General features: G+C 37.7%; 2 protein-coding genes across 2 annotated transcripts; both read left to right on the top strand.

Moving 5' to 3' along the window:
- The first annotated feature begins 29,804 nt into the window (after positions 1–29,804).
- Positions 29,805–62,215, top strand: gabra4 (gamma-aminobutyric acid type A receptor subunit alpha4). Its single transcript, XM_053506257.1, has 9 exons — positions 29,805–30,136; positions 30,353–30,471; positions 36,659–36,726; positions 37,124–37,344; positions 38,207–38,289; positions 41,788–41,922; positions 45,010–45,162; positions 53,756–54,015; positions 58,778–62,215. The coding sequence occupies exons 1-9, from the start codon at positions 30,042–30,044 to the stop codon at positions 59,309–59,311; spliced, it is 1,668 nt and encodes a 555-aa protein (XP_053362232.1). The 5' UTR covers positions 29,805–30,041; the 3' UTR covers positions 59,312–62,215.
- A 20,293-nt stretch (positions 62,216–82,508) lies between these two features.
- LOC128532259 (gamma-aminobutyric acid receptor subunit alpha-2) lies at positions 82,509–142,657 on the top strand. The gene is made up of 10 exons (XM_053506500.1): positions 82,509–82,783; positions 83,330–83,410; positions 89,301–89,416; positions 102,033–102,100; positions 112,247–112,467; positions 114,818–114,900; positions 115,042–115,185; positions 123,169–123,321; positions 137,913–138,115; positions 140,329–142,657. Exons 2-10 carry the CDS (start codon positions 83,340–83,342, stop codon positions 140,635–140,637), a joined length of 1,368 nt encoding a protein of 455 aa, XP_053362475.1. The 5' UTR covers positions 82,509–82,783; positions 83,330–83,339; the 3' UTR covers positions 140,638–142,657.
- Positions 142,658–144,179: the final 1,522 nt, after the last annotated feature.

Raw genomic sequence — 144,179 nt, 5'->3', positions numbered from 1 at the left:
TACCTTTGTCTTTTTTTCTCTGTCATACATATGTACAGTACATAAACACCTCAACTGTGTTTCCTGATTCCTTATATGACAATACTTCCTATAGCCTATTCCATGAGACTTAGGCTACAAGGCTGGGTACACCCTGGACAGGGTGCCAATCCATCGCAGGGCACATGCCAGTTTGGGAATGCCAGTTAGCCAAAATTTTTAGTTGACTCAACTTGTAATTCAAATATTTAAGTTAACTCAAGTAGTATCGGTTGTGGGCTCAATTAATTATATTTGTCTAGGGTTGCCTTAGCCCAATTTTTTATCCCCTCAAAAAAGGTAAGTTGTCTCCCATTGTAGCTTGCTAACGTAGTTGGTTCAAGTAATTGTTTTTCTATAAAAACCAATTGGCCTTGCAATACCCTAACGATTTAAACAAAACTAGTTAAAGTTAACTTGTGAATCTGAGGAGAGAATGTCTCTCCAAGTCCAATAATAATCATTTGTATGGCTTTATAGGTGTCCATCCAGTTCTTTTGGAATTCAATGTTTAGAGCACAGACCTAACCAAACATTACTCCTAAAGCTGCTGCATAGTCATCCCAGCCATCAATGACTACAACTTTATGAGCCTGTTCATGCTCCTCCAGTAGCTCCAAAAGCTCAGCCGTCACCACCCTGTTTCTGGAATTCTAATGATGGGTTAAAGCTGCATAATCTTTCATATTTTGAAAATAAAAAAAGGGTTTTACTTTGTCATTTTGAGAAAAAAACTACAAGATTGGAGTAAATCTCAATTTGTTTGGTTTTTTTACGAATAAGTTAACAGATATAACACTCATAGATAAGCATTAGCAGGGTAGCACGGTGGTGTAGTGGTTAGCACTGTTGCCTCACACCTCCAGGGTCCAGGCTTGATCTCCATCTTTGTGTGCATGGAGTTTGAATGTGCTTAGTGAGTTTCTTCTGGGTTTCCATTAGCAACTCTGCAGATTTTATATCATTTAACTTATCGAGCACTAAAGAGCCACTACTTCTTAACCATTAAACACTTCTGAGTTTTCTCCAATTTTCATTAGCTGAGCGCTCACGTGGCCGTGTGTGCAGGGCAAAGTCAGAGCAAAGTAGGAAAAAGTGCTGTAAACTGGTATGAACGTTTAGTTTGCTAACTCCTGTTCCATGCGGTAACATGAAGCCTAAAGTTAGCTAAGCTCTTCTCAATAATGTCAGGGTGCCTCAGTATGATAATAAGTGGAAACACACCGGCCTCACAAATATTACGCTAACTGTCTAACCTAAACTGTAAGCTAACTGAAACACATTTTATTTAAATAAATAAGTAAATGAATAAATACTTAATACTAAATACTTAGTCCACAAAACAGCCATCTTCACCTCTTTAGTGCAGTTTGATAGTGACAGGCCGGCGGGGGGATAGGGGTGGGGAGGATTCTTATGCAGTAAATTACATGATTGCATCTCAGTAAAGGTAAATTACTGGCTTAATTTTTGTAGTTTATTCAGTCTGTGTAAAAGTTTTCAAGAAAACAAAAACTGTATAAACAGTTTTTACAGTGATAGCATTCAATTACTATTGTGCTTGTTGTGTGTGTGTGCATGTGGTTGTTTGCCTCTTCTGATTGGGAGGCAGTACAGCTGGTCAGCAAGTATGTCAAGGTGTGGCAGACACATCATTCACTCCATCATTCGACACATCATAACCTAACGATGGTTAAGTTAATTTTAAACCTAACCATCTAGGGGGCTCAGTCTGGTTTAATCATTTTAAACATTTTTAACACATACTAAATCATTTCTATGCATTACACATACAGTAGAGCCTCCAATTATACCACGTCTGTACAGGGAAGTGGTCTTAATTAAAAAATAATTCCCATCTTTCTGGTTCCAAGTTTAAAAAAGGCAGAAACAGTCTGTGCAAGCCATATAAGCAAAGAACAATATAAATGACTCTCATTAAAACAACTGGTAGCATATGTCAAGGGCCTGAGGAAACCTCTTCTCTAAATCATGATGATCAGTTTGTGGAAAGAAGCTATCCAGCCCCCTTGCACTAGAGTGGCACACAGACAAGCCAAATATAAAGCCATTAATTCACACCTGGGAGAGCAAATGCTCATCATTAATGACTCACCTTTTCAGTCACACAGCGGTCATTCCTAAATTATATGTCCCCAAATCACCTGCAGTGTGTTAGAACAGGATAACATTGTGGAATATTCAAATAAATAGGGACAGAATGCAGCTTAAATGTTTATTTTGGATTGATATGGAAGAAGAATTAATAATAATTATTTCACCCTTTATTATGTACACATATACAGTGGTGTGAAAAACTATTTGCCCCCTTCCTGATTTCTTATTCTTTTGCATGTTTGTCACACAAAATGTTTCTGATCATCAAACACATTTAACTATTAGTCAAAGATAACATAATTGAACACAAAATGCAGTTTTTAAATGAAGGTTTACGTTATTAAGGGAGAAAAAAAAACTCCAAATCTACATGGCCCTGTGTGAAAAAGTAATTGCCTCCCTTGTTAAAAAATAACTTAACTGTGGTTTATCACACCTGAGTTCAATTTCTGTAGTCACCCCCAGGCCTGATTACTGCCACACCTGTTTCAATCAAGAAATCACTTAAATAGGAGCTACCTGACACAGAGAAGTAGACCAAAAGCACCTCAAAAGCTAGACATCATGCCAAGATCCAAAGAAATTCAGGAACAAATGAGAACAAAAGTAATTAAGATCTATCAGTCTGGTAAAGGTTATAAAGCCATTTCTAAAGCTTTGGGACTCCAGCGAACCACAGTGAGAGCCATTATCCACAAATGGCAAAAACATGGAACAGTGGTGAACCTTCCCAGGAGTGGCCGGCCGACCAAAATTACCCCAAGAGCGCAGAGACAACTCATCTGAGAGGCCACAAAAGACCCCAGGAAAAAATCTCAAGAACTGCAGGCCTCACTTGCCTCAATTAAGGCCAGTGTTCACGACTCCACCATAAGAAAGAGACTGGGCAAAAACGGCCTGCATGGCAGATTTCCAAGGCGCAAACCACTTTTAAGCAAAAAGAACATTAAGGCTCGTCTCAATTTTGCTAAAAAACAGCTCAATGATTGCCAAGACTTTTGGGAAAATACCTTGTGGACTGACGAGACAAAAGTTGAACTTTTTGGAAAGTGCGTGTCCCGTTACATCTGGCGTAAAAGTAACACAGCATTTCAGAAAAAGAACATCATACCAACAGTAAAATATGGTGGTGGTAGTGTGATGGTCTGGGGTTGTTTTGCTGCTTCAGGACCTGGAAGGCTTGCTGTGATAGATGTAACCATGAATTCTACTGTCTACCAAAAAATCCTGAAGGAGAATGTCCGGCCATCTGTTCGTCAACTCAAGCTGAAGCGATCTTGGGTGCTGCAGCAGGACAATGACCCCAAAACACACCAGCAAATCCACCTCTGAATGGCTAAAGAAAAACAAAATGAAGACTTTGGAGTGGCCTAGTCAAAGTCCTGACCTGAATCCTATTGAGATGTTGTGGCATGACCTTAAAAAGGCGGTTCATGCTGGAAAACCCTCAAATAAAGCTGAATTACAACAATTCTGCAAAGATGAGTGGGCCAAAATTCCTCCAGAGCGCTGTAAAAGACTCGTTGCAAGTTATCGCAAACGCTTGATTGCAGTTATTGCTGCTAAGGGTGGCCTAACCAGTTATTAGGTTCAGGGGGCAATTACTTTTTCACACAGGGCCATGAAGGTTTGGATTTTTTCCCCCTAAATAATAAAAACCATCATTTAAAAACTGCATTTTGTGTTTACTTGTGTTATCTTTGACTAATAGTTAAATGTGTTTGATGATCAGAAACATTTTGTGTGACAAACATGCAAAAGAATAAGAAATCAGGAAGGGGGCAAATAGTTTTTCACACCACTGTATATTAGGAGGAGGATGCGGCAAAGGATCACAGTTGGAGATTTGCAGCATTTTGGTATCATCAAGTCTACAAATCTACATTTTGATGCCACCTCCATGGCAACAAACTATTTGGAAGGCACACCAGAAGAAAGGCTTTTCTTTAATCTAACAACAAACATAAGCATCTGGAGTTCATTAGATGCTACAAGAACTGGAACCATTACTGTCAGACCTGATGCAGAAAATGTACGGCATGTTAACAACAATTAATGTGGGTTTAGTGTATGAGGGAGGTCTGGGTGACTGGAAAAGAGCCTAACCCCCACTTTTAAATATGGAAGCGGGTCTCTGCTGTTTTCTGTGTGGCTTTTTTCCCTTCCTAAGACTCTAGGAAACAGGCTAGAATACATGGCATTGTCGACTCCATTCTGGACTGCCAAAAAGCTGTAACTGGGTCATGGATAGATCTTCCTGCAGTAATCCACAGCATACATCCACATACGCAGATAAAAAAAAAAAGGTTAAATGTCTTTAGAATCAAACTTTTGACATAACAGTTGCCATTGTTTGACCTGAATACCTATGACTCTATAGCATCTGGAGTAATTCTGTGTTGAGGAATGGTCTCCAAAAATTTACATAAAGGGTCGGCAATAACTGTGTGGTTTCTAAACAGGTATCTGCTGTTTGCCATAGACATGTGTACGTGTGGAGTATAATTCCAGTAAATTCAATAATACAATAATTACTCCATGTCAAAAAAGCTTCAAATGTGCAACAAAACTTGCACACACAAAGGGGTGCTGCTTGAAGATGAATTTTAATTATGACATAGCAATACAACTGAAACTTGCCATCTGGCTTGTTTCATTTAGACGATTCTACTACATCCATAAATTTTTCTGTCATGGAGTTTTCTTGTGGCACTCCCAATCGCAGGCTAGATCACAAACTGTAATATAAAAACCCTTGAACGTGTAAAAAAAGATAATTTTTTGGTCATTATTAAATAATTACATGCTAAATCAGTGCTTTTTGATGACAGGCCAAAGTAAACCATAGTTGCATGCCTAGACTTTTTCTCGTTCGACTTTTTCTCATTCCACTGTAGTCACATTACCTTCAGTTGCACTGTAATAGTCATAAAAATAGAATATATGGTAATACTATATGTTCAACCCTTTTGACCCCATACTATTTTGGACACATGAGTTTTAAACCCTGGCTGAGATGTGCCACTTTGTACTAGATTCCATAACATTTCTTGGATGCTCTCTTTTCTGTATCCATGGATACAATCAGTTTCCTGATGTAACGATTCTCAGGCCAATTTGATGTTTTTTCTGCCTATCTGTTGTGCCATCATTCTCTCTCTCTCTCTCTCTCTCCCTCTCTGTCTGTCTGTCTCTCTCTGTCTCTCTCTCTCTCACACAAACACTTCACTTTGTCCATATGTTCTCTGCCCTTTCCCTATCTTTGTTTCCAGGTATGAAGGAGTGTGAACAGTAAAAGCCCTTCTCATGCAGTCTGTCTAGTTACCCAGGTTCCTCTGTGGTGAAGTTAGCCTACTTTATCTATACAGGTCAATACTGCACAGCTCCCTTGCTACTAAGCTAGTCTATGTCTTAAAAGCAGAAATATGACAAATTAGCATCTTAGTAAGATGCACCCCACCGTAAGCTGTGTGAACTGCTTGAATGTTTCTGGAAATGTACTGGCAGGATGGAACAGACTTGGACACATCATGCACAGAAACATCTTTACAGGTACTGCTACCTGATTCATTCATTTAATCAGGTACCAGTACACTGCACAAAATACTGTGCACACAGGTAATGGTAATATCAAACATTTATTTATTCATTCATTCATTCATTCATTTATTCATCTTCTATAGCGCTCATAGCATACAGGGCCACGGAGGGCTGGCGCCTATCCCAGGACATCCTGGACAGGGTGCCAACCCATTGTGGTAATATTAAACATCAGAATAAAAATGAAAGATAACTTGTCTTTTCAAATTATAAGGTAGATGATCTACAGCATTTTCAAGGCAAACCAAGACTCGTGATAAAATTGCTTGTGAATTAAGGCATAAAACTATTTTTACAGAAAATTTAAAGCCCAGTACAATTATGAGACGTCTAGCCACATAAGAGCATTTGAATCATGCAAACATCCATCATACTTTCATAAATGATGGTCCTGGCTAAGAAGGCTCAGAGTCCACTGCAGTCTTTCCTCTGAACATGCAGCAAGTGGAACGCCTGATCCTTGAAAATCAATAAATGGTGCTGGTTTGCATCTGTCTGTAATAACTGTACACTCAATAAACCATTTGCACATTACAGGAACTCGGCTGGAAGTCATTACCACATCCCCCATACAGTCCTGAACTTAAACAATGTCATAAAGGAGTTCCTAGGATGCCAGCGTTTCAGATGTGAAGCAGGCCGTCCAGTCATGACTCCAGCATACTGGATGGTACCTTCATGGTATCTGAGCACTAGTCAATTGGTGTTTGCATTTTCAGTGACATGGACACCCCTTGCATATGTACTTTCATCTATACAGTTTGGTGAGATTATATCCATGACACACTCAGATCTCTTTTCTTAGCAGACCAAAGTGCAAGCCAATGTGGCATTCTGTTGTAGCCCATCCACCTCAAGGTCCAATCTATCTATCTATCTATCTATCTATCTATCTATCTATCTATCTATCTATCTATTTATATATATATATATATATATATATATATATATATATATATTGTATCTACTGTATCTATCTATCTATCTATCTATCTATCTATCTATCTATCTATCTATCTTTTTAGGATTTTGAACAATCCTTCTCACCCGCTACACAGTGTCCTTGCTGAACAGAGGAGCAGTTTCAGCCAGAGACTGATTACTATCAAGTGTTCCACAGAGCGCCACAAGAGATCCTTTCTCCCAACAGCCATAAAAATTTACAACTCCTCCCTGTAACTCATACACACATGTATGTGGATTTTTCACTAACTGTTACACAACAGGACATTATCACATACCATATTAAAAATATAACTACTGCAATACTACTTCCCGAGAAAATATGTAATACAAGATCACACACAATAATACAATATTACATATATAATACAATAGTATTGTTACATAAACAATACTAGATTACTGTGCAATACTTACAAGTGGCCCTGAGTCATATTCTTATGGTACTTACTATTTTAAGACTTTTTTTTTTTTTTTTTTAATTATTATTATTATTATTATTTATTACCTTTATTCTTTATTACCTTTCTTAGTTAACAACTGTGAGCACCTGTAACCAAGCATAAGCAATTTCCCTCTGGGATTAATAAAGTTATTTGAATCTTGAATCTTGAATCTTTTTTCTTCTTTCCCTATTCTGTGTAAGATCTAGAAACTGTTGCGTTTGTGAAATTCCCAGGAGATCAGCAGATTCTGAAATACTTAAACCAGCCCATCTGGCACCAACAAATATGCCACAGTTTAAGTCACAGAGATCACACTTTTTGCCATCATTCTGGTGTGTGTGTGTTTGCGTGTGTTTTACGCTGTGTAAATCCTTTATGCTATTCTCAGTAAAGGTGATGAGGGAATCTGTTAAGACAGCTCACCTGACATTAACACTATATGGGAAGGAGTGTTTTAAAGATTCTCTAAGTCGCATTACACAAAGTCACAGTGGCAAACAGAGAAAGCGGTTCAGGAAGGTTGCTTTGCTCTTAACATGGACTAGCAGTGTATAGACCCATGTACAGTACTGTGAACATCTATTAATGAAGGTTCAAACTGTCCCTCAATCCATTATGCATGGTTATGTGTTATTAACCACTGGTCAGTAGTTGGTACCACTGTAGGCCTCTCTTGAAACCTTCATAGCTACCATAATCTTTATTATTGCTAAATTACTGCTAAAATCATTCTAAACTAGACCATGTAAAATATGATGTTATTTAACATACTTAAATTGTAATTGCAGTGAATATATGAATGTGTAATGTACACACTAAAGTTTTTTAAATTTTGTGCATTCTGTATGAATATGAACAAATATGCATTGATAAGCAAAATAAATTATATGTTTTTAAAAATATTAATGGGAGCACAAATATGTGGACACTACTAAAATGTGTAATGCTATACTGTATAAGTTAATGTATATAAAGCTTACTTTATATACATAACTTTTTTTTTTTATTATGTAAATACTGGCAAATTTGAGGCAATAATGGGAAAGTAAAAGGAGCTTTGTAAAATTCTCAGGGACAATATTGGTAAATGATACTGGAATCAGGAAAAAACTCCATTATCATTCCTGTCACTGCAACTGGCAGTCGAAACTTCAAGTGATTTTTCACAGACAGGTGCAGCAAGCAAGATTTCACAATGATGAGAAAAACAAGAGACAAAGCAGCTGTTGCCTGAAAACACCTCAAAACAAAACCACCATTTACACAGACAACAATGGGAAATTAACTGTATTATGCACATTCCCATTACTACAAGACATGCAAACTTTTTTGCTACTGTATAAAATCGGTTATCTTTTGGAACAAAAGTCGAAACAAATATAGAAATCCTTGGCAGGAATTCACATGATCCTGTTTTGAAAAAAAGGGTTGCATGTGTAGTCCCAGTAACACACTACCCACAGTGGCGTGTGGAGGTGGGAGCATCATGATGTGGTCCGGATTCTCTGCAAATGGTATGATTACAAGTCATCAAATGAATCATGAATGGAGTGATATTCTGGGACATAGCAGAGGAGTTTCATCCAAAAAACTGAATCTGGAGAGAAGATGGACATGAAAACAACCACAATGGAGTAAAAATAATTCAACAATAATTTTTAAAGAAAACAAGCTAAAACCGTGTGAATGGCCTAAAATCTCCTGACTTTATTTACAGACTTTGGAATTGCATGCCCCAATTTCAGAGGGACCCTTGTAACCTTGGGAATTAAAGATGATTTGCCAAGAGGGATGGGCCAAAATTGATGCAATGCTGTCGAAAGCTAATTACTTTTTACTGTCCATGTCTTAGAGCTATAATTACCAACAACAGCTTTGCAATAATGTACAGTACTATTGTTTGTCGTGTACAAAGAGCTTTTTCCAAATCAGTTTAGCTTTCAAAATAAGGTACAGTACAGTATATCTTTACACTCAAGTCAAAAGACAACCTCGGATTGAGTGTTCCACAAGACGAGCAAAGATTTAAAATAAATTTTGACTTGAAAAACGAACAAGGCTTGGTTTACTATTACCAAGTATCATGAATCACGCATGCGCTTCTCGTTTTGACGCAGAGCATCACGTGATCACAACTGAGCCAAGAGTTTTTCTCTCTTGTGCTGCGGAATTGTGGGTAATCGTCTCCCCTGCTGGGTCTAAGTGCGCGTCTCTCACGTGTGTACTGTTTACTATAAAACTGTGGCCACAAGTGTTTACAGTGTAAAAGTAAACAAGTATAGCAAGTATATAGCAGTATATAGAAAGTGTGTGCGTAAAACATATTTTATTTAGTGTCTGTATGCGTGTGTGTACAGCAAAAGCAAGTCTCATTAGAGAGGTTAAAGATCCATTTTCTCTCTCTGTATCAGCCTGCTCTGTGTGTCTGTGCGCGCACATCATTGGACACCGTGCCACACACACACACACACACACACACACACACACACACAGACCCCTCCTTACGTTATTCCTTATTCCTTATTTGATGTTTCCTACTTGTTTCCCATGATTTAACCCTAAATAACTCACACCAACTGTGTTGTAAAAGTAGTAACAATGGGTAACATGGGTGAAAGTAGGTCAGTATAGTCTGCAGAACTGGAAAGAGGGGCAAAATAATTAATTAATTAAATAAATAAATAAATAAATTCTGATATTTAGTATAACAGTTTGAAGTGATATTTTTATTAATATTAATAATAAATTCCTATTTTCCTATTTGGTGTGTGTTATATACAGAACCCTTTATCATATTACACTTTTATAATCATTTATGCCTATCACAATTTTCAAGCTTGGTTTATACTTCGCAAGCCAGGAAAGCACTTATTGTGACTGCATTGTGGAAAAAAATTAATTTACTGGCTTACATTTAAAGAAACATTTTTAATTTTCTCCATAGAACACTTAATATTCAGTAGTCAACAAAGTAGCAAATAGAGATAGACGGCACTGACGTGTATTGGGGCTGGAGTCGGGTTCCCTCCATTAAACCCTCATCTGTTGGCTGGGTAATGTTTCTTCCTCAGCATTATCTGTTCAGAGGTTTTTCACTCCCTGCTATATAACTAACTGTTTGGCCTGTGGGTAAGCACTGCTAATGTGATCCAGTTTGTCTCCCTTGCTGTACCACATGCTGTTTGCTTTTTTCAGCCTTCTATGCCTGGTAATTTAAAACCAAAACTTTGCTTATTGCACAGCAACTACATGAAATCAGTGTGATGATAGTGTCACAGTTCTACAAACTCCATCTATGCCAACAGCCTCATTGATACATGAGCCCATGCAGCAAAACAAGGCAAATCGATTAATTCTCATTCGATGATAATTCTATTACCCATTATCAAACAAAAGTGTAACAAATATTTTGGTTATATGTGTGACACTGGTTCCTGCAGTAATATTAGCATGTAACTCTATCCCAAAATCCAAGAGATTGTTGCCCTTAGCAAATTATCTTCCCATTTCAACAGTGACCACTGGCATAAAAATATAGGTCATTGCAGTTAACCATTGGGTACAATTTATTGTACCAAATTTTGATTTAATATTTATAGCTGATGGATGGATGGATAGATAGATAGATAGATAGATAGATAGATAGATAGATAGATAGATAGATAGATAGATAGATAGATAGATACATACATACATACATACATACATACATACATACATGAGTCATAAATGTTTTAAGGGAAAGTAGCGTCTGTATCAGCTGCAATTCTCCAACAGCCTTGCATGGGATTTCCCTGTTGTGCTGTAGTCTACATACTGTATGACCTCTCTTTATGAGGAACCTTTACCGCAAGTAGGTCTCTCTAAAAATTGAAAATTATTTTTAAAAAATCAAAAAATAATGAAGTTATTACTTCAGTTTCAGCAAGTGGAAGTGGTAGAACTGGTTGTTGTGGTAATAATCTCATCTTGCAAACATTGTTAACATAGGTAGAAGGCTAAAGCGAACTCTGTTTTATTAGACTTTCACAACGTTACACCCTTCGCAAAATGTGCCATAGCCTGGTCTGCTAAAACAGCTAAATTCTGTTTTAGCACTCCAAATCTCCAGCCAAGTGTTCGACTACCTGGCACTACCCTCAATCATTGCTTCCAAATACCCCATCTACAGCACCAGATGTGTCCATACACCATGCCATCCAATCAGAACCAGACATGTATTCCTCCACAACCTGATCCACCAGGTGGCATTGGCAGCATGCACATATGTGCTATATTACATAACTATTTCAACTCCCATTCTCTCAAAAAAAAAATTGTAGTAAACACAATTTATTTTATAAAATTGTGGCTTAGAATTCTGCAGATCACATTTTTTGTTAAAATTTTTGTAGTAGAAAGTAATGTAAAAATGTTTTATATTGTCTAAGGAAATGTTTTTTCATTTATTATTTTTAATTATTATCTTTTTTTTTTTTTTTTTAAGATGTACACTGGCTCCCACTCAAACACTCACGGTTTGTCCAAATAGAGAGAGAGAGAGAGAGAGAGAGAGAGAGACAGATATATCTCCTCCTACCCATGCATGTATGACCTGGCACATCTTAAACTGTGTACCAGCCCACACACACTCACACACAGCCATTTTAATATCCACAGGTCAGAGTCTCTCTCAATCATGCATGCATCTACAATGTGAGGGAATCATGGAGCTCATCATGAAATGGATGCTATGTTGGCTTGGGAAAATGGAGATCAAAGAGGGAATGAAAGAGGTCCATACTTGCAAAAATGTGACCATGTGTAGGCTGGAAATGAGAAAAAAAAAAAAAAAAGAACTAGAAAGGGAAAGAAAAAAAACATGCTATGTTTTTATGCATGGGGTATGTTTTTGGTGTTGACTTTGAAGAATTACCCTACACATTTAAATAAAGATACCTGCTGCACTTATTGTGAATGTGAAGGCTTTGATTGCATTGTGCTGTGCTTTGGCGACGCATGCATATTCAAGCCTGTTCATGAAAACTCATATCACTGACTGCATCAGGTACTGTAGCTCACAGTCCCCTCACCACCACATCATACTGACATCGACAAACTCATTAAGAAAATAAGAAGTCTTTAAAAAGTAGATAATTAGTAAAAGTAGCATGCCTTTATCATTCTGTCTTGAAGAAATAAATACATACAATACATAACAATACTGTAAAACTGGTAAAATAACAGACCCAGCAATGGTCACTTGTATCCCCAGAAACTCCAAGTGACTAATATTGACCAAATAGCATGGTATGATGGTGAGGTGGGCTATATTTTATCCTCAGAGCTGATTTTAGTTCAGTCCTAATTGCAGGATACTGTCTTATGGAGTTTTGCATGTGCAAATTGGTTTCTTCCGTTTTTCTGGTTTCCTCCCAACACCCAAAAAACAAATCAGATGTCCCATCCACTCTCTTCCTGCCTTCTTTCCACGGTTCCAGAATAAGCTCGGGGTGCACTGTGATTGGTCACAGAGGATGAATGATTCAATGGATGTCCTCAGTATGTACAGTACAGAGCAAAAGCACAAACATTTTAACATAGAATCAATGTTTTTTTACTTATTAACAACTCAGCCTACAACCAATTTATGATCTTAATCCTGCTGCTCTGAATATCACAAGTCGTGAAGGTGGCATTGATCTCACCCATTATTATCCTTGTGCATGTGTTTCACTCTAATGACAGTGGAGATGCAGTGAAAATTGCTAGAGGTTGTACATATTTGATTTGTCATGGAAATACTTTTCAATTATTTCAGCATGGACTTGCTTAGCAACTTTTTATTTGATATTACTGCTCTTATTATTGTTCCATAACACACTCTATATTAATGTCCCCAGGTAAAGATGCCATCTGGTAGTTTTCTGTTCTGTATAACATATGGTCCAGAAAGAAACTGGTATATTGTTGGGTTTCATACTAATTTATTTAATGATTAAATAAAAAGAAAAAAAAATGACAAAATGTTGCACTTAATATGAGGGGTTTTGGGATAAAATTTCTTGTGAATGTAAAACAGATTAACATTTACAGAAGACTTCAAGCACTATATGGTAATAAGACTCTTAGTAACAATAAAACAATGCAATGGTGCAAATGTTTTAAGGAAGGCCGGGCATCCGTGAAATCCCAGCCAAGGTGGCTCTGAGCCCATTGCAGTCACTCCTGTGAACATTCGCTTGATCCTTAAAAATTGATGGATAACTTCCTGCCAATTTGCAGAAGAAACGCATCTGTCTGTGGGAACATTACAGTAACTCAGCAAATACCTTGTACTTTATACCTTGGTGGGATCCAAGCCCTAGTGAAGCACTTGGATAAGTGCATTAGTGTTGCAGGGGTTATATAGGCTACAGCAATAAAGGTTTTTTTTTTAAACTTATGACTGTGTGCTGTTATTCTGCACAATCAAACGCTCTGTTTGGCTCCGAACGACCCTTATGTAGGATATAACCAGTAAAATAAGTACTGTATTTATCTACATTCTAAAAGTCTGGTCTGAAAATTCTAAGTTCTTAAGATTTACACTGAAGCAGTTCCAAGCAGGCTTGTAAGCATTTGTAAAAGAGAGTACGCGTACAGTATGTGAGACAGAGAAGGGAAAGGTGTGAAAATACAACAACAATATTTTCACACCTTTCCCTTCTCTGTCTCACATACTGTACGCGTGAAAAGGAACTCTGTGAGGTTGTTTTAGGTTGAAAAAACATACAGTAGACTGTTTTCTTAATCAGTTAGAACTCTAAAGCTTTATTTTAAAACAGTAAGTCATGTCTGTGTTTTTTTAAAGATGCAAAGTGAGAATAGACTTATTTAAGAACTTGATGATTAATTCAATATTCATGCGTTGTTTTTAATACCAAGTTTCCTTTAAATATAAACTAAAACTAAGTCAGTAAAAAAATGCAGTACTACTTTTAATAACTGAACGGCGGCTTGCCCCCAGGTAGCAAAAAGGGAGCTATTAGCTTTCACTGTTTGTTAGCAATGTTGCACAAACTGTTCTTTTAACCTGAAAATACCCTAGCAGGAATGCAGGCCTGCCTGGCTGACAGTGGACTATAGAGTTAAGAACCACTGCCAAATACGTCCCTGGCCCATCTGAACAATCTGTCACCACAGCTGAAATCCTGAATGCTTCATCAGTTCACATGAGCACCCTTCCTATATACCCATCAGAGTCCTGGCTAGTATTGCCCTTATTCAAATGACCAGGGCATATAATATTGATGTAGTCAATTTGTATGCAATGGAATATAAATATTATGGAAAATATTTTAGTATTTTTATAAATTCAGATGGGTTTCTATTTGTATGTTTGAATAAAAAAAAAATATTATTATTTAAAAAATCCCTGCTTTTTGTTCTTTTTTTAAATTTGGTATTAGTCACGGCTAAAAAGCAGGTTAGATTTTTCCACAAATGTGACCTCATTTTTTTCCTTCTGTGTATACACTGAAATTAGAGAACAATTTAAATCAAAATGATTTCTTTCTTTTTATGGAACCATCATTTGAAAATAGAGACATTTTTTGTATAAATGATTATAAAGACTACAATATTTAACATGATCAGAAATTATTTTATAAATTAGAATGTAATCAGTGTTGCATTAATAAATGTAGAAGATTTTTTAGAAAAGGTTTAAAAATCCAATGTGAATTCATGTGTTTGCATTCTAGTTAAAGTTAAGCCTTTATTTGTCACATACTGTACATTACAGCACAGTGGAATTCCTTCTTCGCATATCCCAGCATAACTGGGGTCAGAGCGCAGGGTCAGCCATGATACAGCACCCCTGGAGCAGATAGGGTTAAGGGCCTTGCTCAAGGGCCTAACAGTGGCAATCTGGTGGAGCTGGGGATCGAATTGCTGATCTTCCGATCAGTAACTCAGAGCCTTAGCCCTCTGAGCTACCACTTCTATTGAGTGTTGTATATAAAGTTTATAAAGGAAACCTGAATATATCATAATGAATCCAAATTTAATGTACACATAAACAGGGATGTGTGGTTATAATTATTTTTAATAGTTGCTAAAAAAAAAGTTTCTGTTGATTTCCATATGACAATACTACAGTAAGTGTAATGCTGTGGATGGAATTACCTAAAAAATTGTTGACTTGACTTAAATGTTTGTTTTTTGCCCATATTGTTTTATTTCAAGGCAATTATTCAAGTTATGAAATAAAAGTAATATATAATAAAGAATTCATTCCATAATAAAATAAATCCATGGAAAAATGTATACATATTGAGATTTTTTCAGCGAGGAGTACTCATTATTCCAACACTCGAACACAGATGAAGGACGAACATGTTCTTTTTACCCTTGGCCTATTAAATGACCTAGTGTAGACAAGGATTCAATTAAGGTTGTCGTTTCGCAAAAATACTATGAAGGTCCGAAGTTAATGTGCAATATGCAGTAATTATGACTATTTGATGGGTTTAAGGACCCAACCAAAACAATTTTAAGAGCTAACATATGTACATTAAGCTAAACCTTGCACTGGATATAGCGGAGTGTACACAGGTTATTTCTTTCTTAGGAAGCATTTACAAATTAGTAATTATAACCCTATATATTTTATACAGTATTAATACCAATTTACAAATAAATATATTTTATTTAGCGCCACGTAAAAGTGTTACTGTTGAAATATATTGTAATAAATATATATACTGTATAAACAGTATACTGTATATACTGTATATTGTTGATATATTTCATAAGTATAGTCTTTCATACGTGTAGATTTATCAAGGAGCCATACATTCTTTCTGTTTTCTTTTTTGGTCATTTTTGGTGCTATAAAATATAATTCACTGTCAGAATACAGTAAGTGATTTACCACCACAATTCGCTGATGTCAGTATATTTGTATGAAAAGGCTTATTTTGCCTAAGTGATTAGGAGGTTTGTTAGAAATCTATTGCTTCAGGCTGGTTTATTCACACCACTATCATCCGGATGAAGCAGAATGTCATGTAAAAACAGGAGGGAAAAAGATGACAATTCCCAGACAATGAAATGTGACTGTTTCCAGAAATTTCTTACCACAAGGGAATGATTCATGATCCTGGAGCAGCATCTCGCAATGTCAACTATTTCAAGGCTTTATGCTTACCTGATGTTGTACATCCTGTATCAAAACACTGTTTCAAACCCTCTTTCAAGGACAGGATCTTATACAAGGGCATATGTACTCAGGGGAAAATTATTAAGCTCTAGTTAAAATAATATTAACTTAACAAAAGTATAACAGTCAAAAACAATATAGAATATAAAGCAATGATAGGCATATGTTAAGAACCGAGCCATGACATAACAATCAATAAAAACAAAGATGATGTTACTGTAAGCTGATCCTGAAAGCAAAATGGCATGTGTCACCCAGGCACACTTCATTGTTTACACACACACACACACACACACACACACACACACACACACACTGAAGGTGTCCTTTGCCCCACACAGCCAGTTGGTAATTATCCGTGCTCATCTGGTCCTGCTGGCTGGACAGCCGGTGAAAGAAAGACAGAAAGATTGATTTAGGATTTCAGGAGTGAGAGATTCATGAGCTTAACACCCTCATACTGTGATGCATGCTTTATATAAATGTATATGAATAGCTTAAAGAACAAAGCATGTATGAATTCAGTGACAATACATCCTAGCTCTGACACAAGAACCATGATTTATACTTATTCCAAATAAGCTTTCAAGAAGTGCAATTTTAAAAATGTTAATATTCAATAACAATAAATTATTGAGATAGCGAAATACTGTATATTTATAATAACATCTTTTGTGGGTGCATTACATGTCCTTGTCATTGTGTAACAGAATTATAGAGTTTGACAAGACCAGAGTCAGAAAAAGACAGCAAGAAAGGTTTTCACACCAGTTCTATTCTCAGTCAGCTGTGCCACTTCTGTTTCTGCTTATCCAGAGACAACACAGACACAAATGCAAACACAAGCTTAATATGATATTCATATGGGATTTGAACTGTGTATTGTTTTAATTAAATATTGCTACGCCTCCTAGTATACCTACTGTCTACTCAAACTAATTCTGGTGACTTAAATCTTAAGTACCCCTTACTGCTTCCACAGGATTTAAGAGGGTAAGTTGCAGGGAGGTGCTGCTAATCATCAGTCAGTGTGCAGACTATACACATATACAGTATACTTGATAAATGCAGTTCAAGTTTGGGCAGTTTGCTGGTCTGGAGCATTCATGTGTGTCTTAACACAAGATAGAAAGGCATAAGCAATGCCTTTAGAGATGCAATTGTTGTTAAACATCAATCTGGAAAGGGGTATAAAACCATTTCCAAACTGTTTGGAGTACAGCATTCCACAATGTAAAAAAATAATTTACAAATGGAAAGCATTTAAGGCAATTGCCAATCCTCCCAGAAGTGGATGTATCAGTACTGTATGTTCACCCCAAGGACAGACTGTGCAATGCTTAGAGAAAGAAAACAGAGAAATGCTTAGAAAAAGAAAATAGCTAAATCTCAGACCCTGCAGACTTAACCGAACACATTAAATGTTAAATTATATCAAAGCACAATTAGAAGAAGACTGAACGAGTATTGTTCGTTTGGGATGGTTGCCAGGAAAAAGCCTTTTCTGTCTAAAAAGAATACAGAAGCACAACTAAGGTTCACAAAACTACATCTAACAAACCCTAAGACTTCTTAAACAATGTTCTATTGATAATTGAAATCAAAGTGGACATGTTTCAATGGCATCATATTTAAAGAAAAACAAACAGGGCTTTATCAGAGACATCACCGACAGCTAAAGCATAGTAAAAATTGCATCATGCGCACCAGTAAACCATTTATATATATATATATATATATATATATATATATTGCTTATATTTTTTATATATATATATATATTGCTTATATTTATTCTTGTTAGCATTCTTTTAAATAAATAATGGCACAATGAATAAGGTATATGTTGTTGTTTAAGGTTGTATTAAACATGAGACCCGCTATTATTATACTATTTTTAAGCAAAACAACACATAGAATTAAATACATGTGTGTAAATACATGAGGCTGGAGTACATAGTCATCATACCTGGTTTGAAGAGTTACAACAGTTTTCAGTAGTAATTACAGTAACTTCCTATTTCATTTATTGCAAAGAAAGAGCCAATAGCAATCGGTTCCTGTTTTATGTTTTTAATTAGAAGATGCCTAGAGCTGCCACTAAAAGCAAATATTTTAAAAGACAGAAATCATTTAAGTAAACTGAGATTCATACGTGAGAGCCCCAGTATTTGCCATCTGTGCATTCATGGTGTGGATATGTAGTTCATGCCTCTGAGGTGGCCAGATTTTTCTTGTGTAGAGATAAGGGGACAGGAATTATGCAGCATCATCTAGCTTTTATTGTGGGACAGAAAACGTGGCAAGACATCACGGGTCTTATTTTTTTAAATTGGTAATTTTCGACAAAAAAAGCAATATTTAATATTTGGATTTACATGCATGAAAAAAAGACTAGGACAAACCTTTTTCAAGTGCGTAGCACACATGAAGCAGTTTTCTAATGACTGGAAAAAAAAAGAGCTGGCCCTAAAATCAAAGAAGGCAAGTTTGTGCACTTGTAAAATTCTGGGTTTTGGTTTTCCTTGGCCTAGCTGCTGTTGTGAGTTTCCCTTGTTGAATTATCACTGTGTTATGTGCCACATTAGTTTATTTGTCGCTAATATCAAACTTCTTCTTTATCTCTAAGATACTGAAAAAGATACTGTAGTAGCATAGCAACTATGTTTATACTGTATCTACATACAGTAGGAATGGCATAGACGAACTGTATGATGCAGTGCATCGAGACAGCGCTTGTTAAAGTAGTAAATGACCTCCTATTGGCCTCTGATCAGGGTTGCATCACCATACTTGTGTTTCTTGACCTTAGTGCAGCTTTTGACACTATTGATCATGGTATTCTCCTTCACAGATTAAAAAATGTGGTAGGAATTAAGGAAACGGCCCTTATGTGGCTCAGATCCTATTTGACTAATCGTTATCAGTTTATAGATTTAAATTGTGACTATTCTGCATGTTCTCAAGTGGAGTTTGGCATTCCACAGGGTTCAGTTTTAGGCCCACTGCTTTTTTCTCTTTACATGCTTTCTCTGGGCAACATACTGTAATTTGTAAGCATGGTATTAGTTTTCATTGTTATGCTGATGATACACAGCTTTCTGATCACACTGTTTGCTTTAAATGGCCTTTCTGTTCCATCAAGTGCAACAGTAAAAGACTTTGGTGTGATTATAGATCCCAGCCTTACATTTAAAGCATATGTAGATAATATTACTAGGATAGTATTTTTTACCTCAGAAATACTGCCAAAATAAAAAATATATTGTCTTTAATGATGCAGAAAAACTAGAAAAAGAAAAACATTCTTTTATCTCCTCTAGGTTGGACTATTGTAACACCTTACTATCTGGTTGTTTAACTAGGTGCATAAACAAGCTTCAGTTAGTCCACAATGCAGCAGCGAGAGTCCTCACTAGAACCAGAAAATACGAACATATCACCCCCATATTATCCACACTGCATTGGCTGCCTGTGAAATTTCTCATTGATTTTAAAATACTATTATTGACGTATAAAGCATTAAATGGTCTTGCGCCGCTGTATCTGAGTGAACTGCTAGTGTCATACGCCATGCCTATTTTAATTAAAGGATGCAGGCTGTTTGTCAGTACCACGTATTATGAAAACTACAGCAGGGGGCAGAGCTTTTTCTTACCAAACCCTAAAGTTATGGAATAGTCTGCAAATTAATGTTTGCGACTCAGACACGGTCTCAGTGTTTAAATCTAGGCTCAAAACCTATTTATTTACCCAAGCATTTTTGTAAATAAATTTGCCTTAGATAAAGGTTTAGAACTGGGGGACTCATGGACGTAGAGTATTACAGTAAACTGGTATGTTTAGATGATGTCTTCCCCACTTTAACTTATCACTCAGGTTTGTTGACGGTAAAGTGATTGGTCGCTTTACATCTCAGGAAGCCCTCATGTCTGTGTTTCCTCCTAGCTCTCCCTTTTAGTTATGCTGTCATAGTTAGTCCTGCCAGAGTCCCTGCTTGCACTCTGCACTAAATATATATTCACATTATACATTGTTTGACTGTGACCATACCCAACTGCCATCTCTCCTTCTCTTCTGCTCTCTCCTCTTCTCTGTCTCTGTCCCTCTCTCTTTCCCTATACCTGTCTTTCTGTCTCTGTCGAGCTATACATGTCACTCCTGAGCTGCCAGTGATCTAAACCCCCTCTGCCCCCCTGGAGCTGTTTGACTCGTCCTGGTGTCCTGCTTCTGGTTGGAGATCTCGTCGCATGGATCCCCTGTGTGGTCTGCCTGGGATGCGTGTGGTGACTAGGGACGATTCCACTTTTCCACGAAAACGGTCCTGTCCTTGGCTGATGCAGACAGCTTTTCTTTGAATTGTCCAATAGTTCAGGACTAGAGTTTCCTACAGTCTACCCGAGCCTTGAATAACAAACTGGAATCCATTTTAACTTAAACACATCTCCTGTTATACTGAACTTCCAGTCTCGCACAGCATGATGCAGATCAATCCCTGCTATCCACTTCACCCAAATGAGGATGGGTTCCCTGTTGAGTCTGGTTCCTCTCAAGGTTTCTTCCTATTACCATCTCAGGGAGATTTTCCCTGCCACTGTCACCATCGTCCTGGGCTTGCTCATCAGGGACAGTCTTATCATTGTAATTCATACACATTTACATCTCATACAAACTTAAATAATTCTTCTGATTGTGTAAAGCTGCTTTGCGACAATGTCAATTGTTAAAAGCGCTATTTAATAAAAATAAAATAGAATAGAATCGAATGGAATTGATTATGTTCTGCCTTTATATGTTCGGCATTTTCATTGCACTTTGTTTCATTAAGAAAGGGCTTTACTTGTACGCATCTTCAGTTCATTAGTCTGACAAAAAGCTGGGCTGAATAATGGTTGCAGCAAATTTCTTTAGTCTCCAAAAAGCCATCTTGGAGATAAAATGTCTTATGTGGGAAGCATCATGTGCCAGTGCCATTGCAAGAAAATAACAGTTTAAAGAGGAGTCCCTTGCTCAGGAGAGAGCTATCACCCACCTGTTCTGGACCCTTGCCTTTCCCGATTTCTTGCTTAAATAAGGACATCCTTCTATCCTTTTGTACCACAAAGGATGCCACTTTAGATCACAACTTTCCCCTGGGCATCATTTTATGACCCTACACTGCTGAGGACATCACTCAGCCTCTTTGCTCAGTTGAGAACATTGTTCCCATTTGGGAACCACTGCCTTATGTTTGTGCCACAATACAAATGCATATAGTCCATTGGTTTGGATTGAAATGTGAGAAAATCTAGAGATAATGAAGACTTCATATATTTTGTCCTGGATCATTCTCCATTTAGCAAACGTAGGAAGTAGGATACCTTACCAGAGAAAAAAACATGATCAATGATCCAAGATGAGATCTTGCAGATTTTCTTAAGAGCAATAACTGAGAGCAAATAAAACATGGCAGACAGCAGTTTGACTGTCATTGTTCATTATTGGTCTTCTAATTGGAAACAAGACAAGGTTTTCACAAATAATAGTTTTTGAGAAAATACTAAACATGCATACTATTTATCATTTAAAATCAAATATAGACGGTGGCAGGGTTGTTAGGGGACTTTTTCACATGATCATCCCCTACTGATACTCAGTGTGGTGTCAAAATACCAATCTTGTGCCTCTGAGTGGCGCAATGGTAAAGTGCTCGCCCTATCACCTGGAGATCGCTGGTTCGATTCCCGGGTGATACTGTAACCTCTCGCAGCTGATCATCCGAGCTCTCTCAGAGGGGACGTCGTTAGTAAGTCGTAGTTAATGTCCTCCCCTAGTGACGGGGAGGAATTGGACATGACTAAATATGACTAAAAAATGCGGGGAAAAAAATACCATTCTGGTGTATGCCACGATATAATGTCTGTATACTGTATGTTGTAATATATATGCCACGAAAAATTATTAATGTCCGTGAGACTGTTTTTAATAGATTTTATTCGGTGTCTTTTTTCCAGAGTTCGGTCTACCTTGTGGAGATGTTTCAGTGGCTGGTTTGTTGGCCATCCACCCAGCCATCTCCTGAGAGCTAACTGGGAGAGCTGAGGCTTATTTTTGGAACTCCTATTTATAATCCTGCCTTCTAGATAAGGAGCAGTTAGTAGAGCAGACTAGCATCAAGGCTTTGGAGATTCAAAACTGCCCTCACTGAAGCATTGGGGAGTGTTCACTGCTAATGAAGAGAATTCTACTGGTATCAGTGGCTCAGTTAAAGTTCTCCTATGTTGTGAGTTCAATGCTATGCAGTGATTGACCTTAAACTCAATATGTTCAATGTGTTTGCAATATCTGAATAAAGTATTTTATTATACATATCACACACTCAGAAACAGCTGCTCATACTGTATAAGAACATATGAAACAGCTGCTCATATGAGACATTTATTTACTGATTTTAAATGCTTATTATGGTCAGGGTCAAGGTAATTCCCGATGCTATCCTGAAAACACTGGGTGTAAGGCTGGAATACATTCTGTGTAGGACAAAAATGACAAGACTCAATCATTTTTATCTAGCGACAAATATTAATTAAAATAAAATAATCAATCCACCTGCTACCATATTTTTGGTGGGGGTTTTAACATAAACCAAGCTCATCATCCATCTATGGACCCTGGAGCTTTAAGGGGTTAACACTACCTGATGCACCATCATAATGCTGTGGCCTATTTTATAAAATCTTAATATTTTAGGAGACATAAAAATGTTATTTTACTGAACTTGGTAGTGAAATAACATTTCTTGCTTAATTAAATCTGTGAACTTATAACCCAACAAAACGCATCTCAAATGTTGGAAGCTTTACTGCAAACTATATAGTGGGCCTATGTAGGTTTTAGAATGATACAGCTAAACAATGTCAAAATCATGACACTGTTTGTATTCGCATATTTTTTTATGTACACTATTATGCCCAGTATTTTTCAGTATATAAAGTATGTTTGATTTTAGCGGATTGTTATATAACATGTTAATAACCATGCTAGGGATCTTAAAGCTAAATACAAATAAACAGCACTGGCCTTCTTCCTTTTACCTTGTTCAAGAATTTCCTAGTTATAGTAAGATGTATCAGGTCAGTTTACAGTGTGTAAGCATACATGTGTTTGGGCTGTAAGGGGCAGTGTGGGTGGCAGGTATTTATTGCCTTTTCATGAGGTGGTAGTGAGGCATTTGGTAACACAGCTAGTTTATACATAATCTTATCGTGTCTGTCACTCTAGCCTCAGGGCACCGATAGTAGGTAAAGAATAAAGGAAAATGAGTTGGTGGAACTGGAGGAAGTTCAAAGTCATTCATGTTGTCTACACAATAATTCTGACACCCCCCACCACCCGTTGACTCATTTGATTCCCTCGCACTCTGTCTCTCATATCAGAAAGCACACTTTCTGTCAATTGTGTAAATAGTGCACAAGTGAAACTTCCTCTTGCTGACAGAGCAACAGGGAGTAGGTAATGCTTTGCAGGTTGACAGGTGCTCCAGTGGCACATTTCTAATCTCCACGAACGCATTTCCTACTGTGTTCATTACGAGTTAAAATGACTATATCACAATTAGCTAACAGGAGATTGTGGAGTTCTGCCTCTTCTTTTGCCTTCTCAGATTTTCTGGCTAAATGAACGTTTTGATCTGCGGGTTGCACATGGCTTTTGCTCATTTTTGGAGCTTATAAGATATGAATTCTTGCTGCTTTATTGTGGCACATTGTATAGTGAAGCTGTTTTTTAATGAGGGAATGTTTATTACCACCCTCCTCACCCACATGCCCTCCTCTCATTATTCCATGCTCAACTGCAGTGGCTCATATGGAGAAGAGGAATCCTGATGAGTCTTATCATTATAAATTATGACATGGTGCTGGTTTTTAGTACCTTTCACACTATATGATCGCTAGTCCCAAGGATTTCCACAGAGAGCTCTGCTATTTATGCTGCTAGCAATTCTCACTTTTACTTATGTGATGTTAGTCAGAAAAACAATGATTTCAGACATATAAAACTATGTTTTTGTTATTTTATATGTATATAAAATTATCCTAAAAGTATTTTAAGTGGTGTAGGTAATACTTGTTAAGGCTAAATGCACTTTCATTCATTCATTGATTTATTCATTCGTCTTCCCCAGCTTCTTTATGCTGGTCAGGGTTGCATTAGATTTAGAGCTTTTGCTGGGAACATACAGGTAGTAAGGGATTTTAGTCCATGAGAGGCCAAATATGTACCCAAAAAATTTTCACACTTTAGAGCAATGTAGCATTACAAATACATCGACCTACAACCTGTTATATGAGGAAACATATTTCCAGGGGGAACCTACAAGTCTTTATCCTTGACTTCTCACAGCAGTGCAACAACGATGTAAGGCATAATATAATAAGTAATATCTTTGAACTGCCTAACCTGATAAGGAAATAAATGGGACCATTAGCTGCACCATGGGTACTATGAATATCAAGTAATGGTTTGAGGGCTTACTAACGTCCTTTTTATCTAGGCCTTTGTCAATTATGTGCTCCATTACAGGTAGTTAGGTTTATTAATGAAATTTTTTTGCACTTCTCTGGATGATCACACTGATTATATTCATATTAAGATTTGCTAAATAATTAGCTTCATGATAAAAAGTCAGTATAACATTCGACAGTATTCTTTGAAAAAATGGGAGTAACACTGAACATAACTTCAGGATACTATTTACAATCCAACAAGCAGTTGTTGAAGCACACCAACCAGGATTTTCAGAGGTTTCAACAGGAGTCACTGCAACAGCTGTCAAGTTGAGTGGGCTCATTTCCTCTACCGGGAAGAATATGCCCAAGACTTCCTCCACCACTCTTCCACAGCTCTCACTCCATTTCAAACTGTGATAGGTTTCCAACCACCATTATTGAATGCCTACACAAATGGCAGCTCTTCCTGCGGGGGAGTGATTCCACTGGGCCAAACAGGTTTGAGATAAAGCCCACATATGACTTTAAAAAGCTATCTGTAAACCTTGCGTAGGGGGGCATATCCATAAGGCATTTCTGACAACCACATGGTTTAAGTGACATTCACAATTGAATTCAAGTCCCTTGCCATTCTTTTGACCAGGTTTCCAAGCCTTTGACTGAATGTCAGTTTTTGGCAGACTACAATAATCCAAAAATATTTATAAATAATGTATTGATTTTAGGGTGGTGTAGTGGTTATCACTGTCGCCTTGCACCTCCAGGGTCCGGGTTTGATTCCCAGCCAGGCTCGATTCCCGTCTCTGTGTGCATGAAGTTTGCATGTTCTCCTCATGCTTGGTGGGTTTCCTCCGGGTGCTCCAGTTTTCTTCCATAGTCTAAAGATATCCAGGTTAGGCTAATTGGTGTTCTTAAAATTAAAAAAAATTCCCAGAGTGTGTGAGTGTGTATGTGTGTGTGCTCTGTGATGGATAGGCACCCTGTCCAGGGTGTACCCTGCCTCGTACCCTGACTCGGGTATTCCGCTGTGGCGACTCCTTGCCGGGAGCAGCCGAAAGACCAACAACAACATAAAATAGTAGATGAGTGAGTACTAATTTTATTCCAACTCTTGCTGCAACAGGTACTATGTTTTACTTGTCATATAGGCTATAACACAGTAATCATATATTAAACCTTATGCAGTGAAACACCATTTTATTGAATTGCATTATATATAATTATCATATATTTATTGAATAAAATAAAAATTTTTGTTAATTATTTTTTGTAACCTTTTTACACCCTGGCTCCCAGTTTTTTCTTTCTGAATTTTTGACCTGTCTTTCTCCACTCCATGAGGCAAGTTTTTTTCCCTTATCCTCATGGAAAAATCTCTGTAGGCTGACACATCACTTCCTGTGTCAAAGCCTTGGTGACAGCACCCCCCACCAGCAGCAGCAGATGTAGCCTGGATCTGAAAGCCAGCTTTTGCTGAGTTGCAACATCTTACTGCTAAAATTTTCCACTATTTGGCCTTTATGCCCTTTTTATGACTGAGACAGGGCAGCATTGCTGTCAGCCTTTATGAAATTTGATTCTATGACTACAGTGGCCCTGTCAATATTAAGTAGGTAGTGCCATAAAACCAATAAACCCAGATTTTTTTTACTTACTTGGGGAATATGGAATGACAGCAGGCTACTGATTGTGTTTAACTTGACATAATCGAAAAAGATGGCCTACAAACTACAAATCAAGATTTGGAAAATGTTAAAAAATTGTGTGGCACTTGATAGGACCCCTGTCTGTAAGAGGTTTCTTCTCGAACTACAGTGTGACAATGTGCTCCACTGTTTCAATGCCATAGCCTAGGTGATGACACAGAAACACCTCCTCTTTCTGATAGTGTATCCCGATGAGTGTTTTGAGTGTGTCTACAGTATGTGTGTACATGTGCATCTTTTCATGTCAACTGCTTTTCTTTGTTTGGGATTTGATTACCAGACAGCTTGAGTCACAGTTCTGAGTCATTAGTTTCATTTGCCAGGCCTCCATAAGAGCTTTATCCACATGAGCACTGCAATAAAAAGGCCTCTCTCCTCCTCCTCCTCTTTCTCCTCCCGCTCTCGTTTTCTCTCACCCTCAGCACGCTCAATGCTTTCACACCCTCTCACTCTTCTCAGCGATGTTCTCGCAATGCCCAAATGCATCGGAGTGGTGATGTACTAATTTACAGTGCATTTCTGCTACCTACTGCTGATATCCACATAATATCTTCAATCTAATTGAAGGTCCTGAACATGACAAAAATGTAAATTATAATTTAAATTAGGTTCTGGTGAGGTGCAAAATAATGTCAGGTTGTCACACCTACAGTAACAACCATTTATAAACCCCCTCCCCCCATATTTTTTCTTATCATGGTTGATTCCTATAAAAGCTAATAACATCTGTTTAGCTGTTGCAATGTGATGTTAAAAGCAGCAATGTCTACCAATTATAAGAGACATAAGATACATACTGTATGATGCTTTCAATGCAATGTCTAAGCCATTTCTAAATTTCTGCATACTGTATGAACCCAAACTAAAATGCATATACCCTGTTACATAAAAATATAGCTTATATGAATTTTTGAAATGTAAAAATAGAGGCTTGATGTCATTTTTGCATTCTTGTATAGAGGGGTGTGTGTGTGTTGGAGATATTTAGGTTATGTGCGTCATTTCTAAGCTACAGTAGATGATATAACATATGAACCTGCTCCATGGAGGTCCAGGACAAAGAAGAGACTCATGCATATGCATACACAGTATCCCACGTGTACCCTCTGCATATCTTTTCACAAATGTTAAACACATTGCAGACGGATGCAGGTCTCAACATGAACAGACACTGCCCAGAAGTTCACACACATTAACCTCTCTTCATGGTGGTGATGTCTGTAGAGTCACTAAGAGGCAGGCTGAATAGAGTAGGAAAGGTCATGCAGGCTTATTTTAACTCTAAATTAGGACATGCCTCAAAGGTCTTTTTAGAGGAGAAAAAAAGATATAATATAAAATGTGAATATTCATGTATATTTATTAACTCTTTCATTGGCATATGGAGAGAGCGGGTCTTTTTTGGAGTTGTAGCTATACGGCAACAAACCGAAGAAAGGCTTGGAGAGCTGATACTAAATATTTGTAGATAGCTGATAAACATTCCTTTTTTTACCAATTACTGTGTATTACACATATCATATATGTATGTACAGTATATGTGTATGTATGTATGTTTATGGCAAATGGTGTGGTGGTGGCTCAGTGTAATAAGTAGTGGTCTGCAGTTCAAGGTCAGTGGTTCAAGTCCCAGCTAAGCCAGGTTGCTACAGGTGGGCCCTTTCTTCTCCAGGGGCACTGTATAATGGTTAACCCTGCGCTCTGAACTCACCCTACTAACAAAAAGCTGTAAGTCTAAAGTGAAATAATCATAAGAAGGTTAGTTTTCATAGTCTTAGGAATATTGTTTCTCACACCTGGTCTTAGAGTACCACTGCTCTTTGGGAGTTCATCTGGATGGAGTTCGCAATTATTGTGCATAAGGGGGTTTATTACTCTGTTCCTCACACCTGGTCTTGGAGTGCGAATATTGTGTTTTCCCTGCTCCTAACTCATTATGTAATTAAGAAGCCTGAATCAGATTGAACTTGATAAGCTAGAGGAGGGAAAACACCAAAATGTGCAGCTTAGAGGTATTCCAGGAAGATGATTCAGACACACAGGCTTAGAGTAATGAGGCCATGAAGTGTGCATGCACACACACACACACACACACACACACACTGTCTCAATTAGCTTTATTTTTAACCTTACCATTTTAACTGTAAAAACACTTGCGCTCTGGAAGTCATGTTACGACATCACATTGGTCATTCTCAGCCGTTCCAGGAAGATGGAAGTGTTTATCAGCCCATTTTCCTGTTCCACATAGCAACTTGAACAGCGTGCACTACATCATTTACCCTACATAACATATGTGAAAGCATCCTAGGTGATTAAAAACCATAGATAACACTCTGAAATCTTCCCAATGTGACTTCATGTTCAGCCTGCAGGTGTTAATTAACTTTCCTCTATCATTGCTAGGATTAAACCTGGTGCTCATGTAAGACTTGCTAATAGCAAAGTCAACAGTGAAGGATGACATCTTATGGGAAGTCAACATATCGCTTTTCCCATGATGGTAATCAGTGACCCCATCCCAAGCAGACACACACACACACACAAACACAAACACATTCATAGACATACAGTACACATACACATACCTCTGAAGACTTTGTCTCTCCCCAGATAACCTGAAATCTGTGAAGCAGCATGCGGCTTGTCCCACTTACTGTACAATGTGACTGTACCTGTGAAATTGTGTGTTTTATATGAGATTGATAAACCAGAATGTGACCTATTAAAATAAACGGTGTTGATGTTTTCATGCCCAGACTTATGCTTTGTTGTTTCATCTTTTTTGGATTAATTAATTGCAATCCTATGGGGAAAGTGTGTATAACACTGACTCTAGCACGCGCACACACACACACACACACACACTGATTAATACCCGCAGGTTCACTTTGAAATTTACACCTCTGATTGTATGGATGAACGTCAATTAACACGAAGCCAAAGTTCTCACGCAGTAACGGCGCACGTCGTGTCTCGTTATCACCCAAAGGAAGAACGAGCGTTGCCAGATTGGGCGGTTTAACTCCCAGAAGGGATCGGTTTAGTCATAGTGGGGTTATAAAAACTGCCTTCGCATGGGACGTGTTATATGTCACAAGCCAGAGTTGCACTTCGGGTTGGTGTATGATGAACTGGGATGCTATTAAAACCTTGACTGGATTGGAAACGACCGGTGCAATCTGGCACGCTGTGCGCGGAGTTCGCGCGCTCTCACTGCGCGCGCGAAGCACTGCAGCCTCACAGCCCAGGTTTCAGCGCGGAGAATTTTGCACTGCAACGTCTCAGCACGAGGATGCTTTTACACAGTGTCACAGTTCTACCTTTGGATTTATATTTCGCGTGAAGAGATGGGACTTTAAACGGATTTTTTTCGCTGTGCTTTTCCCATTAATTGGAGATTTTTTTGGGGGGTGAGATGGTATTAGAGCTTTTGGCGCGGATGCGCGCTTTTTCTCGACTGCTACCTTTCCCTGGGACAAGACATTTGGAAATGTGAAGGAGCTTAAAGTATGGCATGCAAAAGATGGTCTCGGCCAAGAAGGAGACGGTGATTGCGATGTGCCCCACTTACATTTCCACACTCTTCTACTTTCTGTGCGTTACGGCTTGGTGAGTTCCATACACGTTGCGCACTCGCCCCTAGTTTTGGCACCATAAACTAACATCCAGTTACCCACCTCGCGGCACATATGCAGCGAAGTTCAAGTACATTGGCATTGTTTTAAGTGTCCAAAACGACAGAAAATGACATTGGCATTTTTCCCCCTGTGCGTGCGGCTCGATGGCGCATCCTAACGGGTTTGTTTTGTTGCGTGTCGTTTGCAGCGTTAAGAAAATCTCAGGCCAGGTAAAGAGGGATGAGAAGTTATACCCTGAAAATTTCACCCAGATCTTAGACCGACTCCTGGAGGGTTATGACAACAGACTGCGCCCTGGATTCGGGGGTACGTATTTAGATGGATGGATGGATGGATGGATGGGTGGATTCTAATAATAAATAGAAATAAATTATATACAGTAAATATAAAGTATCTTAAATGACCAAAGTTGCTTATTAGGAAGGTTGATCTGAAATTCCTAGTCTGATCCCTTCGTACTGTATGCATAATATCTTCAGTCCTTATTTTACCTGAAGCATGCAGGCTGTTTTACTGTATATCAGAGCTGCTCAGTTAACACCCCTGCTTTATAGCCCAAACCTTTGTAGTGTACAGGCTATTAAACGAACAAACAAAGTCTGGAATTGACTTCGAAAGTGCCCTGAAGTACTCCACATTGTTCATGCATTTAGTTCTCATTTGGATCCAGCTTGCGATTATTGTGTGTAAGGGGGGTTTATTACACTTAGCTGAAATTTCAAACCTCCTGTGTTTACTGTGTAGGTAATGAGACTTGGAAATTGGGTAGCTTTGAGGCATGTTCAAAGACAGCACATTGTACAATCTCACTAATATGCACAGTTTATCATGACCACCCAGGGTAAGAGCGCACCTATGCTTTTTATTCATGTTTGTGTCTAAAGATGTGAATTTTTACACCCAATCAAGAAATTCACACTGCAGACACTATTGATCAGTGGCTCCAGCTCTCTCACACACCATCGTGACCAATCACTTCAGATCCCAGAGACTTGACCAATCCCACCAGCACACAAAGTCCAGGTTAAACCCCACAGCTTCCACAAACAGTCTTGCTAGCTCCTACAGGTAATTTTGACCAGTCCTGCCAGTTCCCCAAAACATTTTAGACCAATCCGGCCAGTTCCTGCGGACACTTTTGGCCAGTCCCATCTGAAAATTTTGTCCAGTAACACCAGCTCCTGCAGACATTGTTGACCAATCCCATCTGTACCTACAGGCACTTTTGACCAATCCTGCCAGCTCCCACAGACATGCTTGAACAATCATATTTACTCCTGCTGTCATAATTTTATTTGTTCCTGTTTGCAACATTTTCTAATGAACTTTGCTGGTTCTCTTTTTCAAAAAAAATATCAACGTTAGCTAACTAGGACAGGTCTGGTAAGAACGGAGTAATCAACTTGTGATATGTCTGTTGAGATCACAGTCCTGATGCACACTTTTAGTCTGCTTGTGCCCTTGGTACAGAGGTCAGTCTGAAATGTACAACTTTTTTCAAACACAATAATGCAGCTTTTGCTTAGCTATTATTCTTCTTCAGCTTTGGATTTGCTCTGTTCACAGACAATAGGCTCAGATGTGCCATTTTAGTCATTAGCTCTCTAGCTCACCCACAAACACCTCCCTCCTAGTGCTACGCTAAACCAAGTGCACTTGAGCTTAAGTACAGTACAGGTTCCCTACCATGGTTCTGAAATACATCCTACTACCTTTGGTTCTCTACTCAAAAACCAGCTTTAACTATTTCTGTTGAATTGGCTATGCCATAGCAGGGAAAACACTATGCGGGCGAAAGATACTCTAGAAACATATCTCTGGGAGCCTACACTACCAGTCAAAAGTTTGGACGCCCCTTTCCAAATTCCATGGTCTTTATTTTTCCTTTTGAAGCAATGCTGAAGGCATCCAACATATACAATAATCTCCTTTAAACAGTTGATATTGTGATGTGTCTGCTACTTATGCTCTGTAAGACCTTCATAAAGGCTCTAATCTGAGGTCCTGTTAATTGGTGGTTTTTGAAACTAGTAACTCTAAATGAACTTCTTTGTCGCAGAGGTAAGTTTTGGTCTTGCTTTCCTGGGATGGTCTTCATGAAAGCCAGCTTCATTTTGGTGCTTGATGGATTTTGCAAATGCACTTGACAATACTGTTCCAGAACAGCTGAAGTTGGAGTCTTAAAATAACAACCGACTGTTGTTATTACCTAATTCCATATGTGATATTTCATATTTAAAAAAAAAAAAACTGTATTGTTCTAGGAGGTAGAAAATAAACCAAAACGTGTTTCTAAATTGATACTGATTAATACTGTACAGAATATTAAATAAGTGCAAAGTCGTTTGCATGCATTTACACTACACATGTGTGACTTATCTTTAGAGAAACATAATTTTAAGTGTTAATTGGTAGTTTCAGACTTTTGCCCCGTTTGGTGTAATTCCTATTTTCTATAATGATTCACTTGGAATATACAGTAGACTAGAGATGTCAGACATATGTCCTGACCTGCTATGTGACCTAATCTCAAACTGAATTTAAACTCAGGGTCTAAAATATCATTGTCTTGTTGACAGTAATCTGAAAGCTTTAAATATGAGCTAGTCTCTGTTGTTCCACTAGGGGGCAAAATAGAGCAATTAACCAAGCTACTCACAGAAAGTGCTAATAATGTGTCACTCCTAATTAGTAAACTGTAAAAATGTCTGTCCAAAAGGAATAATTAGGCAATAGGTATGAGCATTTGTGCAATCACAACTTTTAGATTTTTTATTTGCACCTTACAGATAAACACATACGCGGGAACAGTGGGGTTATTGATGTGTTAGTGGTCTACTAAAGTATTTTTTTCCCTTTCCCACTTGATATGAACTCTGTTTAGAATTTATAAGAGTTAATTAAAGAATGTGCTTTTTTTATATACACTGAACTCATCTGCTGTTGCTTCCGTTGCTGTTGGAAACTAGAAAAGGTTCAGCCGTGGTCGACTGGTGAAAGCGTAATGAAGCTTTTGTATGCATTCACTCTGCTGTATGCTGCATTTGTGCACATCCCCCTTCACTAGGCAAGTGTGCAAGTACATTCCCAACTCCACCCAACAGAGGCATTTCCGCGAGGCTATGCTCAGGGTCTTTGACTGTTTTAGAGAATTTTTTTACTTTTATATACACCTTGCTTTCTTAATAATGAAAAAAAAAATATTTAAAAATGCAAATTTTTATATAATAAATCAACAAAAATTTCAATAAGTAAAATACATGATCACAAAAATATTTACTGTTTGGCGAGTCTGACAACACTGTCAAATATTTTAAAAAGTTTTATTTTATCTATCATTTTCTTAATAATAAATAATAAGGTTTAATTTTAAAATATAAAATGATTGAACCCCGGGTGATGCTGTTTTCCTCTACAGCCAATCAGGGGCGTCTGTGAGCTCACGCACGCGGAAGGAAAGGCTAGCGCTTTCCTCCGAGTGTGTTACTCCACCCCTAATGGTGCGTGAGCAAGCAGTTTGAAAAGATGCGGTCAGCTGACGTCACGCGGTTCGGAGGAAACACGTGATAGTCTTCGGCCCTCCCAGCTGAGTGGTAGTAGTAGCCTACAACGACCTTAAAGAAAACCTCGGTCAAAAACATAGAGAAAGATCTAAAGATCTCAACATAAACGATGCCAGAATTTTAGCCTCCGACCCACTAGAAATGGAAGCATGCCCAGCAACTTCCGGAATTAAGCATCACCCACTGGCTACGCGGCCAGCCCCTTTCACCAGCCACCAGCAGAAAGAGAAGAAGTATTTGTGCAGCATAGGATCATGTAGAACAGGGGTGTCAAACTGGATCCAGAAAGAGTCAGGGTGGGTTTCATTCCAACCAAGCAGAAGCCATACCTGATTCCTTCTGTTTAATTAGTCGTTCTTGGTTTTCAAAAGACATAAATCAGGTGTGGCTTCTGTGCGAATAAAAGCCTGCACCAACACCGGCCCTTTGTGGATCCAGTTTGACACCCCTGATATAGAAAAATGAAGATTGTTTTTACTCTCTGTATTCTGTCATTCTTCAAAGTTTATAGTCCTGGTTTGATTGGATGTGCACAATGTGTATGGAAACATAATGGCTAATGTTTTAATAGTAGATCCTTGAAAAAACAAACAAATGTTTTATAGTGTGCTGCAAGCAAACAATGTCTTCACATGACTGCAATGATTTCACATTTTTCCAATAACGACAAGAGATTATTTTCTGTGCAGCATGATTCTCCTCATCGGTAGTCATATGTTCGGGACAGATTTGGACTCTGTTGGAAGTATTTGGAAAGGCTTGAGTTAAATTGTATTTAGGTGCGAATGTTGGCCATGAGGGTACTTGAAACTTGGCAGTCAAGCTTTTTTTTTCCATCTTCTTCTTATCCTTTTTCTCTCAGCTGGCAGGGTAATGATGCAGTTTGTGCCTTCTGCAGCCATTTGTTTAATGTTTGAATTCAGTTCAGTTCATAATGCCTGCAACCCAAATGAGTATGCCATGGCAAAAGCATGTTCAGATACATAACAGATGTGAGATGTGAGAGCAAACTTCAGGAGCTTTTTTATGATGCCAGGGTTTGTTTTTAGATTCAAAACAATTTTAGAATTAGAGCCATAATCATTATTTTCAGTGGGTAAGCTGAAGAACTTAGCAGTTGAACTCAATGTCCTGTAAAGGGTTTTGGGCATATTTTGCACTGATAAAAATGAAAAAGATGCAGCAGGATTTTAGCAAATCATAAGCTTTGGCAGTAGTAAAGTTATTATTATTATTATTATTATTATTATTATTATTATTATTTTCTTTGCAATATACAGTATATGAACTGTATTGCTGTGAACTGATGAACTGTTTTTTATTTGCATTTTTACACTTTTTGGCAAATTATTTCTTTCTGGCATACAAGCTTGTCTACAATAAACTGTTTAATTTGAAAAACACTGTAAAACCTTATTTTAGAAGCTTTCAACTTCCACGTGTTAGGCAAACCCTCACATATAGCAGCTGCATTTTTGAGCAAAATCTACAAAAATGATAAGCTGATCACATTGCTTCTTCCTGTCATGTGATCGATGAAGCTATACTACGGTAACTTCTGTACAAAACAGCCGTTAGTGGATAGTGTGAACTACATGCATACGGTGGATTGTTGGAGAAGTTTTAAGACAAGAAAATAAAAGGGTTATTACACTCTGTCACTGCCATTGGAGTCACCCCAGCATTAATGGAGCACACGATTAATGTCAAAGTCAGTGTGGCTTTTATTGTCATTTTGTCCACATAGAGTGGGAACAATACATTGTATAACTATATATAATGAAACAATGTTCTTTCAGGACCTCAGTGCTACATAAAACACAGAATGTGAAGTAGGGCATTATGCAATTTGGATGTTGTGTAATTAGCATATTATTTACACAATGGTATGTGGCCTACTGTAGTGTAAGCACAGTGGTGAAGTTAGCTTATAGTGCAACCTTCTGTTTCACTTGCTCCCCTCTTGCTCCTCTTATCACTCACACTGGTTTTGCTGCATTTGAGAGTATTAATGTACTTACAGCAATACTTTAAATAAATAAATATTATATACGCTGCATATGTACTATAATAGGAAGCTGCCGTTAAGTAGAGAAGTGACACTAACCTGGTAGAGGAAGAGAGTGATGATGCTGTAAACTAGAAGTTTTTGTATTGCCCATAATGTTTCTCATGTTCATCCCCAATTTTGTAATTAAAAAGGTTTTGTGTGCAACAAAACTCTACAGTTTTTCCCTCGATTCAATTTGCTGACTCCACTTGTGTTTGACTCACAAGAAGGGCATTAGTGGCTCAGTGGTAGGTTTCTCCTCTACAATGCGGAAGGCCCCCGGGTTCGATTTCCAGCCAATGCCCAAACCCCAGCCACTAGATGCAGTGCCAGTCCCAAGCCCAGCTAAAATAGGAGGGCTGCATCAGGAAGGGCATCCGCAATGAAACCTTTGCCAAGTTGTTGTGTGGATCGGATGGTCCCCTGTGGTACCCCCTTCAACTCATAATTGACTCAATACACTGGTTTGCAGTACAGTATAACTATAGTTTTTTAAAAAACTCAACCAACATATTGTTGATACTAAATTGCTTTCTTAATGACCACAAGCACAACCGCAAGCTTATTTATCCATTGTGACAAAACTGTTGGAGGTGGAGTTATAGCTTATTGAAAAATCACACAGAATTCATACTTACATAAGCCTAACAATTTTGGCTTAATATTTTGTCATTTGTGCTTTTGTACACCGTTGTGACTAACATAGACAGTGCAATCAGAATTGTATCAGTTTGGAATAGTTCTTGCTTCATTTGAAAAATTCTTAACAAAAAAAAAAAATAAGAATTATCCCATTTTGTTGTCAGACTGTTTATGTGGTTGTATTGTTATAAACTGGACTAGCATACAGAATGACTAATAGTATCCATTTTTTTATTAGGTCCGGTGACTGAGGTGAAGACTGATATCTACGTTACTAGTTTTGGCCCAGTATCTGATGTGGAAATGGTAATTACACCCTCAGCATGAATAAAAACAATCCCTTAAAAGTGTGTTTTTGAGTCTGTGTATAAGGGGGAATTTTGAAGGCATTAGTGGTAATTAGATCCAAATATTAATAGGAACATAGTATATGGCAATTGTGACTGTATAAAGGATACTTAACTGATCTTCATTAACAAATTTAAAAGCTTAGGGCATTGTATTAAGCAATGTATTATACAGGTAAATCCAAATAAATTCAATCTTAATGCATAATTTCGCATTGATTTGTTCACATCGGTTATAAGGCAAGTGTTGACAGCATCAGTCTTTACAGTACATAAACCATTTAAGCATACAAATGTCAAGTCAGAGATGTCCGGTATCAAGTAACTCTAATTTGTCTTGTTGTTTTTTTATTCAGGAGTACACAATAGATGTGTTTTTCCGACAGACGTGGGAAGACCGGCGGCTGAAATATGAGGGACCAATCGAGATTTTGCGGCTAAACAACCTAATGGTGACTAAAGTGTGGACTCCTGATACCTTCTTCAGGAACGGGAAAAGATCTGTGGCTCACAATATGACTGCACCGAATAAACTCTTCCGCATAATGAAAAACGGCACAATCCTTTACACCATGAGGTGCATATGCAATACTTGTATAAAGTTTATATAATATGCATAGATAGATTTGTAAGGATTTATAAATCTTTGTTTTAGTAATATGAAATGAAGAATTCTTAAGGTTTTTTTCCCTACAACAGTGTAATCTTTATTATTTTTTAAAATATGGATACATTTATAAAAGAATTTTTTGTAATAGAAAATAATGCATGGCTATGACTTACTTATGTTTGGGAATGCGATACTAATTTGTTGATTCATAAGACTTAGTAAAAGAACGTGATCATTAAGTGTGGCCAACATGCACGGTTTAATAGGTGTTTTTCATTGAACAATTTTATGCAAAACTAATATTCTGCTTTAGAAAAAAAAATGAACTAATGATAAAATGAGTATAGAGACCTTTCTACATTCAGTATATTTACGGAAAAAAATGCATGCACTCCAGTTTCCCTTTGCATTACTGTATGCGCATGTAGTTTCCCCTTGGATTACTAAGCCAGAGCCATAACTTTTTTTTTATCTCATTATCACAATTTAATGATCTCATTCTCCAGTCCTACTAAAGCGCAGTACACTATGTATAATTGTGTCGCCTGCCTGTAAAGCATAGGCAACACATATGGATCACTAGCCATCGTCTCACGCTGTTGCCATCCGTAGTCCGTCATGATCATTACACTTTTCATCTTTCAGCAAAAACTCTGAACTAATTAATTGGAATTTGTCTATTTTATTTTCTAATAACATCACTTTTTCCCTGTATTGCAGTCTAAAATGAATCATGTACAGTGGCAACACAAGACTTCTGTTTTTTTCTAATAATAATTCAGGAATGTTGCCATGTTACATATGTGTCACTTTGTGTTTTGATGTACAGACTGACAATCAGCGCAGAGTGTCCAATGAAGTTAGTGGATTTTCCTATGGATGGCCATTCCTGTCCGCTTAAGTTTGGAAGCTGTAAGTTTTCTCATCGTGTTAATGTAATCATTTTGGTGCAGTAGCGTTGTGGTAAAGTTAATGTTACTGACAACTTTTCCCATTACAGTTTGCAAAAGCACTGATGAGTACTGCTGAATTACTTCCCATTAGAAAGATTAAACTTTAAAGCGTTGCTCCTACATTAAGGCAATAATTATATGGGGTTTACTGAATTGTTTTAGCAGAGAAAACTCTAAACTCTTTGTAGCGCTGAGGTTAAAAAAAAAAAACAATTAACAAGTTCTGATTGTTATGATTAGGCACTTACAGTATATACAGTATGTACATTACCACAAAAAGGTTTTGACAAACCTGATTGCAAAGAGGTTTTCTTAATTTTTACAATTTCCTATTATTTTAGATTGAAGTAGAATATGACATCAGCTCTGTAAAATAAAGCATTAGGGATTATGCAAGGAATTATGCAAGTGTTAAACAATGCAATTACTTAAGCTGTTCAATTCAACTTAAACAGTTGGGTCTCAAATCTTGGATTCTTCTGAACTGGGATCATGAAGGGAGATCCATGCAGTAGGTTTTTCTTAAATTTCCCAAAGAGGCTAAGTCAGTTCTTAATGAAATCCACTTGTTTTGATATTAACTTTTATTTTAAGCAAAAGCTATTTTCAGTTACCATCAAAATCACTATTACTTTTAAGATACTAAAATAAAAAGTGCACAACACTTCAATACAAAAACCTCATTCATGTGCACATCCATGTGGTTATCCAATGGCAGTCGCATAGAGGTTAAGAGCATCAATTATTTTACACAACATGCTTCAGTTTAGAGGGGAAAGTATGATTTCTGAAACTCTAATGGTTTTTGTGGAGGTTGGTGCTGGTTTAAGTATTTTACTGCTGATCTTCTGGGAATTTCTCGCACTATAGTCATTTATGAACATTTATGAATGATGCAAAAAAAAAAAAAGCGGGGTTGAGTGACAGTTCTGTGGGTGGACACGCCTGATTGTTAAGAGATGTCAGCGAAAATTAGCCAGAAGGTTCGAGCTGCCAGCAAGGATACAATCATTCTTTACAATCGTGATGTGCTGAAAAGCATCTAGGCATGCATGAAACATTGAATTCGAGGTGCAGAACCTGATGTTATGATGATGCCATGATTGTAGCCCATGCACCTCAAGGTTGATGTATCATATATGAGATATTTTACAGGTTGTAAAGAGTAATTATATAATTTTTTCTGTAAGCTCAGACCCTATGCTCGCAGGACGTTTTTTTTAATATCATTCTGTGTAAACTCTAGAGATGGATCCAAAGAGATCTGCGGTTTCTAAAATATCCAAACCAGCTCATCTGGTAACAACAATCATGCCACTACAAAGTTACAAAGTTTTCCCCCATTCTCATGTTTTATGTAAACATTAACTAAAGCTCTTGATTTGTTTTTTCATAATTTATGTATTAAGCTGTTAAAATTTAATAATTCGATAACTGCATAAATCCGCAGGGATCTTTAATAAAAGTTACGATAAGTGTATATCTGTCTGATCATGTGTTAGTGTACTAATATGCGATTTTGTTTTATCAGACCCCTGGTCTGAATCCCCTTTTTGAGTTACAGGCCATCTCATACTGTAGCTTTATACCTACAGTCTGTAGGTATAAAGTTACCTTATTAGACCTTAATACTGCTAATTAAAAGACCTTATAAACAACCTTATCCAAGCATGAACAATTTTGCCTGAAATCTATCCCCCAGTGCAACTATCCCTAATAAATTGCTCAGAATGGTGTCAAGTCAATGCACTGTATTTGCAGTGAATCATATTTAGAGGCACTAATGTGATGTGGAATCAAACCATCTTGTTTCTCTATATAAAGCAGCACTAAATTTTATGGACGTTCTTTTGCAATTCTTCCTCCATTTGTCGCAGAGAGAAACATGAATCAGCTCCTCTAATTGCTTTTTTTTACTGTGAGAGTTTAAAGATGAAAAATTTGATCTGAACAAAGAATCCCTCTATCAGCAGCTGCCTCTGTGGTTGTCGGTCAGCAAAAAGGGAAAGCTAAAAAGCAGAGGGGACAACTAATCTCTGATCGAAGAATCTGTGGTTGCTGTACAGCATGGGGGCTTTTATGTTTCCGAGCCGACAGATTTGTAGATAAAATCAGTCCAGGAGATGGGAAAAGAAAAGCTTGACTGGCGAGAGGCTTTTCAGAGAACCCCCCCCCCCCTTCACTTCTGCTACCCAAGTCGTTAGATTGTGACATTGTGGAGGAGGACACACAAGTTCTTTTTTTTTTCAAATGGAGATTTCATTAATCTCAGTTTGCAAGAATAGTTCACCTGACTCTTATGCATAAGCCTGAGGGAAAGCATGGAACTGATGGAATCCTACAGAGCTGACAAGGTCACTACAGTTTTTTTTTATTTTATTATTATTTTTTTAAGTATTTTTTTTCATGCCCTGGGACAGTGTAGACCTTCTCAAGCTGTACCATCTGTACACTGGTTTTCCTCTGTTGCATAATTCTGTTCTTTTATTTGCCTCTGTTTTTCTTTGCTAATTTTTTCTAATATGCTTTCCTTCCTTACCTTAGTTCATTCCCTCCTGTACTCACACTTTTGTGTTGCTTTTAACCTCATGCACACACCCCTCGTACTGTTGGCGGGTGTTTCGTTACGCTTCAGCAACGCTTTTTCTCAGCTCTGCATCACACTACAGAGAGAGAGAGAGAGAGAGGGAAAGATAGAGAGAGAACAGAAAAAGATGGCCCGTCTCAAAGGAGGACAGGAGAATTGGGACTATGGGAGCTGAAAGACAAGCCTATCAGACCAAAATCCTTAACACATACTCAGCCCCTCATTTTTGGCTCTTGATGTATAGAGTGATCCTCCAGTGTATACCAGTTCTACTGAGCTCTGCCTGGTTTTCTATGATTGCTCATTTCATGCTTGTTTGTGTAGCAGTAATTGCCATGTGCATGTATGTGGCTGAGTGTGAAGTCCTTGCCTGCACCAGTGACATTCTGACGGTTGTGACATCGCATCGAACCCTTGAGGCTGACAGTCAAGCATTATGTTTCTTATCTTGTCCTATCTATAATTAACCCATACTCTCATGAACACATTCACGCTCTGATACAGACGCGTACGCTATTCCGTGCTACTGTACATCTCTGCCTGTGTATACAGTACTTCATGCACAGCATCTCAGAAAGTTAAACGATGTTTCTTCCTTTCTCATTCGTTTCCGTCCAGTTTTCTGTTTCCTAGTGACATACACTCCATGTCCAAGCTTAACCTCTCCTCTCAAAATAGCTTTTATTTCAGAATAACTATATGGCATTACATCAGATCAGCTCTTTTTTTTTGTCTTTTCTTTTCTTACTTTTTTTCCTCTTGACTTTCCTAATCATGCACACACTACACACACAGATGCACAAACACAGTGTCATGACACAGTGTGTACAGCTCCAACCATCCTTTTTAAAAATAACTCTTATCTCCCAGATGCTTACCCGAAGACCGAGATGATCTACACATGGACCAAGCACTCCGTGGAAGTTCCTCCTGAATCGTCCAGTCTCGTTCAGTATGATCTTATTGGACAAACCGTCTCCAGTGAAACAGTCAAATCCATTACAGGTACACACATACTGTAGATCTTTTGAACAAATGACCTTCTGTTGCAGAGAAAGTATAGATTGAGCTGTTTCTTTACTTTACGTATTACATTTGTAACACTTTAAAGGTTTATATGAAATCACTTGGGACACTATAGGAAAGGAAAAGAAATATATGTCGAATATAATCACAAATATTGTTTCGAGCACAGAAACATTTTTTGTCAATGTCCTTAGATACTGTCTATATATATGTATAGAAGAGAGAGATTTTTAGCAAAACTTTCATAGCTGACATGAATTATGTATTACTTAAATTATTTAAGATTATAAGTTTTCACTGTTGGGATGAGTATTAGATTTAATTTAACAGAGAAATGCAGCCAAATGCAAATGAAAGGAGTCTAAGTATTCACCGTACGTACCAATCTCTGCTTAAATGTGGGATTTATTTATCCATGATTCTGGTATCCATTTTGCTCAAGTTCCCTGCTAGCGAATGAATAGCTTGAAGTTGAAATCCCAGGGAGGTCAGAAAGCCGCTGCTTGGCCCTGCAGCAAGACCCGTAACGCTCAACGGCTCAGCTATATTTTTGGATTGCATTAAGCCTCAGTTGGATTGTGTTCTGCCTCACCTTGCTTTTGATAAAAGTGCCTGCCAAAATGAATTCATGTTGAGGGAAAATAGAAACTGATAGTGCACGGCGTTATAAATAAATAACCAGCAAAAATAAACAGTGAATTCAAATGCATCTAGATAAGGTTTTTTTTGCATCCCTCAGTCTAACTGCATGCTTCATATCAAACAGATGGTTCGAATGATGCCCCATTTCATTAGGATCATTTCAGGAAGTAGTAATTTCCAGAAAGCCATATACGTAGAGTCAACTCCAGCTTTTGCATTCTTTATGAAAATGAACGACAAAACTAATTATATTTTAAACCATTTGTACATCTTCAGTATTCACTGTATCCTGGTCAGAGTCGTGCTGTACGTATTAGTAGGTAGGAATTTACTCCGGATGAGATGCCAGTCCATTATAGGATGTCTTGCACACACTCCTTTATACAAGCATTCACATCTAGGGGTATTTTAGCAGAGCCTGTGCAACAACTTATGTGTTTTTGGGAGGTGGGAGGACACTGGAGAACCCACACAGATATAAAGAGAGAACACAGAAAATGCTTCATTACAGCCCTGATTGTGCTTCATTGTGTTTAAACATGCATTTTTCATGTCCATTATTTGATTGTCTCTTCTGGGCTTGGTGTTTTTTTCTCATTATGTTAAAGGGCTGCAAGAATTCATTTTCATTTCTCTTTATAGTACAAACAGAACAACATTTTGCCCATTGAAGATCCAGGATATGGTTATGTAGCTATAAATCCTTCTAAACATGGAAGAACATTGCTTTTGAAAGGTAAAATTACTTGGATAAAATGGAATTGGGAGAAGTTTGGATGAAAACACAAAACTTTAGGCTCAATATTACACAATATGTAGGTTCCCATTGTGCTATTGGGGCAGCTTTGGCCCCTCGGCATGACTCTACAAGACCTCTGGGGGTTTGCTTTGTTGTCTGGCACAGGGACATTACAGGCGGATCTTTTATGGATCTCGGTTGGATTGAGATCTGGGGAGTTTGGATACCGGATCCACAACCTTTAACTCTTTGCCTTCTAAGCACCATACACAGCAAGCTGTGATGCACTGGGGCTCTGAAACCTTTCTATCCATAGCCAGCATTAAAGACCGGAGTGGTTAGCTTTGGGTCCATTTGGGCATAAATGAGTCTTGGGTGCCAATGATCCTCTGTTGGGGCTGATTGGTGTACTGTATACATGGTGGTTCAGAAACCCGCCTGGAGAACAGGATGAACAGCTTCCAGCACACACTGCACAAACAATACTGTGCGAAAGTCTTCAGTTACCCCTCATTTCTGTAGATTTTGTTTCCAGAGAGACAGACTTTCTTGTTTTTTCAATGTAGTCTAGAGAAATAGTTCTCCAGGCTTCCTGAAAATATGTACCAAACAGAACATTTGTGTCTCCGTTTGGGAAGTTTTTGGCTCTCAGTTTCCTCCCGCCAGTGCCTGAACCTGACCAGTTTCAGAGGAATGTTTTTAGTTTGGTAAACCACACCTATGAATCATTCAAGCATTTAAAAAAAAAAAAAAAAAAAAAACTTCTAACTTTAGGTATGAACCCATGAGAAAATGTGCAGATTATAACAGATGATCAAGCTGGTGATTACTCCACTGAGGTAGAGAAATGAGGTTGCTGCCGAGGTTGTTACTGTACATAAGCAACTTTTTTTTTTCTTTTTTTTTTTTTACAATATACAGTACTGTACTAAATCTTTAGCCACTTTGCAGCCTGTCCAGGTTTGTTCCCATTTCTTTAGGGTAATTTACAAAATGTTGTTTCATTTAATATGTAAAAAATAAGGGGTGGCTCAGGTCTTTTACACAGTCTCTTGTCCACAGATCACTTGTTGGTCTTTGGTTGTTGTACAGTAGCATTATCTTGTTGTTTGATTTTCTTTATCACAATAAGGTGCATCAGGGCTTTCATATTTGCAGTCATAAGTTGAACAGTACTGAAAAAGTTAAGTATCTGCTGAAGATATCACAAACATTAATGTAGAACCTGAGTGTTTCAAAGGGTACAAATAAACAGAGTGATACAGAGAGTGAAACAGTGAAACATCCCAGTGCAGTTAGGAAAACTTTTTCTGGAAGCGCTCTTGGAAAAGCACTAAACCAATCAAATTACTGGACGAGGATTAACTACTGTATAATATTCACTATATACAGTACAGTAGCATTGTGCCTATTTAAAGAACACACTTCTCCCACTTTTCTGGGTCACTTGTAAAGAGGACTTGAAACAAATCATAAGCCATAAGTTTATTCTTTCTGTAAAGTAGCATAGTTCCAGGTAAAACAGCTCTGGATTTTTTCATATATAGTTAAAACATAATATAATTGTAGTTATTGGAATATTTTATTTTTGTTTGTGTATATGTGCATGATAATGTATGCACCAAAAATTTGTTACAATCAGGACTTGAGGATAAACCTGCTTTCTGTTTACCGCCCTCTTTCAGGTGAATACGTGGTGATGACGGTCTATTTCCACTTGAAACGGAAAATGGGCTACTTCATGATTCAGACGTACATCCCGTGCATCATGACAGTAATCCTTTCCCAAGTGTCCTTCTGGATAAATAAGGAATCTGTGCCTGCCAGAACTGTCTTCGGTGAGTATTAATCACAAATCCCCTAGAAAGTTCTGGCTCTTTCTCTCTTATAGGTTGAAACGACATTCTCATGCAAATATAGACAAGCAAAGGAGTGGAGAGAAAACGCTGCCTGTCTCTCTCGTTCGCTCGATTTCTCTCTTTGTCTCTCTCTTTTCTTTTCATGTCTCATCTAATGACATCTCGCCATTTTCACACAGTTCGACTCTTTGGCTAAATAAGGGATAATTGTCTATAGACTTGAACAATCTCAACTCTCTCACTCATGTTCTGTCTTTCTTAGATACTCACACACATGCACATGCGCATGCACACGCACCCCTCCTGTGTCTTGCTACACTTTACCTGAGGCTATGGTGATGCTGAGAATAGCACGCTCTCATTCTTTGCTGGAAAAGTGTACCATTGACCCACCTTCAGAAGCTTCCTTACAGTGTGGTGTGCGTGGAGCGTTGCCAGCAGAGTGGGCATGAACGTGTGGTTAGTGACACTAGTGCCAGATGAAGGACAGTACTTACGGAGAGTGAAATCAGCTGAAAGATAGAGGACAGAGACCATGTGATATGATTAATAGTGTTTAACAGGGTTTAATAACGCGTATGATATTTCAAGTGGGCACAATATGGTATCATCAGTGCTTAATTTGTTTTCTCTGTGCTCCCTTTATACGAATAGATGCGGTGTAGGAATGCTTAAGTGATCCTTCTTGCATCATGTCTGAATTGACGGTGTATGGAATTCTCCCGAGAGATGGGGTTTTGGGCTGATGGCTAATGATGAAGCCTGCCATACATAATGACTCACTGTGCTGATACATTGAGTTGTATGCTTTTTAGTCACACCTCACTAATTAAAGCCATAAATGCGCTGTGTGTGCAGTTCACTTTGAGTGTGTGTGTGTGTGTGTTTGTTTACTGCCAGGCATAAATCAGTGCCCTCATCTCCAACTCAGCTGCAGTTGTTTTAAGGTTGTGGTCCTGCTGCGGCACTTCTCATGATCTTGTTTAATCCCAGATTCAGGAGCATTATACTGTATACTGGTAGGTGATTAGTTTAGCATCAGAGAACTTATGAAAGGTATACTTCTTGTATAAGTGCTTCAATGCATGTACTTCAAGAGACAAAAATGGTTCTATAGGCTGTAATGACCCGAGTATGTTGTTGGTCTTTCAACTCCTCTCAGCAAGGGGTCGCCACAGTGGATTATCCGGTCCGCAATACAAGCTTGGCACAAGCTTTACGCCGGCAGCCCTTCCTGACGCAACCCTCCCATTTTACCTGGGCTTGGGTCCGGCACTGCATCCAGTGGCTGGGGTTTGGCTGGAAACCCAGGCATCTTTGCAGGGCAGGCGAAACACCTACCACTGAGGCACCAGTGCCCCTATAATGACCTGAGTATACTTCCTGCTTTTGTACTACCAATTTTCCAGGATAAAAGTACAAGTTACTGAAGTAAAAGTTAGGAAAACAGCAGGTGAACATCAACTTGAGAAATTACTTTACAAATGACTATTTTATACTGCCTGGCCTAAAAATCAAGTTGTCATTTAAAGATTTAAGTAAGCAAATAGTTAGGAACCTTAATTGAATAATTAATTATATAATTGCTGGAGTGAGTAATTTGTTTCATCTGGCAGCAATTCTTTTACTCTTACTGATGCAGTGAGTAGCTTCTCATTTCTTAAATAACCATGTTGTAAGATGTATCCTATCGTCATAGAAAAGTTGTAGGACATTGTCCAACACATTAAAACCTGTAAGGATAGTACTGCACCATCAACTTTGCAGAAGAAATGTTGTATTAAAAAAAATGATAATTGATCATGATCAGAGGCTATTTAAATACTTGGTATAGTTACATGGTAAGAATTTGGCAGTAAAAATCATGTTTATATTTAATAGGGAAAGTACGAGCAATTGCACACTCACAGTGTGATTGGAAGGTTATAAAAAAAACACTCAAAGCAATATGAAGCAATGTACGCATCATGCATAGTGGCCAGTGTTATGATCTGGGGTTCGGTTGCGCAAGTTTGGGTGCCCTGTTAATACCTCAAGGTTTCGGCTTGCGTAAATGGTAAGATGTTTCTTTTAAGACATTTAAAACTGAAGATACCAGATGAATGTTTATCTGTCTCCACTGTTGCAGATTTTGCTGCTGGTCATTACGCATTTACTACCTGGAGTATAGTCATTTTGTTCAGGACTTAAAATCCAATAATTAAACACTTGGACATACTATCTTTTAAATGTGTGATGCATGACAGGAGATCCTACTCTGTGTGCAGGAAGCGTTTGCATCTGTCCCAATTTCTGATCAGAATTCTAAACCCTGTTATAAACTTAAGAAACCATGTGGTTGAATGTTAATCAGCTTAAATGCTCCAAATACAGGTTAAAATTTTGTTTTGAGGATGTCTTTGCAACTTTGTTTAGAATCTCAATGTCATTTTATCTGTTATATTAACATTTAAAACAACATTAACAGCACCCACATGACATCAGTTATCTAAGTCCCTAAGTCCCTCGAGTTAAAGACAATTTTTAAAAATATTATTTACCATTATTATCATCATCAGTTTTTTTAAGATTATCTCAAAATATTTAGAAAGCTCCTGAAGATGATGACAAGGTTGGTTTCATATTAGATGTTTATTGCCATGTTCACACCTCTGATGCCAGCAACATTAAAATAGAGCCTGTATAAAAAAAGGGTTTTATTCACACCTTATAAACAGGACATATGTTTTTAATTTTTGCATTTATATTGTATTTTTAACGGTTTTTCTACATCTCTTCCAATCTTTACTTTTACTGGACAGACAATTATGTCTTAAAGCTTTTACTTTACTCTACTGGGAGTTTCACCCTGGCTATCCAAATAGACCGAAGACCAAGTACTGAGTGTAAAAATTAGGTACTGACCCTAATCCTAGGTGCGGGGGAGGGGGAGAGGTTAAAATAGGGTTGAGATTAGGGTAAGGATAGGGATGGGGTTAGGGTTAGGGGTTAAGGTTAGTGATAGAGTTACTTTTCTTATAACTTGAATAAAATCCAATTAAAATGCTCTCAATTGTTTACATTCTTATTAAAGTTGTTATTAATTATTTTAAAGTTAAATATGGAAATACTGAATGATTTTGTACATAATTGTGCAGACATGATAAACATATATAACAAAATTGGTACAGCATATAATATGAAGCCAAAGACTTTTGCACAGTACTGTATATAGCTCACTATACTGTATATACAGCTCACCGTACTGTATATGGCTCACTATATATACAGCTCACCGTACTGTATATGGCTCACTATATATACAGCTTACAGTACTGCATATGGCTCACTATATATACAGCTCACAGTACTGTATATGGCTCACTATATATACAGCTTACAGTACTGTATATACTGTAGCTCACTATATATACAGCTCACAGTACTGTATATAGCTCACTATATATACAGCTCACAGTACTGTATATACTGTAGCTCACTATATATATACAGCTCACAGTACTGTATATAGCTCACTATATATACAGCTCACAGTACTGTATATGGCTCACTATATAGACAGCTCACAGTAAGGTATATAGCTCACTATATATACAGCTCACAGTACTGTATATGGCTCACTATATATACAGCTCACAGTACTGTATATGGCTCACTATATATACAGCTCACAGTACTGTATATAGCTCACTATATATACAGCTCACAGTACTGTATATGGCTCACTATATATACAGCTCACATTACAGTATATAGCTCACTATATATATATACAGCCCACAGTACTGTATATGGCTCACTAATCATGTCTTATTGTAAAGTTGGAAAAAAGTCTTATTGTCTTATTATAAAGTTGGATTTTGATGCATTTAGCATTGTATCTAGAATAGATGTATGAGTGTTGCACACATTTTGAGAGAAATGGGTGCATGAAAGAATGAGTATAATCACCCGGTGCTGTTTTGAAGCAATCCAGTCCATCCTGTGTGTGCTCTTGTTCATTTAAAATGCTCAACATGAAACATCAAGTGGATGATGAAAATCCATTGTGTATGAGAGTGCCTGGCTAAGGTTATTCTCTTTTTTTGTGTGTTTGTGTTTGAATTGCTTTAAATATGAGAGATTTTGTGGCTTGTGGGTTGGCATGAGGTTGTTGTGTGTGCGTGTAAATATTGTTACAGTACCTATTCCCACTGTCTGATGCAGTCAAGCTTGTGTGTGTGTATATTTGTGTGTGTAGGAGGAGAAGAAGGGGGATGCTGGCTGCCTTTGTGTTTGTGTGTATGGGGGTGTGTGGGGTGGTGACTTAAATTCTGGCACACTGGATGCTTTATGGCAGGGTTCAGAAAGAAATTCGTGCATGCACACATTGCTGCTCTTTCAAAGAGATGAATTTTAATTAAGAATGAGTTAGGGGCGCCTCCTTGTGGATAAAAATACCACTACATGTTAAGACTTGGACATTACTGCTTTAATAATATGCAATGTCACGTGGACTCTGTGTCTATTATCATTTCTTACTTTGAGAGATTGTGCATAGTTTGTGTAGTTTTGTAGTTGTGTAGTTTGTTTCTGTGTTTGCGAGCCTGAAACACAAACCGAGCCTGACAGAGACGGAGCTTCCACACTATCTCTGACTCAGGCAGAAATGTTCTGCATGGCTGAAATAATGCACAGCATTTGGTAAAGTGAAATGCACAGTGAGCATTTCACATGGCAATCACATGGCAGTGCTGTTAATGTGTGTGTGTGTCTCTGTACAGTATGTGTTTCTTTATTCGGCTATTCTAACTTAAGTTTTAAGTTTAAGCTTAAAGATAAGGCAAAGAAAAATGGTTTTCCAAGTTTATGTAGAACTTACCAGTCTGCAGTAAATAAATTTCTAAATAATTACATCCACCATTTATTGCTTTTTTGTGTTCTGGCTCAGTTAACTGCCTGGCAAGTATAATTATATTGTATATTTTTTAGAAAAACACAGTTTTTCAGAATGTTTATTTTTAAACAGAATGTTTACTTCCCATTATACAGCTTGGTGAATTTGCGGTCAGATCTCTTCCTCATTATAAACGTACTGAGCTTGGGTTTATTTGGAACTGGACCAAATACACCCTGTTTAGATGCTCTTGGACCAGTTGTTAAGTACAGTATCTGGTTTGAAATGAGTATGAAAGAAGACAACACAACCAAACAGTTTAATTAAACACTAAAAACATAAAAGGAACCAATCTGGGTATTAAGATGTGAACAATTTCAATGCAAAAATTGATTAATCCATTCTAGCAATTCTATTTTAAAAAGATCAAAACCTATTACAAACTGATAAAGAATATTTTGTGCATGGTTTCTTTGAGTTTTAATGTTGTTCACAAGTACAAATCTTTTGGTCATAGCTTTTGGTCATAACAATGTGAATTTTGTATTTTTTTGCAAAAACGCTATCAGAGTTTTGTCCACACATACACAGAAACTATTAAAAATGAGCTCTTTTTACATGGGTTAATTTATTATTATTATTATTATTATTATTATTATTAGGAAATAAAGGGGGGAACCCTGTTTTTAAAAATTGCCATATGTGTGTGTGTGGGCAAGGCATACTGTAGGTCCACCTCCTACAGTTTTCTCACAGTGGATAAATCAGGCTGCATTGTGTTTGTGGATTTACTGTCAATAAATCATGGCATTTTTAATTTATAAATCATGTTGGTTAAGTTAATAAAAAATATAGCAAACCCATGTTATTATTGTGTTTTTGTAGTGATTTATGGCATCAAATTCGAAAAGGAAAAAACTAGTATCTAAAACATTTTTCATTGCAAAAATTGTTGATGATCGTAAGAATTAATGACAGCAGCTTATCAGAGTACAGGTTAATGCCAGCGGGTATTATCTGAGCACACGCACAGTATGTTCATAAGGAATGGTCTATAGCAGACTTCCCTACAGTACTGTACATGTAGCAAACACAACACAGAACCAGGCATAAAGCATGTTACAGTATCTTATTTCTCTTGCATACCAAACAGTCTTTCATCAGTTATTGTAGCAGCATCACTCTTAATTGTCTTTTTAAAATATTACTGTGAAGTTTTTTTTGCTTTAAAGCCAGTGGTAATTATAGTTAATGCAGTGTTTCCCACAGGTCTGAAATACACTTGCGGTGGTAGCCCTCAGATTGGGCCGACATTATATAATGTTAATGCTATAAAGCCTATATACTGTACGCATATAGGGCTCAGGATTGTGAAGTACAGGGTGACGTATCTTTTTTTCGGCACAACTGAACTATACAAACAGTTTCATAAGATCATGTATTTTATGGTTGTTTTTTATAATGATACAGTATATTTAATAATAATATTAAAATAATATAAATGATAACAATAAAAAAAATAATTCAACATTTTTGTGAAGTCATTCCAATAATCTGGTCGCAGTAAAATTTACATTTGAATGATATTTTTATAAAAACATTGGTTTTACATTAGAAAAACTGTTACCACAGTGTGATGTCTAAAGCCTCCTCATTAGCACGCATCAGCTGTGTTTCCCGACAGATTCGTGCTGCTTAAGTGTTAAGGGTTAATCCTCCGGTCTATGTTATTTCTTTTTTTAAAGAAGTGTCTAATAGACACATGGACAATCATGTGTGCCAGAGTCTGTGATTGAGTTCAGTGTAGATCTATATCATTTTAAAGGTCTGGACCATAAAGTTTAATAGACTGTAACGTAAACACAATGTCAGCACCCTATGCCCAGGCACCTGAGAAACTGTGAGAATGGGGAATTGAGGAATCTACTATTATATACAGTATTCTGTAAGCAGGAATACTGCAAGGCTGTATGCTCTGTCCAGCCCTGTTTACCCATTCATGCTTCAAACTGTAGAGGGAAATTTACTGACTATAATATGACTTTGGTGAGACAGCCTATAGAAAGGGGGTCAAAAATCTGATTTAGCACTGTGCAGGCAACAGCCTGATACCGAACACCACAAAAACTAAGGATATACTAATAGACTATAGTACTCCATGTAAATGGAGAGGTGGTGGGGGATGTCAACAACATCAAATTCTTTGGAGTTCACAAAAATAAACTGTCATGGTCCCACAATGCCTCCCACCTCATTAGAAAAGCACAACAGGAAACTCAAACAGGCCACTGTGCCACAGTGTGGTATGCCAACTTCACTGCGGAGAACAGGAAACATCTATCTTGGGCAGTAAAACTACTAATGCTGGACAATGTATTTTTCAAGCTGGCTCAAGAACAGTTCTAGCAGTGTCAGCAAAGACCCAACACTGTCTGTTCATCCAACTTCCATCAGGAAAAAGATGCTGAGAAATCAACACTCATACAAACACACTGAATTATAGTTGCTTCCTCAGGGTTGTCCTAGAACTGTATTGAATACAGTGACAATAAAGCACCCTAATCTATACTTCCAGGATACTGTCCTTATCAAGATTATTTTAATATTAATTAAATACACATACAAGGTAACCCAATTCGACATCATTTTAAATACGAATATCTGGGCAACTATTGTGCATGTCCAAGGCAAACCAAATTCCAACTTAAACCAAATTTCTTGGATATAGATTTTATAACTAATTTCAAAAAGCTTCACAAATTTTCCATATGCACATCGCCTGTTACACGACACATGTCAAGTCGGTAGTCCAGCTTCAGACAAACACGCTAGAGCATATCTTGCGTAGCATTCTGCGGCACCTCGATGATTCTCTGCTGGAGTTCATCTAGGCTTGCAGGTAGAGGGGGGATAAAGACCAGTCCTTTCATATCGCCCCATAGAACTAAACCACAAGCTGTCAAGTCAGGTGAATGTAGTGGCCACTTCAACAGCACATCGTAAAACCGCATGAAGCAAAACATTAAACTTAGTAAATTTTTACACATCTCGTTAAAATTTGAGATAATCTGAGCAAGAATTGGCTTGTTAGACTTTGAAATGATGTAAATGTTTTTGGGACACACTGTACATGTGCTTTTTCATATTAAACTACACATTAATCCTTCATAGACGTCCATGCACATTGGGCAGATGTGCATGGACGGGTTTTCCAGTTTTCTCCCTCAGCCCAAAGACAGGCAGATTAGGCTAATTGACGTTCCAAAATTGTCTGTAGTGTGTGAATGAGCGTGTAAATGTCCTACCACAGTCGTACAAGATAAACACAATGGTCACCACTGGCCTTCACGGTCCCTAGTTGGTCTACAGAGGTTCTTAGATGGATGGATGAATTTGGTAGATATCCTTTTGTTGTAAACTACAGCCATGCTACAGTTTTTTTCTGCTTGGAAAAATATGTGCATACAGAGAACTAGAACAAGACTCTAATATCCTCAAGTGCTTGGTTTTATTTGCTAATAACAATAAGCACAAGGAGCCAGGACTATTATTGTAAGGGCATAATCCATGTATGAGTAACCTTTTGCCTATGGCATTTAAAAATTAAACAAAAACTTTACACAAGTTGTTTTTTATTGTGATCATATTTGTACATATATATCCTACCATTTTCATTTCCTCCCTATTTTTTTTTAGGTATCACCACTGTCCTCACCATGACCACTCTGAGCATCAGTGCCCGTCACTCTCTGCCCAAAGTCTCCTATGCTACAGCCATGGACTGGTTTATTGCTGTGTGTTTCGCCTTTGTTTTTTCGGCCCTCATTGAGTTCGCTGCTGTGAACTATTTCACCAACGTGCAAGCGGAACGAGCAAAGAAGAAGGCAGCCAAAAATGCAGCTGCCAAGAGCTCCATGCCATCAGGCAAGGGCAAGGACACTGAGGAGATTTTACAGGTGAGTAGAGTAGTGCATTATCTCCAAATAGGTGCTTAAATGTAAAAATTGCCGTTTCGTTTTTATTTGTATAAATTATCTATTTGTTCATGTATAATAAAAAAATAGTATACGGTTAGAACAGCTGGCTGTTATGAAAGGCTTTGAAGCTTTTAAATATATATTATTAACAAATATGATAAATACAAATGTGATATACACTATATGGTCGGATTTTAAGATTAGAATATTCACAGCTTTAATCGACTATCAACTACACAGTCCATTATTGGCTTTTAAAATCACAAATCAAAACACATCAATTGATGACACACTAATTGCTGATTGAATTGTACATGGTTTAAGTGCATACTGCAGATTTTGACTAAGCTGCCTTAAAGCCACATTTGTGATTGCCGCTATCTAAACACATTATGAGGAGAAAGTCCTATTAAAGAATGATTGCAGGCTGATGGTTGTTAACTGGACCACCATATAGATAAGGGATTAATGGGGTTGCCTTGGAAACGGGGATGGAGCACAACTGTAAAGATTTTGCCAAGATACAGAAAGAAAAGGGGAACCAGTACTATTTTTTAAAGACAGAAATGGGTTTTTAACCCAGCTTAACACTTCTGGTTAATCACTGCTAGTTCTTTTTTGCCTTTTTTTTTTAAACTTTCCATTGATTATTTTATAATTATTATAAAAAAAGGATAGTAAGCAGTAGTTCTTTTTTGAAAATTTCAGCATTTAGTGGTTTCAATCTCAGCTCCAAGAGATTTTAACGTGATTAGAAATACTCCTCCCACAAACTCTTCCCCTTAGAAGTATAAATAATCTAATAAAGGCAATAAATTCAAGTAGCAGACATTTATGTTGTAAAAACACAAAGGCTGTGACAGGTTAGTGCATCAATGCTGCATCTTTCACACTGTGACATCCCAAGGGTGTCCTCCAGTTTTGATGGCATATCAATCAGGGACGCATGTTTTTCAATGCTGCTAACCCACATATAAGCTATGCCTTTCATAATTATTGCCACCCTTTAAAAAAAGACTTGTTTTATTTTTCTGATTGTTTTTTGAAAATTTCACTTTTATCTAGGGCAATATTTTTTTTCTAAAATAATGTTGGCTATGAAAGAACCAAATGTGGTTCTTTATCCAGTTAAGGGTTAATAGTAGCTCTGTTTTGCAAAACATGTGCCAAATTGTCCACCTATCCTAATTGTAATTTTTTTGTCTTTTTATCTAGAAAGATAGTAATTTCCTTTGTATGTTCCACATCCCACATTTTTTTAAATAATCTAATTTGTAATAAAAAAAAAATACTCTTCTTTTGGCATATTGCATTCTGTTGAAATGCCTGAAATAATCACTGAAATAAATTTTTTTTGTATTTTTAATCTCAGCTACACCTTACTTGCAATTCATCCAACAGTTTGAATATCTCTATACCTTTGGGGTATAATAGATGCATAATAACATAATAAATGCATGAAAAACAGCCGAAAGATTTGTTTTGGAATTGCACAATCCAGTTTATTTTTGTGGCTAGCAAGTTTTAAAATGAACTGTTAAATTTGATGTTCTTAGCAATAAGTTGTTTGGATTTGTTGAAAGAAAGAAACCATCCTTGGAGCATCCTGCTTAAGGCAGTGCCACAATTTCATCAAGCAACAACTTCATCACTCATAATACGCTACCTGACCAAAAAAAAAAAAAAGGTGCCATTTTAGGGTCAAATTATTGGGCTGCATCAAGCAAAGGAAATAACTAAAGAGATTTAAGATTACTGGAACTGTGTGGGATCACATTGATAGCGCTGACGGGTCACCTTCGTGAAAGAAATGTGTCCAGAAAAAATCTTAAATGGAAATCAACAGTAAAAAGCATAGCTATGATTAATAGTGAATATTCACAGAATTGTGACTAAACATCATGCACTGCCCACTGTACAAGCCTCTGAGGGCTGTTATGAGTTAGTGATATGATCTCGGCTTGTTTCAGTTGGTCATGTTTAGGCTCAATAAAATGAAGTCAGCTGACTACATGACTGTACTGAATGAGCAGGTTATCATGTTGTAAGTCTTTTGGCTGATCTCATCGAGAGGTCTCCACAGTGGACCATTCGATCTGCACACAACTTTGCACAGGTGTTACGTCCTACTGTATATGTTCCACATCTATATGTTCCCATCATCAATGATCCACCCCCTGTATGATCCACCCCCTAAATGATCCCATCATCGATGATCCACCCCTATATACAGTATGGCAATCAGCGTCTTTTCCCTATTCAAATCCAATTTAGTTACAGTTTTTAATATAGTGCTTTTAACAATGGACATAATGGCGTAAAATAATTGAAACCTAAATTATTGCCTAAGAGCAAGCCAGAGTCGACCATGGCAAGGAAAAGATTATTGAGGCAAGACAACGAAAACTTGAGAGGAAGCAGACTCTCAAGGGAACCCATTCTCAGCAAGTTGACACCAGAAAGTACAATAATCCTTTTCTTTATCTAACTGTACAGCATAACATAAACTCAAGTGTGTAACTCAAATGTCTTCAGTATGAGCTCATTATACTTAGTAGTGTATTGCATCAAGTTATCAAGTTAAATTGTGCAGACTTAAATGTGAACTTTTCTTAGGCCATCCAAGAAGAGCTTGAAAAACCCACCTTCAAGGTATCTATGTGGTACCAGCTACAGTATTCCCATGGCGTTCTCTAGGCTATCCGTGCCCAGCCAAAAAATGTTGTACATGCTAAGATTTGATCCAAGTCACCTTTGGTACTGGCACTGCATTAAGTGGCTGGGGTTTTGGCATTGGCTGGGAATTGAATACGGGTTTTCCTTCGTCAGGCGAGAAACTTACCCTCCGATGCCTGACCAGGTTATCATATCAATTAAGTTTTACTTCCCTGATGGTATAGCTATATTCCAGAATTCAAATGGTGAAAGAGTGGTTCTGAAAGCATCAAAAATTATTTTTACACATGAACTGGCCAGCACATTGTGTTCTGTAATCAAAGCAAAAGGTGACTGAATGAAATATTGGCCATCCTAGAAAACGCCATGGGATTACTGTAGCTGGTACCCCACAGTTACCTTAAAGATGGCTATTTTCATGCTCTACTTGGATGGCCTGAAGTTAGAAGTTGTTAAGAGAAGTTTATGTCTGCCCAGTTAATAACTTGATGCAAGAAACTTAATGTTTGAACTATAATGAAATCATACTTAAAACATTTCACAGACTTACTGTAGCAGTGCTTGAGTTTGTGATATACAGTTAAATAAAGGAAAAGATTATTGCACTTTCTGGTGTCAACTTGCTAAGAATGGGTTCCCTTGAGAGTCTGCTCCCTCTCAAGTTTTCGTTTTCTTGCTGCCTCAGCGAGCTTTTCCTTGTTCTTTGGCAATAATTTAGGTTGTAGTAATTTAGGCGTGAAGCAGCTTTGTGAAAATGTCTATTGCTAAAGTACTATATTAAAAACTGTAACTAAATTGGATTTAAATAGGGAGAAGACGCTGACCCATATACTGTATAGGAGATGGATCATTGGTGATGGGATCATATAGACGTAGATCATATAGGGGGTGGATCATTTATGATGGGAGCCTATAGGGGTGGATATTGGATATCTGTACGTAGAGTTTTTGGGGGAGTGGATCCTATCCAAGGGAATTTAGGAAACAAGGCAGGATATAGTATGGATGGAGTACAGTACCAAGCACACACTCATACTGTCGCACATAATGGGCAATTTTGAATTGCCAGTCAGTCTACACTGCATGTCTTTGGACTGTGGGAGGAAACCAGAGTACCCGTAGAAAACCTACCAAGCACAGGGAGAACATGCAAACTCCATGACCACAGACCAGATCCCCATCCTGGAGGTGTGAGTTGACCTCTTGTCTGTGTCAAAAAATATTAATGACATTTAAATTTTATAGTTTAATAGTTAAAAACAGTATTTTGTAAAGCATATTTTTTGTATGATACATATTTAAATGCCACTTATTATAACATAAATTTTTGTTAATCCTCATGAATTCTGTATATACACTTCCACAGTGCAGAGTGAAGTCTTGCATTTCTCTTCCCATTCCTTTGTATGGTGATGTAAGCTGTGTGGTTAGTACAGTTCCACACGCCTCCACGTTCCTCCCACTGACAGCAGAATAACACATGCAAAAGCTTCATACTGATGCATATGCATGAAAAACAGGCCTATGCACATCTCCTGCCGGAGTTGACGGTTGAATAGACATTCATAGTTTACTGTAGACTCATTTGCATTTGAATAAAAGTCTTTTCTCTTTTAGGTTCTCTTAATGTCTTTTCATTTCTTATGACAGCACAACAAGTATTTAGCTCTTTGTCAAATATTGAGTTCCTGTCTTTCGTCTGTGCTCGGCGAATACACATGGTTACCTCTGTGATCTCTTTTTTTTTCCATCTCTTTTAAAAACATACCTAGGTTAACTAAACTCTGGGTATGCAGGAGTGTGGGAATGTATATGTATGCATGATGCATTGCAATGACTGGTATACGGTTCAGGGTGTATTTCCTCCTCTCTTCAAGTGTTTCTGGAATAGGTGCTGGCTTTACATTGGCCCAGACAGTATAAAGTGCTTACTAAGTGATACATAAGCAACATTATTTAAAGGAAGTTAAATACAAAAAATATTTCAGTGTCATTCATGTCAGGGAAATAGTGCTGAAAAACATTCTCTACTGCTAAACACCATGTCTTTTTTTTCCTCTCACAGCAAATCTCAGACACTAATGGCAACCTACGCAAACGTGTAAACTCCACGACTCAGTCTCAGCCCGACCCTAAGGGCAGCCAAAGAAATGAATCCTGCAGCAGAAGCTCCATGGTCGTGTCCAAAGAGCTTCAGACAAGCCAGTTATCATCCAGCTCAACTGCAACAGGGAGCTCCTCAGGCCAAACACGAATCCAGTCCAAAACCTTCACCCAATCCAAAGCACTCTCTTCGGGTTCAGCTTCCAAAACCACGCCCCCTGCACCGCCTTCAACACCAACAGTCCCAGAGCTCTCATCAGCCAACACACCCACCGGCTCTGGCTCTCTTTACCATCTTCTAACCCCGAAGTTGGAGAATATGCAGAAAACAGATGCCAAGGCTGCATCCAGTGCTCAGCCAGCAGCTTCTCAGGGTGGGGCCAGCAAGATTGATAAGTATGCACGAATCCTTTTCCCAGTGTCCTTTGGGGCATTTAACATGGTGTACTGGGTGGTATACTTATCCAAAGACACCATGGAAGCAAAAGGAGCCTAAATCACAGAATTGTCAGATTTTGTCACATTTCCTAAAGCCAAACAGCACAAAAATTGTGCAACATCCTTCCAAGGATCGTGTCAAACAAATTCAACATAAATCTTACAGTAAACGGACAAACAAAACAGCCCGGACAAGCACATCAGGAGATCATCTGGGTAACATAATTCCAAAATATTTTAGAGGTCGTCATCGAGTCCTTTTTTAGAATGAGCATGTGGATATATAAAAAAAAACAGTCTTAGATTTACTAGCCCTTTTAAAACGGATCACAAAATGGCAGGCACATTTATTTTCAAGCACATAGGTGTAGGAATATTGCCACTGAAAATAGAAACTTAAAAAGAAATTACAATTGAAACCATTACAATTTAATCTATTTTTCTATTAGTATGTGTGCATTTTCTGGTAAATTGTATTCTACATCACAATTTGTTTTCATGTTGAGACGCTTTTCTGTTCGTGTTATCAGTTAAGAGGCTGTCTGATAGATACCAGCAGTAAGGAGTTTTCTCTTGGGGAACTTGCTTGGTGTGGGCGGATATCTGACCATGAAGAGCAAATCTGTATGCATGTCTTTTATTTTTCTCAGAGATACTGTAGTCGAAGGAGAATTCACTAGCTACTCTATTATTTATTTTGCTTCTACTTTAAGTAAATTGATTGTTAACTTTTGCAATGTATGTTGCACAGGCATCTTATATCTCCACAAACTAAAGAGCCACCTTCCACCAGTTTGAACTGCAATATTTTTATTATATTTTACAAATCCCTTACTATTTCCTTGCATTAAGTAGTGGTTTATTGGACATGTGTGACGTTGATAAATGATGATGATGATGATGATGATGATGGTGATTGACAGCATGGAAGAGTACAGTATGAAGCATTGATGAGTGCTCCAAGTGTCCATACTGACATTATACAGTATATTTAGTATGTCATTAACATTATGCTTATATAATTATCCTTTTAAAACATTTACAAAGCTACATTTACAGCACTATATGAATATAATATTAATTATCCATAGGATGCTTGAAATTTTGGTAAATAGCAGTGGAAACTTAGCCCTATCAATTTACCATTCCTACTATTTTGGTTATAAGAGAATATTATCTGGCATTTTCTGGAACCATTATTTGTTACTGCCTCCAGTTAGTCATTAACTCACAAACTCGAAACTGGTTTTCCAGCCTATTACCAGCTCCAGCCCTGAGTCAGCAGGCTTTCATCTCATCACATCCCTTAATCACACTCCTATTGATCACCCAGCCATTACCAAAAACACCCCAACATCCTTCATTTAGTTAATCTAATCCAAAATGACAATGCATTTTGCATTCCTAACTCAACCCGTTAAGGATATATCATTTTATTATACAGCCTTTGAAGTTTTTTTTCCTCTATTACTAAGAGAAGAATTAAAAAGAGGTTTTCTTTGTGGTTTTCTTTTTATTCTTTTGTTCCTGTTTTCCCCTTCTATGCTCTATTTCAGTTCCTTGCCTAAAGGCTAAGCATAAAGCAGGGAATTTAGTAGTGGTGGGTCCCTGGAGGGATGGCACACTGTTCCAGACATTTACCTCTACCAGACAAGTAGTCACTTATACAAGGCACCAGAAGGCTTATTACATTTCATACCCTTTGCCTTGTCATTTTAGTTTGACATTTCTCGCTACACTTTTCCTCTCGCTTTCTTTTGCTTTCTGTGAGCATGTGTAAATAGAGGACATTGCCTCTGTAGTTTATGGACAAAGCTATCACTGGACTGATGGAGCGTTCCAAATGTCTGCCATTTCTGGCTTTTCCGGAAGTGCACTTGAGTGTGAAATTGACTTTGTACCCTTGCTATCACCCCTCCTAAAATATGCTTTCTTTTTCTTTATGCATTCACTCACTCACAAAGAGACAAAATCCTTGTTAACTTGTCAGTCTCTGATACATACTCTTTTTTTTTTTTTTGGCTTTCTGGTTTAACGACTAATTTGGATCAATATCACGTAAAAGGTAAAAAAAAAAACTAACAAGCCATTATTTTAGACCCTTTCGGTTGTAACTTGGAACAGTCTTTGAAAAGGTCCTAGGTCTACTGTATGTGCTTGACTGACTGCAAGGGCTATTAGCTCACACAACACCCCAATTCTTCCACCTACAATGCAGCGCATAATTTGACTCACTAGGCTGTAATTGGCTTGGTTAAAATCTGTGCTTATTTAATTCAATTTTCTTTTTTAAAGTATTTTTCACTTCAATTGCCCACTGATTATTTTAGCTATGATGTTACAGTTCTGTGTTAACCTGATAAATTCCTCAGCCTTGGTTCTGTTTTCCTGTTTTTCATCTTGCTTTCTTACAATGTTTGTCTCTCTTTATGCCACTTTTTTAAAAATCAGAAATGGCATTGCCCTGTAAATTCTATTTAAAATGCTCTCTGCATGCTCTCGGACAGATGGGGGGACATCTTCTCTTATAGTTCTACCACTGCCACTCGAGTAGCAGGGAACGTATAAGAGTCTGCCTTGGTTAAACTGTACTCCGTGCACCCATTCCAGAATATGGAGTGCAAATATTATAAACTCTTTTTGGACAGCACAAAAAAAAGAGAAAAGAGAATAACCAAATCAAGGAGCGCACACAGATTATCCTTTTTCATAAAGACTCTTTTGTGAGGGCATACTTCAACCAAGAGGAATAATCAAAAGCTTCCTGTACATAATATCAATAATAGAATGTCTTTGTAAAAAAAAAAAGGGAAAAAAAGAAAACATATACACTTTGTGTTTTGTAGTAAAAATGAATATTTAATATTACCCTATGCAAGGTAATTTACCTTAGAACTGTTGTAAAGAGCAGCTGCCTCACCTTATTTCTAAAGCTGAGGTCACCATTTAAGGTAAAATAAAAAAGTGCAAATATGACAATAAATCTGCACACCAATCATGTATGTATGGTCTTTTCTACACATGGTCTCATTTTTCATTAACGCATTCATGGTGAAATGATCCCTAAGGGCAAGCAGTGTATACAAAAAAAGTCAGCTCTGGCATGGTCGTTATGGTTTATGGATGTCCAGAGCTTTAAGGAATATATGAAAAATCAATATGCATTAGCCTCAGGGTTTGATTCAAAACCATCTGTGTACAAAATATCTATATTTCATTATTCACACAATATCCCTCGGAGACATAACAATGGAACATTTGAAAGTAGAAAGTAGAACGTATTACAAATACAAGTTCATCTCCCTTCAATAAATCAAAAAATATGCAGAAAAATGATGTACCCATCTACTGCCTTGTTTTCCTGTGGTTGTTAATAAGCGTCTCTTCGTTTCGAAATAAAATCCTGTGGAATATAGACATCATTACAGAACTGGTGACAGCCCGTTCGTCATGCACCACGGATCTTTATTATTTCTTAACCTATTTAATTTCCTGACAGGTCCAACTTAAAAACAAGAGACAAACCTCTGCTGACAGTGAAAAGGAAGCTAAAAAAAACAGCCATTAAGATAAGCAGTTCAATGTTTTGTGTTTGCAAAAATAAGGTGACTGAATGTGTGACAGGAGAAGGGCATTGTTTTTTTTTAAAGAAAAACTTTGTTCTAAGCTTTGGGATGTTCTGTAAAAAAGAAAAATGGATAGCAATGTTAAATACTATATATAGCTGTAGTCAACTTTCATAATGCAGGGTATATAATACCTGAACATGTTCAATGATGTGCTTAAAGTGCCCAGTCCTGCAGTATTCAGTCAGGAGAATTGATTGCATTTCCACAATGATGCTCTTAGACTCTCAAGAGTGTTTTACGGTTCAGGTGATAAAAGTAGTGAAATGTTCCTACATTTGTGCTTTTAACTCAGAATTGCATCATTTTTCAGCATGTGTTTAAGCTACAAAGTGGGGACAAAGCATGAAGTCCTTCAAATGTGTTAATAGCAAAAAGGTACCCAGCTAACCTTAGTTATCAGAGGTTGGTGATTTCTCTCAATACAATGAAATGTATGGTCAATGTCATACAGTCAATGTTGTTCGATTTCAAGCAATTAGTAAAAATGTGATATTTCCAGACATCCCACCCTGCAAAAACTAAGCAAAGCTGGCATCATTTTCACCATTATTATATAGGCAGGACTATACTTGGGTGTCCTTTAAGGTTAACTTCATTTTGTATTTGCATTTTTTGATGACTTTGCCAAGGTCCTGCAGGACAGGACGCTCAACTGGGTGGAGGGAAAAAAAAAGAGTAAGGTTGGATATAAAGTCCCGCAAAAAAAAAAAAAGTGATAGGTTCAATAAGCACAAGGTCAAACAAATCAGAATGTATGTGTTCTTCCTCCCAAACCATTTCAATTTCCAGGATATTGTATAGTGTATTTGCAGGCATCTTTTTGGGAGTTTGCAGCTCGGGGAACTTACGGATGAGGTAAGACGACTGTGTTTTATTTAGTGACCAAAGTGTGAGCAGCCATGTTGACATGATATTAATTAATTTTACATTAAATTTGCATTTTCTTTTTTATTCCGGGTGAATATATTTTTTAGGTGAAAAAAGCATAAATACTGTACACTATCCAGTGATAACAGTGATGTTTTTTGTTGTGTATTTGATGTGTATTGTTATGAATCACGTTCCATGTATTTGAGAGTGTTTTCAGCATAGCTGAGTACGGTTACTTGCCCCAACTCTTGTTGTAGTAGGTGCTTGTAGTTGGTTGTGTTTGTACATCCTCTTCTTCCTACCATTGCCTCTACTTCTGTACAAGTTAGCTCTGACAGTTCTGCTGCTGTCAAACACAGCCAGGCTACAGTATATACAAGAGCAAATTTATTTTGTTAACCACAAGCAGACAAACCCAGAGAGCAGAAAGATATTCAAAACTGTGAAAAGGCAAGAAAAAAAAAAAACAGGAATTCAGCAAACATACTGTACAAGCATAATACAACCTAAACAAATAGTAAAAGCATGGTGTAGCACAAAAGGCTTAGTGATGTTAGGAGTGAGACTTTGCAAGGAGCTGTTATGGGTCTGGGTAATTTAAAAATTGTGCATCCAGAGATGTTGAACACAGAAAGCCTTTGCAGATGTCATGTGATATGGTTTTATTTCCTAAATTAGCTGGTTGATGAGAGTTAGAGACCCCAAACCTAACATATACTTTATGAAGGCACATTTAATGTTTTCCCAGGTTGAACAACCACTTTAACTCAATAAGGGCTGTTAATTAGCTAATTACCTGAATTAGTTGTGTTCAATTAGGGAAACCCTAAAATGTCCAGGACAGAGAATACTTCAGGACTAGGGTGCTTTAACAGCTCAATGTTTGCAGTGTATTTTACCATAGTAGTTGTTTCTGCTACAGTTTATAGATAGTCGTGTTTAAAAGTTAGTACCCCCCTTTTTAAATAAAAAAAAAATCTAAATGTGGAAGGTATCAGTTCTGAGCAAATACAAGCTCATACACACAACAATATATAATTAGTTTTACTGTCATTGTTTATTTAACAAAAATGTAGCCCAAAAGAAAACAAAAAATGTGTATAATACAAAGTACCCCCTTACTGCTTCCACAGGATTTAAGAGGGTAAGTTGCAGCCATATGCTGCTACTCTTCAGCTCTTGATTGATTGATCATAAGCAGGTGTGCGGACCTCTATAAAAGCAAAACATTTGGCAGTTTGCAAAATGTCAAGAGGGAATGACATAAGCAATGGGCTAAGAGAAGAAATTTTTGCTGCACATCAGTCTGAAAAGGGTTATAAACCCATTTCCAAACAATTGTTAAAAAAGTGAGAATGATTATTCACAAACATTCAAGACTGTTGCCAATCTTCTCAGATAATGACTTCCTTGCAAATTTACCCCAATGTCAGATCATAGAATTCTCAGAGGGGAAAATAAGGTCTTGCATGTTAAATGTTAAAGTTTGTGACAGCACAATTAGAAGAAGACTGATCAAGTGTGGTTTGTTTGGAAGGGTTCTCTGGAAAAAGCCTCTTCTGTCTAAAAAGAACATGGAAGCACAACTTTACAAAACTGCATCTAAACAAACCACAAGACTTCTGGAACAATGTCCTGTGGACAAGTAAGACCGTCATTGTGGAGTTGTTTGGTTTCTTCCAGGGTACTCTAGAGACAAATATGAGGTCATGTGTACAACAGCATAAACTTGGTTAAAATTAGGTCACGCAACAGAACTATGATCCGAAGCACACTAGAAAATCTACATCAGAATGGCTGAAAAATAAAAGAATCAAGCTTTTGGAATAGTCTAGTCAAAGTCCAGACCTCAACCAAACTGAAGTGCTGTGGTGGAACCTTAAAAGAGCTATACAAAAGTGAATGCCCAAAAGCCACATTAATATAAATAATACATTATTACTTCTTCTTACTTCTAAGTTATTGCTGCTAAACGTGAATCTACAAGCAATTGAATCATTGGGGTTACTTAGTATTGCCTTTTTTTTTTTTTTACCTTAATTTTTTTCAAATAAAAATAAGCATGGAGAAAAAAAGTTAAATGTTAAACCTCATCTACGATTTGGTGATTTCATGATGTTTTTACACAGAAAATATCAAATATAGAATTAAAAAGGGAATACAAACTTTTGAACATGACTGCAAAAAATATACTAATTAAATGAATGTATATAACTATGTAATATAATTGCAAATAAACCACATATTACATATATTGTTGCAACGTATTACTCATGGACCTAACCATTATACAGTGTTAGATTCATGCCATATAAGGGTATAGTAGTCGTTTTTTAAAGGGAGAGAGAGCTGTGTTATGTGGTGCATTGTGGGTGTTTTGTTTCTTTGTGAACGTTACGGTAATTAGTCAAGTGTGGGTGCTGTTAGGTCTATATTGCAGCACAATCTTTAAAAATTTCCAAGAGCCTAACTGTTTGCATAGTCACTTTAAGGTTTTTGACTTGCACATACAGTAGTGTACATAGCCGAGTATGCATTTGGCATTTAGGCACATTTATATGATAGCCACATATTGTAGCCTCCTACACAAACAAGGGCAAGCTTACAAACATTAAGCCATCTTCCCACCAGCAACACACACACACACAAACACACATGTTCATGTATTATATACTTAGCTCTATCACCCCCGCACACCCATGAGTGGAATAATTAGTACCCAGATACATTTAGAAAAAGCCGGCATGCAGAATTCCACATGGCATTTCCACACAGTGAATGAAGAAGGCATTATTCTTTAGGTGTATTTGGTTTAGTTTGGTTTAGTTATACTAAACATTAGAATGATAAGAACTGTTGTATAGAAATTCCTGTGTGTAAGTGTGTATCTATGGCACTTCCAAATGCAAATTAAAATCTATTAATAAAATGAGATGATGAGCCGTATCACAGGAGACTCCGCCACTGACAGGAGGACCATAGTAACAGTCTCCGTGGAAACCACTTGGGCAGAATTAGCAATTGAAATTGTAGAAAAACCCCTTGAGAATAGCAACGACGAGGTCAGTAGGGCTGCATTTGGGTGTGTGTATGAATCATGCAACGGATCACAAATGTCTGGTTTTAAAGGAAACTATGATTAGTTTCATATTTGTAATGTCAAAATCATTTGTTTCATAAATAAAAACTCTTAAGGAGTATGTATCTGCGCTGGCATCCAGTATATGCTATATATCTGCCACTGTATTAGGAACAACTGTAAACCTACACATGTAATCTTGTTCTTCACTCACAAGAACCGGATGTGGTCTCCTGTTGTAGTCCAGCCACCTCAAGGTTACACATGTTGCATAATCTGGCATGCTTTCCCACTCACCATATGTGCAAAGAGTGGTTATTTGATTTAGAGTCACTTTTAAACCAGTCTGCATTCCCCACTGGTCTGTCTCATTAAGATCTTTTCAGCCATGTAACTGATGCTCACTGGATTTTTTTTTTCACATCATTATGTGTATACTTTGGTACCTGCGCTGTGTGGGGAAAAAATCCTAGAAAATCAACAAGTTTGTCACCAACAACGCCATGTATACATTAATTTTGTCATAGAAATATATAAAACAATACTTCAGGATTCTATTCCTTATTCCTAATTATAAAAATAACAATACAAAATTACATAAAGTATGCGTACATATAATGTGGCAATTCAATTAAATCATTGTTAGTGGAAACAGTTGAACTCCTATTACAATTCTGAATTGTTGAGCCATTAACTAATGGGACCTGATAATGAGATGCTCTGCTTCAGAGTAAAGGAATGGGAAGTTATTTAAGTCTTAATTATTATTTTAGTGAAAGTTTAATACAATTCAAGCTAGTATAATCATACAGACGTATTCATCACCAATAATGAACAAAATGCCTTTTTTACGGTGTATTTATTTAACATGATTTAGATCATGATTTTTTCCCCCGTTGCATATCACCACTATTTCTTTGTTTACAGTCGCATCTAGGAGACGGTTTCAATCTGCTGTATATGTCCTGTGTCTAAGAGGATTTGTGTCTTCAACTTTTCTTCGTGGGATTGCACACCTACTCAACCTCAAACTCCTGCCTAAATCAGTGCAAGTCTCTGAAACACCCACACACCAGCTCTGTGCAGCTCTCCTCCTCCATTTACGCACTGAGCTCAGGCTTATTTCCAGAAGTGAAATATGGCTAAAAATCGAAACACAGAGCTTCGACCCAATTTCCAGACACACAAAATGTACATCTGTTGATTACAGTACATATATAAATCTGGCTTCATGATACTGTAAATAGGACAATTTTATTTTATTCATATATGTTATATATGTTGCTGTAATTAGATACATCTCTATAAATCTATTTATAGAGCAAGTACTCTCAGGTAATTTAATCTAATCTGTTTACTGTAGATCTTCTTCTTTGTCTTTCGGCTGTTCCCTTTCAGGGGTCGCCACAGCGAATCATTTGCCTCCATCTAACCCTATCCTCTGCATCCTCTTCTCTCACACCAACTAACCTCATGTCCTCTCTTATTACATCCATAAATCTCCTCTTTGGTCTTCCTTTAGACCTCCTGCCTGGCAGTTCCAACCTGTTTACTGTAGATATGTGGTTAAATATAGGAGGTTCTACTTTTAGTGGTAAAACAAATAATATAATATATATAATAATAAAACAATCCAACAGGTTTCAAAAAAGGTAAACATGGGAGAACGAATGAACGCATATAGAACAGTTTAAATAAAGCATGCATAATCAATTATATGAACATAATCAAAGATAGGAATTTAAATCGCATTTTAAAAAGTAACCAACATTAATGATCAAGAATGCTGTAGGTTGACTTTTCATGGGGGCATGAGAGGGTTACAGTACCAATTTCACAGAGGTAAGACAATCTCTCACAATTTAATAACATCTTTTATCGTTGTCGTATAAAATCAAAATAGCTTCCGTGAAATAAGATCTAGACATAAAGAGGTAGATCATAAATCAGAGATAGTCTGTATTACACGAGCAGGTTTATAGACGCATTTAACAAGCCCTGTGTTTTTTATTAGGTTGTTTCTTTATGGCATGACTAGTTCATAGGACTAGTTTGAAGAAAGCAACGACTGCTGTTAATATTGCCATGAGACTTCAGATCTCTCTTTTTTCCCGCTATTCCTCATTCTAGTTACCCAGGCAACAGGAGACAGCAGCATGTCTGATATAGCATCATTAGCAATGATCAGCTGGGTTGAGATGCTCTTTGCACCTCAAAACACCATGAATAACACAAGAGTAGGGCAGGATGCATGCTGATTAAAGCGTGCTATTTGGTAAAGTTGGTTATTTGGTAGTCTTTTAAAAGATGTTATAGGAGAAACGTCTGTGCCTTTCTCTAGTACCAGAGAATTATGCCATAATAAGAATGTGCATTCTTTTTTTCTTGGTCATCACAGTCTCTAGGAAAAACATTTGTTCCTCGTTTATTGCATGCATACATGTGTGGTATCAATATGTTGCATCATTTTTTTCAGGCTACAAAGAGGCTTGGCTGGATTTTAAAACACTTTCCTTAAGGCAGAAATCACACTAGATACTTTATCATACTCGATCTCACAAAGTTTGAGAACTTTCAGGCTGCAGTCTGTTTCTATGGAAACGAGAACTTCTCACACATGAAAAAGAATGCACTTATCATTCTGAGCAGCAGAGGCCAGTCTTGTATCATCAGTCTACACTTGCTCAGGGGACCCCTACACTGGTTCGACAGCATAATATAAAGCTGGAAATTCTAAATATACAGTATATGCAAGTCCACACCTTGAATAATAGTAAGGTTTTCAATGTGATGCATTAATGATCAGAAGAAGCCTTTACACACTTGTATCAATGATACTTTTTGACTAAGGTGTTCACCAAGGATTTTTGTGGGGGTTTTGTTTGTAGGGTTAACAGTTATAACTTTTGGAAGTGTAGTAATATACACCCTATGTTATTGCATTAATTCAATTTTATTCAATTTTATTTATATAGCGCTTTAAACAATTGTCATTGTTGCAAAGCAGCATTACACAATCAAAAGAATTATTTAAGTTTGTAATATATTATTGTATGTTTTATATGTATAACCTTTAGGAATTCTTACAAATGGACCAACTGCATGATTAAACTTTTTACATGTGCCAGAAGGTTTTTTTTTTTGTGTATAAAGGAATATTTTAGAGATAACCTTTAGATGTAGAAAATAACTTAATGGAATTCAATTATTTTTGTGACATTTAATATAGGTTGTGCTACAGTATATATTTTTTTTACACTTCCCCATCTCGGTAATAGGCCTATTTCTTATAAATGGAATATTTAATGCTAGAACTTAAAAATGTTAACGGGCTACAAATAAGTGCTTTAATCTGTGATATTGTTTATTTGCAGTACGTTTATTTAACAGAAGTCTGATTTTCTGATGAACTGATGGTAATTAAACCAATTTGATGGAAAATGTGGCATGGATAACTGATATTTTCCATATCAGTGTGTGCATATCTATTGACATCTTGTCACTGCATTCAGCGGGGAGCTGACAAATTTAGCACTGTAGCAATCATTAACATCACATTTAAATCATCAGTGTTAACAAATTACAAGAACACTCTGCATACCAATGGAAACGGTTAGGATGTATTTTGCCTTAAAGATATTAAAGCCTGACCTTTGCATGATTTTAGTCTTTCATCAAATATATTCTATAGATAGACAGCCAGATATATATATATAGAGAGATATAAAACTGTAGCAATGAATCCCACTGTGCTTTCCTGCATGGTACCTTGCTAATAATTTTTCTTACAGAAACAGTACATGTCAGAGGTGTCAGAGGAAAGGCTTAATGTTGAGTGGCATGACTGGATATTAGGGTGCAATGGGCAGTTATTCTGGCTTAAAGCAACATGGAGTCCCAGAGCTGTGAAGTTGACCACTGTGTGTGACAGAGGTCATCAAGCTGTCACGCCTGTTATGAACTTGAGTCCCTGGAGTAATTGGAGTAATTATGCATGTTTAAACTGATAGACATTAATCATTCAGGATGATGACTGACACGTCATTCTTATTATACAATAGTAAAGATGAATCTCTTGTTATAAAGACAATTAAGTTGTGGAAAAAGATAAATAACCATTTAATCCCACAATGCAACGATGGAGCCAGACTGTTGCAAATTGGACTTTGCAAAAAGAAATAATCCAGAATAATCAGTTTTTAAAGCAATATAATGTATGTTTACATTATAAAATAAGGACCTGAAACATTCACGTCTTCAAAATTATTTATTTACTTACTGGAGACTATATGGAGAAACTATATGTTTGTGGCCACTTGACCTTAACACTTATATGTTTTTATGAACATCACTTTTAGATTTAATCTACCCATTTAGACTCAAAGGTACAGGTGTAAGGTAAATAAACTACATTTACTTTGCTATTGTACTTTAGTATAGTTTTCATGTATTTGCACTTTACGTGAGTAGTTTTATGAGTGTTTTTTACTTTTTACCACTACATCCTAAACCAAATATCTTTACTTTCTACTCCACTACACTTGCGTTATATAACGACAGATGTGAAGCAGTAATACTGCCACCTGCAAACTATTATACATAATTGTGTGATTTGAGATCCTTCCCCTTTGAGATGCTCAATCATGTAGCAGGTGTTCAAAAACAGAAGCAGAAGGTTATAGACAGTGATCACAGTCTGCACAGAGAGAGAGAGAGAGAGAGAGAGAGACCCTTTAACTAAAGTTCATAAAGAGCTCATACAAGCTCAGTACTTCTGATACTTAAATACACATAAAGGTAAGTACTTTCGTATTTTTTACTAAAGTACAAATGTAAAAGAAGCAGTTATAGTTTAGCTTGTGCAAATTTGCATGTGTAATATTCTACCTATGGTAGTTCTACTTTTACTTAAAGGGTTTGTAAACTTTGCCCACCACTACACAAAGCCATTAGTAAGATTTGTCAAAGGTTCAGTCTTATTTCAAAAATGTTCATTGTGGTTAAAATAGGACTGGGCACAACCTGGGCACTTAGGATCTTCCAGACCTGACTTGGCAATCTATATATTCATGGACCTTACCCTTTGCACAGGAGCTTTGTCATGGTAGAGCATGTTTTAAATCAATTTTAAGGAAACTGTAATGTTATAGATTACAAAGACATTCTAGACAGTAGTGTGCTTGGAACTTTAAGTTTGGGGAAGAGGCACAAATGAGTGTGAAGGTCTGAAAGAAGGGGGTGAAAGGGTCCGTCTACATGCCATCTGGCACATCACGCAACAGATATTCCCCACCCTGTAGATATGTCCATCATTTCTGTGGCAGTTGCTTATTGGGTCGGCTTGCCAGCTCGATGCCTGGTTACATCTGAGCATTTGGAGGTAAAGGACCTTGCTCACGGGTATGACAGTGACAACCAAGTGGCGTCGTGGCTTAAACTGGAGACCTCCTGATCAGCAGTTCAACATCTGAACCTCTAGTGTTCTTAATTTTATTTTTTTTTTACAATATATCGTAAATGAAACTATAAGGTTTTATGTCAATAATGATATAATGACAGCATGATTCATGGCAGAAAATGTTAATAAAATGCAGAATCATTTCTTCAGCAGTGCGCTTTTTAAAATAAGATTTTGCATTGATGGAAATGATGAATGCCTCACAGAGTTTTAATAAATAGTCCTGAAACTGTTTTTCTAGCATGCTTGCACAACTATAATTTTACTTTTTGGACAGAAATTAAAAAACTAAATTTGTGGTCTATAATTAAAGCTCAGACTGATTCAGGATATTGATATTTCTTGGTTTATATTAGGGAAATTCTATTAGAAATTAATGTGCAAAATCATACAATACCAGCATACGGACTATGGAAGATCACGTACATCAACAGATGCTTTATTAAGGCTCAATAGGTGGTTTAGAGGGCGGATGTAATTGGCGGATTCAAATGCTATATGAATGATTAGGAATATTTCATAACATTGTAAAAAAAAAAAAAAAATTCAGAAAACTTGTTTATGAAGAAAATGTTCTCGGAGCCATAATGATTAGAAACATTCCTGCCAACCTAAAATTAATTCATTGGAGTGCTACTGCTCCACACTATACAGTGCACTCTTCATGCAGTGTGATGTGCAACATACAATGGGGCAAAAAAGTATTTAGTCAGCCACCAATTGTGCAAATTCTCCCACTCATATGGTGAAAATTACAGGCCTCTCTCATCTTTTTACGTGGAAGAACTTGTACAATTGGTGGCTGACTGAATACTTTTTTGCTCCACTGTAATGCAGTATGTATTTTTTTGCAATTGACTCGTGACATTATTACTTTTCTTTTTCATTCCTCATGTTCCTGCTCTCATTCTGATTTAAGCGATTACAGCTGATGCTGCCTTCGTGCCATGCATGTAAAGTATACCCAAAAGTTCTTCAATAAGTATAAGATGAATTGCTCGCCTTTCAGGTATTCAGGAAGGAAAAAAATGAAACAATTCCCACAGGCATCTATTTTCATTTAAATTATGTACTGCATTTTTATGAAATCCTAAAATTAGCTTATACTCCCACACATAAGGCACCCACACAATAGTACACCACAAACCCTTTAATCTCACTTTCGCATATGAATCAGTTTTTTTTATCTTTCCCATATTATAAAATGCAACCAATTTTTTTTTTAAGGGAGGTCAGATATATGGATTTCACAGCTTTTTACATTTATTGGCAGGGGCATTAGGTGAATGAGCAGATATTTTATTAGGATATGATCAAAATTAAACCAGCTGCAACTTGTGGCACCTAAAAGGATGTCATGTTGGTCCTGACTGGTTTGTGGAAATTCGAGTAAAAAAACTTAAAAAATTTGTGACCACACTGGTTGAAAAAAACGTATTTATCAGATTTCAAATGTATACCCTTAGTTGATGTGGTTAAAGAAAAGCTTTTTTTTTCTTTTCAGTTATAGGTGACAATCCCAAAAACTGTAAAAAGGATGTTATGTTGTATTTCCTCCACTCCTGTGTCTTCATCTGAGTACAATCTTCACTTATTGTTTTTACAAATGGTGTGGCTTTCTCATATCATTGCCGCATTCATGGCATCATGGAAGAACACAGCTGGAATACCAGTCACGAGTCATCTATGAAGTTTTGAATGGAAAACCCCCCTAATAATGGGATTTTCCTGCAGTAGCCTAGCTAATGAGAGCATTTGTTTTGGTGTGGAAGCTGACACGCGTGAACAATGATGATGTTGCCAATGGAGGAATGCACGATTGTTTGCCTTTATTCATTCCCACTCAGCACTGTCACTGTTGAAATGAGGTAATGTCCCACAGTAGCAGCTGCTCATTACAGTGACAAATACACTGTGCCGTACACAAACACACTGTGTTCAAGCTGCACTTAATGCATCTGAATATCACCGCATTGCCATCTCTTGGGACCCACAGTCATTGTGCACAAGCACAGGCAGACACACACACACACACACACACACACAGTAAAGTAAAACATCAATTTATCCCAAACAGGCGCAGAACTAAAAACTCCATACACTGCGACTTGGAGCTTTAGGAGGTTATGTGTGGTTAAGTATATCTAATTCATGTATGCGCTTTAGTAGAATTTGTAAGCATTTGTTTTTTATGCAATTATTGTACAAGGGTTGTTAAAGTCGAAACAAGTCTTTACAAAGGCAATTTCTTGTAAATTAAGGTCTAAAACATTGACATTTATGAAACACTTGGATAGTAACAAGTTACATTTACTCCGCTACATTTACTTAAGTAAATTTTTACTTTAGATTTTACTTTTACTTTAGATTTGCGAAGAAGAAACGCTACTCTTACTCTGCCATATTCGGCTACACTTGACTCGTTACTTGTCTAACCATTTGGTCTACACATTAGATATTCTTTATTTTTTTCCAGAGAAATAATCAGACAAGGCGACAATAATCACATGACTTCGTTTGACCAATCAGCTGCAATAACAATAACCACATGTAGTATATATACAGTATATATACAGTATATATATATATATATATATATATATACCATAAACTTTGTCCAGTAGAACAAATGTAAGAAACAAACTTTAGCTTATTTGCTATATATACATATATATATATATATATATATATATATATATATATATATATATATATATATATATATATATATATATATATATATATATATGTATATATAGCAAATAAGCTAGAGTTTGTTTCTTACATTTGTTCTACTGGACAAAGTTTATGGTAAAATGAGAGCTCTTGTACACGTGTTCTGATGTTATTTTTTATCTGCTGATTCATTTCCGAGGGCAACTAAATATACAGTATATCTTACACTGGAAACAAAAAGTGCTTTAAAGTTTACATTATTGGATACGTACTTACACTGGGTTAACTAGGCTAATAACCAAGTGTGTCTTGAGTCGTTATTTAAAGATAATCAGCGTCTCTGCTGTACGAACATCTAGAGAAAGTTCATTCCACCACCTACAGTAGGTACCAGAACAGAAGGTATTACCTAAAGTAGGTATTTGCTCCAAAAGCTTTATGTTGTGAAATAAGTGAGATTAGGAAATTTGTGTTTCTTGTTCCTTAATTTGCTATTATGTAAAGATATTTAGTTGTATTCATTTATTTTAATACATTTATTCATTTATTTTATTACTTGGAAATGTCAGAATTTGAACATTTTATCATTTTGTCTGTCTGCTTACATAATTTCTAAAAAAAAATCGAACATTATGATTGAAACAGTTACTCAGTACTTGAGTTGTCTTTACACCATTTTTTTTTTTACTTTTACTTGAGTAATATTTTGGATGACTACTTGAGTAATATTATTTTGAAGCATAGCTACTCTTACTTAAGTACAATTTTTGGCTACGCTACACACCTCTGGTTATTACTACATCGGCAAGCACTAGAAAAACACTGCAATGAATGCATTAGTGTAGCAGGGTATTATATAGAGTAATAAAGTTAGGGTTTTTGAAGCTCATAACTGTGTTCACTATCAAATCTTAAGTATACTAAGTTGATTTTAGTTTAAATTTATGTACATTATATTATATTGCCAAACGTATGATCAGTCACACCCATATTTGTTTCTTGTCACCATAATAGATCTTCTCTCTTCTTTGCTGTTATATATATATATATATATATATATAAAACAAGGTTTCTGAGATAGAGGTCAGGGCTTTGCGCAAACATACAGTATCTTGTTGAACTGTGTCATTATGGGTTTTTCTTTATGCGCAGGAGAATTGCTATGCTGAAACAGTTTTTTTTTTCTTCAGCATAAAAATAAATTTTGGCTATTGTGTGCTTTAAGTTTTGTAGAAGCAGTTTGGTGGAGAGCAACATAAGGATGTGATGATCAGGTGTGTGCATACAGTACTTCTAGACATACAGTGAATTATTTCGATAGGTCAGTTAGCTAGCTAATGAGTGTTTGTCAATTTGCTTGTTAAATAAGTTAGCAGGTTATGTTCTGTTGTAACTGCTCATGGGACTTACCATTTATTTCAACAGGGTTGTTAAACATTAGCCATTTTATATGTACAGTAAATCACAGTTTGCAGAATATTTTCCTCATGACTGCTTGCTTTGCCGATTAGATCAAGCAGGATCAGGCCTGAAGATCATTAACATGTACTTTTTGCTCTTGAATACTTGAATATGTTTATATACACACACATTTTCCGTTTTGCGTGTACTTCAGTACTTAGATTTCTACTTAATATAGATCAGTTTCTCTGTACCTTTTTCCCTTTTGATGTTACTGCGGCCTACAGTACATCTGTGAACGTTCCGATTGCACTGCTAGAGTTCAGCTACACACACACAAACAAGCTGTTTTCAGTAGCAATTCTGACATGAAACACTTTTACAGGGCGTGCAATAGGATTCAATGGCATACAAGATAACAGCACAATTCAGTGTGGTGCATAAATGACTTCACAGTTCAGTGCACATAGTCAATATTGTGCATATTACAACCAGAGTGAAAATTCAACACAAACAGCGGAGAGGGAGTAAACAACGAGCAGCAGGAGGTAGCAGTTATCAGAAGGAATTTAATGTTCATAGAACAATGGGAAAAGCTGTTTTTTTTTTTTTTTTTTGCCAGTGAACTAAAGTACCTTTTAGAGATGAAGATGTGGTGGATATGCAAGGTCATTCATTTATTCATTCATTTATTTATTCATTCATGCACATCTCTAGAGTAAACCTCAGGTTTGTGTTCATGGAGTTTGCAGGTTCTCCCAATGCTTGGTGGTTTCACACAGTTTCCTCCCCCAGTCCAAAAAACACACAATAGGTTGACTGCCATTTTTAAATCACCTGTAATATATGATTGAGTGTGTAAGTGTCCCCTGGAATGGGATGGACCTCCTCCCCCATCATCGTGTGTTTCCATCCTTCTACCCTGGGATAGGCTTCAGGCCCCCCTGAGACCCCGCACAGAGTAGGGAGTATAGATAAGAGATTGATAGATAGACTTTTAGTTTCTGACAGGGTGATTTGACTGATGGGTTCAAATGTACTGCAGTTTGGATGATATTGAGAGGAAGAAAAAGGAAGGTAAAGCAATGGCTAAGAAAAAAAACAACACAACAAAATGCAACATAGGTTCCCTGAAGATATCTTCCTTTTTATACAATCTTGAAAGCCCAATACAATTTTACGTGCAGATCTGTGGACATACAATATATATTAAAAACATTATTTTTAAAATTAATATCTCATCATAAAACTTATTTGTGTCAATGATCCATTTATATCATTTTATGTCACTGGTTCCTTTTTCTGTCATTTGTTTGTGCACTCATACTGATGGCTTTTATTCTTTGTAAAGAATAAAAAAGGATGAAAGTATGATTTTATCCTTGATTAAATATGAATATATTGCACCGTAGATATACATAAGGCTAAATTCCATTTTTTATGGAAACAAGAATTGTCTGCATACAAGAGGCACATAACTGTCAAAAAGAATAAAAAGAGTTAAATAAAGAAATAACCTTTCGCTTGCGTTTTTGTGCATTGTGTGTGTATGAGTGCATAATAGAGGCATTTGTGTACCATAAGTTTGTCCTTGTACTCTAGGAGAACAGATTGTAGATTTTTCATAGATACCGATAGACTAAAGACAGAAAAAAAATAAATAAATAAACAGATCACTGCACAACTATTATTATTGTCAACTTGAATCACTATGCAACACTGTCACAGGAAGTTGCTAATATTTGCTTCGTCTGTCATGTACTGATCTATACCAGGCAATGATCTATGTATTGATACTCTTTTTCTTTTTTCATACAGCTACTGTGGCTTAAACATTGATACTGAAAATCACAGAGAAAAGAGGCTCCATTAACTGTTAGACCTTGGAACCTGACCTGTAAATTAAATTTGATTTACAGGATGTCTTTATTTAAATGAGCATTCTTGCTGGGCTCAGTGCCATATGAAAGCTTGGCCTACAGATGCCTGTGAGCAAAGCTGTTTGCTATTCTACTCAGAGATTGTTACTGCTGCATTAGGGGTGTATGGAACAGTATTGCTAGATTCATTAATATGCTTTTACAAAACTTTGCTGTTGGCAAAAAACTAAATGTTGTTTTCATTTAGTTATGTATTTGTCACTAGTATTTGATTATGCATTCAGGCTCTGTGTGGGTTATTTATTTGCCAGGCTTCTCAGTGATAACAAAGAGAGGGGTGATTAGGGAAACATAAAATGTTATAGCTCTTGAAGAAATAAGACACGGGATAATCAATGAGAGGACAAATAGTATCAGTCTCTTTTACACGATATCTCTATTTTCCATTTTCCTGACCCTCTTCCTAATCAGGCATAAAACACTATGGGTAGATAAAATGCATGGTGTTATGAATCTTTTCAACAAATTTACAAAAATTCTCTGACATTTACAGCAGTTGTGACATTCAGTAATGTAAAATTCAATGGGAATGGAAACATAAATTGAAAAACATAAATCAGTAAACAGATTCCTGATACATTTATGGATATTAAAAAGGGGGAGCTCCATTTAATCTGTACATGGTGGCAGGGTGATGCAGTGCTTAGAACTGGGGCTTTACAACTCCAGAGTAGAGGGTTTGATTCTCAACTCAGGTCTGTGCATGAGGAGTTTGCATGTTCTCGCTATGATTGGCGGGTTTTCTCTAAGAACCCCAGTTTACACCAAAAATCCAAAGACATGCAGATTAGGCTAATTGCCATTTCCAAATTGCCCATAGTGTGTAAGTGTGGGTGTGCTTGTGAGCCCTGTTATGGATTGCAATCCATCCCGGCGCCCTACATGAAAATTTTAGTTATATACACACAGTATATATAGCTTATTTTTTCATGTAGCTATTATAGCATTTAACATGATAAAATATTCCATTTATTTAAGTTAGGAAACTCACACCTTTCCATTTTATACTGAAAATGTACATGATTAGACCATTTGCACTTTGGTATAATCCAAACAGACTGAGGGGTTTTACTATTTACCATTTTCTAACAGGTGTTCGTCATTAATTAGACAAGTGACTGTTTAATGCTATATCCTCTCGAGACTTAAACTCTAATGTTGTGTACTTTTTGTTGTGTACTGTAATCTCTTTGCACTGTTTCTATTTAGAAGTAGTACTCCTACTGATAATAAGTGACCTTATGTCTTACAGTTTGGCCAAAGTACCTTATGGCCAAACAGTAACACCCAGTGGTGCTCATATGATACTCTTATAAATATAAACAGACGAGATACTGTATGAGTGGTTGGAAGAAAATATGACGTGCTGATATGAGGATAGTGGGGTCTCATGAGGTTAAAACACAGCATGCCTTTGAGGCTTAGTTTTGTGAATTTTATAACACTTAGTATTTTTAAAAAATATATAGCTTTACATTAAATATACTACAGTATATAAGTGTTTATATGCATACATTTAAAACATATTTAAATATGTTTTACTCAAAAAGATTTTTTACTTAAGTAAAATATGTAAGTAAGTTGAACAAAAGTAAATAAGGCTAAAAATTATATATTTTGGCTAAGCTAACTCAATAGAATAAGAACAATACAAACTTAATTTATTCACTTTTTAAGTCCATCTTGAATACAATTAGCTCATTTGAGCAGAAATTTTTTTTTAAAACAAACTGGGTTTCATCTGTAACACATTTTTCATGTGCTTTCCACTGAACTATAATGTACATTTAACCTCTGCCACAACATACTGTCTCTCATATTGACCGACCAATCATGGCCAACTATATACAGTACACTAGATAAGCTATGTTAACTATGTTAATATTTATTTATTTTTTTTTTTTTACCATGAGACTTTTTTGTAATGCATGTATAATGTAATATGAGTGTTTAAAACGATTGGTGTGAAACATTAAGATCATTTTCTAGAGGTGTATTTTATTTATTAAATATATACGCAGTAATTACTTTTTGCCCATTTGTTGATTTTTTTGTTGTTGTCTTTATTGTGTCCAACTGTGATCTAAAAAAATGTAGATAGGATTTTAATTCCTTCTCTTTCTCCTTTCACTTAAATCATACTACAGCAAGCTCATTTTCTCTAGGCGGGAGACACAGGCTGTAGTAACACACCCTTTGGCTGTGTAATCCATTACTGTTCTAATCATGTTACATTGCTAGCTCTGCTGCCATTCCTAGCACGTCTAAACTTTATTATACACCATCCCTATTAAATGCACAGAAGAACATGGCATTCCTGACCACCAAAATGAAACATTTGTCTATTTTAACTAAGCAATGCTGCACACAGCTATGCTAAATTATTATTATTATTATTTTAAGTTTAGCCACTCATCAGCTTATAATATTACCATACTGTAGTTCAAATTAAGGAAAAGATTAAACTTGGTTCTAATTAAAAGCTGTTAGAACACACAGGTCATTACTGTTTTGGTTCCAAGGGGGTGGGGGAGGTCAAAATGTTATAGCTGATCAGTGTATAAATCAAAATGATCAGATTGTTCCCGATGTGCAAGATGAAGGCATCATATCAGGAATATCGATCGGAGACTGCTACATAAATTTGATTTAAACCGTTGCATCTTGAAATCGTATTCATGGGTCACAAGGGTCAGTTTTAGGACCTCTGCTATTCTCCATATACATGCTTCCCTTGGGTAACATTATTAGAAGACATGGGATTAGTTTTTGCACTGTTATGCGGATGATATACATCTCATCAAAACCAGATGAAATATTCAAGTTGTCTAGATTAACTGAGTGTGTCCAAGATATAAAAGATTGGATGACTGATAGATTTTCTCTCACTAAATTCAGATAAGACAGAAATATTACTTATTGGTAAAAATTGCTAGAGATAAAGAAAATATGATCATATAACCCCAATACTATCATCCCTGCACTGGCTACCTGTTAAGCTTAGAATGAACTACAAACTAGCATTAATTAGTTTATAATCACTGCAGATCCAGGCTCTAAAAGGTTTAGCTCCCACATATCTAGCCAGTCTTATGACATGTTACAATCCGCAGCGCTCCTTAAGATCACAAATCTCTGGATTTCTGGTAGTTCCCAAAATATCAAAATCCACAAAAGGGGGTAGAGTGTTTTCATATTTAGCTCCTAAGCTTTGGATTTGCCTTCCTGATAATGTTCGGGGCTCAGACACAGTCTCCCAGTTTAAAAGCAGACTCAAGACTCTCTCTTTAAGAGAGTGGCATACACATAATTCACCTCATACTCCAGTACATTTAAATGCAGACTCTTATCTACAGTATTGCTTCTAACATAATGAACGGCAACTACACTAATCCTTTTCCACCTGTTCTTCCTTTTATTAACCATCCCGAGGCATCTGGAGATTGTGCCAGCTCCAGTAGACAAAGGCCAATCCTGCGAGGATCCTGAGGCACTCAGAGAAGAACTAACTCTATCTGGATTCTGCTTTATGATGGTTTGGAGCTACACATACTGCTCCCGGTCTCCCAGTGATCCAGACCCCTTCTGCCCTCTGCATCTGTTTGACTCATCCTGGTGTCGTTCTAAACTTCACTCTATGTTAACTTAGACATCTTTTGTTATACAGTATAGAACTTCCAACTGCCTAACACAGTATGCCAGCATAAATATTTCTGCTATCTGTTATGACCCAAATGAGGATGGGTTCCCTGTTGAGTCGGGTTCTTCTCAAGGTTCCTTCCTATTGCCATCCCAGGGAGTTTTTCCTTGCCACCATCACCCTTGGCTTGGCTTGACCCTCAGGAACTGTCTGATCAACATGATTCATACACACTTTTACTTGCTCATACACATTTTTATTTATTTTTTTTTCATTTTGTAAAGCTGCTTTGAGACAATGATCATTGTTAAAAGCGCTAAATAAATAAAACCGAATTGAACTGAATTGCATAATCTGCTAAACTCTAAATACTTTCTTTGTATTCCTAAATACTGTACTGTATAAGACTGTGTCGGCATTGAAACCAACTCTCTTTAGGACCCAGCTGTGATCCATTTCGCTGTCTCGTTGTAGTTTTTTTTTTCTCCTACGAGAAAAAAAAAATCATTGAAAGTGATCATTATGTGCTACTGTGATAATGTGACCAGTCGATCTATGGAAGATAGCGTGAATTAAACGAGGCTCTTTTCACACAGACCCGCTCGGCTTGGAGCTTGCGCGGAACGTCTCGTTGACGGGAATTTATTAACGCACGTTCTCGTGCCACGCGCGCGCTCCAGCTGGTTTTAATACACACACGCGCTGTGAATACACCCGCGCCCGTGCCAGTGCCAGCCTGACGGAACTTTAACGCTCTCAAGCCTTCATAGGGATATTTAGTGTCTTAAAACAGCTGTTTCTCGTGGGTACTGAAAGGACACACTTCAGGCGTATCAGGTGGGTGTTTTGGGAAGAAAGAAAATATAAATATATGTGAAAAAAAAAACTAAAACGCTTTCCGTCTTAGGCACGATATAAGATGCGTGTACATTCTGGTGTATAACTGATAGATGCCAATCAAACAGCTAAATAGCAGCTGAAGTGCACGTGAATAGCGCCTGCTCGCTCAACTACTTGGGGTTGGAGCGTTGGAGCTGATTTGGGAAGGAATTTATTAATTTATTATTATTATTATTATTATTAGGCTCAGGGATGTTTACGTGTCCCTGAATACCAAGCGAGTCATTTTGCTACGGTAGTGATTCATTTATTATAAATGCACTCATTGCATATAACATTATTTCAGTAAGTTCTTCATGGTAAAAAAAAAAAAAAAACAATCTTATTATTTCGCACACGCGTTATATCACAAAATAGCTAAATAAAATATTACACAACATACAACTGTGCACTTTCGTTTGCTAAGCGCTGAGGCTCGGTTTGGTCAAATTGTGAGTGTGTGGTTTGTTTGGATTTTTGCATTCAACTGGTTTTCTGTGCTAGGTGTGAAGATATGAGGGAGAAGCTGTTCCCGTTTCACGGCTTGCTCTTCTGCGTCTCCATAACGCTATTTTGGCGCACGGGGTAAGAATATAAATCACCTTCCGCTTTCCTTTTTTTTTCGCCGCTTCTCTCTCTTATTTCTGTGGCAGTGTTGATGTGCAGTTAGAAAACCCGCTGGAACTGTCACGAGCGGTTATTAAGTCTCTCCCATGCGTGAAAACACACTTGTCCAGCTCGAGGCGCCTCTGTGCGTAACCGGTGCCCATTGCGCGCCAGAACTGACTGCCGTGGCACACAGCACACTCCTCACACGAACATGGTGTTTTTCAACAAAAACACAGGCAAGCTTCAGGCGGAATTAAACATCTGTGGAGCGCCTCATTCATTAAGCGTTTTAGAAATTCCTCTAGGTGGAGGTGTCTAACAGTTATTGTGGCAGTGAAAAGAGACTGGTGGCAGATTTGTTCATTAAAATGTGTGGGAATCAAAGAAAATGCATCATGCTAATACTCCTGAAAAAATGAAACGATCTTAACAATAAGTAAAATCCCACCTTTTTGTAAAGACAATTAAGCTTCAATTCACAGCACAAGCATTGGCAGCAGTGTCAGTCAAGTTGAAGTGTCGGTCACTGGTTTGGTGAAGTGTTGCTTTGCATATCAGGTCGATCATATTCTGGTAAACCAGTAGAAATGGGGGGAAAATGATCGATTCAATGATATATATATATATATATATATATATATATATATATATATATTTTTTTTTTTTATGGCAATTCATGTATCGCCACACTGAATCCAAAAATGGTATTAAATTTAAATATGTTTGGATTTAAGGTGGCGGCACAGTGTTAGAATGGTTAGCAGCCATGTACCTCTAGGGTTGAAGATTCGATTCCCACTTTGGGTCTGCGTGTATGGAGTTAGCATGTTCTCCCTGTGCTTAGTGGATTTCTCTGGTTTCCTCCCACAGTCCAAAGACATCCAGTTTAGGCTAAATTACCCTTAGTGTGTGAATGAGTGTGTGGTGTGAACATAAGTGACCTGCTATCGGTTGCCCATCTTGTGCCCAAAGTTTCCTGGGCTCTAGGCTTAGGCTCTAGGCTCATTACAGGCCCAGTACAGTATACTGTACTTAAGCAGTATTGAAGATGAATGAATGAATGGATGGATTTGAGATGGTACAATGTTGCAGTTTGTCTATAATCCTACAGGCGTCTCACTCTAATCTATTCACACATTGGCCCGCAACAGAACATTCTGTGTGGTAGGAGCAAATTATTTGCTAAGTTTGTTTAAAATTGTAACGAATTCTGGGAAAAAAACACTATAGAGTTGTGATACTAATGAAATCGAGGTAATTACAGAATCACAGTACAAATCAAATCAGCACCTAGGTATCATAATAATATCTTATTGTGTGGTCCCCTGTGATTCCCATCCCTATAAACTATCCTTTTTTTGGTTTTTTGTTTTTTGCTGCCCCAATTTTTCCCTGCACAATCAAAACTAAAAGGAGGCCAGCTGGATAGAAAAACATTCAAACTGGCAGCACTGCATGGGAAGTACTTTACAAGTGATCGAATCAAGCCCATTGTGGTGCTTGTGGTCCTAGTATCTGAATGCCCAACCTTTTTTGAAATATTGATTGGCACAGTAATGCATGGGCATCTGAGAGACAGAGAAGCATGGAAGTAGTAAAAACTGCCAAGACATGGCTGGAATTGACTGGAAATGGTGCCAGATATAAAACTCTGAACTAGACACACGAAGGGATGGCCATCTGTGGTGCACTATTCAATTTTAGTACACACTGTTCCAAATCACCCTAAGCCCCATGGCCCTGTTTTAAATTCCTGGTTTGGCAGTGTTTTCAAGCTGCAGACCTGGTGTGCAACTGATCAAGGCCTTAAGGGTGTAAATGTGCGCGTTTGGAGCATCCCTCATGAAAGCAGCAGATTGCAGGATGTTAACTGTTTTGTATAGAGATAAGTTAACTGTATTGGTATAGAGATAAGTGACATGGAATCTACATAATCACACACTTTTAAAATGTACAGTAGTTTAGACTGTTTACCTAGCGAGTGAAAATTTATAAAACTGCTTTGCAAAGCGAAGACCAATGAAATCTTGATTTTTGTTTTCCATTTGAAGACAAATAAAGTTAATAATTATTTCATAAATACCTTCAATCAAAACACAAGATAACACATACAGTTACAGTATGTGCAGTTGTGCACCTGAGTTCATACAGTACCTCCGATGATCTTATCTGATGCATACTACAGTATCTAAGGTCAGACCATAATACTGATTCTTCACAAAGTAAAGTAATAACGAATTGCACAGAATAAACTAAATACTTTAAAAGGACTCCAACTTGATTTATTTTCCTCTATTTTTGGCTTTTTGTCTGTACATCTGCCTGGCTGCTTGTCTGCTGTCTGTTCACAGGAAACCAATGTTTTTTTGTGATCTGCTTCCAGTCATAATAGCTTTTATGTAAGACACTGTCAAAGGACAAAGCTGTATCCTGTTTCATTCTACAGCATATCCATAAAGAGCTGGGATATTCTGGACAGAATTGTATGCCTTTTTTCTCATTTGTGAAGAATACTAGGCTGAATTACTGCAGAGGCTTCAACATTGATAGTTTAGCCATAGCATTTATAACCATGATCCCTTGATTTTTGGCATTTCTGCTTTTCTGCTTCATACAGTACCTAAAACAGCAGGCGCATCGAATGTGAATAAAATTATCCTGGTGAAAAACTTTGCTAAAAGGGAAAGGTCACAGGACACAAAAGACACAACTGCTTTTGGTAGCAATTCCTTTTGCTTAAATTCAGCTTAATCTAGTTGAGCTTTTTGCAAGCATCAGTGTAGTGTATAAATAGTAAACAATGGGGCAGGGCTGTTGTCTCTTTAGTTAGTAAAAGTGCCAGGTAGAACATTCTGTTTGTCACTTATATTTGTATGGTGTTGGCATGGAGGAGTTCTGTCTACAGTACCAATGTATGTTAGATCTTGGGGCGTAAAATCCACTCTCGCTGCAAGAATGGTCTTATTATCAACGTTGGCACCTTTGTCAAAAATTCTGCCTGTGGGAGTATTTTTCTGATTGCATGACTGTTTCCGAGGAAGAGCTGGCAAAAAAGGTCACTTTTGCAGTAAAAAATCTTACTAACAGGGGTGCATAAATTTCAGTCTTCAGTTTCCAGTGTGATGCTGATGTCAATGCGTTGGGTACTGAATAACCCCGGATACTAACATATAGCGGATACGTAACCATAAGCAACATGATAGCATTGTGCTTTAAATTGTGTCTTATATTTGCATGTCTGATTGGTCCAACACTTAATCCAGCATTTCCTGACAGTTGCAGCACTGGTAACGATACTCACTTTAAGATTGGTCCAAAGTCGTGCACATAGTAACTCACTTATGAACAAACAGAATAGTTTAGTTTAAATAGTCTTTTAGATCGGTTTTAACCACTATACATTGTCCACAGGGAGCATAGAAAAGTGAACAGGTATGGGTTTAAAATAAAAAATAGTAATAATTGAGCATTTCCCTGGAGATAGGTTAGAATTACTGTACAATGAATGTTACTTTTAAAGTAACTAAATGCTAAACAATATGTAATAATGATAATATTAAGGATATGTAGTCCAAAGAAATGACAAATGTGCGTCTCTGGCATTTTTTGTTTGGCTTTAAAAGAAATGCACATGTCTTTTTTGTGGACAAGCAAACTATATATTATATATATGTTCTTCCTTGAGTTGCTGAAGACATGTGCTAAGGTCTGGCAATGCAAAACTTTAATGAAGTACCAAATAAGCTGAGAAAAGCTCTTGTAGCCTTGCATTTTTAAAAAAATCGGTCTGAAAAATAAAATTTTTTATGCTAATTAAATCAAATAAAGCTTCAGTCATCATACCCGATCACATCATAACTTGCTTGTATATAAATATGAATGTGAGTCAAAAAATTATCCACACTCTGGCTGTAGAATTTATTTAAATTATCATCTCACATAAATCATTGCATGCTGCCCTTCTGTTGTGCAAATCACAAGTGAGGCATAAAAAAAAGAAAAAAATTTGGTCGTTAACAATACATTTTTGGCTATGTTCACATTAGCCTGAAATTACTCATTAATTAATTTTACTAATTCTCATTTCGTACCTTGTGGTAACAGATTGGATATGTGGCTTAAATAAGAACAGTGAGATTGGAATTCATGTGACTTTTTGCTTTTGCGCATGTGTAGGGCGCAACGTCAGTTAGCACCAGCAGTGCAGGGATTTTATAGCAGTGCTAGCAATAGCTGCTAAAACTGCTAAAGCAGTATATATCCAGTATATAGCCAATGTAATATTTTATATACTGGAAACTTATTAATTTTCCTTAGTCTGTATTAATGCATGGAGGCTTAACTAGCTTTGCCAAGCATTATTACATAATGTTAGCTATCTATTCATTTAGTCCAGTCAGTTAGTTTTCAGGTAACCAGAACATGGGACTGGGCAAGCACGCTGGAGCTTTCACTTGCCCAGTGGGGAAGCTAATAAATGTATGCCAAGATGGAATCCTCATTCTACACTCATGGTACTGTATGGTTTTTTTCTTCAGCAGCAATGCTCAATGACCTATCACATTAAAATCACTCCAAAATCTACTCAACATTGTTATACACATCACTATTAAACAAAACCCATTTGCTTCAGGAAATAATTTAATAACACTTACGTATATACACAGTTAGCTGTATTTAAATGTTTGAAACGCAAGCAAATTACTACTAGCAAAAACTACATTGCAATCTATTTGGAATGGCTAGACAATGACTAATGCACTGGGTCAGGTGGCAAATGCCATTAGCGTGTGATATGAGTGCAGTTGGAGCGATATGGAGTGTCTGCTCGGGGACACACTGTAATCACTGGGAAAAATCTCTCAGTGCTCTGAATACTTACTCGACTTCCGCTTCAATTTACACACATGACTTGGTCATTACCAGAACAATCTAACAGGACATAAAATGCTTATTGATAACTTAAGAATGAAATAGAAATGGAAATAGGGCTAGGAGTTAGAAATGGAATGAAAATAAAAACAGGAATAATACAGGCTATAAAATTATGTAATTCCTGAGGTGTTTTGGATTTCAGACTTAATCACATTTAGTTTGTTTTTTGTATAGCGCCCTCTCTCTCTGTCCCGAGCCTTGAGATTTGATGTGACAGCTCTGCCTGAAGCGCCATGGGTAGGGTTTGGAGATGTGTGAACGCTGTGGCCCTTACCAACAAAAAGTCATGCAGCTGATACGCTGCAGGATTAGTTGCCTAGCTACTGATCAAAGTTCAGCTTAGTGTGTAATTGCCCATATCACTTCCATACATATTTTCATCATTGTTATAACCATGCAGAAACATTTGCGTTTTTGCAGGTGTGAATGCATGGCATGAAAACTACAACCACTCACCAGCTAGTCTCGCTAAAATCCCATTAAGAATTTAGTGCCTAATTTTATTTTTACTGAAACTTGTAGAGACATTAGTGGGCTGGAAGTTGAATATGTTACTACTCACTTACATACTTACTCACTCTCTATAGTGCCTATCCTGTACAGGGTTGTAGCAGGCCTGGAGCCTATCCCAGGGTACTGGGAGCACTGGGGGATATACTCACTGGGGTGGCAATTCACTGCAGGGCACAAGCTCAAACACACTCTCACACTCGCTCACACTATGGCTGTTTTGAATACACCAACGCATGGTGCGATAACACGCATGTGTTTGGATTGTGTGAGGAAACCGGAGTGACCGGAGGAAACCCACAAATCGCAGGGAGAACATGCAAACCCCATGCTACTGTATGTATCTTCAGAAATCCTAAATTGTACATGACCTCCATGCAGCTATAGTGCATTTATTCTTCTATTTGCTTTTGTCATGTAGGTCAGTTAGTGCTGACGCCTCAACAGATGCCTTCAAAAACAATATCACCCTCTTCACACGCATCTTGGACAGACTCCTGGATGGCTACGATAACCGACTCAGACCTGGGCTAGGAGGTGAGATTTTATTTATTACTTATATGGCATGTATATGGCATGTCCAAATGCTGTGTCATTTTGCTATTTTAAATTACTTTAAAAAAAAAGGCTTTTAATTAAATTGACAAACTTCTTAAAGTTCTCCACAGCTCTGATTTCCCTCAGCTTTTAAAGCTTGTGAATAATTTATGGCCCTTTAAAGCTTAGATGCCCAGTGCTTCGTCAAGTGTTTCCTCAGCATAAAGAACACACTCGGCCACTCCTGCACATTCTTAAGGACATTGTAAATGCAAAATACACTTCTAAAAGCACATTTGCTAACTTGTCATTCCAGCAACAACAACAATCAATAGATTTTAGGGTTTTCCTTTTGTCGCTTACTTTCAGGAATGACATAAACAGTCAAGCTTAGAAAAACGATAGGCATTTTTCAAAGCTTTATAAAAATATGCAAACTGAGACTGCCTACAGCAAGCAAAGTCTCCCTTACCATTTCACTCCTTTGCAGAAAGAATAAGCCCGCAGCCTATATTCATAATCAGTCTTTCATAACAGTTCAAGCCAAATCGAGACACGAGGAGTAAAACCTGGCAAAGATTTAGGCATAAACAAGTGCCAAAATCAATTTACTGCCTCAAAACCCTGTCAAATCCTCTTCAAGGGGGGTATTTGTAGACTAGCCCACACATGTTCCAGCGCTGAAATGTACTGAAGAAACATTAATTCTTTTGCAGTCCAGAGTGGTGTGCATAACAGTTAGAATGGTCCTAACAAAGCAGAGTATTTGCTACCGATGAAACTGTGCAACTGTGTTTTTGTTGTTGTCTACCCACTACGCTAACATACACAGGTGTGTCAAGTTCTGCGTAATTACATTTTTCATGACTTCATGTCACTGCACATTGTGTATGACATACGTAACACTTTTTGTCATATTCAGACTCTGTGTCATGCTGAATGATTGTTTTGGTTACTTAAGCACTACTCTTCGGTGACTTTATATAATCCACTGCTTCTTTAAATACTGAAATGTGCTGTTGGTTCCATAACATTATGGAATGAAAGGAGGTTTTCTGGCAGTTAAAATGACTCATGATAACAAAACGATTAAATGACAAAACTGACAACATTTAACACAGGTATGCTATTGATTTCTCTTCACAAATAATTTTTTTTATGATTTTTCACTTGTCTGAGTGCCAGTGTGTCAGTATGCTGCTGTGCTGCCTTATTTGCTTCCAAGCTGTCTTCTTGTCATATCTTAATGAAGTTAAATCTAATAAGCAATGATCATTAGCCATAACTTGATTAATGAATTCAACACGGATGAAATCACAGTACTGTACGTACATACTGTATAACTTTCGTACCATAGGCTATATCCTACAATTTCTCATTGTTTGGCACACAGTAGTAGTGTCATGATTAGCATCGCCACCTCGCTCAATCCTGAGCTCCTGTGTGGGTTTTCTTCAATCTTATTTAGTTTATTTCCTACCTTTTAAAAATCGTTGCATTATTTGGGTTGACTACAATATATGTGAATGATGGTCGCTTAGAGCCGTTAGATGCACTTGTCTCATTTTCAGTGTACGGTTGAATAATATGACAAAAATATTCTATAATTTCTGCAATACAGAATATATAGGTTTACTCACAAACTGCCAGCAATATAGAAGTGTTATGGTAAAAAATCCCAAGTTGTAAAAATGTAAAATAATAATAATAATAATACAATAAAAATAAAAATAGCCTTTTTTTCATTTTTATAGTTAAATTCTTTAAAAATATATAATTTTTAAAAAACATTTTACAATAAGCTACCTCCACTTAGTTTCTAAATACAAAAAACTTATGATATCTATTAGTACTAAGTGACATAATATTAATATCACATATATTACTTGTCTAGTATTCAGTATATGCAGATTAAGTACATAATATGTATAAAATCAGTACATATGCATATACAGTATACAAGTCCTTGTACTGAAATCGTCTTTTTGGTGTCTTTACTGATTAGTTAATAATACCTTGTTTTCCTGAAGACAACCTAAAGAGACTTGATTTTAACAGACAACCTTAGGGCTGGTCTGTGAGCCCACTGGGTGACATTTCGGACACAACATGCCCAAATGGTCTGTTTATTTTTTGCTCCGCTAGCAGGAATAGATCCAATAGGCCACATGCACTTTAATGCAACACCCATGTATTGCTAGTTTGTTGACAAACCTTTATATCATAATAGTTATTTTGTGTCATAGAAATGCCTTTGAGAATCATATATTTTTATTAAAATATCTGCCACCTTGAAGTCATGATATTGCATAAAAATATTAATATTCCATCATGATTTTATTTGAAAGACAACATTAAATAGACAAAATTAAAGCAGAACACCTGAGAATTTTGAATGCTTACGGGCTGCAGTGTATTAAGGAGTTTATTATAATGTAATCCAGTAAATTTATGGGAGGATAATTTCTGGGCAGACCTGGTATATAGAAGGCAGAATTTGAGGACATTCTTCTACAACACATTACTCTACAACACTAAAGTCTTAAACACTCTAGAGCAGGGCTTCTTAAAGTCTGGACTCCTTTCCTGATCTAGACTGCATGGCAGGTGAATCCAGACCCAGCCCATGCAATAATACAGTGTAATCAAGTGCATGTCATTCATTTATGTACACAATAGACGGTCATGCGTTTTCCACGCTCATCTACACTGCAGCGAAATAAAACAGCCAACTTTTTAGAATGTCACAAGTGCACCGCAGGTAATGTGTTCATGGTTACTTAGCAACAGCAGTGCCACAGGAGCGCAAACTCCAGAGTGCTTTGCAAAGAAGAAGAATGCGGCGTGTCTGGCATTTTACACACATTGTTAAACGTGACATGTAAACGGCCACTTAGTGCACCATGTAACTTTTGCTACAAAATCATTGTGATATTACAGTGTCTTGTTGTGTTGTCTGTTAAGCTCACGGCTCCGTTAATATTTTTCTCCTGTAGTTAAATAATTTTCTGGTTTGAATGGACGTGGGACAGTGACTTAGTGGTTAGCACTGTTGCCTTGCGCCTTCAGGATCAGAGTTCGATTCTTATCTTACGGGCTGTGTGCATGTTCTCTCTGTGTTTGGTGGGTTTCCTCCAGTTACTCTAGTATTCTCCCACAATCCAAAGACATGCAGATTAGACTAATTGGTGTTCCCAAATTGACCGCAGCGTGTGAATGAGTGTGTGACTGTATGTGTGTATGCCCTGCAATGAATTGGCACCCTGTCTAGGGTGTACCCGGCTCGTGCCCTAAGCCTCCTGGAATAGGCTCCAGGTCCCCGCGACCCTGAAGACAGGATAAAGCGGTATAGAAGATGAGTGAGTGAGTAAATGAGTAAGTGAATTTGCAAATGGTTCAGGACCGTTGACCTTGAAGAAAAATCAGATTCTGAAGAAATGCTTTAAATTGCTCACTGGCTTGAGGCTTCATATTATATTATAATTAAAGTTTACATTCTTCTAATTTATTTTAACCTGGATTGAGATAAACTAAGGCTAACCCTGTTGTCATGCAGGAGGTACATGAGCTACAGACAATTTGTTCCTGCCAAAATAATCACTCTTGTTTTATCTTATACAAACACTATGAGGGCTGACTAAGGCTTTTTATTCAATTTTACATATCATGTTTAATGTTGTGACTTAATCTTGACTTCACTGTACATTACACAGTCAACAGTGTGAACAGTGACAAAATGTTCTCCCACTGTTATGACAGAAATATATCACTAGAATCTTGTGTGTGATTTTAGAGCATTCCAGGTGAATTCCTATTGCACTAAAACAACTGGCAACCATCTAATTGGTTGCCTAGTCTTTTGACAATCTTCATCTGTCTAATGTCCAATGAACTTGAACATGGACAAATATAAAATAAACATTGTACACTGAAGTATTCACTGTATTCATACGTATATACAGAGATCATAAGTGAATGCTCTCATGTAAATGTGATCTTAATACTATTCAAGGAGAGTCTTTGTCAGTAATATAGTATATACTCAGCTCACATTCTATAGGTGAGTTTGCTGCTGCATAAATCATTTAAAGACTGATGAAATTCGAAATAGAGGCAATGGCACAGACATTAAATCAGCCATCACATTAAAACCACCTGCCTTATATACAATAGATCTGCCACCAAAGCATCTCTAGTCCATTGAGTCATGGACCCCACAAGATCTCTGAAAATGCGCTGTGGTATCTGGCTCCAAGATGTTAGTAGCAGATCCTTCTATCTTGTGAGGTTGGGCCTCTGTCGAGTCGACTTGTTTGCAGTGTGGCAAGGCAATTAACCCTGCTGAGAGAGCCTACTGTCATTAGGGAATACCATTACCACAAAGGGATATAGTTGATCTCCAGCCATGTTTAGGTGGTAAAAGCATCACCCTGCCTGTACAAGCTTCCCTTCTTTCCACTTTTGTCATCTGGAAGCGTTGCAGATAGCCAGTATTAACTTTTTCAACATTCTGTGCTACAGTAGCTGTCCTGTGGGATCAGATCAGACAGGCTAACCATTGTTGCCCTCGTACGTCAGTGCGCCTTGGGCACCATTGTCACAGGCTGTAATTCCTTAGACCACTTTTAATGGGTACAAACCACTGCATCCTGGGAATAACCTACAAGGCCTGCTGTTTTAAAAATGCCCTGACCGTCTATGCTCTGAGCCAATGCAGTTTGGCCTTTGTCACTCAGATCCAACCTATTTTCCTGCTTCCAACACAGAATCTTGGGTGACTGTTCACTTGCTGCCTGATATAGCGCATCCCTTGAAGGGTAACAAAATAATCTATTTTATACACCTGACCTGTTAACAGTTTTATGTTATGGCTGTTATTGATTTATAATATAACATGCTTATGTGAATTTGTGTTTTAAAGTGAAAATTCTCCGACCATATAAGAAATAACATGCAGGATCATTATCTATGCTTTGCTTTTGAAATGAAACCTTTCCCAAGACAGCTAAAGAGCTTTTTATCGACTGATTGATCAATGTGGGGCTGCGATGAAGAAGGATCCCAAAGCCCTAACGGAATCAATTATTCCTTTTTGCTAAACTAAAATCAACGCAGTGCTTTTACAAAATCTTATATAGAGAGTGTGCTGAAATGCATTTTGCAAGTTCACTAAAACCCCCGAATATATGCAGTATACAGTATAATTACATGCCATTGCAGTGTAACAAAATGACTCATGAAGATGAAGAATAAAGAACATGAAGACTTTGTGACACATCAACCAGTAAGCTATGCATGAAAATGGAGCAACAATTCCACAAGGCATTAGCACATCCAGTAATTTAAATTTTAAATATGCAATGTCATTGACTCAATCAGATGAAATTTCCTAGGAAAAGTACTTACTGTAGAAGCCTTCGCTGGCATGAATTAGCTGGCAACAGCGAAGACTGGTGAGGTAATAGAATACCAAAATGAAGGAATAATAATGTCACCTTGCTTGTTATTGCTGCTTTGTTACATTTTAAAGAGCGATTGTGCAGCGAGATTCAGTGTTCCTTCCTGACCATCATCCCAGCCATTTAAAATTCTTCCATCCTCATTGAACCACACATCTTGCTATTTCTATCATAAGACTGTGCCTGATTAACTTTTGCACAGTTAATGATCAGCCAGAGGACATTTGTCACAGTCTGAAGAAACAGTTTTATCGTCATCGCATTGAGGATTTAATACCCTAATAAAAGACACATCCAGGTGCAGCATAAACAGATGATTATTATTTTGCCCTCGAGATATCATTGACTGTGTTGAAGGTGAGATTTTAGCCTTGTCCATGCTCCAGTGATCTTGAATTAAAGAAGAGCCACGTGATAACTCTCTTACTGTTGTTGCTGAAATGTGGGTTGTGGGCTAGCAAAACTGCTTGACTGCAGACGGAAACATTCCCCAATACAAACACACATGCACATACAGTAGTAAAATTTGCATCACAGAATGAAAGATGTGAAATACTTTAAAGACAGCCAGAGCTGAAATCTTACATATTGCTGTGTTTTGTCTTGGTTATGTCAAATGAAAAAACAGGTAGTATTACAGTAACAGAGTTCCGTTGTTCTTTTTCAACAAGAGAAAAAAAAAACAGATGTCGGGAAAGCTGTGTTTTTGTGTGTGAGAAAGAGAAAAAGAGAGAGAGGGAGCAATGAGAGTTGGAGAAAAATAAATTGTGCAGCTTCCATGTCAACCTGTCAGAGTCTGCTGTCTGATAACTGCTGTCATCTGCTGAATATGTGAACACAACTCATCCATAAGAAAGCGACTCCAGGCTAGAGGATTTCCCAGGAGGCAAGCCTCCATATGAACACATCCCATCTGGACAGATCCTCATTCAAGAGTATGCTTCCTAAACAGTGGCCGTTTTTTAAGTATAACCCAGCCACTTTACATTCACACACACACACACACACACATCAACCTAAAGGATAAACCAGATCTGTGACCCATGGCAGGTGGAGGATATGGCTGAAGGTAATTTAGATGGAGACAAATAATGTAGATCAAATTGTTTCTGGTTACCAACATTAAGAAACATAATAAAGTTGGAAAATGGAATAACTGACTATGCAAGTACATAAAATGTTTATTTTTATTATGCCACAAGTGAATGATGAAGTTTTTAAGGTACTGTATTGGATATTTATCCTATCCATAACTAAGCAGGTTCATGCTGCAGCATGATTGAACTGTCCCATACCAAATAATGTAGTTGCATGTAAAATTTATGCAGTTATCAATTCAGGTATTCATAGAATCATCCAGAAACAAGGGGGAAAACTGTGTTCTTTGATCGTGGTATGAATGTTCCTGCCCATGGACTGGTTTATGTATTTCAGAAACCACTGATCTCCTGGGATTTTCACACAGAACAGTCTCCAAAGTTCTAACAGAATGGTGTAAAAAAACAAAAGGTATTCTGTGCACAAAGGATTACTTTAAAACACCTTGAAGATCAGAGGATGCTTGTCTAAACTGATAAGAAGTATATGCTAATTTTAATACACAATGGTTAAAATCATTGTGAGCAGAAAAGACTATCATGGGTTCATGGGTCTGAAACTAGACAGGAACATATGAAAGAAAACACAGGATTTTTTCCTACTTTATGTATTATCTGTTCTGAACTGTCCAATTTTGAACCTGTACCCCTGATATCTCAGATTTCTGTTTCACAGAAAAACCTCAGGTTTTCACATGTGCTTTGTGATGTTTTACGCATTGTAAAATGATACCTTGTCAGGTACCAAATTTCAAACCACAGTGAACACAAGTTTCCTACATTTTAATGTTTTATGTAAAGATTAACTGTAGCTCCTAATCCTGTACATAGATTTTCCTGTAAATAAATTTCATGCAATATGCTGCTGCCACATGATTGGCTGACTAGATACTGCATTAATGTACAAGTGTACAAATGTTCCTAATTTACTTTTTTTTTTTTTTTTAATTTTCTCGCCAATATTAGTCGTAGCCAATTCCTCCCTGTCACTAGGTGGCTTCCACATTAAGGCTACTACTACCACTCAGCCATGAGGGCAAAGACTATCACGTGTTTCCTTCGAATCGCATCTTTTCGAACTGCTCGCTCGCGCACCATTAGGGGCGGAGTAACACACTCGGAGGAAAGCGCTAGCCGCTCCTTCCGCGTGCACGAGCTTACAGACGCCCCTGATTAGCTGTAGAGCTGTGATTAATGTGGGAGCGCAAGTACCTCTCATCCCTCCCCCCCCGAGAGAGCTCGGCCAATCAGCTCTCTCTGTGCTTCCGGCTGTGAGAGGAAAACAGCGTCACCCAGGGTTCGAACCAGCGATCTCCAGATGTTAGGGCGAGCACTTTACCACTGCGCCACTCGGAGGCCCAAATGTTCCTAATTTACTTGATGGTGATTGTACAGGTATATGCCAACAAACAGTGATTCTCATATTTATTAGGTAATTGCTATTTAATCGGGAAGCTGATCACCTGAACATCCATGCAACTATCCAGTCAGACAATCATGAAGAAGTATTGCAATGGACCAAAATAGGTAAGGAGCTTTAGCTAGCACATCAAACATCAAAATTGGCAAGGAAAAAAATGACCATGATTTTAGAATTTACCAACGGTTTCTAGAATTAACACAACATTTTGCCAAGCAGTAAAGCATCTAGTGAGCAACAGCTCCGCAGACCCTTCAGAAAAATGAAATCTACTAAGACTACGAAGTATTGGTAGGGGAGAGTGTAGCCAGACAAGACAGGGTGGTAGTGTGTAAAATGACCCTGGTGGTGAGGAAGGTGAAGAGGACAAAGGCAGAGCAGAGGACAAATTGGTGGAAGTATGGAAGGATGCTGTGTAGTCTTCAGGAAGGAGTTGAGACAGACTCTGGTTTGTCAGTAGGTGTTTCCAGTTGACTGGACTACTACAGCCAATGTGATCAGGGAGACAGGTAGGAGGATACTTGGTGAATCATCAGGAAAGGGAAAAGTGGACAAGGAGACGAGAAAGTCCAGGAGTGTATACAGGGAAAGGAGCTACTGTAGCTAAGAAGAAGTGGGACACTGAGGGGACTGAAGAGAGTAGACATGAGTACAGGGAGATGCAGCATAAGGTGAAGGTACAGGTGGCAAAGGCCAAACAAAGAGCATATGAGGATTTGTATGCCAGGTTGGACAGTAAGGAGGGAAAGGTGGATCTGTACATGCTAGCGAGGCAAAGAGATAGAGATGGAAAGGATGTGTACAGCATGTTAGATTGATTAAAGATAGGGACCAAAATGTACTGACAGGTGCCAGGAGGGTGATGGGAAGATGGAAGGAGTACTTTGAAAAGTTGATGTATAAAGAAAATGAAAGAGAATGAAGAGTAGAAGAGGTGACTGTTATGGATCAGAAAGTAGCAAAAATCAGTAAAAGTGAGGTGAGGAGGGCGTTAAAGTAGTAGTTAGTAGTGCTTTGTAGCGAGAGCAGGAGACAGGTGGAGCAAAATCTAGAGAGGTGGAGGTACGCTCTGGAAAGCAGAGGAATGAAGGTTAGCCGTAGCAAGACAGAATACATGTGTGTGAATGAGAGAAACTCAAGTGGAACGGTAAGGCTACAGGGAGCAGAGGTCAAGAAGGTGCAGGACTTTAAGTACTTAGGGTCAACAGTCCAGAGCAACGGAGAGTGTGAAAAGGAGGTAAAGAGGCGGGTACAGGCAGGTTGGAATGGGTAAAAAAAAGTTCAGGTGTGTTATGTGACAAAGTATTATCACAGGACAGTGGTGAGACCAGCGATGCTCTACAATGATTAATGTACAGAAGGAGCAGTTGGTAATAAGGATATGGTACAGTGGGGCAAAAAACTTATTTATTGTGCAAGTTCTCCCATTTAAAAAGATGAGAAAGGCCTGTAATTTTTATCATAGGTATACCTCAACTATGAAAGACAAAATAAGAAAGAAAAAACAGAATATCACTTTGTAGGATTTTTAAAGAATCTATTTGCAAATTATGGTGATAAATTTCATCTCAATATTACAGAGGTAAAAAAAAAAAAGTCTTCACAAGGTTTTCACACACTGTGGCTGGTATTTTTGCTCATTCCTTCATGCAGATCTCCTCTAGAGCAGTGATGTTTTGGGGCTGTTGCTGGGCCACACAGACTTTTAACTCCCTCCAAAGACTTTCTAGGGAGTTGAGATTTGGATACTGGCTAGGCCACTCCAGGACCTTGAAATGCTTTTTACGAAGCCACTCCTTCGTTGCACGGGTGGTGGATGTTTCCACCCCCATGCTTTACAGTAGGTATGGTGTTCTTTGGATGCAACTCAGCATTCTTTCTCCTCAAAATACAAAGTTCTATTTTGGTTTTATCTGACCATAGGACATCCTCCCAATCCTGATCTGGTTCATCCAAATGCTCTCTAGCAAACTTCAGACGGGCCTGGACATGTACTGGCTTAAGCAGGGGGACACGATTGGCACTGCAGGATTTGAGTCCCTGGCGGCGCAGTGTGATGGTAGCCTTTGTTACTTTGGTCCCAGCTCTCTGCAGGTCATTCACTAGGTTCCCCTGTGTGGTTCTGGGATTTTTGCTCACAGTTCTTGTGATCTTTTTGACCCCACGGGGTGAGATCTTGCGTGGAGCCCCAGATCGCGGGAGTTTATCAGTGGTCTTGTACAGTATGTCTTCCATTTTCTAATAATTGTTTCCACAGCTGCTTTCTTCACACCAGTTTTGGTCTTTCTTTCCTGGGATGATCTTCATGAGAGGGATTCCCATCATGTTGCTTGATGAGCTTTGTAAATGCACTTGACTATACTATTCTTGCAAGAACTGTTCTAAAATGACTGACCTCGTGTTTTACAATAACAAATTGTCTGTTGTTGTTACTTAATTACCTAATTTTATACAGGATGTTTTATTTCATAGTTTTGAAATCACCAGTATTGCTCTAGAATGCAGAAAATAAATCAGAAAAACAAGACTGCAATAAGTAATACCCCTATCTCACCTATGCGGTTTGACTCATGGTGAGATGTGGAGTTAGGCACTGTGAGTTGCTGCGATTGCCCGCCGACGTTTCGAGAAGTTCTGTAAGTACCGCAAGCTTTCGCAAGGACAGGCAAAAAAATTTAACATGTAACATTAATTTTTTGCGCGGAAAGATGGAAACGTACTCACAGCGCCAAAAACTTACAATGAATCATGATGAACCGTACTTATGGCCACCGCGCGAAACCGCGTAGGTGAGATAGGGGTATTACTTAAATTAGGTAATTAAGTAACAACAACAGACAATTTGTTATTGTAAAACACGAGGTCAGTCATTCTAAAACAGTTCTTGCAAGAATGGTATAGTCAAGTGCATTTACAAAGCTCATCAAGCAACATGATGGGAATACCCTCTCATGAAGATCATCCCAGGAAAGAAAGACCAAAACTTACAGCTGCTCAGAGAAGCTCATTTAGAGTAACCAGCCTCAAAAATCGCAGATTAACAGCATTGTTATAAATGCTTTACAGAGCATAAGTGGCAGACATATCTTAAATATCACCTGTTCCAAGGAGATTATGTTTTATGTGCGTAATTACAGTATTTATAAATATTTTTAAAGCCTTCAGCATTGTTTAGCAATGTCGAAAGACCATGCGTATATATGTATATATAAATTCATTCCCACTTACTTGTTGAATGTCTTCATTTGTGACCCAGTATAATGTTTACAATTAACAAAAGGACAGGGAGACACAGAGGCATTAAGATTCTCTAGGTTTGATTTGACTTTGGTCTCTTCAGCAGTGTTCTATGATTTAATTGTGCATTTTTAAGCATTTTAATGAAAAAAGCAAAATGAGAGTTGGAGCACAGAGGGAAAAACATCAAGGCAAAGCTAGGTCTTTGAAAGCAGCATTTTTCCTCCCTCTGAGATGAATTAACCAACCTACATTACATATCTATTAATAAACTAGAACATCATCCTGAGGCTCTAGATGCATATCACATCGCAATTTTAAACACTAAATTATGCCAACCCAGGACGCCCTCTTTTTTTATTTAAGCATACGTGTGAATCATTCATAATACTATTGATTTTTTTTTGTGTTTATACTTTTTGTGCATTCTGTATATAAAAATGCAGATAATCTCTTTGTTTTTCTTGTGGAGAAGATGCTAACTGATGGTTAAAATACTTTTTTTATTTGCCATGATGGCATCACGGTGGTTTAGTGGTTAGCACTGTCGCCTTGTACCTCCAGATTCCAGGTTTGATTCCAGGGGTCTGTTTTCAGGGTCCTTGGCGTTCCCTAAATTTCCAGTAGTGTGTGCGTGTGCCCTGTAATAGATTGGCACCCCGTACAGGGTGTAGGCCACCTCGTGGCCTTAGGCTCCTGGGATAGGCTTCAGGCCTCCTGTGACAGTGTATACAGGATAAAGCGGTATAGACGAAGCGAGAGTGAGTGAGATATTTATCATCTTTGGCACACATGAATAATCACATAAATACATTCTATTATCTACAGCTCACGCAGAATATGGTACAGCATTTTTTTTTATGTATGGTCTTTGACCGAGGTCTTTGTAAAAGCTTGTTGTTTTGCATTAATGAGCAACACTTAGCAATCCGCATCTAACTCTGAGCAGCCACCACAGAGAGAATAAAAAGCCTTTCTGACTCAACCAGGCATAAACACGAGCAAGGGCGAGCAGAAAGCCAGACATAAAGAAGAAAGAGAAATGTCTATTTAATGACAATCACCAAAATAGAAAGAAAACAGCAAAAGGTTCTTTCAGCGGCAGAGACACAACACAGAGACAGAAAAGACAGCACTGAGGTGTATTCACAAGTACTCCGAGGCATCTTTTCATTTCACATGGGAATATAGTCAGGGTGATGGCAGAATATAAACACAAGGTAACAAACATGCTTATAGAATTTTCTCCATATTCATAATAACAGCACAAAGAAGTGTCTTAAGCTTGCTAAAAAACAAACAAGAAGTTGTGCTTTTTAGAATTTTGTAAACAGCACATGAAAACTGCATTATTTTTTATTTATTTATTTTATTTTATTTCGCCTCTTCCCCCTTTGTTCCAGATCGGGTCACAACAGTGAAGACTGATATCTATGTCACCAGTTTTGGGCCTGTTTCAGATACTGATATGGTGAGTGCACTGTTCTTAATATTTATTAAGCAACAAATAAATTAGCCACATTACAGAAGTAACCATACTGTATGTATGAAATTAGCAAAATAAACAAAATAAATCTCATACATATGCTACCAAAAAGGCCATGGAGTGATGTTAAAAAAAAACAACAGCAGACGGAATGCATTTCATTTGCGTTACCCTAATCCCATTATCTGTATCTTTTTTTTTTTTCAAGTAAGGTAATTGGTGACTATACCATGACTACCTTTGGAGCAATAAAACATAGACAGGTGTAGTGGTTAGCACTGTCGCCTTGCACCTCCAGGGTCCGTGTTCGATTCCCGGCTCTGTGTGCATGGAGTTTCCTCCGGGTAGCCCGGTTTCCTCCCACAGTCCAAAGACATGTAGGTTAGGCTGATTGGGGTTCCCAAATTACCTGTAGTGTGTGTACTGTATGTGTGTGTGCCCTGCGATGGATTGGCACCCTGTCCAGGGTGTACCCCGCCTGGTGCCCTAAGCCTCCTGGGATAGGCTCCAGGTTCCCGCGACCCTGAATACAGGATAAAGCAGTATAGATGATGAGTGAGAGAAAGTGATTTCTTTTACTTTGGAATGAATTGAACATAAATCTTTAATAGAAGTCAATTTACAGTAAATTTTTTGATGGGTTTATAAAAACAACATAGGCTCAAAAATATACATAGAGGATAAAAACATAATAAAATCATCTGATTATAGCAGGCTTATATACAACCTCAGATAAACAACAACATATAGCTTTTTTGCCATGCTATTATTTTTTAAACCAAAATGAAGCAAAAGCATGTAAACAATACTAAGTACCTATAATACGGTATAAAAATTGTTGAAATACTGTTTGTTTTTCGTCAAACATGGCGCTGGACAATAACGCCAAACAACTCCACTTTGGTCTCATGTGTTCATATGACATTGTTCCGAAAAGTCTCGTGGTTATTTCAGTTTGTTCAGATAGGATTTTGCGAACCTCAGTTGTCATTTCTTATTTGTTTTTTTTATACAGAAGAGGCTTTATTAAAGGCTTTTATTCTGGCAGTCCTTCCAAACAAACTGTACTTGTTCAGTTTTCATCTAATTGTGCTGTCATGTGCTTTGACATGTAACATGCTCAGTAAGGCCGGTATGGTCTGAGATACAGCTCTTAGGGGTTTTTATTTCTCTGAGCATTGCACGCTCTGACCTTGGGTTCAATGTGCTGGGACATTTACTTCTGGGAAGATTGGCAACTGTCTTGGATGCTTTCCACTTTATAACTTTTCATGATTTTTAACACTGTAGAACTCCAATGTTGTGTAGAAATGGTTTCAAAGCCTTTCCCAGATTAATGTGCAGAAAAAAAACGCTTCTCTAAGACCATTGCTTATGTATCTCTCTCTTGGCATTGTGTTTATTAAGAGAAGCTTAATATTGACCACATGTTTATACTTTATGTTGTGTGTCTGATCATCCTCAGACCTGTTACAATCAGATGATTTTTGTTTTTGCACAAAAACACACACAAAATTAAAAGTGGGGGTAGTAACTTTTATACATGATGGTATACTGTATTGACAATGATTATAATGCTCACAATATTTGGATAAATCTCAGTAAGCAGGTTCCACTTTCATCAGATGCTTTTAGTAGCCATCAGCAAGCTCTTGAAGGAATTCTGTTTTTTTTTTTTTTATTCTAAGCTTAAAGTTCATAGTACCATTGTCTGGTTGGAACATTCAGTTTTGTTCAAGTTTTAACCATTTAGCAGATAAATTGATATTATCCTAAAGAATTCTGAGGTAGCCCCCCTCCCTCGTGACTGTCGGCAGCACTTTAATAATAATTATTAAGCTAAGTGGATGCATGTATATTTTGACCCTGTATGCATAATTTAGATACTGTGCTTATATCAGAAAACCCAAAATAACTACACCATTGTGCTTTAAATTCTACGGTTTTACTGGTGTTGAACAATCATTTTGCCCCAGAAAAAAAAAAAAAAGTTTTGTCTAGAACGAGCAAGACACACCTCATATACTGTTTGTAGAGGCCAGTAGTAAATTGACAGTGCTCCGTGGTGGCCCTGTTGGCATCAGATGGCGCCATATCTAGGGCTGAAATGAAAAGTGATGCCACCTGACTGCACACCGTGTCACGCTGAATTAGATTCTTCTCCCCTGATAAGCCAGAGGAAGCAGCTCTATGACTCATGGATCCTCCAGCGCAGCTGTCTCCATTATCAATTCAAATAGTGACGCAGCCAAAGGAAGCAGCTTTTTAATGCAGGTTTTAATCAGAGCAGTCTAAGCATAGAACCAGACACAGCATGGGGTGTAAAAGAAGGCAAAGCTGTTCATAAATAGAACAGGAGGTATGCAGATATGCATAGTGCATATTAGGGGTGTATCACAATGATGCTATTTGTTAAGTGCTCCAAGTGCTTGTATTCAGATTGTGAATCTGGGAGTGGTGAAACCTACAAAAGATTGTTTTTTTATTTTTATTTTTTTATTATTATTATTATTATTATTATTAAATATGAACCCAACTACTATACTCTCTGAGAAACAGTGGAAACCATAGAAAGAACAAAGATAGGTAGAAATGCCATTACTTTAAGCATGCTGTAGAAATTCTGGTTCTGACAGTTCCTCAACCTAACTCAATACATCACACAGGGTTTATAATTAGATGTTGCCAGACACTCCTGTATGGTGTACTTTGGGCTTGATCCCTTGCTCTTCGTTCTTTGCTTTAGCACATCAACTCTGTCCTGTCCGTGTAAGATTAAACACTTCTCCTGCTGCTTCAAAGCACAGAGAATCACAAACCAGCAGGACATGTCTCACCTCCCCTCTATCACTCTGCCCTTCTTCTGGTTCCTCTCTCTAGCTGTCTGTTCAAATCCTCCATAATCCATCTTTTGTCTTCTTTCACAGGTCTCCCTGTGTCTCTTTCCTTTCTGTCTCGGTCCATTCTCTCAGCTTCATGCTGGATTAGATTATCTCTGGAGAGAGACCTGTACACTGCTGTTTTCCTTCTCTTTTTCTTTCAGAGTATAAGGATGTAAAGCATCTCTATTTACTGTTCACTGTTTAGCTACTGTTTACTGATTTACAGCCCCCTTCCCCATTCCACTTAGGACCCCAATCCCCCCACCCCCACCAGGGCACGTCCAGGCTTTTCTTTTATATATTTTCCATTTTCAGAGACAAATTGTTCTATTTCTTTGCCGCCACATGTTCCCTGGAGTTCATCCTTTCTCTCATTCTTTCCTCATCCTTCCCCTGTTTCTCTCCCAATTTCAAGGGGTTTGACAGTTGTCAGTTTTTGCACCTTTTCGAAACGGATTCACAGACGTTGTTCTCACAGTGAAGCATTTCATGGATCCCACCTATTGTACAACACATTCCCCTATCAATTACTGATAATGACTCTTTTGTATTTAATTACATTTTAACCTGATGTTACATAAGCTTTAGACTTTCAAAATATTTTACCTGCAGGATTAGACATTCAACATTAGCCAAGCTTTGATCATTGATCCATCTGTTGGAGTATCCTCAAATGAATTATGCATGTCTCTAGGAAATTATTAGGGCTGCTGGTCTGTACATGGTCCTAAACATCTAAAGATTGCAGTGCTTTTTTTTTTTACCCATCTATTTTAATGATGATGAATCACTTTATCATGTATTTGGTGTTTTATCTCTTGTTGTCAAGTGGTATTGACTGTAGAGGTAAGATTGTGGTGCTATATCTAAAGGACTGGAGGCAGTTAATAAAACCCTTTTTTTTCTCTCAATCCTAGTTCACCTAGCTTTTTTTCTGCCTAGAATTTTTTTTAACTTTTCAGAGGTAAATGTATACTGTACTGTAGGGTTCTTCTATAGAAAATCTATATGTTCTGCTAAGAGGCTGCATGGATAACATGATTGTGATTGTTGTGTTAACTGCAATATTTAATTATTAAATGTTATTGATTATTCAAATGTATTTATTTAGGCTAATAATTAGCTTGTTAATAATTTGATAAATATTTAATAATTCGATAAATTATCTAATAAAAAGCATGTTTACCAGAATTTATTTATCAACAGGATTCTTAAAAAAATATTTTACATATTTGGCAAGCTGTACATATATTGCCAACTATGTGTTTATTATCTGTAATAAACTGCTGCCATTTGCAATTAAATAAATACAGGTCCGTATTTTAATTTTGATTTGTTTGTTCTGCAGCACGTTTTGATATAATGTTTTAATTAATTGAAAATACAAACCCAAGACACACATTCAGACGATAAGATAAAATAAGCTTACATTTGTAAAAGGGAAATTTCCAAAAAATTGACAATTTATAACTCATTATTTAAAACTTGTATTTAATAGGGAATAAATAGAAGGAAATAGAAGAGTTAGGAATGGGATAAGGACCCATGTATAAACGTACAGTATACTGTAAGCACAGGTGTCCCAGAGAGCTCATGGGTATCTTGTTACATTTTGCTTTAATGGCCCAGCTTGCTATAATCATTCGCTGCTGTCATCTTTCTCCCTACGTGACCACAGCAAGCCGTATCTCTACCAGATTGCACACTATCTATTAAATTAGTGTTACGGTGTGAATGCGATACGGAGTAGGCTTCCCCCAGGCTTAAAGGAGCAGCCTGACCCAGTCAGTGATGGATGAAAGGGGATGCTGTAAGTCGCTTTGGTGTGATAAGGCAGCTTTTCACTTGCCTTAGATTTTCATGGAAAGACACCAGGGTGTGGGAAAGAGGAAAGGAAATTGCAAGGGAAAATAAGGTTGACTAAAGAGGAATTTAAGGCAGTAGAGTAAAAATACGATACATAAGGGAGGAAAAAAAGAAACTGATGTCTTGTGAAAGGGCAGCAATTGTATGGTGCCTGTACTGCTCTTCTACCCACGAAGGTTGATGATTGTCCTGCCAGAGTCAGATAGAGAAATCACTGCTTTTCTTGGCACTCTAGACAAACCAGCATTACAGTACACTTGTGTAATCCTGTACCTCATGGCACAGAGAACCTTTATGCTAACAGTTTGATATTTCACTATTAACACAGACACAAAAGACTCCCTCTCTCTTGCTCTTTCTCTCTTTCACTCACTCTGCTTGTGCTCTTTTTTCTGTTGTCAGCATGCCAAAGCTGTTGTGCTTAGTTTATTTAGGTCAAAGATCAAAAGAATCTCCAAGCACCATTTTTTTAATCTTATATGATCTTTATTAGAATGTTGCTTATTAAGGTTTCCTATACTGTAAAGTATATAGATAGATAGATAGATAGATAGATAGATAGATAGATAGATAGATATATTGTAGCGTTTTTCCCACCGCTAGAAAGGAACTTGGAGATACGAGTGAGCTTATGCAGCATATCAGTGCGGGGTTGAGTCAGACACAGACCGACACTTTGGAGTCCCTTTTACACAAATTCGCGGACATTTTCGCGGTAGATGAGCGCGAGTGCAGTTTGGTGCAGCACACGATCGATACGGTAAACGCAGCTCCTGTTCGGCCACATCCGAGACGCCTTCCATTAGCAGAAGCTGCGTGAGATGGCTGATTCGGGAGTCATTGAGCCAGCGTCTAGACCGTGGTCTTCACCGGTTGTGCTCGTGCGTAAAAGGGACGATTCTGGGAGGTTTTGTGTTGATTACTGGCGGTTAAACAAGGTAATGCGCAAGGATTCTTATCCGTTGCCGCGAATAGCTGATGCGCTGGAACACGTAGTGTGCTCGGCTTGGTTTAGCTTGTTGGATCTGCGCAGCGGGTACCGGCAAGTAGAGCTCGCCCCGGAAGCTTGACCTAAAACTGCGTTTTCGATCGGGCAAGGGCTATGGCAATTCCGGCGCATGCCTATCGGCCTATGTAGCGCTCCAGCTACGTTTGAACGGTTGATGGAGAAAGTGCTGGCAGATATTCCTCGCAACCATTGTGTGGTCTACCCGGATGATTTGTTGGTGCATGGGAAGGAGTTTAAGGGCACGCTAGCTAGCCTACGTTTCTGGCTATCTGGTGGGCGAATCTGCGGCTTAATCCCAAGAAGTGCCAGCTGTTGCGGCAGGAGACCGTCTGGGTTGCTACCGATCCAGCCAAAATCGCTGCGGTAAAGAATTGGCCCGAACCACTAAATGTGTCGCAGCTACACACCTTCCTCGGGTTAGCCTCTTATTACCGATTCGTGAAAGATTTCGCCATGATTGCAAGCCCACTGCATGGGCTAACGAGGAAGAACCAGCCATTTCGCTGGGACAGTGTGCATGCGCGTGCTTTAGCTCAGTTGCGTGAAGCCTTGGTCACGTCTCTCGTCCTCGATTATTCTGACTTATCCCGCACGTTCACCCTCGACACGGACGCAAGCGATGTAGGGCTGGGGGCTGTATTGTCTCAGGTTTCGGAGAATGAAGAGCTTGTTATCGCCTACTTCAGCCGCACGTTGTCTGGACCTGAGAAGAATTACTGCGTCACGTGGCGCGAGCTGCTAGCGGTCGTCGCGGCTTTTAAGCATTTTCGGGCATATTTATACGGGCAACCCTTCTTGCTGTGGACCGATCACGCTTCGCTGGGTTGGCTGCTTAGTTTTAAAGAGCCCGAGGGGCAGTTAGCGCGCTGGCTCGAGCGGTTACAGGACTACAATTTCACCGTTCCGCAGGGAAACTGCATGCTAACGCCGATGCTTTATTCCGCCGGCCATGCAGCAAAGCGCATTGCCGGTCCTATGAGCGGGTTGAAGGGTGCATGGGTGGTTGCGATGTCGAACACTCTCCGAAACCCTCGACTTAGAACATTCTTCCTGCACAGTCCTCCGGACGGCCAACTAAACCCACACCCCCCCCACCCCCCCCCGCCCGTCGGTAATCAGCCGTCCGAGCCGGCGTGCAGCCGAGTTACTGCGTCGTCTAGACCATCGCCTGTAGTTGTTTCGCTGTGCCACAGCTGGATCGTGATCAGCTAAATGCTGAGCAGGAGAGGGATCCGGCTCTGCAGCAGGTACTAGGTTGGGTTAGAGCGGGCTTGAGACCGGATTATACCGTGGTCGCTCATCTAGGGCTAGAGGTAAAAGCACTCCATTCGCAGTTTACCCACCTGGCGTTGCGGAAAGGTTTCCTCTACCGCCACCGGAAACGGCCGTGCGGTGCTGGCGAATGTTTTCAAGCTGCTGGTACCGCGGACTTTGCGGGCATGTGTGCTTGGGATGGTTCATGGGCATGCAGGTTTCGGGACACTTCGGAGTAACTAAAACTCTGCGGCGTTTGCGCGCTCACTTTTACTGGCTGGGCTGTCATACTGATAGCGAACACTTTGTTCACAGATGCGACTTCTGCACGACAAAGAAGGGCCCTAACCAGCGCTCGCGAGCACCCCTGCAGGACTTTCGGGTGGGGGCACCTATGGAGCGTATGGGCGTCGACATTCTCGGGCTGTTTCCAATTTCCGATCGCGGGAACCGGTATGTGCTGATGGCCATGGATTATTTCACCAAATGGCTGGAGGCTTTTGCTGTTCCTGACCAGAGTGCTTTCACCACGGCTCGAGTGCTGGTGGTTGAGGTGTTCAGCCGATTCGGCGCCCCGGAGCAGTTACACAGCGATCAGGGGCGCAACTTCGAGGCGGAGGTGTTTTCGGCGTGTGTGAGCGCCTCGGGGTGAAAAAGACCCGCACCACGCCCTTTTATCCTCAAAGTGACGGCCTCGTGGAATGGTTCAATTGGACGCTCACCACACAACTCGCCATGCTTACCAGCGATCGGCAGAAGGATTTGGACGAACATTTGCCTCTTGTGCTCTGGGCATATCGCACAGCAGTGCAGGAGTCCTCACAGCTGACGCCAACTTTTTTCATGTTCGCCCGCAAGTTGTGCACTCCTGCGAACCTCGTGTTCGGACCACCTCCCCAGTTGGACTTACCCACGAAGCCTGGGTTGGATTATTTTTGTTATTTGAAAGACAAATCGTTCCGTGTTCACGAGTTGGCGCGTAAACACTTGGCGGATGCCGGTGTTAAGCAGCGCCGTGTGTATGACACTCACAGCCGGGGGCGAGACTTTGCTACTGGACAGCAGGTTTGGGTGTATTCCCCCGGAAGAAAAAGGGGGCTCTCGCCTAAGCTTATGTCTCACTGGGTGGGCCCCTGTAAGGTAATTGCCCAGCTCTCCGATGTTGTCTACCGGGTGCGGTTTCGGGGCGGGCGCGAGTGGTCGTGCTCCACTGAGACCGTCTCGCTTCTTATCAGCCTCACGCCAGCGAAACATCGAACGATGTGGAGGCCGGTCCGCCTCAGAGAGATGGTTGCGCCCCTCCCTCCCCCGCGAAAGGACTCCGACGTTCACAACGCCAGCGCCGACCACCGTCACTCCTCCGAGACTGAGTTCGTCATGGTGACCGGGGACGGTCACAGCCTGGGGTGGGGGCAGTGTGGCGTAGGCGGGGTTTCAGCTGGCGACCATCATGCCTTGCGGGAGGGTTCACCCTGATTGGGGAAAGGTGTTTGTGTTGGTGGCATCGGTCATGTTTGTGTGTGAAGTGTGTGTGACCTGTTGAATGTGCTCTGGTTAATGCTAAGGCTAAATTGGATGTGGTTCTCGTGTGAATGTGCTGCTCATGCTATACAAGTGCTGTGTAAAATAAAGTACTTCCAGCCATTGCATTGGGCAGCAATTAAGCTCACTCGTCTCTTCAATGTCCTTTCCGGCTGAAAAACGCTACAATATATATATATATATATATATATGCTGACAAATCATGAATCTTAAAGCACATAAAAAGGTGATTTACTTTATGTTTAGATGTTAAGATGTGAATATTTAATTTTGCACCAATATCTGTACATTCTCAACTACACACCAATCAGCCATAAAATTTACATTAAAAAGTATTAACACATTACCAGTGATCTTCGGTTATATACCAGCAAACTGATGACAGGATAATGTGTATCCAAAACCCACCCATGTTTACAAGGACCAAAAGCCAGCCCGTTCAAACCAAACCCCTTAAAAAAGCCAATACGAAAGAAAAAAAGACACCAGAATATCCGGTGCACCACAGCCCGCCACGCATGCAGTCGCCACTCCCCAGATCCCAATCTGATTGAGGACCATGGGATGAGATGGACAAGCAAGTTCGATCCATGAAGTCCCAACCCCCGCAAACCATATCACCATTACCTCTTGGATCCACTACCAATGTCCTGGTTTTTCTTTTATATTTATCAAGATTTCATTTCCAGACCATGCTATGCATTTGCTTTGCAAAAAAAAAAAAAAATCTTGAAAAAAAAAATGCTATCAATGTAATTTGTGATATATGTATGGTATTTGATTAAAAAAATATTTTAAAAAGTGTCTTTAAAAGCCTGATGAAACAAGATGAAATGAAAACTGAGTCACAGCCTCATGCCCCAAATCTAATAAAACTCTCAGCATTGCATGGATAAGTTATGTGGAGGCAGAATTAAGAAGCTGAAAATTTTAATCTCAGAGGGTATGTATCCATTATAAGCACTTCTCCTTCTATTGTGTCGTCACATGATCCCATCATCCCAATACAAGGTGCACTTAGCATGACTAGATGACCTTCAATTTGTAAGGCTTGAGTGTTGAGTAAATTTGATAACGCACCATGTTAGTGATTGAAAAAGGTTTTAGATTTTAAGATGAGCACTATGAATTTTAATAAAGATTAGGCTGATTTTCTGTACTACCCAGTATTAATATTGTGCTGCTTAATTTTTGCATAGACAGAAGTGAAGGAGTAAGTGTTGTTCTGCCTTGGCCTGGACTGCAGAAAGAAAAGAAAACATAAAAATAGTAAATATAAAAAATTAGCAACTTGAAATGCTTTAAAAAAAAAAGATTTGCTTTCACTGTTCCAGATTTGCAGCGTTAACATGCACTAGTTAGTATATAATTTTTTTTTTTTACCCCCTGTAGATGAAAGCTTCTGTCATTGTTACATGGAGATTTCCATTATTTTTAAGCTTGAAGATGAAAAAAGGTTTATTTCAGTATTGAAAAAAGGTTATAAATTACAGTAATTGTGCTGATGATACAGTGACACTTAGAAAGACCTTCAGGACTGAAAGAAACATTGTCTACTTTCTTGTCTTTTTTAAACAGGAATACACAATAGATGTGTTCTTTAGGCAGAGCTGGAAAGATGAGAGGTTGAAGTTTGAGGGACCAATGAATATCTTGCGTCTCAACAATCTGATGGCCAGCAAAATCTGGACTCCAGACACTTTCTTTCACAATGGGAAGAAATCAGTGGCACACAACATGACCATGCCCAATAAGCTCCTGCGTATCCAGGATGACGGCACTCTGCTTTACACAATGAGGTGAGTCCATTTATACTGTACAGCATGTGATATTATATTCCATATATTGTATATGTGATATGATATATGCTGTAGAATAGCAAAAACCTTTAGATGGAAGATCACACAGTCCTGACCATTTAGACCTGTTTGAACTGTTTTCCGATATACATTATGAAACATATTATCACATTAATTGAGAGCATCTTTCTAACTGGTAACTTGATATTGAAAGCATGACTGCTGACCCAGTGGTTTTCTCACTGTTTTATAAATGATGCTTATCCACCTCCTGATGTTTGTCTCATGCCCCACTGGTTATACAACAAATACAATTTTAGAGTCCTAATATGTAAGCAGTAACACATGACCGGCCATGGTTTTCAAAAATTATCCATGCTGGGGTGATACAGTTAATTATTTTCATGTAGCAACATTCAATTTAAACATGTCACAATGATTAGCAAAACCCCAATAAGGCTTAGTGCTATAATGGACCATAGTTGATCTGTGAACCATATATATCACTCCTGATATTTCAGTATGCATGTGAACCGTGAACTAATTAAAGTTTAAGTTTAAATATTAGTGTGTAAAATACAGTTTAACTGCCACTGCATGTCATTATATTTGTCCATCATTACTCCACAAATAATATTATTGTTTGCCTAAACGGTATCTCTGGCACAGACTAGACTGCTATATATATATATAAAATAATAGCATCAGTACTAGTACTCATACTGTAGCTCTAACATTTAGAACATTTATTACCCGCCCAAAATACAGTTTTCTAGTAAAAAAAAAATGCTTACTTAATTTTAAGATGCTTAAAATTATCCCAGTTACATGAAAACCACTCAAACTGTCAAGACTGTCTCTACAACGTTGCACAGACTGACATTTAAACTCTGATTGGCTGTGTCTTTCCTAGCACATCAGTACCTTCTTCTTTTCAACAGGATGGAATAAAAAAATAGCTTATGTCCACTTTGTCTCATATTTTTATGACTCATCTTGCACTTTAATTTACCAATTAAGCAGTTATTTAAAGTTGGACATCTTAAATACTATTTTCATTTACGACTAAGTTATATATAAGGAATAAATTGAAAGCATTTTTTGATGATCCAAAAATAATCTAATCAATGACTCACAAACCGCGATCAAATCCAAACTGTAAGTTTTGTGATCCATTAAAACTGTTGCCTGTTGAAACTATGGCTCATCTCTCTGTCCGCATTTAAAAGTCAAGGCCATTAAAATTCAGCATCCAATACTGTATTCCACCTGCAAGTGTGCCCTCTTGTAGTGGACAAATTAGTAGATATGTGAGCTTTGCAGAAATATTATGGCAAATGAACATATTGGTTAATACATCTGGTAATTTCTTAACAGCAATTAATCAATTATTCATTAAACACTTGTTTACAGTTACAGGTAATGTTATGGAATGTTGTTGATAGGTTTACTTACACTGTGGCAGCTGCAAGCAGTTGTATTTTGCTAAAGTTAATATGATTAAAAAATGCAGCTTGTCATATTATTGAGAAACCAGAAAGTGTTAAATTCTCGGTACTCATGTGTTGAACTTGCTGTTAATACTGACAATGAAAACTCTTTCCATAAATGTTAGACAGATGGCTACTTACAGAGGAAAAAAAATCACATGAATTATTGTACTTGTATTTATTAGATACATGTATTTATATACAGTAATAAACACTTTATATAAGTATTAAATTCTGCAAAAACATTTTTCATACATGTTCCTGTGATTAAGCTGTTACTATAGAAATAAGAGCATTAAAATAAACGTGTGACTTATATTACAGTCAGAACTACTGTCAAAGCTGCTCTGTTTAAGAAAAAAAACTAGGTTTAATCTAAAATTAACCAATATTATCGAATTGCTGCTACTTGTACTGTCATATTTTTGGATGGATTTTAATGTAAAGCTAGCAAAAATTAAAAGAAGAAGAAGAATAAATCTTGAATTTGCACATTTAGAGAGCTGTATAAATGCTCTTTGTCTTTCTGAGGGCAGTACAGTAGAACTGTCTTTGTTAATATAATGTGACTGACCTTTTCAAAGAGAATGTTTTTCACAACAAGATATTAGCAGTTAATGTCTTTTATAGAGAGAGTCTTAACATGGGAAAAAAAACACAACAATGAATCATGCTTTATTTAGCTCATGCTTGAGAATAAGTGTTCTTTGTCTATTGCCATCATATGTGTTTTTATTATGAATGGCACCCACTTTACCTTATACTTAAATTTTTTTCTCCTATTAAATAATAGCATGCATTTCTATATTCATGCCTTATATTCACACTAAGCATATACAGTATGTTGATGTTTGACACAGGTTGACAGTGCATGCTGAGTGTCCAATGCATCTTGAGGATTTTCCCATGGATTTTCATTCCTGTCCTCTCAAATTTGGCAGCTGTGAGTTCAACACTCTTCATTATTGATTAGCATGTCTGTAAAGCTTTTTTAAAGAGATAAAAATTTTATTGTTTATTTTAGGGTTATTATAGTATTATCTGATTACCGAAGTAATTAATATTTGTGACTTACATTCTATAGACGCATATACCACCACAGAGGTGACATACACCTGGACAAAAAATGCCTCAAACTCAGTGGTGGTGGAGGGGGAGAGCTCCCGATTAAACCAGTATGACTTACTAGGACAGACTGTGGGAAATGAGACAATTAAATCCAGTACTGGTGAGTGGCTCTGCATATACTTCAACACGCATCACTTTGCTACTCATGCCTTTTTGGGTTTGCCTTTTTTTCTTCTTACATATTACAGGGAACATACAGTAAGTAGAAATATGATTTGCACCAGATGGTTGTTGGAGCAAGTACCACATTTCATTTTCTCTTTTGCAAATTGTATACTGCCTGCTCTGGACTTTGCTGAGCAACGCAGCCAGAAACACTTACATTTATTTTTTACCACCCACTTCACCTCCACACCCCTTTTTTTCTTGCTCTCAATGTATTCATGTGGCCTGCGGCGCTGCTTTTCGTTCGTTGCCATTTGGCGGTTCAGTAAAGCGAACAAAAATGGCACAGGGTGTAGCGGCAAAACCCTTGACAAGACATTCTACTTCTGCTGAGCACAGAAAACCCCCAGTACATCACCTCGCTGGATTTAGAGACAAGCATGGTTGGCATTCCACAGGAGAAAAACAACATTCTGTATCTCGTTGTGATTCCTCTCTATGTCTGTCTGGTTGTGCATGTCATTGCTTCTCTAGTTTCTCCCTTCTCTACTTCACTTCATCTGAGCCAGCAGCTGTATAGACATCAGGGAGGGAAACGCCTACACCTGTCTATATCTGTCTGCCTCCGACGGAGTCTGTTAAATTGTGAGAGGTATGAAAAACAGGCTGGAGGAAAACAAACAGAATTCATCCCATGCATCCAGATTGCACAGAATGAAACTAAAAGCAGAAATGTGCTTCCTTTGTGGGTGCTTTTATAATGGCAATATAGTATATTAAATACAAGAGATCCATCTTAGCAATAACACTGCTTTGCTAAGCTTATGAGGTTTATTTGTCTACGTTGCGGTGTAAATTTGAAAGGGTCATAAATCAATTACCCTCTCATTTAAATAAACTGTACAACACCATGAACAAATGCTTTAAGTGATTTAGAAACAGAAACACTGCATAAGCTTGTGTCTTATGTGTCTAGCGGTGGCAAATCGATCCTGTCACTGACTGAACCTTACTCTGTAGTCACCCTGGAGCCTCCTGGCGCTCCCAAACACACACTCAATTACAGACATCTTCTTCTAAAATGCATCACGTGTTTGCCTCCAGCTAGACAAGGTCATATAAAGGTCATTCTGCTCCTACATTCGGTCCCTTTTATTATCATCTGATTGTCCAGCTCCACATTGTGCGAATTCAGTTAGTCAAGCTGTTGTGTTGAAGATGAGTGAAGCCACTTTATGGACAAAATTTCCAGCAGCACTGCTCAAACGTCCTCAAGGGACAGTTTCTTTAAAGACTATTCATTTAGAAAAAAACGCATGCTGTGAGCAGCCAGAATATGCACATATTATTACAGCACATGGATATAAGACTTTAGGAAAAAAAACGTAAAAGCAATTCTGTCCTAAGGCTTTCTCTGTGGGTAAGACGGGTAATCTACTGTAGTGATTGCATAGTGTTAAAGTAATAATTTATCATGAAAGCTTTAGCAGAAAGTCTAAAAATATTGTACTAAGCAAAGTGTTTTTTAATGGCAGTTTATTCATGAATGTTTAAATTTGCTTGAAATTATACTCTATATCAATTTAATTATGCTAAATAAAGAAGATGCTTTGTTTAGTATTATTTAAGGTCTTTTTTAAAATGCACAATGTTAGGACAGAATTCCCCTCGCACTTGTTTTCAGTCTTTTTGGGGATCCGTGATCATGCTGAAAGCCACAGGATTTACAAAAATCTGCAGACAGACAGTTTTTTTCTTTGACATATTACCTTCTCAGTTTAATTAATGAAAAACCTTGATTCATCATCCCATGTCATTTGTTATCTCTGATTGCCACTCCATGCTTTTTGGCCTTTGGTTAATAAGAGTATCTATTTTGCTTTGCCTGTCTACAAAATCTCTTTCTCAGCAATATTGTGCCCTAGAACACCATTGAAGAGCACTTCTCACAGCTCAACATTTATTGCCAGACTACTCTGCAAGATGCTGAGCAATTATTTGACTGGGTTTTTTTTTTCTTTTCAGAAGCTGACCTTTAAAATGCAATCATGTTGTTGAATCTTTAAGAGAATTTTTTTTATTATCAAACCTCCTCTTGAGGCGTGCATGCTTTTATAATTGCTATTCAGTAAACCTGTGTATGTGCTAATTATCTACTCATGTCGCATGTCTGCTTGATATAGTCAGTGTCTGATTTAGGATCAATTTATGAAATTAAGATTTTATTTGAGAGCCTAATCTAATTTTTAGGAGACAAAATGTAAACCTTTTCATAACAAAAACCAGATGAATTTTTGTAAATTCATGTCAATTCACTGTGGACAGATCACAAGAGAACAGTAGTGCACACGATAGTACAGGAGAGCTGTGTTTAAAAACCAGACCAAATGTGTAACATTCACGACTGTATGACAGTTGAAATGTTTTATGTTCACAAGCGTTCTTGTTATTGAATGCAACCCATATTGAATCAGTACTCTCGTGCTGGGCAGGCAGAGGCAGTAGAGGAGAACATCTACAACTGGATTAAAGATTGCATCCTATTTTTTTTTTAAGGCTGACAGTCACCAGTTGTTGCTGTCTGAATAAAACTTGTTGCAAAATAAAAGCATTAGGTGCAATGGCAACCACTGTGAAAGTTTAATTTTATAGATAGCATTTTATAATGTTAAACAGAATTATTTTCCATATAAATATACATTTAATATCCATTTAGAGCAGAGTTTGAAGCCACTAGAGCATTTACAGCCATTTAGAGCAAAAAAAAATAAATTTGTGGAAGGAATGTACTGTTTTGTATCAGGGTCTACAATTATTAGTTTTGTCTCACAGGACCTTTTTTTTTAGATTTACAAACATGACTGTTGCTGACGTTCAAATTTGAGTTTTATGCAGCAGCTTTTAATATAATTATGCCGTTTGCCATTCTTTTATAAATGTAAGCTTTATGAAGTGTCTGGGCTATGGATTTCCCAGGAACAGCTTCTTCAGTCACAGAATCAGCTAATTTAAAGTTGGCTCTTGATGGCACCTTTGACTCTTTATGCCATCTTTATCCAGATGCTGACTGTTGGATGGCTTTATCCTTTAAAAAAATGTATGTACTGGTATTTCAGTTTTAGATTCTTACAATCCAGAAAGTGTACAATTCTAGGGGTTGGATGATTGTTGATGACGTAAGGCACTTCTTTAACGTTTTATTTTTCCCAAAACATACATTTTAGAGAGAAACATTAAATCAACTTAGACAAGGTTCCTGACCTTTAAATGAAATAAGAAAAGTGTTTTTGGGAAAACGCTACCCTGAACTAAATGATTGATCTGAAATGATTTTGAATAATCTTGTCAAAGGTTAAGCCATGAATAATTTGTATAATGAATAATCCATTTAACTAGTATTGATTGATTGATTGATTGATTGATTGATTGCAATAGTTAGTGTAATATATATATACAAAAAGTTAAACATGTTCAGACTTGTTCAGGTATTGCTAAAGTGTAGATAAAGTGGGTTATAAAGGGATTCTGATGCTAAGTATCCTGAATTACTGTGTGAAAGAACAAAGCCAGACAGAATAAAAGTAATCATCTGTGGACGCTTTTAGTTTGCATCTTTTACTGTGGCTCATGTATTCAAAGTGCAGTATTGGGTAATGTGAGTTGTGTGAAAAACCTTATATTATATTAGCTTTGAATTAAAGGAAATGGAGATGTTATTACATATATTGCCAGCCAGACTGGTGGTCAGCAGTTCATTCATCTATTGGCAGTGATTTGTGTATTGTATAGCTTGTACATAATATAAATTTTCATTTTTGTGTAAAAATGTAGTTGTAATGTATGTAGTTTGAGGAAGTATTCATTTATAGAAAGGTATTTATGGAGGTTTCTGATAATGATATCTATCTTTGTAGCTTGTTTCAGTTGGTTATACAGAACCCGACAGTAATCTGGTTTAGTAGTAATCTAACTCTATGCTGTAAAGCTTAAAAGGTTACCTGCAAATATGGGATTATTCCACAATGTGGTAATATCACATAGAAAAAACCTGTGATAGGGAGTTTGTTTTCCATCAGGCAGTTATCGAACCAATAATAGTCCTATAATTATGACACTTATCCTTTTTTATTATGATTGTTTGGTCTGTAGACAGAATGCCACTGATGGCCAGTTCTTTAATTAAATTGTCCTAAATTTCTAATTATCCAGTCCTGGATATAAACTAATTGTTTTAATAGAAAGCTGTTAAGGTTTCCAGAGAGTGGATAGATTGGTTTTAGGTTATGTTTTTTCAATAAAATCTGGTAAAGGCTTTTGTCGAGAAATGAAAAGGAACCAAAGGATGAAATAACAAGAGTCATGTAATTTTGACTATGGGTAGTACTGTTTTTCTCAGTCGCTTTGGAGCATTTTTCAAATCATCCTAACTGCAATCACACCCGGGATAGGATCCGGGCCTCTGGCGACCCTCGACAGGATAGTAGAGATGGTGTCTTTCTCTTGATGTACCTACTGATGTTCCTGTTTGCTATGCGACAGATTCTCTTACACAGCACTGAAAGATTCTTTCTGAGTATGTTATTCATCCCCTGCAGACACCTGCTGTGACGTCCTTACATCTATCCATGGCAGCCAGGTATTTTAGAGAATTGGTTGATCATTTATTGATCTATAGTAATGCTAAACAGTAAACATTTTCCTCTATTGGTGATATGAGAGCAGCTTATCAATTGACAGCTATTTCAACCATTTTGCATGCAATGACAATACAATACAATTAATACAATGAACTAATACTTTGATGTTTTGGGGTGAGACCTTTCAACACATAAGCAGTAAAAAAAAAAGTTGCATGAGTGCATCTAAAGTTTGTTTAAAATAAATTACTTTTAAGATGTTCCTGATGTGAAATTTCTAGTTCTTATTTGAGAAACGAACCAAAGCGACCAGAGCAACTATACTGTAAGTATAAGGGTTATTTTTTCCAGCTTTTCAAATTTGTTTTTAGTTCTGACAGGGAAATAGAATTTAATTTTTTATAGTTTATTTTAGTGTGCTAAAATGCATAATCAGTTTTTTTTTTTAATATTTGATGAATTGTTTTGCACAACCAAAAGGCAAGTCTGGCTGTTGAATTGTATTGGGGCATGCTTTTAGCCGGAATTTGTCCTGTTGATGAAGTGGCCAGACATGTTGATGTTATTGGTAATCAGATTAACTGATAGAAGGTTCAATGAGTTCATTTGCAATATATAATAATAAGATGGTATTGATGGTATGACTTTGAACACCAGAAATTCTTTTACATTACCTGATGACAATGATTACCAAATTATCTAGTATGTTTATAGCCATTTTATGAAAAATGATTCAAAAACAGAAAAAAAAATCCTAATGTGAAAGACCTACACAATACTAACAAATGCTTTTTAAGCTTTTACTAATAATGATGAGATACTGCTGTTGTACCAGTGCATTAAGTTTGCAACTGTCTGAGTTACACATTTTCACTATTAAATTAGCCTATAAGTGAATAACTAAATTCTGAATAACAGTCATAAAGAAAAATAATAAACATTTATTGAGGTATTTGAAGACTGGCAAGATTAAATTAAAATAAAACTAAATTGGCTGATTTTCCTCACACCAGAATCAAAAAAACTCAAAATACAAATAAGTACAGACAGTTAAATTAGCAAAGTCATTCTGTAAGAACAGTTTGAGCAAACTGAGCTAATCAGGTTTGGCACTATGTACTAGAGTACTCAGAACAGCTTTCACTTAGATAATTGCCCTGGCCTGGAAAGATGACTACAGCAACCATAAAAAATGCATGCCTGCTGTAAGTCACGTGTGTGTTCTGAATTTCCCCTATCATATTTATCTCTGTCTGCACATTGTCAGGTATGTTAATTGTTTTAGGTAGCTCATGATATATCAAAAGCAACTAAAATTCGTATCATAGTTTTAAGAAAAATCCTCTCCTTATTGTCACAGTGCCACCCCATTCAATGATGACACATCTGCATTTCAATCATCGATTGCCATGGTGATGGCATCTTGCAAGGTGGGGGGTAGGGGAGTGGGATGAATGTGCTCATTAATGGCAATTAGGAAGGCAGATATTTGTTCTTGTGTACATCATAAGTGAAAGTTAAATGAAAAACTATGAGCACATGGACTGTGGAAACGGCATATGTCATCTAAGAGAGACAAAAGAAAATGTCTGAAATTTGGAATGATTTGAAAAGAAGAAGAAGGGCATTCATGCAGAGGACGAAAATTCTTTTACATTGATGTTCCAGTCACAATAAAAGTCCCACAAATAAATAAAAGATTCAGGTGAAAATCATGTGCAACTCTGTGAAATGTAAGTTCAGTCAAATTCATTGTTTTGTTTTGTAGTCGTTTTTGTGCATACACAGAAGACAAGAATGAATCATATAAAGCATGTACAGTAAATGCAGGCCGATAATGTCCTAGGTTCAGATTGAAAAACACTCAAGGAGTGAACATGACAGACAGGAATGATAAACAGAGGGAAGGAGGGCGTAAATTTGCATACACGGAGGCCTAGATGCTGCTGTCTCTGGCGCATACAAATCTGTTACCACATAAACTCTTCTGTTTCAGGCTTATTCTCCCCTCCCCATGCACAGTTATAGATGTCTAGTGGTGCGGAAAGTGGCGGTTTCTCACGACTTCATCATGGTTAAAATACACACACCGTTTCCCATCCTTCATACATACTGCTGTCATCTGTGACCATGTGCAAAACAATTTTCATTTCTGTATCATAATTGCAACCGTCATGCCAGAAGGATTTAAGGCTTTCAGCTGAATTCTCTACAGACACACACGTCCACTGGTTCCTTAACATGATGCATAAAGTAGACAAAATAAGCCTTATATTGATTTGTCTTAGGTTTCCGTTTTCAATTAATTAAAGCATTTAACATTGTAAAAGACAATCAGGGGAGCATTATAATCTCACTTTGTGATCCATTCAGATTCTACAGATTTATCTGTATATTAGAATGAAACAGACTTTTTAAATGGCTAATTAAGCATTAGCTCATTAGACAGAAAGAGAGTGAGATGTTTTCGTGAGTGAGGGAGAGGGGGAGAGCCCATGAAAAACACTCTGCTAGCTGGTTTGTGTATTTTTTAAACCCTCATATCCTCTTAACATCCCTGCACTGTGTACTGGTTGTAGGTTGGTATAAACTCCAACATTTACGCCAGGAAGCACAACAAAATGCATATACAGCATACATATGAATATATTCAGTGTGCCATTTGAAATCACACTATTACTTTCACTTATGTATAAAAAGCAGTTTGTACCCCTTTTACAACAACACTGGGAGAAACATGGTAAATTTAATTTAAATCATAGACAGAAACTGAGCACTGAGACTAAAGGATTTTATTTGGGTTAAAATCTTCAGTGTAGAGTAAAGAAGGAAATGTAGAGGAAGGATGCTGACAAAAGAAAGGAAAAATAGTGTATGGTAAAATCTCTTTGCAGGCTCTCAAAGGAGAGGAGTTCCCTCATTGATGGGTGACAGAATCAAGGTATCCTCCATCATGTTCAGAATCCAGATAGCTTTTCGCTATTCTGTTGCCATGGGCAACACACACATCTCTCTCTCTCTCTCTCTCTCTCTCTCTTTCTTTCAGTCAGTTTTGTTGACAGTTTTCCATGAGGGATCCTCTGTTCCAAGGCTGGTAACCTGCCATGTGTCTGTAGCTCTGAATACTAATTAGTCTCTTAGGCTATAACAATATACAGTCAAACCCCAGACAGTGTGAAACAGATCATTATTTGGTGATTCCTAAATTGGCAATAATGGAAGAAAGCATCAGACCTGACCATTAAACATCTGGTCAAAACTCCAGTCCTTTTCTTTAGACCATGCAGTATGTTTATGATGCATTACTTCCTCTCTCACACTTTCTTTTTTTCAATTTGCAGGCGAGTACACTGTGATGACAGCTCACTTTCATCTTAAGAGAAAGATTGGATATTTTGTGATCCAGACATACCTCCCGTGCATCATGACGGTCATCCTTTCACAGGTCTCCTTTTGGCTCAATCGTGAGTCCGTGCCTGCCAGAACTGTGTTTGGTGAGTATTGTAATGAGTAATTTTCCTGTCCATTCTAGTGACATTATACATTGGGACATGTGATGATGGGATGTATGGAGAATATAGTATTAGTTTTACAAACTTAATGGGCAAAAACTTGGTAAATGTAGGTCTGAGCCCTAAAGCGAAAGGTGATTTTCTGTAACCCAAACTACATGTTGACTTTCAATTTTCTGTAATGCTAGATCAATCTGTCTCTCCATTTCAAAGCAATTTTTTGTGCATTTAAAACATGAACAACAATCCAGTTAATGAAAGATACATTTTTACAAGTCAAGCTTTCAATATGATGCATATCATGTATGTTTTAATATAATGCATCATGTGAAATAATAGAATGGAATAAAATCTAATACAGAGCAAAATATCTATTTCTTGTAAATATTTTATAATTGTTCTAGAGAGAAAGTACAAAGAGATTATACAGTGGTGGCATCCTGCTTGGAATCCTATTTATTATAGATCACATATCTTAACAAATTGTATCATAGATACATTTTATGATAACATCTTTTAAAAAGACTATATTTTTAAAACCGGCAGTTTCCTGGTGAAGCATGATCTCGGAAACACAACAATTCATCATAGAACCTATTTAAGGATATGTGCATTGCTCATGATTGTAATCTTCTACATTTCATTGGCTGACAGTTGACATTTATGTAAAATCCCTTTTTGAGTGGTCCTAGTCCTCCATTTTTGATCAGCACTACTCTTGTCTTGGTGTTCCACATTTTGCTGATCTCAACATCCAGATTTTTGTATTTGCAGTGTTTTTCCAGTCTCCTTGAGCCTGATGTTCGCTTCAACTAAATCAATGTCAGCAGCTATCTCCTCTTTTACAGATGGTTGGCTAGAATCAACTGGTCAGTGAGGATAGGCACATCCCACATGAATGCTGTCTTGTCAATAATGACTTTGTCAGGGACATGTTCATGGTTCTTGTCAGGTACTTCCCTCAGGTGCTTGGTCCAGTGGCTGTATCTGGGCACATTGTTGTGTCTGTGAATGTACTCAGATTGTGCAGGCATCATGCAACCAGTCACCATGTGGCTGACTTCTTTTTACTATTATTGTTATTATTACTATTATATTGGTATTACAAACATTATTCTTATTAATAAGAATACCTAACATGTTATGTTAATTAAAAAAACAATAACACCTTTACACTGACAGTCACTTGTCCTTGTCCAAGAAGATCATGGCCTCGGCTGATGCTGACAGCTGTTCTTGGAGGACTCGCTACTGCAGTTGCTCGATAGTTCAGGACTGGAATTTCCTAGTCTACCCGAGCCTCCAATAACAAACTGGACTCCGTATGAACTTATTTGTTATACTGAACTTCCAGACAGTATACTGTATACTAACACACAGTATAACTACAGATCAATCCCTGCTATACTGTACGTTCTCACCCAAATGAGGATGGGTTTCCTGTTGAGTCTGGTTCATCTCAAGGTTTATTCCTATTACCATTTCAGGGAGTTTTTCCTTTCCACTGTTGCCATCGCCCTTGGCTTGCTCTTCAGCGACAATTTGATAATTTTGATTCATACACATTCACATTTCATACGAACTTCCATAATACTTTTGATAGTGTAAAGTTGCTTTGCGACAATGACAATTGTTAAAAGCGATATATACAAATACAATTTAATTGAGTTGAAATTGTCCCATCCAACTCTAATTCAGTGCCATTGTCTAAGAAACAGGTGCATGATACTTTGGCATGCTCTCCTGGTCACACCACAACACCCACTCCATTCAATGAAATGGTAGCATGGAAATGTGCGAAGGGTGTCCTTAATCCACATCTTTAAATCACTTGTCGAGAAGGGCTATGTGCCATAGATAAACCTGTCACAGCTTATTTATGATTTGTGATGGGATTTTATAGCTGCAGGTTATTTTGCGCTACTGCCCCGTGATTCCTGCTTATGACAGAGATCCATGATAATTAATCTGCTGTGACACTTTAGTGAAAAGTATTGGTTAGCTGGCTTGGCTTAAGAGGAATGTAGATTGGAATATTTGGGGGACAAAAATATCCATGTAAAGTAACCTTTTAGAGCAAGAGAATTTTATTTTCTTTGTTGTAAATATTTTAGAACATTTAGAAAATTTGACAGCAAAATGAGATGCATTTTTGCAGTTTTGAGAAAAACAGAGGGTATTTTTTTAAATAAACAAATGTAGTACTGCAAATGGATTTTCATCTCCTATGATGTCTAAGACAGCTTGTTGTGTTTGTGGTAATTAAGAATGTAATTTAGTATCAATAAAATCTATGTTAAGGTTTATATATCAAATTAGATCAAAGACAAGTATTTAGTCATATAAATAGTGTAAGGGCCATATTCCATTCTTGTGATTTGTTGTTGTGTTTATTTTTATCTTATTAGTTAAGCATTATACATTAAGTTTATTAGTTAAACATTATACATTAAGTCTATTAAGTTTTTTTAGTTAAGCATTTGGTATTAGACTCGTAAGTTGTATTGTGACATCATTTCATAAGTTGTTCTGTGACATCATCCCACAGTTGTGTAGCTGCATGTCTATCACGCACGTTAGTTGTTCAGTTGTTGTTAGGGTTAGCGGAAGATACGGAAGTGTGGAGAACAAAAGCGTTTGACCGTAATCTGCTGTAATATGCTATAGTACCGCAAGCTGAAAGATATAACAAATAAGTTGTTGTAACGATATTCAAGACCGTAATCTACCGTAAGCTACAGAACACAGCAAACGACTTGTCGTGACTACAGTGGATTTATACAAGAAACTGTAACAACCATTGTACTTTGATGTTGAAAATAAAACAAAAGACAAAGAAATCAACGGACGTCTGGAGTCGTGAGTAACCATGTGTAACAACAAAGATACGCGTCAGAACTTGTATATAACATGCAAGTACAAACACAATTTTTTTAAATAAGGTTAAGGATTATAAGACATATTGGAAGCAGTATAAAAACTTCAGTTAACATCAGCGGTTTAGTGGTTAGAACTGTCCGCATTCACCGTCCGGGTTTGATTACCGGTCAGGTTCGGTTCATGCCTTTGTATGCATGAAGTTTGCATGTTCTCCCTGTGCTTTATAGGTTTCCTGCGAATACTCCGGTTTCCTCCCACATTCCAAAGATATGCTAATTGCCGTTCCCAAATTGCCTGTAGTGTGTGTCCGTGCCCCAATGTATACAGGATAAAGCAATATAGACACAGAGTGATTTAACCTTAACCTTCTCTTCTACCAGTTTTAGTTTTAGATGTAATTGGCAGTCTTAATAAAAAGGCAAAATAGCACTCTTATCATAGAACAGGTATACACTATATAATGTCCAGTAAGACTGCATTTACACCTGTGTTCCCATTCCCAAGTTCATAAAAGTTTAGACAAAAGTTTGATATATGTACATTCTAGAACAATACTGAAGAATTCCAAATAAAATTACACATAAAGGATTAGGTAATTAAGTAATAACCACGACAGTCAATTGTTATTTTAAGACATAAAGGTCAGCTGTTCTAGTTTTTGCAAAACCCACCAAGCACCATGATGAAGCTGGCCTTTATGAACTCCATCCATGGAAAGCAAGACCAAAAGCTACCTCTGTTGCAGAGGAGAAGTTCATTTAGAGTTACCAGCCTCAAAAATCACCAATTAACAGCACCTCAGATTATAACTGTTATGAAGGCTTTAAGGAGCAGACACATTTCAATATCAACTGTTTAAATTAGATTATTGTTTATTTTGGCAATCAGCAGTGTTTTACAATGTATAAGGAAATAAAAATAAGGAACGACTATGGAATTATAAGGTGTGTCCAAACTTTCGACTGGTTGTGTATTTAAAAAAATCCCAATACAGAACAAAAATAGCGGACATAAGCAGATGGAAAACAGCTTCCCACACAGTGGGTGCATCTCATGTCTCTTATACACAAAGGTTGTCCATGAAACCAATGAAATAGTAGTAAAAACTACAAACTAACTCACAGTGTTTACACTTCAGTATCCCATATAGCCTTGATAGCCTTGTGTGTGTGTGTGTGGGCGTTGTTTTAACAAGGTGCTGAAAGCATTCTTTAGAAATGTTAGCCCATATTGATAGGATAGCATCTTGCAGTTGATGGAGATTTGTGGGATGCACATCCAGGGCACGAACCTCCCATTCCTCCACATCCTGGTGGGGGCCATTTTAGTACAGTAAACTCATTGTCATGTTCAACAAACCAATTTAAAATGATTCGAGCTTTGTGACATGGTGCATTATCCTGCTGGAAGTAGCCATCAGAGGATGGGTACATGGTGGTCATAAAGGGATGGACATGGTCAGAAACAATGCTCAGGTAGTCTGTGGCATTTAAACGATGCCCAATTGGTACTAAGGGGCCTAAATTGTGCCAAGAAAACATTTCCCACACCATTACACCACCACCAGCAGCCTGCACAGTGGGCAAGGCATGATGGACCCATGTTCTCATTCTGTTTACACCAAATTCTGACTCTACCATTTGAATGTCTCAACAGAAATCGAGACTCATCAGATCAGGCAACATTTTTCCAGTCTTCAACTGTACGATTTTGGTGAGCTCGTGCAAATTGTAGCCTCTTTTTCCTATTTGAAGTGGAGATAAGTGATACCAGGTGGGGTCTTCTGCTGTTGTAGCCCATACGCCTCAAGGTTGTGCGTGTTGTGGCTTCACAAATGCTTTGCTGCATACCTTGGTTGTAACGAGTGGTTATTTCAGGTTATTTCAAGTTGCTTTTCTATCAGCTTGAATCAGACGGCCCATTCTCCTCTGACCTCTAGCATCAACAAGGCATTTTCGCCCACAGGACTGCCGCATACTGGATGTTTTTCCCTTTTTACACCATTCTTTGTAAACCCTAGAAATGGTTGTGTGTGAAAATCCCTCATGAAAATTGTGAAATACTTAGACCGGCGCGTCTGGCACCAACAACCATGCCACGCTCAAAATTGCTTAAATCACATTTCTTTCTCATTGTGACATTCACTTTGGAGTTTAGGAGATTGTCTTAACCAGGACCACACCCCTAAATGCATTGAACAGGTGTTCCTAATAATCCTTTTACGTGAGTGTGTGTGTATATATATATTGTAGCGTTTTTACGCCGGAAGGAATACTGGAGAGACGAGTGAGCTTATTTGCTACCCAATGCAATGGCTGGGAGTACTTTATTAAGCACACAGCATGTAAGGCATGAACAGCACCTTCACTCAGGAGCCTACATCCAATTCAGCACTAGCTTGAACTGGAGCACGTTTCACACGTCACACCCCCCTCACACACAACAGGGCCGAAGCCACTAACCAAAACACCTTTCCCCAATATGGTGAACACACCGACATTCCCGCAAGGCATGCTGGTCGTCAGCCGCCGCCCCGCCCACGCCACACTGCCCCCACCCAAACTGTGACCGTCCCTGGTCACCATGACGAAGTTTGTTTTGGAGGCGTGGAGGCGGTCGGCGCTGGCGGTGGGAACGCCGGCGTCCTTTGGCAGGTGAGGGATGAATGCGAACGTAGTCCTGAGGCGGTCCGGCCTCCACAGAGTTCAATGTTTCCCCGGCGTGCGGCTGGTGAGGCGCAAGACGGTCCCGGTGGGGCAAAACTCGTGCCCGCCCTGCCAACCGCACCCGGTAGATGACATCGGAGAGCCGAGCTGGCTGTGAGTGTCCACGCCCATTCGCCCCATAGGTGCCCCCACCCAAAAGTCTTGCAGCGGTGCCCGCGAGCGCTGGGTGGGGCCCTTCTGCCTGGCGATGAGCGGTTCACAGTTCCACAACCCGTGGGAAACAGTGGAGCCGGTGTCCACGAGCGCCCGCAGTAAGACGCCGTCCGGCACACAGTCGATGTAAAGCCCCGCGGGGCTCCCCAACCGTCCACCCGGCGCTAGGTTAGCGGCTGCTGGTGTACGCTGTCCCTCAGGCCTGAGAACGTTAAAGCGGTAGTCCGGCTGTCCCTCAGGCCTGAGAACGTTGCAGTGGTAGTCCGGCGGTCCCTGGCCTCGGCGTCGTCGTGGAATCTCGGAAGCGGTGTCGAGGCCTAGCCGCGACGGGTAGCCCTGTCCCCGGCTAGGTTCACCTACCAAGCGCCACTGAGCTGCGGGCGGTCGCTCGTCTCTTTCGCCGCGATGTGCCGCCATTATGGGCTCAGCGCGCTCGGCCTCGCGCAGCGCCTCCTTACGGTCACCCGCGCCGTCGCCTCGCCGCGAAACGTCGGAGAGCTGCTCGTTGCCTAGCCGCGACGGGTAGCCCTGTCCCCGGCTAGGTTCACGAACCGAGCGCCACTGAGCCGCGGGCGGTCGCTCGGCTCTTCCGCGGCGATGTGCCGCCGATATGGGCTCAGCGCGCTCGGCCTCGCGCAACGGCAGGTCGCTTTGCCGGCTAACAGCGCACGGAGCTGTATCTTGCTCCGGCGCTTGCGCAGCGCCAGCCTCCGCCCCGAGATCCAGCGCCGGGATTTTTTTGCTTCCCGCTCCGCGTTGGTTGACGTGGTGTGCTCGCGCTAGCTCCGCCAGGAAAGCGCTTCTTCTGCGCGAGTAGTCGCTCCGCTACTCGGCGGCCCGCTTGGATTTTTATAAGGTCCTCCTTTGTCCTCTCGAACCCGTTATTCTCCATCCCACTTCTGACACCAATGTAGCGTTTTTACGCCGGAAGGAATACTGGAGAGACGAGTGAGCTTATTTGCTACCCAATGCAATGGCTGGGAGTACTTTATTAAGCACACAGCATGTAAGGCATGAACAGCACCTTCACTCAGGAGCCTACATCCAATTCAGCACTAGCTTGAACTGGAGCACGTTTCACACGCCACAATATATATTGTAAGTTAGGGATATTGTAAAAGATTTAGTGGATGTCATACTGTACATACAGTGTTTGTTTCTGTTCAGACATTTTTGGGATAGGAAGACAATTATATTTTTAGTGATATTTTAAACACACCTATCACACACACCTGTGTTTTCCATGTAATGGTCTCATTGTTTACAGCTGTGCCTTATACTGGTGCCAATCTCAAAAGACAAACTTTTTTAATGTGGCCTCAATTTCAACATTCTGTGGGTATTAAAAGCTGGTATTCACCTTTGTGAATAAGTCATTCCAAGTTCATCATCCAAACATCCATAAACACACAACATCACTTAATGGACAAGCAGCGCCACCTAGCCCTGGCGCTGCTCGTCCATTAACGGACGGTGGCAGACAGTCAGATGTTGCTCGTGAACTTTGTGTGTCTCAAAGTGTCATCAGCAGACTTGCATCAAGACACAGAACTAATGGCAGAGTTCATGACAGAGTTCATGGAGTGGAGCCCAGTGAGTGACGGACCGCAACGGTGACCAGTACCTAAGGACCTATACACTTAGACATCGTTATGCAACTGCCACACAGCTGCAGGCCTGTTTCTGAGATGCCAGGGGTACTAGGCTTTCCAGACAAACCATTCACAACCGACCCCACATCTTTGGCTTGAATGCCAGACGACCGTTGCAGGTGACTCCAGTGACACCAAGACACCGCCGTGAACGTTTGCAGTGGGCACAAGACCATGTAATCTGGATAATGCAGCAGGGGTCTACCGTTTTGTTCACTGATGAGTGCCAGGTCACCTTGCACAGAAATGATTTGAGAAGGTGAGGTGAGTGATACGCTGAGGTCAACATGATCACCACGGTTTGCTTTGGTGGAGGAGGTGCAACAGTCTGGGCAGGCATCACCAGTCAGTGCAAAACAGATTTGGTTATTGTACATGGCTCAGTCACTGTACGCTCTTACCTCGGAGACATCTTAGAACCCATCATCCCCCAATTCTGCCAGCACACCCCCAACTTTCTGTTCATGGATGATAATGCTCCCCCACATCGTGGCAGAATTGTCACAGCTCGACTTCGGGAAGTTGAAGTGCCTCATATGGTATGGCCATCAATGTCCCCTGACCTGAACCCCATAGAGCACGTATGGGACCAGTTGAAGCAGAGACTGGATGATCGATATATATATATATATACATATATATATATATATATATATATATATACATTCTAAATTCCTAATTTCTGGTCGCAACCCAATTTGGTCATAGACCCAATTAAGTTTTTTTTCATAAAAATACATGTAAAAAGAATTAATCTGTTCTCCATCACTATGAACTCTATTTAACTTTTGATGTATTTTGTTTATATTACAAAATATAATACAAAGTATGAAAAAGCCTTAATTATATAAAAATAATACAGCACCAAATATAAATATAAACTATATATATATATATATATACTGTATACTGTTCACACACAGGGAAACTCTGTGACTTGTAGGAATGGAGGAGAGGAAGATGGGTGAAGATGGGTCACCATATGTACATGGAACATAATAACATTCTCCTTCAGGGTTTTTTCCTCTTTTTTGTTTCTTGGCCTCTGGTTCGTACGTTGCAGCCAGGTTTCACAAAAAAATGTATCCAGAGACATTTGTTTCTTCCGCGCTGCACACTTGCGCAACTGCGCTGCACAAAAAGGACACAGTGTTATCGTTCATAAGGCGTAGTACTTTATAGAGTTTTTTTTGGATGATCCTTCTCTGAAAAGGCTTGGACGTGACTCCACTTTGCACAAAATTATTTTATCATTTGCGATCTCAGCGATCCACAGAGCATATCACATACATTAAATGACCTACCTGTACTCCACTAATAAGTGGTAACTGTAATGGCAGTGACAGAGTGTAAATGTCATATTTCTTGGTTTCAGCCCTCTCCAAAATTCTTGAAATGCACTCGCAGCCATTGTTTTGCACACATCAAAGTTTCTCTTCAATGATTATGTGACAGGAAAAAAAAACTATGCAAATGGTTTGTCACAACATGTTGACTCTTTATCTGAAATGCAGCTTCTACTGTATGTGTCAGACTATGTCTGAAATGTAGAAGTTTAAAACATCTAAAATAAATATTTGGTGGTTTTCAAGGTAAACGTTTTAGTACAGTATAGACAACTTTTCAGAAAATGACAAATTTATTGCATTTCGCTGTCAAACTGTTCATATGTAACTGCGGTTCTATGAATGCCAAATAATTGCTGTTGTCGGTGAATCATCATGATGCCTTCTGAGGCACATGCTTCTCAGGTTGTAAGACATGATGTAGTATTAAAAGTATCAATTCTATCATTGTACTACCTTCACTCTAACAGCTTAGAATTACTGGAGCACAGCTAATGCCCATGAGGAGCCTCCTAATAGAGTGGCATTACCTCTAGTTTTTTTACATGCTCCCAAAAGACTAGCAGGCCCACGGCTACATCCTGCTAAAATGTTTGATTGGTTTTTATCACCATATCACACACTTTATTTTCAGGTTAGCTCCCAAGCTAAATAGTTTGGCATACACTACATCGGCTCTGAGTAGTAATAAGCCATGGTGAAAGACTTGTCCTCATCCAGCCAGTGTCTTTGTCCCTTGGAAAATAAAGGAAAAGCACCACTTATGTGTCCATGCCCAATAATGACTGATAAACAGAGCGAGAGGCCAAGAAATCTGATTCTAGATGTTTAGAAGTCTCATTGTAGATGTTTGGATAACATGGGATTAACTGTGGCCTTACTGAAAGTTTTCTTTTCTGATCCTCGTTTCTGATCATCGGTATTTAGACCTTAAACAGACCTACAGACTTGAGCTCTATTTAGACTTTGCATGAGAGTTGTATACATGTTGGTTTAATGTCATGCTGAAATGTATATTTTTTATATTTTAATTTGAGGAAAATAATAAATACAAAAATATGACACTATTGGTTGATTTGCAACATCATCTCTTTAGAGTTCATGATTTTTATTCCCCTGAGAAGTTGACATTACAGGACACAGGTCAACTGTCAAATCTCAAGGACTGATTTTTTAAGGACAATTTAGTCACAACAAATCGGTAACCACATTTAAACTGTAAAAAAAAAAGCATGTGTACAAGAATGAGGAATGTACAGGGTTAATAATAGTTTTAGCCAGAATTAAAGAACTCTGTCTTGTTACCATGGAGATTGCATGTGGTTTGTTCTTCTCACCAAGTAATAATCTCTTTTTCTCCTCTTGCTGTCAGTTAGCTTCAGAAGAGTTAGAACCTCACCTTGAGCTCTAGAAGTAATTTACATCGAACCTATTACTCAAATTTTGTCTTTTTTTAATTGTTTGCAACACAGGTTTAAGACATTTACTAAGATGAATGTGTTTTCAATAATATACGTTGTCAGCACTCATGCTAGACACACACACACACACACACACACACACATGCCCACATGTACCAATCATAACAATAAACCGCCTGCCTAATGGTATGTAGGTCCCTCTTTTGCCACCAAAACAGGTCTAATCTGTCAAAGCATGGATTCCACAAGGTGTTCTGTGATATCTGGCACCTTGACCTTAAACTCAAAAAGATTTTGCAGTTTAGCAGGGCATAATACTGTACTCTGCTAAAATAGGTCACTGCTGTTAGGGAATACTAATTTGCCATTACAGAGTTTATTTTTTTATATATATTCATTAATATTTTTATCATGTTCAGTACAATAAATGGTGGCCGATGTTAAAAACCGTCCATACTCTATTTTACAGTTTTAGTTTATGTTTTTCTAAGAAATATTCCAAATGTTGTTTTTTTTTGTTTTTTTTTACCGATATGTTCTGGTCCTCTTTACCTTGATCACAAAACTAGTTTACCCACTTCTTTTTTCGTAGTGACCACTACCTACCACTACAGCCCTGGGTGGTACGTCTCAAAGTTGCACCCAGATAAATGCTAGAATAAAGGTTTCTCAGCAAAACACTGAATTGACCAATATGTGTTCTGTTACTTTTTTATTATACCAACATTTCAACAGTTTTTCCTACTGTAGCTCTTGTGTGGGATCAGACCAGACTGGTTAGCCATTGCTCCCGGCATACGTCAATGAGCCTTAGTTAAACACAACACTATCAATGGTTTACTGGTTGTCATTCTTGCTTTAAACGCATCAACTTTAAGAACAGGCTGTTCACTTGCTGTTTATTATTCCAGCCTTTGACATGAGCCGTTATATCAAGATTTTATTCTCCTCACCGTTAAGAAATTTTTATGTTATAAAGTTAAACGTTTTATTTTCTCATAATCACAATATACAGCCTGTATTTGTACTTCCTCTTTCAATTTACAGTATGTATGAGTGTTCTTATGTTTTTATGTATAAGAACACAAAAAAAATGTTTACGTTAATGATGTGCCTGTTATTGTAGTCTTTTCTATGGCAAGATTTGTAGTGCGGGTTTATTTATAATATATTTTTCTTTGTGGACTCGACCTCTCAGATGAGTGAATCAGTATGGCAATATGAACTTCAAAAGACAAAACACCTTGTCCCTTCAGCTGCATGATTCAACTGAGACCAGTGGTTCACTGTGACTAAGATTATGACTAATATAATGTGTGCTGCTTTTTTTTCTTTATATTTTATTTTTATTATTTTTTACAGAATGCTGGAGAGAATACTTTTAGCTTAATATACAAAGAGAACAGGAACGTCTCAAACTGTATTGTCTATATAACTGCATTATACAGTAATTTAGTAAATATCTACAGTATCTGTCAGATTTTTTAAGGTAAAGTTGTAGGGGGCAAATAATACAGCATTTTATTATGTAATTTAATAAATTTTACTGTGGTGGGAAAAGGCATAAACTGGCAGAAGGTAATGGTTTAATTATTGCTGTTTGTCAGTAAAAGAGACTAACATAATGATAAGTATCAATTTAGCCTTGGCTTGTGTCTCTCAGTGATCATTTGCTGAAGCAAATTAAAAGTGTTTGTCTGTTTTTAATGCGTTTGAGAATGATATGTCCTTTATTATGGTTAACATTCTGATTATTGATCCAAACCAAAGCAAGCAGCACACCTTACATACTGTACATTACCGCTTAACAGTTTGGAATCACTTTTAGGAAATTGTATTGTTTTCCAAGGAAACACACATGAAATTAGTCTGAATAGAAAATATAGCAAAGGAACCAGACATGCTGATATTGTCAGAGTTAGAAATGATCATTTTTGATGGAAATGATGAATGTGTTCTTCGAAATTTTCCTTTTAAAAAAAAAAAAGGAGCCTGGCAGACCATAGGCATTCTAGCTGTCAATTTTTCAAGATAATCTGATGAGATTTCACCCCATGCTTCCTGGAGCATCTCCCACAAGATGGATTGGGTTGATGGAGTCTTCCTCCGTACCATACGGTCAAGCTGCTTCCACAACAGCTCAATATGGTTCAGATCCGAAGACTGTGCTGGCCGCTCCATTACATTTAGAATTCTGGCTAACTTTAATTGTTTGGGAATTGCATGAAAATATTTTTTCTTTAAAAATGAGAGAAATTTGCCATTGAACTTTTGAGCAGTAGTGTACATATGACTTGTTCACAAATTTAAAGAAAGATTCTGGCCAACATTGCCAGAAAGTTTTCTAAAATATATTATAACTTGCATTTTTTGTTATTACAAAATATTTTTATGAATTGTTTCTATTGTTTACTGTGAACTCTCAATAATTTTTATAATTAGTTAAGATAAGTCTCTTCTTGATCTGGAAGAGAACAAGAAGGCAGGAGATAAAAGCACAACATTTGTTCGGTTAAGTGGGTGATACATCATTATGTTTTTCATTGACAAGTGGCAACAACTAGGCCTATTGGACATGTAATATTTGTATGAATAATTTTAAGCATCAGTACACACTTCATTAACAGCATAACTCCCTTGCAACCAGGGGTGTGAGACATTTAAATTTCATGTGTCTTCATTCAGTTACATAACCTAAAGCTAGAGCCGAATTACTATTTAAACAAAAAGCCAATCTGTGGATAAACTGTATTTTTTATATTCACTCAACATGCAAATGAAATCTATGACTCTGCACATGATGTTCGTTAAATCCTTACCTTGAGTGCTGAGCCATTCTATGTGTTCATAAGACTGGAAAGACCATGCGCTCCATTTCAGTTGCCTGTATATTTACAGTAGGTTTTTTTATAGGTGTCAAATCCCAGGACTAATTGTTTTTCATTGACTCTGTCTTTCTGCATCCATGTTGGTGCTGATTTGAGTAAATGATAGAGGTCATTACCCTAATGCTATTTTGACTTGTTTTCTTAAATGATAACAGGAATTTCTTAACTATGCTTTGTTCACCATCTCTATAAGATGAGGTGATTTTAATTTGATAGCTTTAGCAAACAAGTCACCTGATGTCTGTGTAATCCCATTATAACATTTCTGCTCCCTGTGATTTACAGTCTCTTCTCATTCCAAATCATGTTTTACTGGGCTGTTTTATTGCCTTTATTTTTTGTTTTCCGTCTATTAGCATTGAGGATTACCATGATCAGAATAACATAATCCATTTTAGGCCTTCATTATGATGAGGCTTTCTGACACACAGCAAATTTTCCTCTGTCTCAATAGTATTCACAAACAGAATTAGAGGAATGTGTTTATGTGATCATTAGAATTAGAAAGTACCTTGTATGTGGCAACCGCTCTGTCATCTCTTCTAGTTATAGGCAGAGGCGTAATTGTCCAATATTACGACTGCATTTACACCTGATCATTTCATGCATCTTAAATCTAGATGGCATTCTGATAAGATTTTAATGACATGTATTTACACTTGTAATCAAAGTAAATTCTGATTGCTGTGTTATGCATGAATATTCAGAGTAGCTCATTACATTTTCTTGTTTCCTTGCTACATTACCTTGTTTTTAACCTTTGTTTTTTTTTAAGATGGCTGTGAAATGCAAACGAAGAAACATGCGTTTACATGTCTGAAACATCCTGAAGTGATTTGAGAGATCTGGTTTAAATGTGCATAAAAAGTGGCTTGATTTGGGGGAATGTTGGTGTGGATAATTTCTACCCATATATAAGTCTGATATTTAAATACACTAAAAAGCAAACCGTAAAAAGGTCTTTTGGTTTGGGATTATTCTTGTGTGGTCACGAGCCCTCTGATTTGTATGCTGGAAGTGCAGAATGCAAGAAGATCTTTATGAAATATGCTGCTTAGTCTGTATGCTAGAGTTATTGCAATTTGTATTCTGATAACTAATTATTTCTATTTATTGCTTAAAAAAAGAATTTAAAGGGCCTTTGTGTAATTTTCTAGGCACAATCTAAAAATACACTTTAGTACTAAATAGTGGGACATAGACAGGGAAATTAGAGGGAAGAGAAAATTAGGTTCAGTGAGGCATCACAGGATCCTGTAGCCATTTTCAAAGCAGCCTGAAACAATAGACAAAGGGCAGACAATATTTTCTGTTTTGTCTCCAAGAATATTGCAGTTTGCTGAACCTCTAATTTACATTAGAGGCCTAGCAGAGTATAGCATTGTCTTTGAACCATGTGATTCAGCCATTCTTTTACACATTATAATTATTAAATTACTTGGAAACAACTTGGTTAGGCTGCATAATCAAGATTCTTTACTTAGTTCTCATCGCTCATGTTTTTCAGGTGTGACGACAGTACTGACCATGACAACCCTGAGTATTAGTGCCCGTAACTCACTGCCTAAAGTGGCCTATGCTACCGCCATGGACTGGTTCATCGCTGTGTGCTATGCATTCGTCTTTTCAGCTCTCATTGAATTTGCTACAGTCAACTATTTCACGAAGCGTGGCTGGGCCTGGGACGGCAAAAGCGTAGTCAATGATAAGGTAAAATAATGTGTTATGAGTATGATTATATGTTTATAAGTATTATGTGAAGGGTTCTATGTTGATTCTACTGTATGTTTATTCAATGGTTGACATAGAATTATTAGGAATATCTTGATAATTATTTGTTAAACATCTTGGCTTATTTATTAGCTGCTCATCATGGGTATTATTCAGCTATTATTCCTAAGGAAAATTCGGGTAACAACCATTAAGAAAGGTTTATAGGTAGGTGAGAGTGCAAAGCATTTCTGAACCTATGTAATACTCTATGTAATACTGCAGTGTTCGTAAAGTTATTGCAACTTACAGTAGATTCATACAACTAAAATAACTCAGAAAATGTGTATGGGGGTACAAATAATTTAAATCACCAGAAAAGACTCTTAACATGGCCAACAACACTAATCCAAATTCAAGTTAGCTTTGTTGGAACAATTACTTTAAGCTTTTGAGAGCTCCATATAGTTGACATCTGAAAAGGTGAGAATCCATTATTAAGTGGAGTAAGACTGAGGCAGTTTTTACCAAACTGACCCTTTTCTTATCTCTTGCGAGAGCAGCAAGTGCAACTCACTTATTGAGTTGAAGAAACATACCTGATACCTTTATCTGACACAATTTGCATAAGGGATCCCTTAAGCTGTTAATACAGTGGAGCTTAAGATGGCTTAAATAAGTCCTATGCACATAATTAAAGAGAATTTGCTGGTAAATTTGCTTGTGATAAGGTCATGAATAATAGACCACACAGCATTCCAGCTTAAGCCAGAGTATAAATTTGAGCAATCATGTCTCCGCTGGGGGTATAGGATATGCTTCCTCCACCAAGATTTGATCAGTTCTGGACGCTATACCCATAAATAGTTTCTGAGAAGTAAAAAAAAATCACTAAGTGTCTGGGCATAGGATATTGCTTTGTGGTACTGTGGGCTTTGAGTGCTGACCTAAGCTACATGTAAAAGAACAAGGAAACACCTAGTAAGCTAAATAAGTGCTTGATGTTATCCAATTAGAAGTTCCTTATTGTGAAGCATAGATGAACAAGCCTCCCTACATATTACAATATGATTCTAGAAGTTCTATGTATGTTCATGTCGGTATAGGAGAAGAGATGATATGATCAAAATGCAATTCATATTGTTTATAAACAGAACATTATGTGTGGAATGAACAATTGAGTAGTTAATTAAGGAATAGGTTTGCCTTTTGATGATGGGTTAGCCAGTCTTATTCCTGTGTTAGGGTTGGCCATTTTACAGTAATTTCCAAAGTGCAACCCATAACCGCCATTTTAGCAATCATTTTTTGGAAAAAAAATCAATGATAATTAAATTAAGTGAAGGCTTGATAAATGACACTATGTAGGCTTGATTAATGACACTTGACACTGTACAGTATGTAGAAAACGAGTGACATTTGCCAGTTGATATACGTTGTGTATAAGAGGGAGTTCTAATCATTGTAAGCTTTAGATCCAAGTGTCACGTATAAAATCAGGCTTACCATTTACAAACTCAGCTTGCTTTCTTCAGTTTACAAGGAAAAATAAATAAATAAACTGAAAGATGCACAAAAGAAAAATATTTATTGATAAATCAAGTTCATACGACACCATTTTGACTTAAAGATTTAAGTAGACTCATATTGCACCACTGTTTGACTGTTTGAGTTTCCAGCGTGAAATAACCTTTAATACAGCTTGTAATGCAGTCCAGAGGGCTCAGCTCAGAAAAGCGCGGTTCTCCTGGCATGCTGTCAGTCATGTCTCCTTAAATTCCACAACTCTAATTGAGATCCTAACAGGAGGCTTTTCCTCCTCTGAAATCAATTTACATCAGACCTTTTAAACGCTTTCCTGTCAGTCTCACTGAGAATGTAGGTATTTAGGCTCATTGCTTATTCATGACCATGTTTTTTCCCTAATCAAGCAATAATAACAAAAATGCCATTCTGTTCTACCAGCTTGTCCATATATTATATACATATACATATATTTGCTCAAATTTAAATCATGAAACCTTAAAAGCACTTACAAATTAAAGCTTCTGAAAGAAAATCATCATTTACAGCGGCTACTTTTTCATGTTCTTTGTCATTGTAAAAACACCCACACATCTTAATTTATATTTAGTGTGAATTATTCAGAACTAAATTTTTCAAAAGTTAAAATCATTCCCTTTATCTTGTTGTTGTTGTTTTTTCTTTCACAGAAGAAGGAGAAAGCTTCTGTAATTAAAAAGAACAATGCATATGCAGTGGCTGTTGCGAACTATGCTCCCAATATCACCAAGGACTCTGTCCTGCCCACCATCGCTAAAGGCGGAGTTGCAGAAGCAGGCAAGGCCAAAACTGAAAGCAAACCTGCGGAGAACAAGAAAACCTTCAACAGCGTAAGTAAGATCGACCGCATGTCCCGCATCATGTTCCCTGTGCTCTTCGGAAGCTTCAACCTGGTTTACTGGGCCACCTATTTAAATAGAGAACCCGTTATTAAGGACATGGTCCCGTCTAACCAATGATGCTCTTTAGTAGCGCCGAAGATCCAGGACTAAAGAGAAAAGCCAAAAACCATCCAGGGACTTCATACACTCATTTGCTCATGTAAGCAGTGTCTTGATATCCAGCCACCGGGTCACGGACTGTTGATTGCGTCTCCTCTCTTGTCTCTTTTTTCTACCGTTTTTCTGCTGTGCTTTTCAAATTGTAAATATGTATTTATGCATAAAACTCTATGCCCTGTACGGTTTCCCCTAACATGGCTGTTCCCATTGAGTTTACTGTATTTATATTTTGCTGTTCTGTGTGTTTGTGGATTCTCCTAAAAACAGACTTTGACCTTTTTCTGTGATCTACTCTAGCATATTGTAGTGTACTGTATATGATAAAGTTCTTTTATATATATATATGTATATATATATATATATATATATATATATATATAAAATTTTACCTATTTGTAATGGTGCTTGTAAACCGTTACCAAGATAAGTAAGAGATCATGTGAGGAACAGTCAAACCATAGCGGGAGAAAAACAACAAAAAGAGAAAGAATACCATCTACATGTTAGTCTCATCTGTGCATTTTTAATTTTTTAAACATATTGTTAATTTAATTTATTTCAGTAAATCAAGAACAAAACAGTAAATACTGTTTAAATCAGTATTCTGTTAAATAGTAAATATTAGCATTAAGTTTGTTTTATTATTGTTCTAAAATTAATATCACGCAAGTATTTTTGTGAAAGAAAAAAGATGTCTTAAAAGTATTTATTCTGAACAAACATTTCAGGAAGGGAAGTGGTAAAAAACATGTTAACATCGCCACTCCTTACATATATAATATGTTTGTTTATTTACTTATTCATTTCTTTTTATTAATTTCTATCATATTATTTATTTTTAATCATATTATTTATTTATTTTGTTTGTAATTCTGTTTTATTTCGGTGGCATAATGTGGACCAAACACCTTCAAGTGCTTCAAGTAATGCATGTTTACCTGCTAAAATGAAGCTTAATATTTTTATATTATCTTTATTTATTTCTGAAATATGCTGGACTATGAGGTTGGTCCCCGTGTAGGATTTATCATGAGCATAGATAATTGTATTCGTATCTGTGTAATTTTATTTCTGACATTACAGTCATGGAAGGAAGTAATTGCATATGCAAAGCATGCTGCAGTATTTGTCTTGGCTGTAAGACCAAATGGCTGAAATGGTACATCTAAAATTTTGCATGTAATCATCCCTTATTCTTCTTCTTTCAGGAGGTGGTTATTCATTTATTTATTTATTTATCTATCTATCTGTCTATCTGTCTGTTTCTAGCTTTTTATTTGTCTATCAGTATTTATTTATTTATACCTGGGATTTTAATTAAATCAAAATTTCATATTAAGTACTGCGTTAAGTTTTTTAAGTAGCTTTAATTGTGTGAACAGATTTGTGCATAGTGGTTATACAGAAAGATGCTGGAGCAATAAAAAAATTAAAATGGTGGTTGCAGCTGCATAGATATGGAATGTAATAATGCTTTGTAAAGGACTCATTTAAGTGTTTCATCAACTTGTAGATAGTGTTGTAATATACAGTCAGATATGGAAAGTACACATTTATTTACTCGTTATTAGACTGATGTTCTTTGGGAGACAAGAAACAATGGTACAGATAGAAACTGTTTTGCTTTGTTCTATTTGATAAATTTTACTAAATTTGCTGTGTAGAAAATGAATTTCTGTAATGTGATATTATAATTATCCAGTAATTTTATTTTGACCAGTGAATTTAGTGTCCATTTTGCTGACATATGAGATGCAGCACATGTTGTTGGTGTTTTTTTTTCTTGTTTGTTTCTTTGTTTTTGCTTTTTAAATCAATATAATTCCCAATCAATTTGGAAAGTTGTCAGGTGACCAAATCTTTTTTCAACCAACTGCTGCTGGGTTTTGCAGTCTGCTCTAAATAGTGATATTTGCTCTTTCATTCTTGTTGCTCTTTCAGAAGCTTCTTGCTGAATAAAAAAAGAATGTGCTTTGTGGTTTGTCTGACTTATTTTCCTTACAGTCATGCGTCATTCAATTAAACTTTAAAATAAAAAAAAATTACAAATGTCTAGCTATGACTATAATGCACAAGAAACAGGTAAATATACAAAGCCGGAGTACACAACAGACATGCAAAATCACAATTTTAGGAATAGGGCCTAATATTTTACTGAGTTATAAATAAAGTAAGAGTCATTTATCCAACTCACAGTAGCATCGCCAGTAACATGACAGCTGACTCTGGCACTCTAAATGGCAGGTCGCGCTGATGGTAGATGAGCTGTGAGAACTGCAAGGGAGTGAGGAACACAAAAGTGTCAGGGCTGTAGAGAAATATGTGTTATAATTTAGTCAATTGCTACTTAAATCACATTCATTATATTTTGATAAAACAAGCTAATTTTAGGTTGGTGTACTGCACACAAGACCTTTACAGCTTAATTATTTTTAAAAGCTGAGTGGCTGAACTTGTGGTACATTTTATTTCATTATATTGTTTAGTATATTATTTATTGTCAATAAGAAAATACATTGACAATCAGGACATCATGCCATAGGAACTCAGGACAAGAATGTTTTATTACATTTAACTGTTTACATAGTTTCCAAATTTCCCCTAAATTTTCTTGATTTTGGGAATACTTTATGGTCAGGGTCTTGGCTTCAGAACTGTTGCATGGGAATGAGACGCTTATCCATTGCAGGGCACCAAGCACACAGAACTGAAGCTTTGATCAGACAGTCAGAGTTTCACTGACACACTGGTTCGGTTTGAAACAAGGCCATAACCCTCTTGATACAATAAGTGTAGGGTTATATCACATAGGGTTATACAATAATAACCCCATGTAATATAATAAGTATTTTACAGTGTTGTATTATTTGCATGATCAGCTTTCTATTACTTGTTTTCATTTTGTCACATCAGTGCGTGGATCAATTAACCTTCTTGGCACCCTAATTCTAGTTTGTGAGTGAGGCATGGAATTGTACTAGAATGGGCACGGATTCTCGAAAGCTTCTTATTGCTAAGTAGTTCTTAAGTTGTACCTTAACTTCTCTCTTAGCGTTATGGCGCATTTCCCGAAACATTCTTATGCTAAGTATCTCTTAGGTAAGTCACACGTTCGTGAGGTTGGTCTGGACCAACCTTAACTCATTCTTAGCGTAGTTTCAGCTCAAGACGCTAGTCGCCGCCACTGAGCAGCAGTCTTTATAATTCAGCAGCGTATGGAAGCACATTATGGCATGTTATCAAAGTCGTATTAATGATGAAATATACTGTAAGCCTGTTTAAAAAATTTATTTTATTTGATATCAGAACTAATAAAGTGACTTAAAATTACCCTATTTATTTTTTGCCTTCAGACAAAACTTCAGCCCTTTTCATATTGTAACGTTTTACCGCCGAAAAGGATGTTGGAGAGACGAGTGAGCTTATTTGCTGCCCAATGCAATGGCTGGGAGTATTTTATTTTGCACACAGCGTGTATAGCATGAGCAGCACATTCACAC

The sequence above is a fragment of the Clarias gariepinus genome, chromosome 10 (assembly GCF_024256425.1).
Source record: "Clarias gariepinus isolate MV-2021 ecotype Netherlands chromosome 10, CGAR_prim_01v2, whole genome shotgun sequence".
Lineage (NCBI taxonomy): Eukaryota > Metazoa > Chordata > Actinopteri > Siluriformes > Clariidae > Clarias > Clarias gariepinus.
The sequence above is the reverse complement of the archived record's forward strand: the minus strand, read 5'-3'. Positions and strand labels throughout refer to the sequence as shown.

Bases quoted from the DNA above. Each gene is read 5' to 3' on its own strand.
- gabra4 (XM_053506257.1), top strand. From the start codon at position 30,042: ATGCAAAAGATGGTCTCGGCCAAGAAGGAGACGGTGATTGCGATGTGC. The intron at 38,290-41,787 runs GTAAGTTTTCTC...CTTATCTCCCAG, and splicing joins TCCGCTTAAGTTTGGAAGCT to ATGCTTACCCGAAGACCGAG. The intron at 54,016-58,777 runs GTGAGTAGAGTA...TTCCTCTCACAG, and splicing joins ACACTGAGGAGATTTTACAG to CAAATCTCAGACACTAATGG.
- LOC128532259 (XM_053506500.1), top strand. From the start codon at position 83,340: ATGAGGGAGAAGCTGTTCCCGTTTCACGGCTTGCTCTTCTGCGTCTCC. The intron at 89,417-102,032 runs GTGAGATTTTAT...CCTTTGTTCCAG, and splicing joins ACTCAGACCTGGGCTAGGAG to ATCGGGTCACAACAGTGAAG. The intron at 123,322-137,912 runs GTGAGTATTGTA...CATGTTTTTCAG, and splicing joins GCCTGCCAGAACTGTGTTTG to GTGTGACGACAGTACTGACC.